This window comes from Dryobates pubescens, chromosome 33, assembly GCF_014839835.1.
Source record: "Dryobates pubescens isolate bDryPub1 chromosome 33, bDryPub1.pri, whole genome shotgun sequence".
Lineage (NCBI taxonomy): Eukaryota > Metazoa > Chordata > Aves > Piciformes > Picidae > Dryobates > Dryobates pubescens.
The window spans coordinates 4,974,613-5,096,508 of record NC_071644.1 but is presented as its reverse complement, the minus strand read 5'-3'; the positions used below and the strand labels follow the sequence as shown (position 1 = coordinate 5,096,508).

Genomic DNA, 121,896 nt, shown 5'->3' with positions numbered 1-121,896 from the left:
GCGTTCTTCCCAAGGTACTGCAGCTACACCCCTACAGGCAGAAGAGCAGGGATGGGGAGAGGTGTCCTACAGAGGAAGTGTAGACTGAGAAAGTTTAACAATATAAATAGCATTCAAAATTATTATCATCAATAGTAAAAAGGATCTGGAAGAACAGAGGAGTGTCCCATTCCCACCCCTGCTCATTCATTAATGCGTCCTCATTTATGTGACAATAAATACCCGCTCCCACCCGTGCTGTCTGATGCCATCATTTAATGCTGGAGAAAGAAGGGGGGAGGGGTGGAGAGAGAGAGCGCACACCCCTCACCCCTCCTTCCCACGGCAAAAGCTGAGCTGGTTGTCTTTGTGACACCAATTCCTTGAACTTTTATATCTGTGTGTGTGTGTACAGTATATATAGAGAGACACACACAGAGATATATATTTCTAAACCTCATTCCCTGTTGCTCCCCCCCCCCCTCCAAGAAGTGGAGATTATTATTAATATCGTACAACTGAAAACATGGAAAAACAAAACCCAGAAAGAAAAATGGGGGGGATAGAGCCCCACCCATAACAGAGGGTCCCCAGATGGGCACAGGCCCCACGCACCATGCAGGGAGAAGCAGCTGGTACCCTCAAGGTTCATGTCCATCTAAAAGGGTATTTTTTTTTGCTGCATCCTGCCCCTGTGTTCTGTGATCTGCAGAATGAAGTGATGCAGCACCAGTCCTGCTGCCAGCTTGTCTCTTATGGGGCCTGTGGAGGAGCGTGGGTTTCCTTCCTTCCTCTCTCTTGTGTGTGGCACGGAGTTTGTTTTTCACTTGCCATCCCAATCTTTGTTCTTGCCTCATATGGGGTCCGCTTAGAAATTCTGTGTAAGAGTAAAACCAAACCACTGCCACTGTTGTCTCTATGATTAAGGAGAAGCTGCTGGAGCAACTGTAGAGGCTGGGGCAGCAGCTGGAGCTGGAGCAGGAGCTGGGGCTGGAGTAAGGGTTGGCTCACTCTGTGACCCGGAAGCATCGCCATGGTCTGTGGAAGAAGCAGCCTCCTCTGGTTCTCCATCTTCTTTAGTGGCCAGGCCCTCAGGGTCAGGCAGCGATTCTTCAGAATCTGTGTTCAAGTCTTCCTCTTCATCATCTTCCTCGTCGTCGTCATCATCATCCTCCTCTTCATCATCCTCCTCCTCTTCATTCATCTCCTCCTCATCATCCTCTTCATCTTCTTGGGAAGAGTCATCCTCATCCTCCACATCACCAGAACCAGATGCCACCGCTGCCCTCTCCTGAGGTGCAGTCCCGGCTCTGCTCGGTGAGGGACCTTCAGTGACTTCTGACTGCTTCTTGCTGAGGTCCAGGGAATCATTGAGGCCCACACCAGCTGCATTCTGCAGGAAGAAGAGGGAGCTGTTGTTGTCAGTGCTGAGGTTGAGGGAACTGTCCAGGTTGATGGAAGAATTCTGGATGTCATACTCGAGAGTGGAGTGGGTGAGGCCCTCAGGGCCAGGAGAAATGGCAGGAAGCTCCCCTCGCTCCTGCTTCTCGTGTTTGCGCTTGTGTGAATCCATCTGTGACATGCCCACCACCGTGTGTTTGCAGCCAGGGTAGGTGCAGTGGAAGTGGGAGCACTTGAGTTTGTACTTGCAGTCAGGCACCTCGCAGTCCACGCTGGAGCTGAACTGGCAGAAGCCTGCAGCGCTGATGACGTCCTGCTTGCCGTGGTGCTTGCGGTGGGCTGTCACCTTGGTGCTGTCAGTGCAGCGGAAGCCACAGCGCAGACAGTGGAAGTGTGTGCTGTTGCCAGAGAACTGACAGTCAGGGAAGTTGCAGCTCAGCGAAGACTTGAAGCGCTTGAAATCATCCAGTACCAGGTTGTCGACGCGATCGTGGTGCTGGGCGTGCTTGTACATGTGGGTACGGCCGCAGAACTTGTAGCCGCAGTTCTCCCGCGTGCAGTGGTAGTGGGTGACCTTCAGAGAGAACTGGCAGCTGGAATCCTTGCAGTCCTCGTAGAGGTCATAGCGCCGAAAGCCCTCCAGCATCATCCCTTCGTCCAGCATCTTGCGTGAGGACGCGGTCTTGCGGCGCTTACCAAATGGGGACATGTCCTCGATGATCCAGAAACGCTTTTTGGCTCCCGAGGCGGTTGGCATAGTGATGGTGTTCCCTGAGGAGACAAAGCAAAGAGTGGTGTTGCTGACAGCCTGGTTCCCCTCACCTCCTAACCATCCTGGCAAGCTCTGCATTTGCCGAGGCTGCAGCTGTTCCCACCCAGCAGCTCTCGGCCTGACCTCTGGGCTCGGGGGCTGGTTGATGTCTGCTGCACACTGCTGCTGGGCATCACTTCCCCCATTTTCAGGTGACTGCTCTGGGGTACCTGACACTGTCCAAATGCCTACTCTTGTTTCTCTGATTAACTAAATTAATCTCAAGTCCTATTCTCTTCAAATCCTACTTCAATTCAGAGAAGCTGGTTTGTTCCACTCTAATCACTGAATGGTGTTGCTGGAGTTGACTGGGGGTTGAAGCGGTAGAAGAGTTAAAGTGTGTGAGAAATGGGCAGGTGTGGGCTGTTCCCCCTACCCAGGCTCTTGTACTGCACTACAGTTGCCAGAACCAGGCAGGAAGTGAAGGAAGATCCCATGTGTGATTAAAACTGCAAGGGGGGAATTTATAGAAATAGGATGGACTTTGGCCAGGAGACTACAACATCCCTCACTGTAATGAGCCTACATATTACGATGAGTGCACTTAGAAAGACAGATGGACAGATGTTCAATGGGGCTAATTCTCATCATCACTAGCCAGTGGACTCTCAGAGAAAATACCAGTTCTGCAGCTTTCCCTTGGGTCTCAAAAATCACATGGTGCCCCTAGTAAATAAAAGAGCCCTCATCTATCTTCCACTTCCATTCACAGGGCCAGCATAACTGGCGAGTGCTCACGTCCCCTAGGATCAAGCTGACATCAAGGACTCGACCTCATTATATCTATTAACTTTTTTTTTTCTTCTCTGCTTGCTGTTTCCAGGATCAAACCACAATCTCCAGTATCAACATGCAGCACAGAGAAGGTTGGAGGCAAGAATGTATCACCAGGTGCAGAACTGTGAGTGTAATTGGAAATTATAGCTTGCAACTAAAACATACTCTCTTCCCCCCCCCCCCGCTTCATGCTGAAACTGCCATACTCTGAAAAAGAAGCATGATTTGTGACATGCAGTGCCTGGGGCCTGGGAAGCCAGAGCAGCTTGCATCCTTGTCTAGGAGGCTGAAGAAACAGTCATCTGTTTGACTTGTAGAATTGTATTTTTCCTGGCTGACAGGCAGGTGTCAGAGGTGATGGATGCTCCTTTTGCCACGGCTGGCCCTACCAGTGACAACCCTTGAAGAGAAGGTGGCAATCTTTGAAGGAAGCCTCCAAAAGTTCAACTGACACTGTACTGAAAGGAACAGGTCAGTGGAAATGATGGCAGCAACCCAATCTCTGCATTATTCCCATGTCCAGGTTCCACAGACTGCGAGATGAGCAACAAACAAAAGGTTTTCCACACCCAGTTATGTGGCACTTCTGCTCAGACTGCAAGCACAGAGGCCAGCTGGGGAGATCTTAGTGACATACAGCTGGTAGAAACTGCACATTGAGGCCGATTTAACCAGCTACCAGTGAAAGAATATCTTTCTGTCTCTGTAAATTCTAAATTAGCAAGCTCTTAGCTATAGAATCTGTGACCAATTAACTCTCTGCTCCCCCCTAAACATCTGGTATGGTAAAATCTAGTTCTGTGCTTTCAGGCATTTGTCTAAGTTCATCGGTGCCTGGGCAGAGCACTGCTGTCCACAACAACTCCTTTTACACAAATTACAGCCAAACCAGCAAGTCTCTTATGAGTAGCATGAATGCTCATCTTGTCTGCCTTCAGACTGGAACATGGGATGAGCCATCCCAGGGGAAAGTCTCTGGATGGGAAATGTGGGAACTAAGTAGAATCAAAACCTTATCTATTTTAAACTCGCTGTATCTGCCCAGCTTTTACCACAGTTCAAATTTATGTGGTTAAAAGCTTAGTTAAACCAATTCTGTTTTCTCCAAGAGGCAAAGTTTCAGAGCCAGGGCACGACCAAGAGAGATGATAACCTGGTGCACTCTCCTGGACCCACTAGACAATGTTCAGTCTACTGAACTGAAGCACCCAGCTGCAGATGACAAGCATCAAGAGCTTACAGGCCAAGCAAATCTCAGAGGTAAATGCATGCCATAACCTTGTCTTTTCAGCTACTACTAATGTCAACATTCATCAAACTATACAATTGTAAAAAAGAAAAGAAAATTTTAAATCCATGATTAGAGGAAAGCACAGCATAAGGTTAAGATGTTTCAGGTTACATGCAAATCAGTTAAAAGAAAGAAAAAATAATCTATTTGTCAATTCTGTTCTTTGGAACATGCTCCTCTGGACAGGGCAAGGATCCTTCTGCCAAGTCCTGTGAGAAAAACCTCCTGTGAACTTCCAAGTGGAGCTGGTCCTCCAGCTGTACACCCACCCGATCACCTTGGCATTACTAAAACTGTCAGGAAGAATGACTGGGACATTTGTAGGCTGCCAGAATCCTCTTTAGTGTGAGCTTTAAGTGCAAATATGCCCTTAATTAACTAGAAAAGAGCTGGGAGTTGGGAAAAGAAGCCAAAACTGAGACACACCCTAAAAAACATTCCCAGCTGGAGTGAGAATCCCCAGCCTGAGACACCTCTGATCTTAAGTCACACATGGGAAACATGGCAGCTTAAAACCTTGGTGGAGTCTCTGCAGCTGTTAAGAGCAGATAGGAACAACAGTGAGTGTGAGGAACAGCCTGAGCTGTCTGATGATGTCATCACAGTGACACTGACTGTCCTGCACTCTGTTACTTGTGCTGGGGAAAGCAGCCCTCAGTTTTATGGCTTCATTTATATGAATAGGAAGCTGTGAAGCTTACAAAGATTGATAAAGCTAGGAGAACTGGGCACCCTGTCAGACATCTGCCTGCTGAGCTGCGTGCAGCACACTGTAGTAGGCACTGGGTTGGAAGGCCTGGAAGATCTAAACAAGAATTCCAATTCCCATTAACGCTACTTGAGCAAACTTTTGCTTTGTGGCCACCCTACTGTTACCAAGAGGCTGAAGGTGCACTTTAATTATGGATTTTGTTAGATTTTTCTGATAGTTTGGAACTGGTGGCAATTGCTCTCGAGTATCGAGATGTGCCTCTGTGATCTGCTGTGGTTGTGGTGACCCTTCTCAGCTGTGGTTACTGTCAGCAGACAAAGGAATAGGCAAGAACAGGCTCTTGGATAAGTTAAGTAAGACACAGAGTGATGTTACTGACCCAAAGGTGCAGACAAAAAAATGTGGGCAGGGTGAGTGGGGAAGGAGGATGGGCACAGGACACTAAGAAAGAAAGCAAAGAAGTGTTACCTGCTGCATCCTGAACTAAGGGAACGTCACTTTTTACTGGAGTTGGAGTGGCAATGATGGGCGAAAACCCAGTGGTGCTGGCGGCAGGCATGACAATGCCTCTGCTGGATCCAAGAGTGGCACTGAGCAGAGAGTATGAGAGACAAGATGGAGACAAGAGATAGGGGAGGGTGGGAAGGGGAGACCTAAGCAGGGCTTGTGAGAAAGATGGAGGCAGAGATGGTGGTTGAGGTTGTGGTGCATTGTGGGTGGCATCATCGGCAGCAGCAGTAGAAGGAACCAGGCAGCCTGGAGAATGTGGAGAGAAAAAAAGTAGAAAAAAAAGAAAAAAGAAAAACAAACAAACAAACATCAAAAACAAAACAAAAAAGAACTGAAATGAGACCCCAAGAGCAGAAGCAATACGATGAAAATGGAAAATACATTTACAAATGTATGAAACAGAACTGTAACAGAGAAGAAACAGAAGGTGAGGAGCTGACAGCACCAGAAGAGGAGGGTTGTCTCTGCAAAAGGTAAGGTGGCTTTTGTGGCATGGGGGAACAGCAACGGGCTCTCACACTGGAATTCCTGCTTGTTTGGGTCTTCTTCATTGATATGGTGTCAGCTAATAGCTGTGAGGATGGAACTGCTCGCTACCTGACAGCAGTGGGGGGGCCATATCCTAGGAAGCATGGCTTGAAGCAGAGAGCAAACTGATAAAGGAGAGTGCCAGGAACCATTGTCCCCCCAGAACTCTTAAAGCCACAGGGAAACCACTGTCATGACCCAGCAGTGTTCATATAACATATGGTAGATGTGCTATATGATAACCTTCATCTAACCAGTGTGGGAAAGAAAAGTAGGAAAACGTGTACAAATCTAAAGCCAACTCAGTAAGGCAGCCCTGGAATGTAACACTCAGCCCTGGGAAGGAGAGCCATGAGATCCCTGGATCACCACAGAATTCATACAAGATAGGTGAGTACTGCAAAGATAACCCCATCATACAGGGCAGTGGGAGATGGCTGTACCTTGTCCTGGCAAACAATGGCAGAAACTTACTTGCAAAAAGAGGGGCTGATGGAGGTCTCCTGCACAAACAAGAGTTTTTGGAACAAGAGTTTTTGCATGAGAAAGGGAGCTCAGTGAGCTGCTTTTCTGTGTTGCTTTCTGAAGATGTGGTAGGTACATTTATACCCTGGGTAGCTATTTGGTATTGTGCAACCTTCCTGTGCCTCAACCGTCCTGGGGAGTGCCTGACTTCAGCTGCTGCACAAGGAAATACAAAAGGTATTGGGGGAAATGCCAAGTACAGAAGAGGCTCACAACATTTTTCTTTTAAAGAATCAGTTACTGAAATAGCTCTGACTCCAAGACACAGCATCAAAACCTCTCTTCAGGGGAGGCAAACAGTATGCTGCTAGTTCATGGATGCTTGAGGTGCACTTTTTTGCTGATCTTACAAATGGTGGGAGCTAGGTTAGTAAGAGACACTACTGTGAAGTTGTAACAGTTTGTATTTTAAGGTGCAGCTGTCCTTTGGCCTCTCTTCATGAGTTTATCTCTCAACAGACCAGGCAACTGATGAGCCATTTCAGCCCACCCCTTCTCTCTTACCTGCTGATGTACTTTCGTTGCCCACTGGAGTGCTGGAGCAGCTGCGGTCCATATTGGAAGATTCCGAGGAGATACCCCCAGGGCTACAGCCAGTGTAATCCATGTACTCATCTGTTTCCGTGTCCATCATGCTTGGGGGTCCCTGAAAGGAAGCTGGGGTTCCTGATGAGGCTGGGCTGGGTGCCATGCTGCCAACCTGGGGGAGGTTTTCATTTCTTGGAGTGTGGCCAATAACCTGCAGCAAGAAAATAGGACGGGGACTTTCACACCAAAAGCAAGATGCCAGGACCAAAACCATCTGTCTGCACACTTCTGTCTCTCTGTCACAGTTCATGAGGGATAGCTGGAACATGCTTGTGATTGGGACCCATGGCACCATGGCGAGGAGCCTGCATCTTCCTGCACTGGGAGCTGAGAGCATTAAACTTGGCACATGTATCCTGGTATGTGAATTGTGATGCACTCAGAGGCTGGGAGTGTTAATCTTGGCACCGGTATCCTGGTGTGTGGATTCTGATGCATTCAGAACCAGGAGGTGTTAATCTTGGCATTATTACCTTGCTGTGTAGGTCCTCCTGCATTCAGAGGCTGGCAATACAGCTACTGACATGGCTGTCTTAAGGGCTGCATGCTGGGACACTGCAACTGAAACAGTGACACAGGGGATGTTGCTCTGGCCTGCACAGTGCTAGTGGTAGGTACCCAGAAGCAACCTACACTCAAACACAGCACTAAGTGCCAGCTGGGCACTAAGGCATGGGAAAAGCTGGAGGCAGTGGAGCAATCTCATTGGCTTTACCTAAGTTTGCATCTTGTACCTAAGCTTTTTATGTTAGACTAGCACAAGTTCCTTGACATCTGTGAACTCATTAAGCCAAATTAACTTTTTGACAGTACATGGTAACTAACAGGGATCTCTCATTTCCATGTGGTAGAATGAAAGGGAATTCCCATCGTGCTTCTACAGATGGACTCTCTTGTTTTGTTTAAAAAGGCTAGCCTGTGGGTCAGTCAGTGGAAGCTAAAGCAACTAAGGAGTAAGAAACAGCAGGATGTTGCAGGACTGCTGCCATTCCGAGAGCAGCTCAGTGGTGCAGCTGAAACTCTTCAATTTACTCATGAGACAAACCTCATCTGCCAGTTGCTCTCAGCTGTGTGTGAGAAAAGAAGCAACTGCATTGCTCTGCTGCTTCCTGAGAGAGGACAAGGAGAGCCCCAGACTAACTCCCAATCAATAAGGGAAATTTTGAGACTGGTGTTTCTCCCCTCCTCTGTGAAAGCAGCAAATAATTCTTTATGTGCAACAGGAAACGTTTGCTTTAACCAGCACGTTCAATTCTTCCACATCCTAAGCACTTTAATTTTAATAAGCCAATTGGTGTATAGTGAGAGCAGGGAGGGACTGCAGGCTGTAAATATGAATACTTTTGGGCTATCATTCTCAATTCTTTTCTCCACAATTACCAAAGAAAAGCTGTATATGCCAAGTAATGCTTTGAGACCTGTGCTTGAGAACCTTTCCTCGTATTGTAGGAGTCCAACCAGGTAAATCTACCTTGAGTGAACTCTCATATCCCTGCTGCAGTCCTGTATCCTTAAGAGTTTGGGTACAAGTGTCTTGGCACTGCTGCAGCAAGCAACCAAAGGGACCAACACTACATGCAGATCTAGAGCTGAAATAATCAGTGAGTCACCTGAGTAGGAACACGATCAAAGTTCTTCCCCAGCATCCTTCTCATGTGCTTTCTGGCGTGGGATGTCATTTGGTGCTTGAGCAGGAAGGAGAACTGGCAGCCCTCACGAATGCAATGGAAGTGGCTGTTCACCTGGTTGTATTTGCAACCTACAGACACAAAATCATTGCATGAAGTACATGAAAGGCATCAAGAGGGAAAGGGACTAGAGGGAAGATGATCTGCAGACAGAACAAGGCTGCTGTTACATGGATTTCTGGTGGATTGAAGGCTGTCAAGAGTTCTTCTGTCCTAAATGAAAACCCCCTTTTGCTTGCTGAGCAAGTGCAAGAGAGGATGACAGTGACATAGAGCTATGAAGCGTGCTAGAGCTGCAGACTAGTCCCATCCTTCTTTGGTTTGTTATAAAGAAAGGAACATTGCCATTACATCTAGTAGTACCTCATGCTCTCCAGTCTTAGCTAGCACCATTTCCTTTACAAAGAGAAAACAACTAAGACATTTAACTGTATTACAGAAGTTACAATCTGCATGCTCATAATAAGGTTAGAAATGAAAACTTCGTTTCTCTTTTTACCTTTGTGCTCTCAAAAGCACTCTGGACAGCATAAGCTCTCTGGTCAGATAGAAATGAGCCAGGAAGTGTTTAGTGCCACTCCACAGTTGTTGTGTAATAGGGGCAGCTACTAAACAGGCAGCAATTTATATGGGTTCTGGCATACAGCACTTGACACATTTTGTTCCTCATGGATAGTGCCCTGCATGCTGGAAGCTTGTGTACCTCATTAACAGACAATCCTCAGCAGCTGCCTTCTATACCTGACCAAAATTGTCTTCTTACAGTTGCAGCTCAGCTACATCAATAATCAGGTTCTGTATGTTCCCCACCATCCCTTTGCCATAACTTTATATACACAGACTTACAAACAGGCTCAGTTTTACTCATCTACCTACACCCATCCACCTTTACTTATGTATCTATGATCTCTCTCCTCCCTACCTCTATGTGTGTCTATATTTATACACACAAATAGACAGATGAAACCCCTGTGATTTGTGTTCAGCAGCACTCAGAGCCCTTAAAGCAGGCCCATGCTTTCTGCACCTGCCACACACATGTATATGCTATAGACGTAGGTACATCCTGCTGCATGCATAGACTCCAGCACTCCCTCAAACGCTGCTGACACAGGCACAGCCTGCAGCAGCCTCACTGCCAAAGAGCTCCTGAATCACCCAGCCCATCTTTAGCTCACAGATAGCATTTTATGTGCCTGCCAAGTTTATGTTTGTTTAGGTATTGCACTCCCCTACAGCCCCACCCCATCTGCCCTCCCCATCACGTTGTGCTGTTCTTTGGGATGGAGAACAAACAGTGCTGGCGGGACTGAAACAGTATCAGCAAAGGGCAGGTGAAGGCTCGCCTGTTGCTAGGGCATCTGTGTAGGCTGGGTGTCATATATCATTGTCCTGCTTTTGTCTAGCCCTTGCTATCACCCGAAACACCTAAAGTTGAGTAAATAACTGCAACTGCTGAATCTACTGCCATGGCTAAATGAGACCCAGGTAAGTACTGGCTGTGGTGTGTTGACACTCACTGCCCTGGTTACCACAAACAAGCTACACTGGGATATAAATTCTTGATGTATTCAAAGCTAAAAATAAAAAAAGTTTGGTTCTGGTTATTGTGGCTGTTTCCCTGCAATATGAGGGGATAGCATCCTGAAGTGTTATTCTGAACCCTGGTTTGTTTCAGCCTTTGTTCCAACCAGGAGTGACAGGAAGTCTGGGTCTGTGGCACTGTTAAGCCAAAACAGGACTACAAGGGGTAAGTGAACCCCAGGCAGTTCAGGATAGACCTCTGCTGGAGCTATCTTTAGGTATTCCACCCAGTTCAGACCCCTGGATTTCAGCTCTAGCTACTTTCCTGGGAATGCATTGCACTTTGTGTTGTGCATTTATTTTACCAGCTTTACACTGGAGGCACTGAGATTTAATAACTGCTGCAGTACTGCTAATGGCTTTGGCAAGTGAGCAGGGCACAGCCCGAGGCTCTGCCACCTCCGAGGTGTCTTCCTTAGAGTGCTCTGGTGGGAGGCTGGCACAAAGACACAGCCCTGCAGTCCCTGCTACTCACCAGGGGCTGTGCAGAACAACTCTGGAGCACTTCACTGAATGCTCTTCTTACCTCTGTCTCCGGTTATTTGCCCTGTTATGCTGCACTGGCTGTCTACCTACCTGCCTATCCATCCATCCATCCATCCATCCATCTAATCAATCCTTCATGTTACAGTTTCTATTAATTTCACTTGGGTCCATTTGGGAAAACAGCTCTGATCAGGAAGTGCTTTCTGCTTTGTTCTGTTTCTTGTTCAGTGATTTAATGACCAAATACATCTTAAGCATAACTCAGCCATTCTTAGCCTGGACACAGAACAGGCCACATGAGAAAGGTGATGGGGGAAAGAGAAAAAAACCTCACCCAGTCTGCCACACTCTTCTCTCTTGGTAAAGTACTTGAAGCCATTGGCTGCCCTTCTCTCTGCCTTCTCGTGCTTCTTCACGTGCCAGGGTAGCTTGGTGGTGATGTTAGTCACGAAGTAGCAGCCAGGACGAAGACAGTGGTAATGGCCTCGCATCCTGAATTCACAGTGCTAGAGAGAAGCAAACAGGCAGGGTGCTTTAAGCACATCTAAACCAGCTGCCTGATACTAATCCTGTCCCTCTGAGACATAAGTGAGAGGCCTGAACTGCTACTGCAGATCTCACCCCTTTTATCTGCCACAAACTGTCGTGTATTTTGTAGTGCTGTGTTCTGTACTGCACTGTTCAGTGGTGAAATATCCCAAACCTAACCCGTGGCTTTCCCAGGTAGCCATCATAGGTTTTTCTCACTTTATTTCATCTTGTCTCTCAGATGATTCTAGTTGCCTTGTCCACTTCACCTAAGCCAAAGAAACATCAAAGTTCTGTGATTTTCATTTGATGGCCATCAGACCACCAGGTATTTAAGACCCTTCCCTGTTTCTGTAGTTAGACCAGGAATGAAACCCTCAGGCTCACTTCCTGTTGAGTAGTCTGCTTGCTCTGGCTCATTCTTCTCCCCCACACACTCCAGCCTGAGCACTGCTTTTGACTTGCCCTTACCTGGTTTGGACAGAGACACTGCAGTGAATAGTAAGCAAACTGGTCTCGCACATTCACCAGGTTATTGTTTGGGTTGATGTGGTCCAGGCAGTGGGATTCTGCTTTGCCAGAGGTTTTGCACACATACTTGCAGTTCCCAAAGAGACAGTGGAAGTGGAATTTGTTGGCGTACTTGCAGTCTGTTGCCAGGCAGGGATCACTGGAATACATCCAAAACCCAATCATCACCTTCACTCATTTCACACATTTGTTTCTTTGCCAAAATTTAATTCAAGGGGAGCCCTGCTGAAGCCTGTGTTCCAAACATGGCCTGCATCATAGCATCTTCCTCTTCGGTAAAGTTGATGCTGGCACCACTGCTGTAATTCCACCAAGCTAGTGCACTTCCTTGATTCAGAGTATTAAAACAGTAGTGCATGGTGGGGTCTGTAGTCTTGGAGGGCCACACTTCCAACTTAAAGCTCTCTCAAGGTCTGGATAGGTGCTGTTTCTCCCTTTCTGTCTGTACTTACCTCAATGGATTCAAATAGTTTCTCCCATCTCGACTTTGTGTAACTGAACAGAAACTCTCGGGCATGCACATGACAGAGTGCCAGGGCTTCCCCTGTTTAGTCAGAATCAGCAGTGCCCTACTGAACCAGCTAAATGGTTTTGGTACCTTACTCCCCCCACCCATTCCATGGATTTCTGGCTGTACAGTCAGATGGGAGGTATTGAACACTGACTTCTTGGATCCCAAGCACTGTACCAAATGATACCTCCTTAGGTAAAGCAGAATTAATACGTGTCTTTGAGAGCAGACAAATGACTGGCAACATACAACCCTGAAATGGATACTCCACCAGCCTGAGTAACTAAACTGCAAAGTCTAACCTGGAGAGGACATAAGGAAGGAAGCAGCATCTCCAACTTACTTCTCCTGGAACTGGAGAAATCCGGGTTTGACCTGAGGCTTGGCATTCTCCAAGGAAGTTGTTGCCAGAGGTGAAGTTGCCAGGTTAGGCACTGATGCTGGGATCTGAGACATCTGGGGTATAGTTGAAGCCAGCTGCTTCCAAGCTAGCAGTGTGGGAGCAGAGGGCACAGTAGCTGGACTTGGAGTGGGCACATCAAGGCCAGGAGCACTTGCCATGGGGACAGAAGTAGCAGATGGTGACGAAGGGGCCAGCGAAGCCTTATTCTCAGTAGCAGTTGAGAAGGGAGACTCGGAGTTACTTTTCACAGTTCCACCCTCAGTTCGGAAGTGAAAACTGAAAAAAGAGTAATTCAGACCTGAATTCTTGACCACCACACATACCTTGATTAAGCAACAAGAAGGTGGCAGGAGTTTACAAACAAATTAGCTGAGGATAAGTCCTAAAAGGGGCTCTGCAAACTCTGTAGAAAATCTAGGGGCCTCCTAGGCTGTCTGTGAAGACAAGGCAGTTGATTAAAAGGAGTGAAGACAAAGGTGCAAAACCATGTTGAAACCAGAGAAGGAAAAATTGCTGCAGTCAGTAGGATCAATATTTTTATGAAGACAGCTTCCCTTGGCCGTCATGAGAAGACACTGGCTTGTTGTAGTGAACCATCCAGTGGCAGAGACCAACTCTGCTAACAGAGCCTTAAAATTTGCACTCTTTCTCTTTAAACCCCTTCAGAATCAGTTGTGGCCAGCTGCTGAAGGCCTCATTCATTCTTTCCTCGGGCAAATCTTCTGTTGCCTTTAAAAGGAACTTGGTGTGGGTTTGAACTGCAGATCATGCTTTGTAGAAATTGTCAAGAGGCAAGATTTCCAATATCCCACCCACCCTTTGCTAGTCCCCTCACTGAAGCAGTGGGAGAGTATCTTAAATTCATTCTTTGCCCAAGAGTCCACTGGAGTTCTGAACATACAGAGGCAGGATTATTTGATCTGCAGTTCTGGCCACCAAACCCTGGGCTTTCTGCAGCTTTCCAAAACCATGTGAATGACAAAGGGTTTACAATATTAGAACATGGCAAAGAGGTTGCTGCTGGGCCGGACAGTTTGCTTCATTTCAAGATCCTTATTCACGTGATGTGAGCCTGTTAAACAAAACCTTATAAACAAATGGCTAGGGAAAACTTGTTAGCAGAGATTTGTCATGACAAGACAAAGAACAATAAAATGCTTTCTGCACTGCAGTGATGAAGAGCTGCCTGCTCCACAAAGAGCCTGTATCCAGGGACAGTGCTTGGGTTTACAGGATCCTCACCCTCTCATATTTTCTTATTTCTTTGTCTAGTGCGCTTGTGTGCTGTGAAAAATATAGGTCTCCTTGAACACACTCTCAAGGAGGCTATGGAAAACCAGAAATGTCCAGCTCTCAGCCTTGCCAACACTTCTTCACAAGTCGAGTGCATTTTTTGTGAACCAAAGTTAAAGAAGACTCAGCTGAGCACATTTACCCAGGAAGCATGTAGATGCCCAAACTGCTGCCCTTGGGACTGCCCACATTCCTGCTCTTCAACAGTTACTCAGTAAGTTCTCTGTCTGTCTGCAGTGTGCCTGTTGTAGAGTTTCTCAAGGTTTCCTAAGGCTCAGGCTCTCCCACTTACTTGGCATGCTTGATGGCTCCATCCAGGGTGCTGAAGAGGGCTCCGCATTCCTCCACCACACAGTGGAAATGCACCTTGTGGAGGAAGTCACACTGTGCATCACAGAAATCCTTGGTGCCAAACCTGCCCAAAACAGATAAGAAGGCATCTTACAGAAAGCCCCAGAAGAGAGGCAGTGTTGAACAGACATAATTTTCTTTGGTTTTCAACCCAACTCTCATTCTGTTTTCTAACAGCACTGTCCCTGCTGCACACAGCTTTGTTGCTTGATTACTGCCTGTTACATAGAGCTGAACAAGAACCTCATTGCTCTCCAACATTAAGAGACCAAGATAAGCTTTGTGGGAGATGAAGAAACTCCCAGTCATTTCTAGTGGGACCAAAATTCAGAATCCCTCTGAAACAAAAGTTGAAAATCCTTAGTGTTCTTGTACAAAACCCAAGCATCTGAGGAGAGCTGAAAGGTCAGTAAAAGGCAATCCAGGGCAATTCAGACACTGCCGAAACATTGCAGCTATTTTTTCTTTTCATTTTACTGGGAGCAGCAAAAGGGAAGAAAGCCAGAGGTTCAAGGGAATCTGGAGCCAGAATTCACCCACCCCTGTCTTGAAACAAGAGGGTATCACATCAGTGGGAGATGAAGCATTGCCCAGATGCAATCACAGCTCGGTATGCTTGAATAGTGAAAAGCATGGTCCCTGCAGCACAGAAAAAATGATGCTGCAATGCAAAACCCTGAGCAAAAGCCATCCTCTTAAGAAATGACTCTTGTCATCTTGGAGGAAATGGTCAGGAGGGCAAAACCAACTAAACATAGTTCCAGTGCTCATCCACTGCTGAGATTCTCTGCACTTAATTAGAGCAGCATAAACACATGTGATTCCAGGAAACTCCAGAATCACAGGGAATCTAGAAATCAAGTGAAAAAAACACTGGCAGGAAGGATCTGAAGCTGAACAGGGGAATCTTGCATAATTAAGATACAACAAACTACAATTGCTCTGATGAGCAGGAAAGCAAGAAACAAACAGCAGCCTGTGTGGTCCCAGGAGGGACCTCATAACAATCAGGGTAAAGGAAAAAGAAGAAAACCCTTGTACAGGAGAAGGAAGGTCAATGGCTGTAGAATACATACAGTCAGTTGAGGGGAGAAGATGAGGGAAAGTAAAGGTGTGGTGAGAGATAAGGAATCAAGTTACTGCAGCTAGAGGGGTGGTTTGATCAGGTACAAGAGGTGCCACAGAAATGGTAGGCAATGAGTCAAAAATGTCTGCCTTATAAAATCTGCTTTGGACAGGAGAACTAAAGACAAAGCAGACAATTAGGGACAAAATGAAGACCTGCTTCTAGAAGAGTGGATAAAGGGACTGGTTGGAAAATGTAAATATGCACAAATCAGTCAGTCTGGATGATGCATGTCCTGAAGTGCAATGGGAATTAACTCACCAACTGATGGTGTTACTATTTGCTATTTTTTAAGCCACAGAGAGGAGGGAGGTACTAGGAAATGTGTTGGGAAAAGAAAATTAAAATCTAGGTACTGATTCAAAAGGAAAAAAAAAAAAGAGAAGTGATCTTTGGCAATTATCATACCTCCAGACTTAACTTCTCCTTCCAGTAAAGTAATGGAACAAATATTAAGAGGGAGGAGAAAATCATTAAACATCTAGAGGATAAAGGAACCACAAGCAATAAACAGCATCAGGATTACAAAGAATAAATCTTGCCAGACAAATTTAATTGCCTTTTTTGATAGAATTACAAAATTAGTGGATGAAGGGATGCAATATATTTGGATTTTAGTAAAGCATTTTGATACAGTCTCATATATGCTTAGAATTAACTCCAGTTGGCCTGGGTGTGAATGCTACCTCATGGACTGAAAACTGGCTGAAGGACTGTAAACAAAGGCTAATGATAACCAGCAACACATTGAGCTGGGAGGAGGTATCTTGTGAGTGCTGCAAGGATGACTTTGGCTAGGTCTGAGCTTATTTAACATCTTCATTAGTAATCTAGGAGAAGGAGTAAACAGCGTGTTAATGAAATTCACAGAAGATACTGAACTGGGAGGAGTTGGCAACACCAGTGGAAGAGGAGAAAAATAACACAGAGGCCATGCAAGACAAGGAGAAGATTCTGAATATGAGGGTTGTATTTGCAGTGATACAGCTAATGGGGGGGAGGGTGTGGAGGGGTATTTTTTACACAGGGCACCACTAAAAACAATCCTCTGTAACAGTGGATGGCAATGATCCACATACAACTGTGCAGTATGGATGCAAACAAGGCACCACAATTGTGAGCTGCATATATGAGGGCAGAAAGGTTGTTATTGCTGGTGTGCCCAATTCTGCACCCACCCCAGGAGCAGTAAGAGCAGCAGCAACATGATCAGCAGGCTGAAGGGACTAATTTACAAAGTCAGATTAAAGGAAGTAAATAAGCTCAGTTAAATGGTACTGTGACTATCTGAAGGGGGTGAACTCCAATTGCAAAGAGGAATTATCTGCTGTGGTTCAAGGGGACATAACCAGGAGAATTGCAGCAAAATTATGAAAGAGAAATGCAGGCAGCACACCCAAAAAAACCCACACAAAACAACCAACCAACCAAAAAAACCCAACAACGTGATGGTGAAATGTATTAGGTGGTAGAAAAATGCTGCCAGAGACAAGAAAATAGCCATACTGCTTGGCATAATTACAGCTAGGCTGGACAAAATGCAAATGGGCAGGATCTCACACTGGCCAGGGGCAGATGGACCAAGAGACTTTCTAGTCCTCTCCATTGAAGTCTGCGATTTACAAAGTGTCCACAGGCATCTGTAGGCAGCCATCTGTGTCAGAGCATAAACCCCTGTGTGTCTGCCTGGGTGTATCTGTGTATGCTCAAAGCATGTGTCTGCCTGGGCATGTGTGTGCCTGTGTCTGTGTGTGGGTGAGTTTTGTATCTGTTCCATTTTCCTTTTGAGCCTTCTTGTCTGCAACAAAACCAGCAGAAACCATCCCAGTTCCCATACCCTTTATACTCCTTATTTTGTTCCAGTGGCCTACTCCTGCGAGCAGAGGACATGCCACAGCAAGCACTTCAGGCTTCTGTGATCCATGCATTAACCCCTAAATACAGTCCAACTGAAGTTCAGTGGTAAGAGCAATGGGGTCCCCTCTGGACTTGCAGACTGGGATAACAAAGAGGAGCCCAAGATGAAATCTAGGCTAACAGTACTGTGTGAAGAGCAGCGCTCATCGTTGGTTCTCAAAATCCCTTTGCAAATTGCTTTTGTGTGGACAGATATTTCTTACAGGACATCAACAGCTGCTGTAGCTAGCCAGGACTGAGGACTAAATGCATTCCAGGTGGTGACCAACATGTCATAGAATTAGGCCTTTGTAAGTGTGAATGAGCCAGAGATGCAAAGGAAGCAATTTTCCCTGTCCTCTGCTCCTGGTTGCACGCTCTCCTTACCGGCGCAGGTACATCTTCCATGGCTCAGAAAGCTTCTCCTGGACAAGTGCCTTCACTGCCTTGCCCAAGTACTGTGTTGGCTCTCCAGCCCCAGCTTGGCTGCCATCTCCTTCTGTCTTAATGTTCAGCAGGTTGCCAAGGCTGGCATTGGTCTTGGACATCTGGAACAAGAGCATAGACACTGCATCAAGCCCAGCACACAGCTGTGGTCACTGCCAGGATGGATACCCTCAGGACTGTCCCATGGAATGCTGTGTCTTCAAAGGTTAAGAGAGAAGACAAGAAGACTGCACAGACTGCCTCAGTAAAATTTAATAACAGCTCACTCTTCTGCATCCTCTACCCAGCTATCACAAAGTACTTGGGTGTCCACTTCATACTCACAGCCCTTGTGTAATGAAGCACTATGTCTGTTTTGTCCATGGGAAACAGATGAAGAGAGACTGACCCTATCTGAGGTTGGAAAAGGTGTGCAGGCTTACCCATTGATAGCCCTACATAGCTCCTAGAAAATGATGGTCTCTTACTGCACACCTGGGGATGGCACAGTTGTGCTCTAGTTCATTTAGAATCATCCCGGCCACAAAGATGTCTCCTTCTTTAAAGGGACTGTCAGGTATGCTGGGGGTGGGAGCAGGGATATCTCATTCAACTGGGGGGAAAATTCTGGCTCCACTTAAGTTCCTGGAAAGTTCTTACTAGCTTCCATACAGAAATGGTGTCTCTTTCTGCTAAATGGCCATGTCCTCCACAAAGCTGGACTTGCACTCACAAGTGCATTGTGTGAAAAGCTTCAAACAGATTCTACACAGAGGAGGTTTAGAGATCCAGGTGTGTGATGTGCAGGACAGAAAAAAGAAGTTACTCAGGAGTGCTTAGAGAGAAATTTTTCTCCCAGAGCAAATGCACAGTTAGACCCTTTCCTGCACTGTTGTGCTCTCCATTACCTCCAGTAACAACAGCGAATTTCTCCACAAAAATAAACTGCAGGATTGGGCCCAATGCTTGCATTATAAACTCCTCCCACTTGAGGATCTCAAAGCCCTTTATAAATATCAGTTAATTAAGCTTGACAGCCCCCTAAATAAACTGCAGTACGCTACAGGAACCCTGACTATTTGGGGCTTTCTTAATGCCCCCTGAAGGTAAAACTCCTGCTGCTATGTGGAGACTGCAACTCTTTATAGCTGGAGTCAGAAATTCAGGGCTTTTTCCACTGGTGTTTGCTGGGCATTCCAATTCTCTAACGGGTTCTTTTTCCTAGGCAAAGAATGAAGGGTTCCTCCATGAACAGAAATTGTGTGCAGCTAAAGAAAGAAGGAAGCATGATGTATTCCTGAGCATGCCGAGCTTGATTCTGCAGTCCTCAGTCTTGAACAGGCTCCTTCAAAGCAGCCTTTGCTGGTTTATGGCATCAGTTAAGCCCATTCCTTCTTGAAATGAACAAACCTGAGGAACTCTTATTTTGTACCTGGGCTACACTTACTTTGCACAACATAAGGAATCTGGATGCAAGCAAATGTTTATCTCTAAGCATATGTTAAATCTCTCCTGAAGATTTTCAAGAGAAGTATCTATGGAATTTTGCTGAGCTGGGGCTTTCAGCATGACTCAGGACCCCAGACAGCAGACTTACTAAATGGAATTTCTGAGTATTTGGAATCACTAAAGGGACAATATACAGGAACAAGGAAGAAATTCCTTCTTGCATTTGAAAAGGAAACATCAAAAAAGTGAGATTAGGATAAATGCATAAATTAAACAACACAGAGAAAAAAAGAGTGATGAAACAAGACAGAAAGGAGGTAAGAGACTGCTAGGCAAAGTTGCTTGGCCCTCTCTTGAGGGTTTTATGGCGCTGGTGCATGTAGCGCCCAGAGCCAGGGGGGTGGCAACAGTTGTGCCTTAAACCCTATCACACAGCAGGATACTGAAGCATGGTTCAAAGGCTCCCCTGATCTCTACTGCAGCTGTACATAACAGCAAAATTAATCTTGGTACAGTAAAATTTATCATGTGAAAGGGAAATAGATATTTGAGACGATGTATAATTTAAGGAAAAAAGAAAGAAAAAAGAAACTCTGCATTCTCTGAAATAAATATTCTGGAACATGGAAAAGGAGGCTCTGGTGGACACCATTACTCACACCAGAGAGGCAGAAATTGATGATTTTGCCTCAAAACTTCTGGGTTTTTTCTTCTCTTTCATAAAAACAAATTATTCTCCCTCCCGTCTTCAAACAAAAGAAAATGTTAAGTAAATAAACAAAATGAGTAACTATAAAAAGAGAGCAAGAGAGAAGTTGCCAGGATCTGGAAATAAAAATGGAAGGAGAAAAAAAAAAAAACATTAAAAAAAAATAAAATCTTTTGGAGTCCTCTGTCTAGAAAGGATGGGGGGAAAAAAAAAGGTGTCAGAGGCTGCAATATATTTCTTCAGCCAGTTCATTAAATTAATTCGTAAGCAGTGGCTCTGAAATTATACCCGATGAAAAATGGTCTCAAAATTTAAATGGTACAAACTCATCTTATTAGAGGCAAAACATTAAAAAACAAACGCATCTCTGCCCCCCCCGCCAGCGCAGCTTTAATTTCTCTTGGTGGGGGGAATGAAAGGCGTTTGATGGATGGCTCTTACCTTATTCATAAGCGAGGATAAAAGAGATGAATTTGCTGAGACTGTGTGGCCATTTGATTCATTACTGGAACACACAAACCAACAGGGTTTAGTTAAGATGTGCACAGGGACTGTGAGCACCGAGATTAATCCTTCTCCCTTCAAGCTGCCTCACTCCTCACCTGCTGTATCCGGAGGAGGAGAATGATGCCCACCCTCCCCTGGGCAGGCCAAACTCATTTACTTGTGATAGCCGAGATGGAGAGAAAGAGGAGCCCAAGTCTGCAGGGTTTAGTTCTCTCAGCTATTGAACGGCTCTGACCTCTTCCTCCAGTGCCCACACGACCACACTTTTTTTATTAGCTGACTCACAACCCACCCCATGCTCTGCTCCTTCATCCCCTTAGAACTTTCAGAAGCCGTGAGCCCAGGGGATGCTGACAGAAGACTCCCTGCCAGAGGCAGAGGCCACCTGGGCAAAAGAATACAAGGCAGCAATCCTCTTGGCCACAGCTACGCCTGGTGAAAGGAACCTTTGCATTTCACATGCATCATTAACAGCTGTAGCTGACTACAAGAGCTGGGGTCCCAAACTGAGGCTTGTTTGAATAAAGTATGGAAAGGAATGCATACAAAGGTCAAAGTGGAGCAGACTCACTTATCCCCAGTATCAATTCCTCTGCAGTTTTTCCACACAGGACAATCCCCAAGCACTCCTGATCTCAGCAGAGATACGGGAGAGGTGGGACATGCTTTGAGGTAGGTGCAAAGATTCATCACCATAACTGTAGACGGGAACATGCCACACACAGACCAGAGTGAGCCTGACATTCAGTTCTTTTGTGTGTCCATTACCTCTGGAAGGTGCCTGTCTTAGACATGATTCTTTGACATCAGTGCAAATGCTCCTGCACTAAGTGTCTCAAGTGTGGCACTGGAGCAGCCTTCAATCAGCTCTTGATGCCAAGAGCAGAGTTAAGTGAAAGAACAAGCTTTGCCAGTGGCTTGTTTTTCAGCAGGGGAGCAGAAGAGATGAGGCTTTTGCCAAGGAGTCAGTAGGTGCTTGTGAGCCCAAAAAGTATCTGGGGAACACACACTTGAGGGGGAGTAGAAAGAGCCTCCCTGCCTGCAGTTTGGGGGCATCCAACTCAGCCTCTACCAAACTGCCTTTCATCAACATTCTGTGTCCTCTGATACTACAGGAACAGAAACTTCTCAGAGCCTGATGCTGGAAAGAGCTAAGTGTGTCTGCCTGTGCACTTCTCTCACCCATGATCCTTGACACTCAGGTCCAAGCTGTGCTCCTGCAAGGAGTCCTGACTGGTAGTAGATGATGTTCCTATGGCTTCCACAGGCTCCTGCTTCACCTGAACTGGATTGAACCGTCCAGGAGCTGCTGGTTGTCCATTCCCTGCGTGAGAAAGACACCAAAATTAAATGCAAAAATGCAATGAAAAACGGAGGTCTTAACCAAGCTTCCAATGGCAAGTAGCTAAAGGAAATCACCAGTAGCAGGGCAGAAATGGAAAACGCAAAGAAGCAGCGTGGGGGAGGGCAGTGCTGGGATTGCTGGTCAGCGTTTATTGCCAAGCTGACATGATGGGTTCTGACGTCCACTCCAGCGTGGAAATTCTTCAAGTGATAATTATTGCAAAATTATGTCAAAGTTGTCCAGGCTGTGGGCCCTTTAAAGGAGAAGGGCGGAAGGAGCGTGGGGGAGACCTGATTCTCCGCACAAACTGTCATAACTAATTTGTGGGGCTGCCTCTTAAGCGTTTATTAAAGACTCTGTTAATGCTGAAGCAATGTGGCAGCTTTCGACTGCTAGTCAAGCCCCCTTGCTCGTCCCCCATCCCAGCGTTGCCGTAGCGACAGCCACGGCCCCGGCACTGCGCCTGCCCAGCAGGAGCATCTGCCCTGCTGGGGCTATCGAAGGTGACAGCCAATGGGATCAGTTCAAACTGTGACCTCTTGCCATCACCTTGTCCCCGCAGAAAGGGGGAATTCTTCTGGTTTTGGGGGAGGAGGTTTAGTGCTGAGCCCACAAAAGAAAAATTGAAATTAATGGAAAAGAACAACAAAAACCAAACCAAACCAAAGGAAGAAGGGGGGAAAGAGGAGAAGAAATTAAAGAGGAAAAAAACCAGGAGGAAGAGCAAAGAAAAAGGGAAGGGAAAAAAAGTTGCTGACAGGAACATGTCTGCAGAGCTTTTTTCCACAATCCCCAAGTGAGTAAAATATTAATTTGCCCTCCGGCAGTACAGCTGACGGCGAGCTGCTGCTCAGGCAGCAAGTGGCATTTTATTAAAAAATAAAGGAAAATAGTTCCCTCAATGACCTTTCTCTGCTTTAGGAAACAATTCTTCAAATGATGATTTTTGAAGTATGGGAAAGTTCCCCTCCCTCTTTAATCAGATCACTTCGTCCTACTCCCTTGGTTGCTCTTGGGCAGAAGGGAGCAGTGTCCTGCTCTGGTCCCTCCACGCCCTGAGGGAGGGAGGCTGTGGGGCAGCCAAAAACCGTAGGGTGCTGCCAGGCAGAGCCTTCCCCCTCTGCATCCCCACACTGCCCACCATGAGGTGATCATGTTCAAGAGATTGTGGAGGTGCCCTGTGCTCTTAAAGGACCTCCGCATCCCTGCCAGCTGGGCTAGGGACAGGCAATGACCTGCTCCAGGTCTAGGTGGCAGCAGGAAGAGCTCCAGGCTGCCCCAGGAGATTTCTCATTCTCATCTTTTACTCCTCTCATAGCTGCCAGCGAGGTACAGGATCGACACCACTAGGCCCAGCTAGAACTCGATACAGTCTGCAGGAGAGGGCTGCTCTGTGGCCTGCAAGTGCTGGCCAGGCTTTGGCTTCATTTCCATTTTTAATGCAGTGTCTCTCTCTCTTCAGCCAACAGCACACTGGGCAGTACACATGGCAACCCTCTTCCTTCAGATCTGTAAGAGCCTGCTCCACATACGGGCGAAGCTACATCTCCTGCCTCTCTTCTGGCCATGTGGCTATAGCCAGGCTGCACAGGAACTGTGCCAGGACTGCCCTCTTCAAGGGTTAACTGAACACAACCAAATCTATTCCGCCATTTACGTTCCTTTACTACCTCCTCCCCACTCCCAGTGGACAACTGGGTGGCTTCTCATTCACTCCTCTCCGAGTCATCGGGCACTGCTCTTCCTCCCAATACCAGCGCAACTGAGGAGGGTAACTCACCTGCTTCAAGTGCCACAGAGGGCTTGAGGGCAGCTGCTGCCAGCCTGGCCATCATAGGAGAGATTAATCCCTTGCTAGCAGAGATCCTTTCCATGATAGATGCTGCTGGAGCTGGAGAAGAAGTAGCTGCTGGCTCACCAGATCCTGAAATGGCCTGGGACGTGGAATCCGTAGGAGCAGATGATGTTGGATTGGAACCAGCAGTCATCAGATTAGCTGAGCTGGCAGGAAGTGGTGTAGAGACCCTACCAGGGATGATGGGGAAGAAGGATCCAGCTGTTCCTGGAAGTGTTGAGTTGGAGAGTGCCAGGGCCAAGGGAATATTGCTGGGAAGAGCCTGGGAGAGCAGGCCAGAGATCTTGGTGGCTGGTGTCATGCTGTTGGCAGACTTGCTGGCCTGTGAGGAAGCAAGCTCAGCAGCAGAGGAGGGTGCTGCTGGGACTATGAGAGAAACGGAAGACTGCTGACTGGTGGGGGAGGCACTCAGGCTGGAGTTTTTCGAGCTCATAGCAGAGAAGTCAATGAGGTCATCGTTGCTGGACTCCTCTTGCTCATTATCCTTGGACCCGAGAAGAGAGGCAGGCAGGCCCAGCACTGCTGAGCTCCGGATGTGCCGGCGCTCATGCTTGCGTTTATGGGAGGTCATCTGGCTGGTGGAGGTGAAGGTGAAGCCACAGCCTGCCCTTATGCAGTGGAAGTGGTTGGTGGCCTTGCTGTAGACACAGCCCTCATATTTGCATTCCTCATACTTGTAGAATTTCTTGAAGCCATCCTTGGCATAGGCATCATCTTTGATGTGGTAGCTCTTGTGCTTCTCAATGTCACACTTGTTCTTGAAGGTGAATGCACACCCAGGTCGCCTGCAAGGGCATCGAGGAGGAGAGGGTTGTTGGCTGTGTGGGCTAGGAGCACAACCCAACTGCTGTCACCTGCTTCTCTCTGGGATAAGGACTGGGACCAATATGAGACAGTGGCTCTGTCTGCAAAAGGGTTGAGGAGCTTTGTGCAGGTTAACCTGTGACACCAAGGCAAGCAGAACTGCTGCCATGGAAGACAACTGGGAAGCTCACTCCACTCTGAGGTACACCCACAATAACACAGGGATGCAGGCACCCACCACTGGAAGTTCCAACCACAACACCACAACAGCCTCTGAAGGGGCCTAAAGTACAAGCTGTGCTTCCCTGCTCTTACTGAGAACTTGAGAAATCACTAGAAGAGCATCTGGGTACAGAAGGCAGAGTCTGGTCCAAAACGGATGAGCTGGCTGAGTGCTGGTCTGGAGAGAACTCTAGCATGGAAGCACCATTACAGTATTAGTGGCCTACTTCAGGTGAAGTAAGTCTGAGGAGCAGCACTGTGAACCCTTTCCCAAATGACTCTAGGATGTATTTTCTAGTGGGTACCCTTTCCTCAGACCACCACAGAGTACAGTCCTGCCTTCAGAGCGGGCTGCGGCAAGATCCTGGAAATCACATCTGCCCTGGAGCACAAGCTCCCTCAAGAGCAGCACTCTGAAGGTCACAACAAGGGAAAACAAGTCCCTGTGTATACTCCAGAATTCATGGTTTGGTAGAAGGAGGCCAACAGACCACACAGCTCTGAGGCAGGATTCCTCCCCTCCCCTGCTGTCTCACCTGCAGTGAAAGTGAGTGGTTTTCTGCCCGTAGAACTGACATTCCACAGTGCCACAGTCCTCTGTGGCACGGAACCGCTGAAACCCGTCGTTGATGAGCTGTGTGTTCTTCTTGTGAAAGTTCTCATGGGTCATCACATCAGAGGTGCTTGTGTAGACCTTGTTACAACCCACCTAGCCCAGGCCAAAACAGGGAGTCATCAGCATGGCAATTTAACAGCCTACCATTACTACCAGCAATAATAAATGTGAGCAGCTCACATACACTTAATAGTTCCATTTGTGCACTTCTCCTAGAAGTATTAAGTCATCACTTCAATTCCCAATCCCAAAACTGATAGAGCAGTGGTGAAAAAAAAAAAAGTAGTAAGAATTAAAACTCTCTGGGCACAAAACAGTAACAAAAGAAGGGGAAGAAAGGGAGGATGCAAAGACTAAAAGACCAGATACAGATAATCATGTCTGCTCAGGGAGGCAGCAAGCAGGGTTCCTGCTCTTGAGAAGAAAAGGCCATTGACAGATGCCATTGTTTTCTGTCATTTTGGAGGAATACAGAATGAAGCAGAACTTTCATCTGTCTAGGGACACAAAACTGAGTAGGAATCAGTTATTTACCTGTCTAGTCCTTCTAGGAGGTAAGGCAGGGTGGTGCAACATGAAGCAAATCTTTTGAGCTCGTAATATACAGGTTTCTTTCTAGCAAAGCATAAACCCTGTGTTCAGCTGATCTTAGCAAACTGGTGGCTTTTTTATCCTGTCAGTGTTCAGGATGACCACTGCAATAGTTTTAAACTCCTGCAGCAAATGGGAACGGTGTGAGGAGGAGGGAATGCTGAAAACCTCTGGGTAAAGCGGGCAACTTTGCCATATTGAGTAAAAAAACACTGGAATCTGAAAACGTCCTCAGCCCTGCCGAGGGAGGATTTTTTTTTTCCATTTTCTCCTCTAGCACAGTGTGTGCCAATGCCTGCACCATCTCAGAAGTGAAGAGAACAAAAACAGCACCTCTTAGTTTCGGCCCAGGTTGATTCAAACAGGCAATAACAAAACCCATGACAAATACCCAGGAAAAAAAATAAAAAGGATCTGCAGCTATTTCCAATATAAAAGAGCCTCTCTCCCTCTGCACTGACACCTTGAAAAAAGACAGACCCTGCATGGCATTAAAAAAAAGAATTAAACAAAAACCTCCTTAGGAATAATTTGCAATGTGGCTCTTGGTGCTAAAGCCTAAAAAAATGTCAGTTTATATAAACAGCTAACTGAATTTTATCCACACCAATTATGGACATAAAGGGGGGGGAAAAAAAAAAAGCCCTGAGATGGATGGCACAAATTGTGCCATTTAAGCAGTATTTTCTTTAATTGGGAGTTTATAGTCAGGCACCTTTTCTGTAAGACACTGCTTACATGGGCATTGTTTTACTGGAAGGCAGTGGGCACAGGATGGAATTAGCCATATATAGCTGTGTAAAGGAGGGTCTCTGCCCAAAGTCCAGTGACTTAAAGCTGTGAAACACCCCTTCATACTCTGCAAAAATTAATTAAACAAATCCCATCCTGGTCAATTAAAGAAACTAAACTCTCAATATTACGGAAACCTAACAGAAAATGTCCTCAAGAGAGAGTCACATGAAGTTCCCCATTTATCACAGGCTGTAAGCACAGGCTTAAACCAGCCCCTATTCAGGACAGTACTTGAGTGCATACCTAACGTTTAAGTGTGTGCTTCAGCCTCACCGACTTCAGAAAGCTTACCTGATTTCAAGCTAAACATATGCTGCAGTCTATCCCAGCAAAGCATTTAAGCATGTGATTAAGGCCTTGTGACTTTAACTGGGGTCTTAAACTGTTGGGATGAGGCAGGGAGCGGAGAAGCCAGTTTGCAAAGTGTTCACCAAGCTTTGCCTGATTTTTCAGTGCGTAACTGCAGCACGTTCTCGTGGCCACCGCTCTAACGAAACGAGAACGTATCAAACCCTCTCATCTGAAGAATTATCAGAGTAAGACCCAAACATTCTGGTGTGTCCAAGCCTAAACCCAGAAAAGGTGTCACAGTTACATCAATGCAGCAGCTTCAGCTCTGGTTATGCTGCTGTTGAAGCCTGGCTGTCTCTCGAAACAAAGCTTTCACCCCACACCACAGACCAGCACTGGTGGAGAAGATGGAGAACCAGGGGTGTGAAGTTTCAGTATGTGACATTAAAGTTTAATTACTTAAGAAATTGATAATGGAGGAAACCAATGCAGTGTTAAAGGGCAGATGTGTCACAGAAAAGTCTGCTTTCAAGGGAGTGACAGATCAGATTTGAGTAGAGGCAGCACAGTGGCCCTGCAAGAAGGGTCCCAGAAACTCAAGAGAACAGGACTTGTTTGAACAAATGAGCCCAAGACTGGACAAAACTGACACCTGCTTTGCCTGACTGCATGCACAAGGCTTCTAAAAACAGAGAATGGTTCTTCCCTTTGCCCTGTGAGGACAGAGCACAGCCTCTTCAAAGAGGTGCCTGAATCAGAAGTGAGCAGAAGAGGCCATGAATGTCAGCCCCCTGCCTCAGGACAGCCCCCCTCTAACAGGGAGTGCTGGCATGCCTGCACTCAAGAATCCCTTTGGTCCAGGCCAAAAAGGACAGGGCTCAAACAGTGGCCCTTCATTTGCCTGGTGTGTGGCAGTGTGCAGTACCTGCATGCAGTGGTAGTGTGTGCTCTTCCCGTTCAGGTGGCAGCCGTGGTAGTAGACGCTGCAGTCATCCAGGGGGCTGAAGCGCATGAAGCCGTGCTGCAGGGAATTGTCCCGCTTCTTGTGCATGTTGTAGTGCCGGATCACATCCTGTTTGCTAGTGAACCTCTGCAGGGACAGACAGGCAGACACTCAGACACACCTGATGGCAGGGGGTGAGTAAACCTAGGGGCAGGGTGGGTTTTGTTGTTGTTGTTAACAGACTCATGGTATCAGGAGTTTAAAGCTCAACAACAATCACCCCCAGAGAGCCAGACTGAAGACTCTGGTGTGTCTTCTTGGTAAAGGCAAAGTACATGGACATGAAAACCTTGACACTGGGGGGATGTCCAGAATATGCTCCCTGCAGCTTTAAGACTGCAATTCTTCTAACATAATTTTAGCTGCTACTATCTCAAGAACTGCTATAGTTAGAAAGCAAACCAGTGAACTGAACAGGCTACAAGCAAGTAATCCAAGCTTCCAAATCACCCACTGTGGTGGTTAGCAAGGCACTGGCTGCCACGCTCATGGCAGACTAGAAACTGGGAAAAAACCCTCTGCCTTTTTATAGTGTCTTCCCATTGTAAGTCTTCTGCCACCCCTACAAGGCAGGATGGTTTTATTAGGAAAAAGGGGACACAACTTTCTTCCAGTCACAGAACAAGACAGTAGTAGAACTCAGAGGTCAACCTGTATGGCCAGAATAGCCTTTTCATCCTCTACCTGAAGTAATGAAGGTGTACCCCACTGTCAGAGCAGGCTAAGTGCCTTTAAAATGAAGCTTTTCATTTCTCTTTCCCACAGACATCAATATTTAACAGTGAAGGTGGGAAAGTAAATCTGATTTTTTTTAAAGAAATCAATATCCATTTATTTTGAGGAGCAATTGCAAAGGCCTGTATTCTAATGTTTAACAACTTTTCTAGTCTCCCTCATAGGAAACAAATGATTATCACTTCCACTCTTCCCTCCTTTAATATCAATCCTGATCAATCTCATTGGTATTGGCACCGGAATGTGTGGCTATGGATTTCACCAGGAATCCCTTGGAGGCTGGAGGTATGATTTCCCAGGGTGTGCATGCAGGATTGCTATTGCCAATCATTGTTAATTTGTGCCCACTTATTACAGAGCCTTACTTATTCTAAAATATATCTCAGCCATAAAATAATTTGCATTTTAAAAAGCAGCCTAAATCCTTATTCCCTGCGAGACCAGACAGCTCCTTTGCAAGCAGCTTCCAGACTCCTTAGGAAATAATCATGAGGCCAATCATAGTAATAGGTTTTTCTGTCTTTCCATCCTTTGTGCTTCTCTCTTTCTGGTGCAGAGATATCTATGTCGCAGTTGGGACAGACTCATCTTGACTACCAAATGCTGGGCTAGAAGGACCACTACTTGCATCCCAGAGACGAACCCTCCTGTCATCACTAGAAACCCACAATCAAGCTCAGCAGATCCAAATCCACTTCCTGTGCTGTGGTCAGGCTCATTCCTTTGAGACCCAAAGGTCCCCTGGGGTAGGGCTGAAGTTGTGTCTGCCACACAGTGGAGGCAACCTCTGGGATTCCCCCTCAGAGACACGCAGCCTGACCACAGACATGGCAGAGTCAAACTCCCAGACCTGGGAAGAGGGTAAACAAACACAGCACGTGACCTGCTGGCTTGACGTTCTCCCCTGGCACTTCTCCCAGCAATGACAGCATCCCACTGCTCCTGCCCCCACACTTTCCCCATAAAGCCAGGGCTGCTGCTGGTCTTACTGGGTGTTTTGTTGCAGATACTGCTGCTACAGTCACTCGGGCAGCAGGAGGGAAAGAGACAGACTAACAGATCAGCATTCCCTAGTTCTAGTTCAGGCACAATGTGTAACACAGCAGAATTTATTCTCCTGGTTTCATTGATGTAAATCTGAAGTAGTTCCCACTGACTTGAGCTGCTCTATATTCTGCTCTTCGTTATGGTGGTCTGGGTTTGGTTAAATGGGACTTCCATGGGAGCAAAATAGGGTTCCAGATAGTTCAAAATATACCTTGCCCTGTTTCAGAGCACAACAGTGAAGAGGCAAGTGAGTGCATGGGGGAGGAAAGCACAAGAGGAGACTTTCTCCCCAGGGTTGTCCCCCTTCACGTTCAGGTAACTGTGATGACAACTTTGACCATTCTTTACCTGGTAGTTGCATTCTGGGTCAAGGCAGTGGTAATGTTCTCTGTACTGGTATGCACAGTGTATGTGTCCACAGTGCTGACTGCCAGAGAACCTGCAAACAGGGACAGAGGAGAGAAGAAAAAAACAGAGACAATGAAACAGTGCCCTGGCAGTAGTGTCCATAAACAAATGAAGTAAGTCCTGCTTTTATCTCACCCATTTATGGGCTTAAATCCCACCTTCTTTAGCCACTCCAGGGAAGGTCACTCTCCTGCCTTTTCTTATTTGTCACTATTTAAAGGTGTTTCTTGAGCAGGACATTCAGATCCTGTCTACTCATAATCAATCTTCCCTGTGGAACTCACCTGTATTATCTAAGTTGCTTACTTGGGGAAGAGTAAGAAAGGAGGGTTCCTCCAAGTAAATATCATGCAATTCCAAAACTCAAATGTGTGAGTTTAGGTACCACAGCAGTCAGTTTCAGATATTTCCCATGCCAAGAGACAAATATTACTCAAAGATGGATTGTGAATTTCAGGTATATACCCATCTAGAAGGACCTCAGAAAAGCTCAACTGTTTGTACAAGTTCTGTCATAAGCCTGTTTGATCACACTTTATTTGCAAACCAGAGGATTAGGTAGTAAACCACACAGAAGGTGGTCATGGCAAAATGACATAGGAACTTTCAGTAAGATGGACAGATCAATGGAAGATCAACAGGATCAGAAAATGGATCAACAGGAACAGAATGAGGCTTTCCTCATTCTGGACCATCTTGACCTTCTGTGCCCAACTTCTCCCATCCACAACAGCTAATCAATATTTTCCATGTGGATACTATTTGCTCACAACCAAAAGCAGTGCAAGGCAAAAGAACAGGGTTTTCAACCTGCCTCTGAGGCAATTAAAAGTAGGACACAAGAAGCAGCAGCCAACAACATACACCCAATCCACTTCTGCAGGCCACCACTGAGCACTCCACACAGCGAATGTGGAAACTCCCAAAATACAGGGCAGAAAAAAAGGCAGAAATACCATTTAGTATCTCCAGGCAGACAGAACATAGAATGTATTGACAGATAGCCACATCAGTAATTAGCAAAAGGGGATGATCCAGTAATAGGCTAATCAGTGCAATGAACTCTCTGATGTATATTCTAGAGGACCCTGGAAGAGCTGAAGAGCTTGAAAGAGAAAAGCAGTGGAGAGAAGAGGACTCAGAGGGGAAACATTCAAAGATAAAGTACCATCTGCTCAAAGGTTCCTCAAAGGTTCCTCACGTCACTTAGTGCTAAACACAGCAGGAGTGCACATGATAAAGGGCATGGGAAAGAAAGAAGGAAGGGCAACGGGTAAAAGGGGAAAAGGAGAGGAGTGAGGGTGGCCTGAAGCAATGAAGGAATGGTGCAGGAAAAACTACGGATCATCATAAGGCAAGGTAATACTAAGCTACAGCATAGGAAAAGTCAGGATGAAAAGCTGTGCTAAATAAGGCATTTCTGAAGCACAGTAAGGAAGAGGAGGTCAACTGTGGAGACAGCAGGGCCTCTAGGAGATGGAAAGGGGACTTAATTGACAGAAAAGATAGACATTGCTAAAAAATTAAATGACTTCTTTGCCTCAGCATTCACAAAAGGAGACAGGGACAGATGCCAGGAGCAGACATGCCTTTCCCTGGGGAAGAAGAAGAAATACTGCAGGAAATCAGGATCACGTCAGAACAGGTGATTGAGAAACTGGAACAAACCTCAGCAGCAAAGAAGAAACAAACCACAAGGCAAACAGCAAAGCTGGCTGCACAAACAAAGGTGTGGGACTGAAAGCAGAGGAAGCGATTCCTGCTCAACGCCTGGGTAACTGCGAGGCAGGTACAGGGCACAGGCAGCAGCCTGAGTCACCACGACATTAACCAGGTACATGCAGCTCAGCAGCAGATCAAACCAACTGGTCCTGCTAGTCCAGGGCTTTATGTCAGCAGCAGCAGCTTTGAAGGAAAGAAACTGCTCTGTGGAAAGCTTCCTCCCTGTTCTACTGATGAGATGGGGATGAGAGAGCAAAGGGCTGTGCAGGGATGGAGAACTGTAGAGTAAAGGCCAGGTAGAGAGAAGAGGAAGATAAAGACCTTGCTGGCAAATACACACCTTTGAAGCAAAGCAGTCCAAAATATTATCCAAAGTGATTATGCAAAGTGACCAGAGAAGCCAAATGCAGTAAAAGAAGGGCCAGACACCAGAGATCTGAGCATATGGGATAAGTGACTTGAAGCATCTTAGCAGGAGTAACTCAAAGGCTCAGCTTGAAAAGCAACAGTAAATAAGCACTCAACACTTCAAACTCCTTCCTACCCTCCCTTCCACGTGCTTCAGAAAGGTGTGTGGTGTCCACAGCTCAGGAAGGAAGAGGCAAGTGCTCTGCCAAACCATGTGCTCAGGGAAGAAGGGAAGTGGCAAACCCCGCACAAAGGGGAAATTCTGCTCTTCCAGCCTGTAAGGTTAGGCTCCTAAAGGGTTATATTTATCCTGTGTTTCTTCTGACACTTGAAACAGTTCAAAGCTATTAATTTTTAAAGCACAGCATCTGTTTAGCTTTTTCATAACAGGAAAGCATACACACCACACACTTACTTACACGCATACACACGCGCACATTTACATGCATGTCCTCCAAGGTACATCCGCAACCCCTCCTCATTTACATGAGCGCACCCACAATTTCCATGCACACAACCAGCCACACACACCTGAAACCAGCAAACTCACAGCCCCTTCTACCACACTGACAAGCAAATCCAAACTCTGGTATTGTCCACACAGACACAGATTCATTTTCACAAGAGCAACCCCCTCCCCCCTTTCCCTTACTTTAATCAGTTCATGGAGGTTTGGGGGTTTTTTTGGACAGAAAGAATTAGTCTTGATCTGGCAAGAGTTAGAAAGAAAACCCAAGATAAATACATAATAATAAAAATAATAAATAAAGAAGTCAGCATGCTTAGAGAGTGTTTACAGACTCATTACCCTGTAACGATGATGTGAAAGAAGGAAAAGAAAAAAAACAACCCACCCCAATTACAAGGGGGGAGGAAACCCACACAGAAATAAATATTTAAGCAAGTGCTGCCAGAAGCACCATCTGCTGAGGCACTAATAATAATAATAATTTTTTCTGTGGTCTTCCCCCCCCCCTTTTTTTTTAATTATAAATATACAGGCGGGGGTGGAGGGGGGAAACAACCCAACCCAGACCAGCTAAGTAAGAGGTTTTGTTTTGTTGCGTGAAAGAATGGATTATCCCTGGGCAGCTTTTGGCAGTGGCTTTGGCAAACTCATTAAGCTAATTATGCAGTACAGACAGAGTGTCGTGTCTCTCTCCCCCCACCCCTTGATTTTAAGGCTTTAAACTGTTTTTAAAACTGTGTGTACATTGAAGGGAAGTGGCTGTGCTGCCAACGGGCAGCTTGTGGAGCTTCTGAAGCAGGATGTGGTGTCCCTTCGCTATCTCACAGCCTCCCTCAGTTACCTGCCTGACCCAGGGGAAGGGGCTTGCAGAGCGCTACCAAGAGGGGATGTGGGTGAGGTGTTTACACATTCTCTGCTTGAGAAGGGAGCTGGGAACAGAAGGGGTGGCATATCCTCTCACTGCAACCTTTGTGATTCCTGCAATCTCAGCAGTAAGAGGCTGCCACTTCTTCTGCCCCATGCAAAGATGGGCTTAAACCCCTGCTTCCATTCCTACACTCTTCCAGTAGGCAGCAAGCGGTCACATGCTGCTTGAGGACCTGCACGTGGTAGTGCAACTATCCTCTCTTCCCATGTGGTCTTTTACCCCCTTCTCCTGAACCAGGGATTTGGACAAAAGAGAGGAAAGGAAATTGTCCCTCACTCCACTCTCTGCCAAGGAGAGCACTGTTTCCACCCTCTGGCTTGGCCCCTTGGCTGATGTGCCAAGATCTTCACTTGCACCTTCCTAGCAGCTGACTGCTTCCCGCAGGGAGGCTCTCTGTAGACTCCGGCAAGGTGGGAAAGCACAGCACACATCTTCCTCCCCTCTTGTTAGTAAGTGCTGGTGGGAACAAACCCTTCAGTTTTTTCTCAGGAGAGAAGTGTTTGCTTGCTTCCCCAACTGTGTCTTTCTGTACACCAGGGGCTTTCATCGTGAGCTTTCTCACAGCACAGATGGGGAATTCGACAGGCCAGAGGCAAAGGGTGATGGACCCTGTACACCATGAGCTATAAAACAGGCAGGTGGTGTGCAACAGCCTCCTCCATCTCTCTGGCTATCATGGCATTACTGTCTCACCACAACAGCCTTGGGCTCCCTTTCAGCATTGCTCATTCCTGACCTAAGCTTGCCCATAGTAGTGATAAGGTGCCCCAGCCTGCACTGTATTCAGTAAGGACTTCTCATATGCATGAGCTGCAATATTTTCTAGGATAAACGTCCTACACTGATACCAAAACCTGCCTAAACTTGAGTCACTTGTGAATTCTTCCAGCTAGATGCTCAGAGGTGAGATGTCCTTTGTTTGCCTCTTGCAGGCACTTGACATGGTAGGGGGAAAAAGGCTGGAGCCAGCACAGCAATGGACAAGGAGAGGGCCAGTGCAGAGGCAGTGCTCCCAATTTAAATCCTGGGCTTCTGCAGTGAAACATTTTCCACTATTTGTCACAAACTAACAGCTCTGGAGAGCCGAGCGTGCTCTTGGCATGCCTGTACACCTCTCACAGCTACTGCTCTCCCAAGGAGGGGAACAGAGCAAGCACAGATGCCAGAGGGAAATGGAAGTGCCAGTGACTGCTTTAAACACTTGATGCAGATGGACAAGAGCTCATCCCTCCCACCATCACTCTACCCTCTTGCTTCCAGCCCTCTCCCCAAGAAAGTCAAGAGTTTTGCCTACCTGGCAATGTACTTCTGGTAAATATTTACATCTTCACTGACAGCTGGCTTGTCAGCGGGTAATCCATTCCTGGGGAGAGACACACAGGGCAGAGGTGGTTAGCAGGCAGGAACAGGGCACAGTCTAAGCCCCTCATTTCTCTCACACACAACTGACACATCAGGAGGGAAGGCTCAAGGAAGAGCACCCAGCAAAGACAGCCATACCTTTAACCTCCCTCCCCTTCCCCCTTCAAATCCTTCTTTCCCTAGGGAACCATACATCCCATCTACCACCCCTCCTGCATGTTCCCTCTGTGCAGGACTCAGTTGAGTTTCTGAAGACCAACCATGAAAACCTGTTTCCATAGAAAAAGACTAACAGCCATGTACAAACAAGTGATGGCCACATGGAAACAAACACCTCCCTGAAGCACCTTGCAACACTTCCCTTGTGTGCATGGAAGGGCCATCAAGATATATCAGCCCCAGGTTCAGCTCTGGGAGAAGCTTTGGCTCTCTAGCTATGCTGTGAGCTACTGCACACTTCCTATGGCCAGGGCACTGCCCCTCAGCACTGGCAACATGGCTACAGCTCCATCGATGGAGCTTTCATTGCTGATTTTCATACAGGTACCCCAACTCCAACAGCCAGATGGGGAAAAGGTATTTACATATTTTAATCAGTGAGAAAACCAACCCAACAGCATCCAATTGTCACACAAGCCTGGGTTACTTAACTTTCTTAGGAAGCAGACAAAAATAACATCCTCAGTGAGTTCAGCAAGAGGAAAAGGAGATACAGGGCCAGACTCCAGCCAACCCGAGAGACTATGGCTTACCAACCCAACCCCAGACAGGCTGTGTGAAGTCCTTACTTCTACATTTTCCCTGCACCCAACATCCACTCCTACCTGTGAGAGCTCTGCAGCCTGGTTTAAACAAGGACACTCTGGCACAGAGTTCAGTTGAGGCAGGTAGATTATTTCAGGGCAGGTTAAAAGCGTTAGATGTTAGAGTTTAAACCCAAGGCCAGGGTGTACCTCTGAGTGTAAGGGGCAATTCCTGCCAGGTTATTTGTTCCCAGTGGGGACTGTGATTGGAAAGCCAGGTCCCAGATACCACAGTTAGCAGCCTCCCCACCAGCACAATTAATTGGGCTGCTTTCTTTTACCGTGAGAGCCTGGATCTAGTAATCAGCCTGAAGAAGGGACTAAAGCCTCATCTGTACTCCAGTGCGTGATCAAGACACTGGTCGCTGTCAGGCTGAAGGCCCTAGTCACCTCTATTCCTGTTGCAGCCCCACCATGATGCCCCAGTGGAGGAAGTCCTGTGGCTAGAGAGGGGATCACCATAGTGCTGCAAACATATGCAAGTGGCAGGAAATGAGCAAGAGAAAGGAAATCAAACTAGGATCCTACTGCAACACCAAAGCTCACAGCACCTCAAGCACAGCTCGAGGATGGCCACTGAACTCCAGGAAGCTGAGCATTCTGCAGAGTCTTCAGGCACACAGTCCCTTGCCAAGTCACCTAGCACACCAAGGCACTGTGCCTACAGGAATATTTACAACACAGTGTTTTTCAGTAATAGGAGCCCCTGCCTGCCATCTGGAGCACATTCAGGGTTCACCCTGAGCAGAGGCCAGATGCAAATCCTCTGCCCTTTCCCATACACCTTAACCATAGAGCTCCCAAATTTGGCTGCAGGCACCTGGGAAATGATTGCTGGAAGATAGGTAGCACTAGCTCTGCCTTCCAGCTGGGAAAACATGGCAGACAGAGACCTGCCCAAGACAGCAAAGAGCTGGATTCAAAGAGTGAGGATTCAGCCCAAGGCCTCCTAGGTCCACATATTAAACATAAACCAGCCTTTCTCCTCAGCAGAGGGTAAAGTAGTAGGGCGAGTGTGACGGGACAGCTGGAGAGGGACTTTTTTACAAAGGTATGTTGTGACAGCACAAGGGGCAGTGGCTTCAAACTGGAAGAAGCTGCATTCAGATTACACATTAGGCAGAAATTCTTCCCCATGAGGGTGGTGAGGCACTGGAACAAGTTGCTCAGAGAAGGTGTGGTGGCTCCAGCCCTGGAAGTGTTCAAAGCTAGGCTGGATGGAGCTCCCAGCACCATCATCTAGTAGAAGCTGTCTTTGCCCTTGGCAGAAGGGTTGGAACCAGATGAACTTTAAGGTCCCTTCCAGTGCAAATCGTTCTATGACTTGCCAGAGAAGTGGAAGCCAGAGGTCCTAGACTTGCTACAAATGACCCCATGGATTCACAGCTCACAGTGAGAAACAAGTAAATCCAAACAAGGATAAGAAAGCAGAGAAGCCCTCTCCTCCCTCTCTCTGCAGCCTCACACACACATGTAGCTTTTCTACAGCTCCTGCCTCTGGAAGTCACATTAAGAAGTAATCCATGGTTTGGCAAGACCTTCAGATATCTCCATTCAGTCAATGGCATCACTGCAGAGATTGCCAGCAACATATGAGTAGGAGATTATTAGTGGTAATTGGGCTAATGAGTTTGCCCAGTCTAAGGGGTAATTGAATCACCTCTATTTGTGTAAGGAGCAAGCAAATTGAGAAGACACAGGCCTGGCCCCACAGAAATATGACTGTGCCTAACTCCTATGAAAATTGATGGGAATTTGGCACCAATATGTCTTCTGAGTTCTGGGACAAACAAAAAGCCCCATATTGCCAACAGTGAGGTCAGCAGTTTTGTCATTGAGTTAAATGGAAGCAAGAATGAGGTTCTCCTACAGACACAGCTGTATGCCTGGGGGACTAGAAGAAGGAGAAAGGAAAGAAAGTATAACCTTGACCTTAGAGTGCTGACAGCACCACATTCCCTTATCTTTCACTTTAGTGTATGAATGCAGCTACTGAGCACTAGATTTATGGCTGTGACTGCTGATGGCAGGCCACACCCTTTGTACCAATGAGATAGAGATGTAAGGTGCAATAGAGGAGCAGACACTCCAGCAGAGAGCAAAAGGAAACATCACTTGAACAGTGTGGTATCACATGAACTGGAATTGCCCACGGAGCCACATACAAACCCTAAGTATGACCCTCACTAGCACAAAGACAAGGAAAGCAGGAGGACACTTACTTCACTGTAGACACTGTTCCAGTTGTGATGGAGTCTGTCTTGGAGAAAGTTGATTTCAGGTACTCAGGAGTGTTGAATGGCAATGAGACCGACTGCTCTGGCCCAGCCATGGGAGTGCTGCTGGGAGTACTGGCGAGGGAAGCAGGGGCCAGGCTGGGTGTTGGAGCTTTCACTGGAGTAAGCTTCTGAATGTTCCTCACATCATACTTGGAAGGCCGGCCTACCTTGCCTGTCTTGAACGCGATGGCTCCTCCCATATCTGGGCTTCCTTCTCCAGGCTTGAAAAGGTGCAGGTACTTGACATTTTCTAGGTCATACTTGGAGGCCTTCTTGTAAGTGTTGCCATTTTGCGGTCTGATGCTCTCACCTGTTTTCAGCTTCTGAATGTAGAAGTCGTATTTGGAGGCCCGCGACATCAGGCCCTGCATCTGGGAACTGCTGGGAGAGGGCAGCGGCAGGATGGTGGCTTTGGTCTCCGTCAGCATGGAGGCATCTGGACCTGGCACCCGAATGGGCTGCGCCAGCACCGAGGAAGTTTCTTTGCCCAGCTTGGAGCCTAGCTCCTCTGGTTTGGCCAAGTGCATGGGCCAAGGGAGCTGCTCTCCAGCTTTCAGCTTGCGGATGTACTCCTCGTACTTGGAGAAGCGGGCGCGCTTGCTCATGGCGTCCTCGGCAGGGAGCGAGGTGGCGGCGGCGGCCTCTGAGGTAGCAGCGTTCAGCTTGTCGAAGCTGATCTTGCGGGCCAGCTCGTCCCGCATGTTCTGGTCATCATAGCCGAACATGCCCAGGAACTCGTTCATGGTGGTGGCAGCGTAATCCCGCAGCGAAGAAGCTTCCCCTGCGGAGAGCCAAAGCCAGAGAGTCAGGTGAGGTGCCGGTTCTTTCTTCTCCTCCCGTAGCAGCACTAGCAGCAGGGAGGGGGAGCGAGGGGAGAGGGGAACATGATCTACTGACGTTTGGCTCACTTGTTAGGTTTTACGACTCTTAAATTAATTTGTTTTAAAAAAAAAAGTAATTAATACTGGGGTAAAATAAAAAGAGTTCATCAATGCCAGGAAAATCAATTTCCTAAATGTTCTAGCCGATGGCTTTTCAGTACATTAAACAAAGTTTCATAAATGTCTCTGCACTCTTGCCTTGGCCTAATATGAAGAAAAAGTAATTTTCCTGGAAGTGAGACCAACGCCAACATGCTGAGGTTTGTACAGCTCTGTCCTTGTGTGTGTTTGTGTGTGGCAGAAGGCGCACAGGGGACAGACAGCAGCGTGTCTGCATGTGCTAGGCGGGTGGGAACACGTGAGCGTGCTCTGAGCGTTGGTGAACAGCAGGGTTGAGAGCAGGCAGGACAACGTGGTGTGAAATGGGTGAGGGAGACAGGGCAAGACAATGTATGGGGTGGAGCAGGAGGAGGGCAGAATGGCAAAAGGCACAGCAGAGATGGAAAGCAGCAGGGGTGGAGATGAATCAAGGTGGAAGAGCAGCAAAAGCTATATGCATGAGAAGCTTGGCAGTGAGGAATTGGCAGGGAAGGAGTGTAGAAAAGAAGGCAAGACAAAGGCAGGATAGTTCCCCATAGCTGTTGTAGTCCTTCCCTTCCCTGTCCATTTTGCAGAGTTCTTTTCACCCAACTTGCTCCTTTCCTTCTCAGACCCAGTGACTCTCCTCAGAAAAAGGGACCACAGTTCAGTGAAGGCTGTGGAAACCTACAGGCAGCCACCTGAGCAGCCAGGACAACTTCCAGCAAGACCAAGATAGGGAGATATCCACACAGGTACAAAATAGGCAAGGAACAATCTCTTCCCCATCCAGATTTGGACTGAGAATAGAAAAGAGCTGTTTTCCTGATGTAGGCACCAGAGAGGGACAAAAAGCCACTTCTCTGGAGGGTGGGTTGGGGAAGAGGCAGGAAGGGGTTAGTCTACCTGAGCCTGATTGTGAGGAGGAAGAATGAGCAAAAGCTGTCCTTCCCTGGGTCTCTCTCTCCCTTCCTCCCTCAAGCAGTTTCACAGGCCACCAGGAGGGGAAGAACACACATCTGGAGGTCACCCAATATCAGGGTAAAGGAGGAAATAAAGATTGCTCTGACATGCCAGCTTGGATTCATTTAGGCTTCAGTCTGACACAGCGCTCCTCCCTCCTCTCCCTCTTGCTTTCTCCTGCAGAGTAAAGATTTACTGTGTGCAGGAGTCCTTCAAACCTCCCTCGTCATCTTTTCCAATCACTCACAGGCAAGCATGCTCCTTCACAAGGAGCCAGCACAGGCAGGTACACTAACAGCAGAATGGAGGTTCTGGGAATTGGGTCCTGCTCATCCAAATCAACACTGCCTTGAAACACAGTACAAAAGAAAAGGAAGGCACCAAGACATAGTCACAGAACAGGTCAGCATGAAAATGGACCCCCAGGATTTGGGGGATCTGACAGTCAGTGATACCACACACCCAGCCATGCACATACATGAGAAGATCTCCATGTACACATGACCCAGTCAAGAAGGAAAGTCAAAGCTCAATAGCCATCAGCTTCCACAAAGCCATACAGAGGAAAAGACTGCCTGTAATCAGCATGAAAATGTGCAAGACCATGAGAGTTGTACTCCTGCTTCAATATTGCCCGATACAGTTGTGTTCATGCAGCAGAAGTGCTGCTGCACTACTGGTACCTGAGAAGGACAATGCAAAGAATATGCCTGAAGCCTGCAAGCAGGACAAAGACACAACTGCTAAGTGCTGGGATTTGGTTTGACCAGAACTTTCCAGTTCTGGGCACTCAGGCCAAACATCCTGCATGGGATTATGTGATGCCTGACTTCGGAATACACACCCTGTTAGTTACAGAATAGGTGGCAGTGCCCCTGCAGTGTCTGGCTCAGGTTGTAGCTTTCTGTCCTCACACAACCTCATGGGTCACTGTTAATCTTACAGGGTTTTAAATGCAGAATCATGCCCCACACTGTACAGTAACAAGACTTGTCAGAAGAAAACGACAAGGAAAGGCTGTATTACTCTGTCCTCAGAAATATTATCACATTTCATATGTGCTTCCCCACTTGGCCCTCTCCTGTGCTCTCTCCAACACCCTATCAAAGACATCAACTTTATCTTTTACACACAGACATGTTAAATAATTTCATCTCACTTTAAAGCAGTTCTTTTTACCTCTCTTTCTCTCTTCTCCACTTCCATTTCAGTGTAACCCTTTGACCAAACAAAAGTTTGGTCAACCCATGAAATCCCTACTGAATCTAACACTTTCCTCTTCCTGTTAAATCTGCCTTCCCAGTTCTGCTTTTCCTCTCTTTTTGGACCTGTAAAATAATCCCCTAGCCTCCTTCACAATGCCCTGACTTCCATGCACTGCACAGAAAAACTCCAGCCAGCCTGTGCCAAACTGCAAGGGGAGAAAGAATACCACAGACAGGATGTGATAGGAAGTTAAACGATTAAGTGTGATTTTTTACTGTAACAGCTGCCCTGAAAGCCAGCCAGCCAGCCCCTTTCGTTATCCTAACCTGCAGCACACCCAAAAAGAAAGGAGACCCCTTTTTCAATCTTGCATCTCCAATCAGTTTTACAAACCCAGCTTGGGTCACTACAAATCCAGAGGGGAGATTCAAGGAGAAGTAGTCTTTTTGTAACAACAGAGAAATGGAAATGTTGTAGGTCAGCTCCTTTGTAAACTTCTCTCATCTGCACAGCTGGTCTTGGAAAGCATCTTTGGTGCCCATGTGCCCACACCTCAACTGGTGGAAACATTCAGATGCAAAACCCAAGACAATAGTTTGGAGCTTTATGAAGACTGAGCTTGAGTTCAGCTTTTGCTATCCCAGATTTCATACCCTCGAACACCTTACATTCTGGTTTTCCTTTGTTCAAACTTATCTCCAGATGATCACAATACCCTCAGCTTTAACACATTGCTCAGTCTTTCCTCATCTATGCTTGAGATGAAACCCTGGTCAGTTCCCACTACTCACCACCTACAAACACACTTCACTTACCCTAGCATGAGCCCACCAACACATCTCCTACAGCCAAGACAACCTTCACCTCTTTGCACAGGCACCTAACCAGAAAGCTAGAAGCTCTTCAGTGGAGGCACCTCATGGAAGGGAGGTGGTCTCATCACAAAGGTGATATGAGATCCAGCCAACTCTCTTCACACACACACTTTCAAACAACAGTGAAGAGGTAATAATTATTACTACATAATTGACACTAAACCCTTCCCATATCCACATGCAGACAAAAGTGAAGCAGGGCAGCAGCTGGGAAACAAATCCCTGTGAGAAGTGCACAGCCCTGGAAGTCACAGGAAGTGTTGTGCCTGGGTCTTCTTCTCCCTCCCCTGCACTGCATTTTTTTCTCTCCTTTTCTATGTGATAATAAAAGGGCTCCATCTCCCCTGTCTGCTGCTCTCCATTTGTGGGCATTGCCAAAGAGCAGAGATCTGTGTGTCTCAGAGCAGCTATCATATCACAAAGGATCCAAAGCTAGCAAAAAAAAGGGGGCTAAAAATAGCCTGCGGCAGCACACTATATATGGAAGGAAAAGCAAAACAGCCCAAATGGAGTGCAAGGTCTGGGTACTGGGGGATGGGACATCCCAGCCAGGGCTCTGTCCTTTATTCTGCTTGGGAGAGAAAACATGTAGACTTGGGGGCTATAGGATAATGAGCAAGAAACTGGCACTCATTGTGCATGTTCTCCCAAGTGGAGTCTCCTCAGGAAATTGTGAAGGAAAACACTCCTTGTTGAAAGCAGGGTCAATATTCACTTTCTAAGGGACCTGGCTAACAGGCTAAGAAAAGAAAGGTGAACTTTGAAAGCTTGTACCAGGGAAGACTACTGGTAACTGCTTTAGCCCACTGTGCAAGGAATGGGCAGGGTGAAGAACATGAGACTGCACAGGAAAATCTCTCTGGGTAGGTGCACATCACAGAGAGGCTGTGGAAAGGGATTTATCAGAGACTATATACTATATATAAATGTGTGCAGAGAAGAATAGGGCAGTCAGAGGGCAGGGAAGGATGTGTGGATGAAGAAACCTATCTGCATGTCCAGAGCAGCTTCTGACACCCATCTCCTGACCGTGCAACTCCTGAACAGGTTTCCAAGCTGTACCAGAGAGGGAAGCACCCAAGGCAAGACTGAGCAGCGACTCCTTAGTCCCTTGTGGCCAAGAGGTGGCTCAGAAAAAGGAAAAGGGATGCCAGACATACATGTTCTCTACCTTGCCTCAAAGCATGAGGATTGGACAGCATGGACCAAGCCTCTGCAGACTCCTGCCTGATGCACAAGCCTAACACTGACCTTGGAAGGGGGCAAAGGTGGCAGAGATTTGGCAGTAGGCTACAGGAGGTGCAAGTGGAGCACATGGAGAGCAGGGAACTCCTGTAAAGCAGTTTCTGTGTTTACACACCAGGATTCCAGGAAGCAGGAACCCTTCTCAGTCCCACATAACTAGGATCACTTTCCTCACTGATCAAGAAAGCCCATCTAGATGTAGGATATGGTCATCTCTGTAGTTCCTGCTTTTTACCCAAGTTTCTGGCTGATAAAAGAAGTGTGAGTTCAATTTTAAATGCTGCTGTACAGTGCCAGCTCCATATCCTCCCTGTCCTCAGAGGAAGCTATGGGAACCTTCAAAATCAGTATCACAGGTTCCTATGATGACCTCCCTGAAGCCACATTAACTGGGAGGGCAGTTATATTCCTCTCCTTTCATCCATCCTTTGATGCCTCCTGCTACACCCCACCTCCTAGGAAAACCCATCCTTTTGGTATAGGCAGTTCTGTATCTCACTGGAATAAACTTAGCTTGCACCCAGTAACACCAGGTCTGAAAGGACTTGGTGAAAAATAGCTTAAAATCCATTTTCTGGAACACTGACAGAAAAGAGAGAAGAGGAAAAGAACTTTGTCCTTTCCAAAGCAAGTGATGTTTCACTTTGTGCTTTCCAGGGAAACACTGCAACCCACATTTACACCAGAGCTCTTGAAACAGATGCTCAAACCCTGGCAGCCTGTCTGTTTGCAAGTCAAATCCCATGTGGCTGTATATGTAAACTGGACCTCGTGTGTGCCATTACCTGCCTTAAACATAAATGAGTCTTCAGCCCCCCATGAACGTGTCTCCATTTTTGCATAATCCTCTGACAATACAGCCCTACAAAGGCATTTCACTGAGAACTCCTAGCCCGGCGACAACCCTCAGTTCCTTTTCATTTTCCTCAGTTTGGTAACATATTTTTTACATTTAAGTTCCCCTCTTTTTAGTTTTCATAGCAAATATAAGATGCAAATGGGGGTGGGGGGAGAATTAAAACAAACTAAAAACAGAGTCCAGGCACAATCACCTTGTGTCTGGGAACGACAAGGGCTTTCCTATCAAAAGAAACTGAAGGTCACACTTTTCCTCATTGATCTTGCAATGTTTGTTAATTACTCTGTCACTGATGTGGCGAAGGATAATTAAACAGCTCTGTTTATATCTTATATGCATAATTATGTGCGCTGCCACTGAACTCGTGAAGACGAGAGAATGTGCCTCTCCAGAAGGGGAACGGACAGACGGAGATGAGTTTCGGCTGCATTATTAACAGGAGGAGGAAAACAGGCGCGCACACAAAAGGAGGAAAGTTTGATGGATTCACCAAGTGCTGAGATCAGGGGAGGGGTGCATGCAGGTGGAGCAGATTAGGGGGAGATCTTTCAATTATAGATCGAGCCCAGCTGAGTGACAAATCGGGGGAGGGAGCTGCTCTGCCCTAATGGAGAGAATTCAATTTACCCGGAGCTTTTACCGAGGCTTAGCACTTATATAGCCCCCAAAATCAATCCGTGGGGAAGCTGGGTTTCAAAAAGTGAGGAAGAAATGAATCTGGGGCTTTTCCCAACATCTCTTGTTGAATTCAGGTTCTGAGTGAACCACAGAAACAATGTAGAAACTATCTGAAAATTACAAAAGCGCACTCAGCCTAGAGAAAAACAAACACCTTACAACAGCACACAGCATCCTGGGCTGAAGAGGGAAGGGATATACAAGTTTGGAACTGGCAGTTTTCCCCAGCTTAAGCCTGAGTTCAGGGTTTGCTGCCCCACTGGCAGCAGTGGAGGGCAGGTCCCCATAACTGCCTCACGAATTTAATGCAATGCCACGGTAAGAAGCAACCGTCCAGCCCCTCTGGCTGGGTTGAGGGGGCACACAGCAGCAAAAAAGGCACAGAATACGTTACACATTGCGGGGGGGGGGGGTGACTCTCTTACGAGCTCTTATTACTCACCCTGCAAGAAGCATGGCAGGCCAGCCAGGCACAGCAGACCAAGACAGGCTGTGCTGGGGCAGCAGCTCACCCCAAACTTCTGAGGGCACCGCGGCCGAGACCCCGGGAAGCGGCGAGCAGCGGCTGGGCTTGCCAAGTCCCGCGCAGGACACGCAGCCAACTCCGGCCTTACCCCAGCTCGGCTCAGCCTCCCTGCGTTGGGTCCCTTCGCGCCAGTTCCCTCAGAACCCCCGGCGGCCGTGGGCCGGACGGAACCGGCTTCCGGCTGCCCAGGTGCGGCCGCACGTGCTGGCGGCACTGGCCCGGCCCAGCCCTGCGGGACCCCACAGGGCCAGCCCCTCGCTGCCGCCCCTTCTCGTAGCCCCGCGGGAGCCAGGGGAAGGGGCAGCCCTCCACCTCTGTGGGCAGCCGGGCTGCAAGTGGGCACCGAGCTGAACAGTACGATGAGTTATGTGTCTTCCCCCTCCGCCGCAGGGCTCCCGTGGTCAGCTCCGATCTCGGCGTTCATTACCCACAAGGACACTCTGCCTTTTTTTTTTTTCCCCCTCTCATGTGAAAATCCATGAACAGGAAACCTGCACACACCACAGCTATCTCCATCTGCATGGTGTGAAGGAGTGTATGTGGGTAAATCTATTCTATCATGGGGTCTCTGGTGCAGAAAGAGCCATCCAGCCACATCCACCCTCACAAACACCCCTCTTGGGAAGGAGAGGCTGAAGCAGAGGCAAACTCAGCATGGTCCCCAGAACAAAATGCCAGAACTCTGCAAGAGGACTGGGGCTTCCAACCCTCTCTTTGCCTGCCAGATGCAGACAGTACCTGGCATGGACACGCAGCAACGCTTTGTCTGCCCCACAGAAAATACTGAAGCTGAGGTGGCAGGGGCAGAGGGCTTACCTGAGGTTGTTCCTGCCCCCAGCTTGGAGCCTGTTTCACCACTGGAGGACCGGTAGGCGTCATCTTTCGAGGCTGTCCCATCTGAATCCCTGTCATCCAAGAAGTTGCCATCCTGCGAGGCCCTCAGAGCATCCGCTTCATCCCCGTTATCTTCCTCATCACTGCAGCCCTTGGGCTGCACCATGTACACCCCTTCAGGGGGCACCTCTGCGCTCTCAGCACCTTTACATTCCTTGCCTTCTGCTCGCCCCAGCAAGGGCTCCTCGTTGTATTCCCCGTTCACCCACTTCTCAATCACCTCCCTCCTTTTGTCCTCCTCGATCTTCTGGACGCGGCTGAGTCCATCTGAGAACTCTGTCCCCAGCTCCTTGGTCCCAGGCTGAGGCAGGTCCTTGTTGCTGCTGTCCCGCTGTGGGCCCTTGTCCACTCGCGCTTGTTCAGCTCCCCCGTGGTCGAAGACGACCTGGCGGCTCAGCTTGGCACAGATTGCATTTAGCTTCAGGCCACCTTTGCGCTTGGCAGCCATTGTGGGTTTTCCTGAGGCTGCGTCAGTGCATATAGTTTTTTCAGCTGGAAAGAGAGAGGGGAAAAAGGAAAGGAAAGGCATTAGTGAGATCAGACAATTTGAACCCAAACAGTAAATGGCTGATCCCAACCCAGCAGACCCTCAGGCATGGGCAGTGTCATCCTCTGAAAGGCGGGACTGCCATCTGTTTCCTACGCTCTAAAGTGGAAGCCCATCCAGGAGAACCCAGTGAGAGGCATGCTTTGAACGTGCTGGTACCAAAGAATGCTGCTGACCTCAAGAAAGAAGCACATATGTATGCTGGGACTGAGCTGAATTCAAAAGGCCCCAAACATCTCAGGCAGGTGACTGTGGTACGGAGCAGCCTTTGCCCCTGGCTCAGACAGGATGTGAAGTCTGTTAAAAGCGTGACTTGCTCTCTCCTTCAGACCACCTGCTTTTAGGTCCCCAGCTCCATCCCAGATGGGATTGCTGCCAAAACCACACCAGTCAGCAACTGCACCCAAGCACCAGTAGCAGGGAGGAAGATCCTCCCAAGCTTTTAACCCTAGGGACAGTTTACACACAGTCTCAGAGAAGAGAACCAGTATGCACCAGAAAGAACCAATACAGAGGACAGAAGCCCTGGCAAGAGTGTATGCTAGAGCACCAGACCGGTGTGTGGCAGAAAATGGCCTTTGGTTGTTATCAGTTATCAGGCCCCTTCGCCTGCTTGCTCGCTCTCTGTTGCACACACAGGAAATTCTGCTCTCACACTTCCCAGCACAATCAGCTAATTAGTGTGGGTTTGTTATTTTAATGTAGTTTATTCATATATGACAGCTAGTAAAGGAGGGGTAAGAGAAAGAGGGGGAAGAAAAGAAGAAGGTAAGGTCTTAACTTCAAGGTCACAGAGAATCTTGAACTAAATGGTCCCTATCAGAGTCACTTGCATAATTATTGCACCAACAATTAAGAAGATTCAATCACAAATAAAAGCAAAAGCCTGATTCTAAAGCAGCTGCTTTGTCTTATTTCCATCTTTATTTGCAACGTCTCCAAGAGATGCACAGACTAAGCAGGGCTGCAGGTCCCAGGGCAAGAAGTGCACATGGCATGGCTCTTCCTCCAGTATGCCATGCCCAGGCACACCCTACTCTGCATCCCAGGGCTCAGGAAGAGCACCCACTAAAACACTTGCCAGACTCCCATGCCACTGGAGTTATTACTGTGGGAACATTGCTGGAGGTCCCTCCAAAACCTACTCTTGGACTTTATGTAATGCTGAAAGAGGGGCTCATCACATGGAGGGCAAACAGAAACCATCTGCAGACCTTGCATGGTGGGAATGGGTTTCTCCACTGCACAGGAGTCCCTTGTGGCAGCTCAGCCCACACCTCCCTGTCACCAGCACAGAGGTGCTGCTCCACAGAAGCACAGTGAGATTAATCAGACCCCCTACAATGCATCCAGAAGCCATCGTGACAGCCCCTAATCCCGTAACATGACAGCCCAATACAAACAGACTGAAACTTTAGACCTGCTGTCCAAGAGCCAGAGAGTGGCTGCTTAGTGTAAACTCCTGACAGCTTCTGACACGCTTCCCTGTCAAGGACTGCAAGAAAAATAACACACTGACAAATAGATCAGCCCCCAACACAAAGGGAGGCAAACGCACTCCCACCCCTCTATCACCAACACCTATGTGCAGTCATGCTTTCAGGAAGCGAAAGCACACGTTGCCCCCAAACACATCTCTCCCCACCTAGAAATGAGAGCTGTTGAGGAGCTGTGTGTGCTGGCATGCTCTGTGCACGTACGGGTTAAAAAGTCCCATCTCCCCAAAATACATTCCTGTGCAGCTCCCCACGCCTCTCCCTTTCACACATTCCCCCAGTCCTCACGCATGCAGATGGGCACAGGCAGACGCCCATGAAGCTGCAAGAAGTCTCTGTCTGCTGGCACCTTCCCTTCCCATCACATTCCCACTCTATTTAGGGTAGAAAGTGGAGGCCGATCCTATGCGCAACTGGTACCACAGAGGGAATCTCAGGAGGCTGCTGCGAGCTCCAACTGGAGCCTGGCCAGGACACCTACAGCTCCCGCCCGTATGCTCGGGCGAGGGGCCAGCGGAGCCTTGATGGCTGCAGGTGGTTTGGACGGCGCCTCCCGCGCACTGCGGTGCCTGCCCGGGGCTGGGGCACTGGGTCAGCACTGAATCACCGCTCCGCTCTCCCAAAGGGACACTGCCTGGTGATTCCCTGGCCACGTTCTCACCATACCCAGCCCTGCTTAACTGGTGAGATCAGCACTGCTCGCAGCTGGAGATAACTGGGAGGCAGACACGCGGCAGCCCAAACCCTCGCTGCCCTCCCCCTCTCTGCAGCGAGGGCAGGTCCCATTATTCTGGTCTGGAGGTGAGCAGCCAAGTGCGTGCACCAGCCGGCAAATGAATATATAAATATTTATTCAAAGGAAGAGAGGAACAGACGTTCCCGAGCTTGCACTTGCCGCGTACGCAGCAACTCCAGGGAGCCTGCAACTTGTCTTCCATTCCTGTTCCTGCCTCTTTCCATCTCACACACTCTGACTTTGCCCCTCTGCCTCCCCAGCTTCTGTCCCGCAGCTCCTGCCCTTGCCCTCTGCATCATCCTGTCCCTTCTCCTTGTGTCTGGGACTTTTTTGTGAGCACAGCAATATTGTGCTTCAAGATTTTGAGAATCTTTTCCTAAAGTTTAAGTTAAAAATAAAGCAAGCTTTGCAAATGCACCTTTCCCAGATTTGCAAAACTAACCCTCCCAGAGACCTTTCCAAGGTGGGATTTGCTCTGTACTACCAGAACTCTTACGTATCTCCATTTCACCAATGCACATTTGGTTGCAGAAGATCAGAACTCCCAGCTGCTTCTGCCAACCTTGCAACCTGAACACATGGTTTTATCTTTCCATTGCCTTATTTCCTTGCCTAGGGAACAGGAGGGACATCAGCCCTTTCAACATTTCTGTTGCCCTCTTTTAGCCTCCCAATTTCAAAAGCAGAAGGAAACCCCTTCTTACAAAGAAATATTGAAGATGGCCATCTGGCCAAATGGGACCAGAGCATCCAGGTTTTGTTCACTCAGGCAGAGGAATGGAGCATTGAGATGCTGAATGAAGGACCCTCAATCTGCCCAAGGTCAGGACTGGCAGGACTGGCTCCCTCCCGCCAGGCTGAGCTCCCCACCCCAAATCACCCCACGTCTCCATCGCACTGTTTAAAGATTCCAGGCTAAGTAAACATCCCCCTTCATTTTCTCTGTCTAAATAGAAATGTTTTGATTTCACATCAATCTGAGGAAGCCGTTTATAACCTGAGCCTGTCACACGGACTTTTCATCTCTGCCCAGGACAAACTCTCCCACATGCTCTATTTACACTGAGCACTTCCTCTGAAAACAATGCCACTGGGAGTTTACTCCACTTGCCCCCTCCCCACACCCTGCCAGGAGACATCATCTCCCTCCGCTCTGCACCCAGCCCCGTGGCATCTTGAGAGCAAACCTGCCTTTGCAGGAAAGCTATGGCTTGCTGCAACCAGGCCTGGCAAAGAGGAGGACAAAACAAGCCCAGGTTGCTTCCCCTACCATCTTGCTTCCCCCCAGTCCTCACATGCTGCCAGAACCCTGTGTACAGCCCCAGGCTCTCTCCCTACACAGTCCCCAAAGGAACACTTTCTCACCCATAAACTCCATGGTGGGTGCTGCCAAGGTGACCGTGGCTCAGCTCTGCCTCCCCCAAAGGAGGACAAGGGCTGCGGGGGTGCACCATGTGTGGGAATGGAGGGCTTTGCAGCCTGGGCATCGCAGGGCATCGCAGCTGAGGAGTAAACAGTGCTGCAAAGTGCAAATCTGGTTTGGCACGGTGAGGAAAATCTGGCTTTGGCTTGGGGTCAATGAAGTTTAATGGCCACAGAAGCATTGGGTTGAAAGTTGGACTTGATGATCTTAGAGGTCTTTTTCAACCAAAACAATTCTATGATCCAATGAAATGCACCCCAGTAAAGGGGACAAAGGGGGTGAAAAAGGGATGCATGGAAGCTGGAAGAACAAGCTGGCATGGGTAGAGGAGATGGGGCCCTGTGTGTGTGACAGGAGCTTAGTGGTGTGGGAAGAGCAGTGGGTGCAGGGAGGACCCTGTGGGATAAGGCCTGGGCTGAGGAGGGGCAGGAGAAAAGGGGCAGGAGGGCCCTGCTGTGGGGAGAGGGGTGCTGGCTGGGGAGGGACAGCACGCTGTCACTTCAGAGGGCCGGGTACATCGAACAGATGGAGCTTTCATATTCCTATTGAAGAGTTTTAAGCCCAGCTGAGCAGCTCCGTTCAAGAGGGAGGTCCCAGTGCCAGCTTTCCAGGAGCTGCAAGCTCTCATTCAATTAATTATTAACAGCATTATTTGGGGCGGGGAGGGGGAGGGAAGGAGGGCCGACATGCTGCACAGTCCTTTTTTAACCACTGTGGTACAAGCTTGACTGGAGCGACTCAGTCTGCCCAGGAGCCCCAAACAGGGAGGGCAGCACAGCTTGCTGGGGTGGGGTGAGGATGATACATATGGGAGCTTCTTCACACTTGAGCTGTGGTCCCTAAGATGGAGCCAAACCTTCACAGCAGAAGGCCACGGGAGCATTTGGAACATGCTTCCCCCGAGCAGGGCCCTGGCAGTGCCCAGTTACATGCCAGGAGGAGGCAGGGAAGGCAGCCAAATGCTCAGGCCCTTCCAGAAAACATTTCCCCTCCCCTGGTGCATTATCCCAGGCAGGGCCAGGGCAAGGGCAGCAAGAGCCCAGGCATGGCCCACAATGTGTGAGAGTGGATTTAGTGTGTGTATTTTCCTCTCTTCAGTTTATCAATAAAACATTTTATTGCTTTTAGCCCAGGAAATGACCTTGGATTAGCGGATGCTGTCTCTTCTGGCTGACCTTGGGGAGTTCACAGAGGCTCTTTAACAACCTCCTCTGCCCTGCAAGCATGGATCCTGCTTGTGTGTGTCTGCGTGAAGCCGGGGAAAGCCCTTGGTGTGAAAGTCGGACCTGACAGGCTCCAGCTCAGCACTGGGCAGAGAGAAGGAGAATCAAAGACGTGGGAGGAGAAACGAAGTGAGCAGCCAGCTCAGGAAACGCTGCCAGCTACACTCCCTGCTTTCCGAGAGCTGTGAGGGCTCTCCCCACACAGCCCCATCCACATACCGTGGAGGAAAAGCTGGGGACTCTGCTCTGGTCCCCATGGCCACTGCCTGTGCAGTCTAGCCTGCCCACAGTTGGCACTGCATGACGTTCTCCTGTCTGCCACACTGCCAACTCCAGCCATGCAAGAGGACACTTTTCTCCCTATTTCCAGCCCCTCGAGCCTGGTTCAACCCTGGCCAAAAGGGGCAGAGACCAGTACCGATTCCCTTCAGTGAGTCTGTCCTGTTTCCTTTTGCTCAGCCTTCTCAGCTGTAGTGTTAAGCTGCCATTCCCTAGTTACAGTGAGGAACAGTGTACAGAAGCTAGCACTGGGCAGTGAAGGACAGAAGACATCCTGAGAGGAGGGGGAAGCAACAGCACTCTGGAGGCGCTGGTGCCCTGCACTAGGACTCTGTTGGGCAGCTCAGTTACTCCTTTTTCCCACCCAGCTACTAGGCTGCTGAGCCAGGGTTTCTCCAGAACAGCTCACGAACACAGGGAGACCGCGTTTGCCCAAATTAGCCACATCACCTTGGAACGGTGTGGATTTTCAGTGCAGAAGTGCAATTAGGGGGGAAGGCATGGGAAAAGAGAAACCAAAAGGTGTTTTCCTCCTCAGGGAGACCGAAACTAGAAGCAAAGAGGGTTAGTGCTGAGCTCTAAGAGTAAGGTTCCTGCACTCTGCAGGGCAAAGCCTGCAAGGCTGCTACAGCAAACAGCCCATCCCATCAGGCAGTCCTTGCAGTCCTCTCCCACTAACACAAGCCTCCCTTTCCCTCATGTCCTGCCGTGTCCCCTAGTACCAGGCATAGAAGGTCACCATCCCCTCCTGCAAATACCCCCAACTCTTCTTGTGTTGCATGGAGAGGCACCACAGCCATGCAGGCTTTGCCCTGGCACAAAAGTCCCCTCCCCAGAGCACGCTCCCAGCCCCCAGGTGCCCATTTTCTCCAGTCGCATCCTCCTGAAGAGCGAGCCCTAAAGTGTTAACGGCGATTGGTGAAATGGCACAGCAGATTGCTACAATAAATAATTTACTGATATTTATAAATATTCAAATCAGCAGGCTTCAGAAATTGAAAGGGGGGGGGCTGAGCTGACGGGGAGGAGGGGTGCTTAGGGAGGGGAAGGGGGGGCTGACATTAATTCCCAAGCTCTCCAAATTCATTTGAGAACAGTTTCTCATCTCAAACAAATATTAAATCTTTTGGTGCCAAGCCTCCAAAATAAAGTATCAAATAGAAAGTCACAACCCCCTTGGTGGCCAGTGCCTTGTCTGCCATGATGCTGGGTGCCTGTGGCTCTGTCCTCTCGGACAAGCAGCTGCTGAGGGAATGACAGCAGGCGGCACTGGCAGTCCCTGTGCGAGAGCAGATGCCCACCCAGCCACCTGTAACTCAGCCACCACTAACCATCACCCGAGACAGGAATTCCCATTACTACCACCCGCAAGACCCTGCCTTGGTCTTTCAGTGGATTTTCTAAATCCCATTGGGAAGAAAAGGCTGAACATGGGAGCAACGAAGGGTGGAGTCAGGACTCCCAACACCACCCTGGGAACATGGTCAGGGCTCTTGAGTTTCACTCCTTGCTCTGGAGAGGAATTTGGGTTTGGTGATTTAAGTTGGGGGTTAAAAGCCAGGGGTGCTGGCTTCTAGCCTGGCTTACGATCATGGTGTAACTATCAGCCTCCCCAGCTCTCTGTGCCTTGCTTTTCCCATTCGGAGGAGCAAGGAGAGTGATTACCCACTCAGCAGGCTGAACCCAGCCGTGTTTACTCAGTGCTTTGAGATCTCTGTATCAGCACTCTGTCACTGTGCTGGATTGTTACTAACTGAGCTTTTCCACCTCTGAGCATCCTTCTGACCCCTTAGATGGCCAAGGGAGATGATCCTGTGTCCTCCCCTAGACCAACCCATTGGCAACATGAGGCTCTAGCATGGGGTGAATTTCCCCTAGATGAGTAATGGCTTTTCTAATGCACGGGCAGGCTGTCAGCTTCCCTACTCCCAGTGTTTTATGGGTTTAACTGAACGGCTCTGAACTCCCTAGTAAGAAATAAAGTTATCCCTCAGCGTCCCTTCTAAACATTTCACTCAGTGCAAACGGTGTTTAAGAAAAATGAGGACATATTTCTTCTTAAGGATGCAGTATCCCCCTTCAGAGGCCTAATTTATGCCATATATCACTGGCCAGGGAGAGAAAGGCAGTGCAGACCTCACACTAGGAGTGAGCTGGCCCTAGCACAGCCGCTCCTGCTGCAATGGTGCAATGGGCTGCAACTCAAAGTCCTCCAGAGTCCGCAGATTCCGCACTGGAGAGCAGAGCCTGGCTGGCAGGCAGCAGAGCAGGACGGGCACCTGCGAACGCTCAGCACTGCGCTCCTCAGCTGCCGCATCAGCCCTCTCCCAATGCAGAGACCTCCTCACTTGCCTCACGCAGCCCCTGGAGCCTGCCCCCTCACCCTCCCCTGCTCAGTCCCACTCGGGGCCCTTCTGCCCTGCACGGCTGAACCGTGACAGCCTCTGCTCCGGCCCCACTGCCTTGCACCCGCTGGTCTCCACTGCGACACTGCCTTCTCACCTGCCACTGACCTGTGTTGCTGCCGCTCCACCAGCTCTTCAGAGGCATTTGGCACAGCTGGTGGGGAAAGTGGTTCAACTGCAAGCAAGGACAGGACTAATCCTTCTTCACAGCTCTTTAGTAACGCACGTCTGAACCTTTTCCTGAGCAGATCTCAAAAATGATCCTAAATGTGCTTTGATCTTGTCTACCCCCAGCCTCCTTACTCTGAGAGCTGCTCTGCTGCTCACCCTTGAGTGATGAGGTAAAGTTTCTTGCCTCTATTCTTCTCTTTGCCCTGCTCTGCAGTCACCTACCTTGAACCTCCAGGACAGGAAATAAGCCCCTCTCTCTGCATTCAAGTAACACAGGGAACTTCCAGAATTAACAAAAGGAGCAGAGGGGAAACACAAGGGGAATATGTAAGTAAGGTCAGTATGAGCTCTGGTTTTGCCTGCTTTGATGCTGGGCAAGTAACATCATGCAGGGCCCCAACTGCCCTTAACCTGCTCTTCAGATGGTCAGCCATCTGAGCGAAGGTTTCCTGCCTAGCTTAGTGGGCCCAGCACGTTGTTTGCAATTTTAGGTTCTACTGCAGTTCAAGGAACAGCAGGGGAAAGTTATCAGTTCAGGACAGTTTGATGCTCAGAAGTCCCTTGCGTCCTACAGCAAACTTTCTAATTCATCTGTCAATGCAGGATCTTTGATGAGACTTTTCAACAGCTTCCTCTTCTTGGTCTCATGAAATCCTGCTCTCAGAGCTCCAACCTAACACAGTGAGCAGAGGGTCTCACTGCTCCCAGGCTGAGAGAGGCTCCTCAGGCATCTTCTGTCTTCATTCTTTCTTTCAGATAACATAAAGCTAAGAGGACTGGGTTTTTTGATCCAGTTTCTCCTACTTGCCTTATTTATTTATTTATTTATTTATTACTAATTTTTCAGTCCAGTTAAAAGGTTTACTATCCAGATGAGCCTAAGTGGCCTCACTCAGCCTAAGTAACTCCATAAATCAAGCAGAACTGCTAACATCTACATCACAATCCTGCCATCAATCTCCCCACAGGTTGTGAAGAAAACCAAGGGGAAAGATACAGAAGGGAGAGTGAAGAGTAATAGCTCATCATCATCAGGTCCCTGCAGGCTGGCTGTGTGGCCCTTGGAAAACTCTCTATGAAGCCAGACAGGTTGTCAGGGCAACTAAATGCAAACATGGTGCCTAACTTCACCTCACCATACATACAGCACACTCTGGGTCCTGTGCCAGGAGGACACGATGGACACAGAGTGAGGGAGGGAAGGGATGGTGGAAGGTAAAGATGGCTGGGAAGGCCTCCGGATCAGGTCCAGGCAGCCCAGAAGGGAGCCAGCTCCCAAGGAGTGAAGCAGAGGCCACAACACGAGCCTCTTCGAAACGCTGCTGAGACACCTTTGTAAATGCTGAGATGGGGCAGGAGGTGCAATGAAACATCGAGGTGTAGACAAGGAAACCAGATGTAGCTACAAGTACCTGAAGCTGGGGAAATAAAAAGGACCCGGGAGACATGACAGGTCCCTTGAAGTACACAGATTCGAAGGGAATTGCTTAAAGTTTCATCAGTCCCTCTTGGTGACTGTCTTTAATGAGTTACTTTAGAGAGAATCCAAACCCACCATGACCCAAGTGAATGGGAAGGCCGGGCTCAGGCCATTCCTAACCCACCTCAGGAGTTAAGTGAGCCACCTCCTAAAAAAGGGTCCCTCCAAGCCCTGTGGGTAGTTGGAAGGCAGTTTAAGAGCAATTTGCAATCCCTTTCAGCACTATTAAGCTCAGACCCAACAAAGAATGCAGACTCCTAATTAATTGCAGTGGGAAGTCAGTAGCTAAATGGGAGATGGGAGCCTGAATGCTTGTTGCATCACTAAGAAACACAGGGGCAGAAAATGTCCATTATTGTGGTCTTTCAAGGTCCTGCAAAGTAATTCAGTGGGTTAGCCCACATGAGGTGAGACCTCAGCTGTAAACTAGGGCATCTGAGCCTTCCTGCTTGTCTTACATCCTCCCCACAGCCTGGACCTCTGACTGAGCTGTGTGTGAGCAGGTAACTGCTCTGGGTTTGGTCTGCAAAGGAGGCACTCAGAGCCCTGTGAGGTTTTAGTAATCCCTAGGTAGGACTGGGAGTCTTGTGAACTCGCAGAGCAGGCACCCATCACACACAGCACTGTTTCTTCAGGGGCTCCTGAATTCCCAGAGATGCTTAGCTCCTGCAAATGCTGTGCAACATGGGTAGGAGGAACACTTGTCCATCCTGTTCACGTGGAAAAGGCTCACGGTTTGGCCAGAGGATACCCAAGCTCTGTTGTGAAAGCAGAGGGTCATCCCTGAGCTTGTTAGCTCAGCAGTCCTATCACAGTGGCATGGGAGAGAAACCTTACCAGCTGGGCTGGGTGGGCACTCACCCCACACCTAACTAATCCTCTGGCTTGCCTTTTGCTGCTCCTTCTTCTGGTCATTAGGGCTCATCTTCTTATCTCCCGTCCTCGTGAGCCCATCCATGCACCAGTGCTATCCGTGCTTGCAAGCACCCATCAGTGGGACACACACGTGTAGACAAACGTGGCCACGATCACATGCAGAGGCAGAGCCAGCACACAACCACACACAGCCACATGTCTGTGTGCCCATGAACACAGACCACATGCTAAGGCACACCGGCGGCCAGGTACCTGTGACTGCACAAGTGGCACATCCAGCACACAGCCCAGCGCACACCCAGTACACAGCCCAGCACGCAGCCCAGCACAGCTTGCAACACCGTGGCTGCGCCTCCCTGGGGTGCAGACCCCATGCACCGAGCTCTGCTCAGCCCCGGCACAGGCGGGGAGCACCCACAGCCAGGCAGCCCAGCAGAAGCCACGCATGCAGCCGCGGGCAGGCAGCCACCCGAGCAGGCAGAGCACCCCGCATGCACTCACTCACTCTCACACTCACACGCTTTCAGCACAAGCCACATGCCAGGAGCGGTTTATTCTGCAGCTTGGAGTTGGAAGACTGGGCTCACAGCTGGACCCTGCAGAGACTTGGCAGCAGGGACAGACACGCTCCCCATCCCACCACAGAGCCCCTCTTTACCCCCAGCCCATCTGCACCTCACACCTTAAGGCAAAAAGAGCACCGGTGAGTGTCTCACTGGAGCTGGCGTCCCAGCGGAGTGTGTGTGCCAGGCAGGGGATCTCTCCCTCTCCCTCTCTCTCTCTTCCACTCGCATCTTTTCATGAACTCTATTTCTCTTTCCTTTCTGAAAACAACTGAGCTGTAAATACTGTTTAACCTTCTTCCCCCCTTCCCCCCTCCCCTCCGCACTATAAAAACACAAATATGCCATAACTCAGCTGGCTCAGCCGCCGCGCCTCCAACATGCCCTGCTCCAGGCCTCTCAGGAAGGTCATAACAAACGACTTTCCGATTCAGTGCTCCTGAAATAATTTTGTGTATTAAAACCTGAATCTGCACTTTCTGGACCGAAAGCCTCTCTTAATTATGGCAAGCGTCCTTGGGATGGACAGTGATCCTTCACTACAGCACCGCTAACCAACCGGAGAGGCAGCCGGCTCCGGCTCCCCACCACCACCTCCTCCCGCTGCCCCCTCCCACCGCCACCCAACCCACGGCCCCCCCTTGCTCCCTCGCCCCCCCGCCTTCCCTTTGCCCAATCTGTTTTCAAAGTGTGTCTGTCCTTTATTAAATTGTTTTCTTTTCCACATTATCAGTTGCCATGGAGACCTCATCTCTCGGATTATTTGAATTTCATTATATCTATTGATTTGGGAGCATTTCATCTTTTTTATTGTTTTTCTGTCAATTTTCAAAACGAATAACCATCTAATTTGCGTCAGTGCTGATTATGTTTGTCCCTCAATAGAGGTCGGCAGCTGCGTCGGGGAAACAAATCAATGGGAAACCATCATAAACCTCCCCAGTACAATCTCCAGGATATGTGGGTGACATTCCACGCCTGCGAGAAACACTCATCATATCCAATCTTCTTTCTTTCTTTGCTTTTTTCCTTCTCCCCTTTTTTGCTTTTTTTTTTTTTTTTTTTTTTAGTTTGGTTTTTTTGTGTGGGGTTTTTTTTCTTTTCTTTTCCTTTTTTTTCCCCCCCTCCTTTTTCCTCTTTACATTTCTTTCCCCCTGGTAGCTGGCTCTGCTGGTCAGCGGCAGGGCACGTTTAAAACTGTATTTATTTTGCACGCAGAGATGCACGGGTTTGGACGCATCACATTTTCAGACAGGGAGGGGAGAAGCGTGAGAAGAGGGCAAGGTTTGTTGGTTGTTGGGGTTTGTTTTTTTTGGGTAAGAAAGAAGGGAAGAAAAAGAATGACAAGGGAAAGAAAAAAAAAAAAGGGGGGGGGGAAAGTGGATCGGGATTGCAAATTGCTTACTATGTTTTTTTTTTAAATAATTTATGCAATTTTAAGCATTTATGTATAAATTTTTTAATAAGCCACCCTGGAGCAAAATAGCCATTAACATCCCGACGTCCTTCTGTCCAATGGGCTCGTGTGCAGGATCAATTTCCGAGAGTACTTTCCCTTTTTTTTATGACATGATAAAATGCTTTTAAAGCAACTTACACAAATATGGAAATTTTTTTCCCCTCCTCTTTTTTTTTTTATAACAGCCTCCACTTATATTCACCAGGGAGAATGAGCAAGAGTGAGTGTGTGTGTGTGAGAGTGTGTGTGTGTGTGTGTGTGTGCTGGGGAGGGCAGTTGGCAGAAGGATAGACCCAGCCCTAACTGGAACGGACCTGCCTGTCCTTCTAACAAGGGCATAAACTTTCATTAGCGATGCACACAGTCAAAGGCAATTTAGGGAAACGCACTGTACAGAAAAGGAAAACCTCAGCGTTTTTTATACAGCGGCTCCTTGGCTCTGTCCAGGGGGCTCTATCCTTGAGCTCAGCTTGTGCTCTCCAACCAAAGTGACCCCACCAGCCATGGGGGAGCCAGGCTGGGGCTGAGGGGAAGAACTGGGGTTGCTCTCAGGGATGCTGGTGCCCAGCACTGCCAGGCTCAGCCCCTTGCCTTGGCTGCGCCAGCAGCCCACATGCCCCACAGCCGGTGCAGAGAAGCCAGTCAATATTAATGTCTTGCTGGAACCCATCGTGTCCTACAAGAGGCCCAGAGGTATCTGTTGCTCTGCCCACCGCAGAGCTTCATCCCTCCAATGGGCTAGTCCTCCCCAAAGGTCTCTATTTTGGGTTTCCACTCACTGTCAAGTAGCTTGCAGTCACTTGATGCCCTTTTGGGGCATTACTTAGAAGCTGGCTCTGCCCAGACCAGACAGATGTGTCGCTGCTGCTCCTGTTTCCACAGGGTATATAGGCTAGTTATTTTTGCAGCTGGGACATGTTCAGTCTCACACAGGAACCTGGAAAATGCCATTCCTAAAGGGCCAGCTTCTGCCACTGGCCCCATGAGCAGGCACAGCTGGAGTGGGGACACAGCTGGAGTGAGAGCAGGCCAGCACAAGGGGCTTACCAGGGTCTGAAAGTCATGACCACAAGCTGGAAATGGAATAAAACTGTTTCTTCACCTAACAGCTCCCCTGGCCCTTGGTCTTCGGGGGTTGAAGCTTACGCACCCCAAGCCAGCCAGACATCACACATGCATGGGAAATCCCTGTGCACATTCCTATTGCTTGCTTCAACATCAAGTCTTGACACTGTTTTTTCTGCAAGGGCAGATTTCTTTACCTTTGTATACCATATACTTCCAGCTCTGTGAATTTCACCCCAGTGACAGCAGGCTTGCATGCTAAGGTACCTTATGCAGCCCCTGCACCCTCCTGACTGTGCCCAACCCCGGTGCAGGCTCCTTGCAGCTGCCCAATGCTGGCACAGGGCTGAGCACAAACCTGCTCTGTGTGCAATGTTTATGAGTATTTGAACTAAAGCAGAGGTTAATAAATAAATAAATAAATACATTCAAGGGGCAGCCAACGCTCAGCTGGAAAAACACAAAGTGCCGAGAACAGCAAACCCAATCAATAACAATCACAGCCCCAGCAGTGGGCGAGGAAAGCGTGAACTGTTTTGGCCTGCTCCCTGCATGCTCACCCACTTGGGAGAACACAGAGGTCCCAGAGGACCACGATTTCATCCCCTCTGCTTCACCCTCACCAAAAAGCTTGACAGGGTTTTAGCCCCCCAAAGGCTCCTGTTTTGGTCAGGAGCTCAGCAAAGAGGAGAGAGGGTCTCTGCACAGAGGAACAGGACTCCTGGCAACAAGCTGGTGCCTGAGGAAGGCTCTTGATACTATGAAAGGTTTTCCTGACCCCTTCTCCCCTCCAAAGTTTCGCCCTTTGTGTCATCCTTCCCCTCTCAGTTGCCAGTCTCAGCCTTAGTGTGCTCTTCCTCTCCTCTCTTTGTTCCTCAAGTTCCCAACACCATCCCAGCCTCCCCCTCATCAGCATCTCCTGCCAAACCTCCTGTGACGCAGTCCATACCCTCCGTACCCTCTTCACACCTCTCCTTCCTTGGCCCCTGTGGGCTACTGCTCACAGCCAGCAGAGAAAGCTCTGATGCTCAGGTGACCAGCACTGCCATGGACGAGAGACCAACATGAAACCTGCCAGGGAAAAGCTGGGAGCTCTCCCTTCTCCTGGTCTTGCGTCACTCCTCACTCAGACTTAGCAGATTTTGGGGATTTCACTGTAGCAGCAGAGAGGTCAGCAGGAGGTGAAGGTTTTCAGATCACATACATCACTCTATATGGTCTTGTCTATAGTGAGTGCTAAATATAGCCAAGCCAAACCTGGAGGTGACTTCAGTGCTGATGCAGGGACATCAGCCACTGCACAGGCACCCACCATTACCTCAACGTAACACAGGTATCAACATCTAAAGTCCAGAATTGAGGATGGCTGCAAACCCTCTGTCCTCCCACTGCTGAGAGGATGAGCCAGCTTGTCCCTCTCTCCCCTTCCCTCTCTCAGGTGTCCAAAATGGTTCCTCCTTCTAAGTGGCAACCAGTCAGAATCAGGCAGCATTTTCTAGCTTCAAGGTCCATTTTGCTGGGCCCTCTTATCTGTGGTGTGCCAGCATCTGTTTCAGCATAGCTACTCAAAAAACTTAAAGAGTAGAAGAAGCGCTGAATAGAAGGGGAAAGTCTCTTGTGTGGGTCAGAATAATTAGACTGAGCTCAAATTGGCTTTAGGCATCTGCTGCTGCCTCTGAGCAAAATCAAGCCATGCTGCTTCCATCAGCATCTCTCTGCTCACCCCACAGAAGAGAGGGGACCACATTCTGCCTTGCGTAGGGCATCTCTGGGAACAAGACTTGCTTCAACAGAAGCCATAAAGCCTCCTCATCGAGCTATCATTAAAGCCAAGAGAAAAGAGGCCAGACAGAGAGATTGAGATGAGCTGTTTCCCCAACAAACTTGCTTCCCTTTTTCATTCGCTCCTTTCTTTTTTTCCCCCCCTTTAACTGTCATTAAAATAACAAGTTTCTGTTACAGTCTAAACATTCCCACATTGTATAAAGGGTTATGTTACACCAGAGTCACTGCCGGGCCCAGTGTTTGCACAGAAACCTCACTGCAGGTCCCCCCTCCTGACGAAGTGACTTATTAAAGTTTAAACAGTAATTAACAGAACAATAAAAATAAAGGGATGTTTGGGGAGTCGTAGTGCACACAGGGTTTTTGGCAGTGCCAGCACTTTTCAGTGCCCTGCGCTGGCAGAAACAGCGGCTGCAAAACCAGTGGGAGAGCTGGTGTGCTGGAAGCCAGGCTGGGGCCGAGGTGTGACCCCAGCCCCAGCATCACGGTGTGGGAGCAGCAGGCAGCAGGACACGAGGGGAAGGCGACAGGGGAAAGGATGCCAAAGGGTCACTTGGCAGGAGGCTGAGTCTGATTTGGTGCATGCTACCAGCCCTGGTGCTCAGTCTGTGCCAGACAGCACCAAGAGCCTCAGCTGCCTGTTCTCTGATTCTGCTGAGATGGCCTGGAGGAGCCCACAAAATACAAGTTTGGGGAGTTTGGTCTCTGACCAGGGCTTTGGGGAAGTAGCAATCACAGCATCCACCCCTGAGAAACCTGCAAGAGGGACAGCTTCTACAAGAGACCCCTAGACTCCTTGTTTGGTAGCTTTGAAACCAGACAGAAGACATCTTGTAGTGACTGATCCTACCCTGGTCCTGTGCAGGTGTGGGGAGCTCTGAGCTGCAGATCCAACAGCGTAAAAGTACTTTTGGGGTCATTCCCTCCCGAAATGCAATCAGAGCCAGGGCCACAGTGACAAACACTAGAGCCTAACTCACTACATAGACCACAACCTCCTCACTCCCACCAGAGCAGAACTCTTCCACGCTGCGTGGAGCTGGCTAATCAGGGCTGCCTTTAGAGGAGCAAACCTGCTTTTCTTCTGCTCTGTTCCCATCCCAGCTGCCTGCCTTGCCCAGGATGAGCTCTAGAGCATGTGGGTAGAGTTTAAGCTTAGGTTGTCAGCCCTCCCTGTTACCCAACATGCAGCAATGCAGAAAGATCTCATCTGAAGATATTTTTGGTGCCTATTGTAACTATTCTCAAATGTTTGCCTCAGTAGCTCACAGTGCTAGTTGGCTCTAGCCCTGACGTGTGACTCAGTACACACAGCATTGTGCAGTCCCATGTTTGCTAAATCTCTTCCAGTACAACTGCTCAGTTTGCAAATAAAAAGACAGCTCTGTAAGGGTGTATCTCCTGTGCAGAGTGAACTCAGGGAGTGCTGCCTTCAGCCCTCTCCCACGAAGTTCTCCCCTAAGTCTGGTACCTTGCACCCTGGGCTGGACAGCCCTGCCAGGGAGCAGCATGGCTCTCACCTGGACTGGGGAGCTGCCTGACTGCAGTGAGACCATCCAGCACCAGCTGCTCCCAGTCTGCCCACAGCTTCCCTTCCCTCCACTGCTGGGGTACAGGATAAGGAAAATTGTCCCACACTCTGCTGCTGCTGGAGCCTGCAGCAGCTCTGTGAACAAAAAATATTGCACCAGCATCTCACTGCTCAAGTGAGGACACTCGGACCCAGTGTGCCTGCTCAGACCTCCAGCAGACTAACCTGCCAGCTCACAGTCATCCACCAGTCCTGCAAATTCATTCCACCATGACAACCTACTCCAAATGCCACAGACCTGGCTTGAGAGCAGGCCAGGAAGTTGAGATTCCTCCTCTTCAGTTCCCTCATTAGTAAGGAGGCCTCTGTCTTCTGCTTTTTCAGTGGTGAACTAAACAGCATGTTTCTGCAGCTGCTATATTGGCACTGCAGGGCAAAGGCACATTTCAAGCCCCTCAAAGTCAACAGGTCCCATTCTGCTTCCAACTCCCTGATCAGCTGAGCTGCTGGCTCTGGCCTTTTCTTTCCCACAATGCTGCAAGCCAACTGGCTGTGCAGAATGGAAGCCAGAATCCTGTGCTGGAGCAAGATGTTGTGTGAGGGCCAGCAGCTCCCCAGCCTGAACTGCCCCCTCAGGAAAGGGTCTCTGCCATGTCTCACTCCTGGAGATCCCTGTGTACATTCCCAAGGTTTCTCTGAAGTGACATGACCTGAGCTGTCTGTCTACTGAAGGACTCTCCTGCTCCACAGACTGAGGATGAGCAGCTCATCTCCAGTCCTGAGCACAAAATTAACATGTCAAGTATTCCAGACACACTCAGCCCAGTGTCTCAGCTCTCCTCTTCCAGACCCACCAGGCTTGATCCCATTTCAACTACTCTCAATGCTAATGTCACTCTGCTAAGCTCAGAATGATATTCTCAGCTGACACCATGTCAGTGGCAGAAGAACTGAGCCTATGGCTTTCCTCTGCCACTCACATCAAACTGAGAGAAAAAGACATGCCGCCCAAATCTAAACTTTTCATCCCATTCACCCAACTACAAGGATGTTTCCCAGCTCCTGGCTGTGATGGAGTGAGGGCCTCCAGACTCATCTCTAGCGCCACTGGCAGTGCTTGAGATGGGAGATGTGTTGAACAGGTACAAGTAGGTGCAAACAGAACAAGAGAAGGTGTCCCCAGGTCAGCACTCACATGCATTTTCCTCGGCCATGTCTGAGGAGACTTGGAGTCAGAACAGAGCACAGATTTGCATGGGGGTCTCAAACACTTTCACAATGCAGAAAGACTGTCCTGGGCACTTCCTTTTCCAACACGTCGTTCAGGATGCCTCTACAGCAATGCCAGTAACTGCCTGTAGGGAATGTTATGTTAGAAAATTATCTAGTGCACTCTTAATCATCTGGTCTTGCAATTTACAGAAGGAAACAGGAGCAGCCAGCACAGTATGACCCTTCTTCCAGCCACCACTGACTTTAGATACCATTATCAGTGGTAGCCTGGTCCACATCCCAGAACCGAGGCCCTCTTTTGGCTAACAGGCCATGGAATTACTTAGACTGTTCTTGATGTTACATTCTGTTAGATTTGTAATTAACACAGAAGCTCAGCAGTGCCACATACTGCAGTGCCTGTATTTTGCTGAATACAGAGCAGACTGGGTGCTTAGAAGCACTTGGTCTTCATCTAATTCAGCTTCTGGTAGTTTTATGGGAAGCCAACACCTCAAAGCAGAGCTGTCCCCCCAAAAAAGAAAGGGTTGGATGTCAGAGATTTTAATCAGTGTATATGTGAAACATGGTATGGGAACCAGCACTCTAAAATCAGGTCTCACTTCCTTTTTTTGGAAAGGACTTTTAAACAAAAGAAAAGAACCTGCCAGCACACCAAGCATTCAGTGCTATCTTCCATCAGGGAAGCCTAATTATACCCATTACACTGATGAGGAAGCACTGGCACAAAGCTGTGCCTTTGCATGGCTACAGATACAAAGTGAATCAGTGGCAAAGCTGGAAATAAACTCAGGAGTCACGGTGATGAGCTCATCACCCACCTCAGCATAGCTGCAAATGGCTGGACATGGACTTGACCATGGCTTACCCACCCTCCACCTATCTTCTGAACAGTGTAAAAGTTTCAATCCCAGTGCTGAGATGGCTTGAGGTGCTCTGGGACACTCAGGGAACTGGTCACATAAGCAGGCCCATGAGGACCAGTCACTCAGCTCACTGCACTGGAAACAGACTGGTGGGCTGCAGACACCCAAGAGCCAGAGCATCAGGTCTGCACCACCAAGGTACCTCACAACCACACAGACCACGGCGGGGACAAATCATCTGCTCCTCCTTCTGAAGCAGCTTAATCACCTTCCCTCCATGTGGATCCTCGCAGCAAGGTCCAGCCTGATCCATCTCTGTATTAATGATCCCCTAGCATGTAAAGCCCTGAGATTTTCCTTGGCACCAGGGGCCAGCACTTGCCCTGCACTCACCCTGCCAGGTGCTGTGTGCTCGGGTCTAAGAAAGGCTGCAGAATCCCTTGGGATTGAGAGTCGTTACATAAACAATACAATAGGATCATGGGCTGTAATTGTGAATGCACCCGAGGTCCTGCCACCGAGTTCTGCCTCTGCCAAGGCCTCCAAATGGAGACCCAAACAAAACAAACAAAAGCCCCAAATCTGTCAGCACTTAATCAACAATAATAAATAAAAACCCTAAGAGCCAACCTAGCCAGACAGATGTGAGGCACCAGGGCAGCTCTGAGGAAAACACTGACCCTACACACAGAATCACAGAATAGTGGGGGTTGGAAGGGACCTCTGGAGATCCAACCAACTTGCTAATTGCAGGTATGCCTAGAGCAGGTTGCACAAGGAGGATCTGAAAGTCTCCAGAGAAGGAGACTTCACAACCTCTATGGACAGCCTGCTCCAGGACTCCAGCACCCTCACAGTAAGGAAGTTTCTCCACCAGTTCAAGTGAAACCTCCTGTGTTCTAGATTGTACCTGCTGCCCCTTGTCCTATCTCTGGCCACCACTGAAAAGAGCTCAGCCCCATTGTCATGACCCTGTTGTTACTTATATGCATTGAGAAGATCCCCTCTCTGCTCTTTCCCAGACCCTACTCACCGTACTCCTTCACCAGGTTTTCAGTATATTGGGCTCAGGGTTGGGTCCAGAGGGCAGAACCTGGATCTCTGTCCAGACTGTGCACCCCCAGTAAGATATATGAAAGCTGCAGCCCTCCTGTGTCCTGGACCAGGCCCATCTCTTAAGATACCACTCACCTACACCACCCCAAGCCTAGCTCCTTCTTACTGCAGGATCTCTCCAAGTGCTGAAGGCAAAAAGAAGCAGATGGAGCTGAGCAGGGGAATTCAGATAGATCTGAGTCCAGAGAAGCCTCTCCCCAGCATCACCATAGCCTTGACTCAGTCCCCAACCTGTTCCATGCAAGCTGAGCTCCCAGCAGGACACCAGGAGAGCTGCTTGGCAGAGCCATGGGCTGAAACAAAGGGCCTAATTTAAGTATTTTTCTAACTCTGTACTTGTGACAGTGGGTTTAGCAGTTGCCAGCCATCTGGAATAAAGAATTACAGCCACCTTCCCTAATCCTATATTGCCTAAACCCTAAAGCTGGTTATGGTGCAAGGATGAGGCAGCAGGTTGGGAGGAGGCAATGATGGGAAGGTGGGGGGGTGGAGAAGGCACTGCAGGAAAATTCTCAAACTTATTTCTTTCTCCTGTGAGGTTCTGGGTGGTCCCAGACGTGTCAGAAGTATTTTTGCTTGGAATCATGAGAAGCCAGAATGAGGAAAAAGAGGGGGGAGAAGGGAGACAAGGAGTCCTCCGTGACCACACAGTCGCACACACCACACACACACACGCTCTCCACACGCACACAGAGGCTTACTGGTCCGCGCAGGGCTGTCAGGTAAATTAGATCTGAAAGCTGACAATTTCTGACCATATTTCCTTGATTATTTCAAACAAATGCACACCAGCCGCTGTAAGGAGATTAAAGTGACATAAACGTCCCGAGTGGGAGGAGGGAGGGCAGAGAATTCAGGTCACCCCCATCCGTCCCCCATTTGACAGCCGCTATATCGCTATCCAATCCAATAAAAAAATCCCCCCCTTTTGCTTTAATTAATTTTACAGCTAGCTTGCTTAATTACTTTCAATCAAAATCCTCCTGCCATCGCAAAATTAGAGATGGTTGAGCTCCATTAGCCTAAATTCTTCATTTCCATATAGAAAGAGGCTCCCTCAGCAAAGCCAACAGGGCTCCCTCCCACTCAAGCCACCATCGGACAGATGCCTGTCCCTCTGTCTGTCTCCAGTTCCTTGGGAGATGAGAGAAGACAAGGATACAGCCTTGTTCCCACCATCCCCTTTCATAAAGCATCTCCTTGTGAGCTCTGAACACAGGCGATCTCTCTGCTCCTAGCACAGCATGGGAGATGGGAAGGACAGCCTGCTCTGATGGCCTTCCAATGGCCATGCTGGAACGAGCACTGCCACGGCTGCAGGAGGGAGCTGGGACAGCAGACAGCCTCCTGCTTGCTGGGCTTCTGCTGCAGCTGCCAGCACAGGGGACAGGGACATCCCTCCTGCCAGTGCTGGACCAAGTCATCCCATACATGGGGGCATCACTAACTCAAGCTGGGCACTGTTGGACATGTGGAAAGGATGTCGAGGGGACATGGGGTAGATCATTTTACATCTGCCTGCTGTGGGGTTTGGTACCTTCCTTTGGAGCATCTGGCACTAGCCACTGTCAGAAACATGACACTGTGGACCATGGAGCTGTGACATTCCTGTAGCTCCTGTAGACATCATTAGCACCTCTCTCCTGCAAACACAAGTCGTGAACTGTCCCATTTTGGGCTCATCTGAGAGCAGTCCCAACTGGTCTCATGTTCATGAAACCTCCTCAGAGGTACAGGGAGTGGCAGCAACAAAGCCATACAGAGCTGGAGAGAAGAAACCCAAGCAGGTGGAGAAGATGTGTGCAAGAGGAAACCCCGGAAGGAACTGGGCAGACTGGGAGCAGAAGAGAGAGAGCTCCACACAAAGGACTGAGAGTACCAGAAAGAATTACCCGTGCTGCTCCAGTGGATCACACTGCAGAATGCTTTCCTGCCATGTTCTCCAGCTTCCTGTGGTCTCCTTTCCCATCTCTACACACTACTTGCAGAGCAATGCTCTTAATGGGATTTTTATGTACGATCAGCACTCCACGTAGGTACCAACTCAATTGTTTAACCTGTCCAGTGGAGCCTGACCCCAGCAGGCCACACACACAACCCCCTAACCTGAAGCTGCAGGAAGGCCACACCAGTACCCTGGTCTCCACCTTTCCACCCTTCGGAAAGCTCAAAGGGATTCATAGGCACAAGAAACCCAAGTGCCTCCTGACTCCAGGGAGGACAGGGCAAACCCTGGCTTCTTTAGAACAAAATAAAGAAACAACAAACACAGACCTATTTTGTTTATGAGCTTAAAACTGAATCCAATGGTGCATCTACCTGGGGATTTTAGATTAAATGGTTTAAGAAACTCAAATAGGCTTTTTAATCCGGTCAAATAAAAAGAGCCCCAAAGAAGCAAAGAATTCACCCTGCTGAGCCTCCTGCCTGTGAAGACAGCCAGGCAAGAACAGCTTCCTTACTCCCTGCCACTCCTCCTCAGCTTGGCATGGGACATTATGTATTTGCCAAAATCTGGAAGCTCAGGATACACCCTGTTCAGAACTGGTGCAGACTTCACTTTCCCATGGGTGACCCACTTCTCTCATGCTGTATAACACTTTCTTCATCCTTTGCTGTTCATCGGGGCCCTTCCCCCTAATACCTGGCAGGCCATGTGAGTATGGTTTCAGCCCTGGTTACATCAGCACTGTGAGCCAAAAGCAATCCCAGAAAGGGCAACAAAACTCCTAATCCCCACTCCATGGTCACATTTATGCATGGGCTCTCAAACAAGCTACCTCCCTGAATGCTTCACAAGAGACAGTTGAGAAGATGAACATCTGAGCAACCACAGAGAAGGGAGACCAGAAGGGAGATCTGCTGAGAGCAGCAGCCAGCCAAGTTCTGATGGATGGACACCAACATTACATGGACTTGGGGACCAGAATAATGAAAGAGCAGGAAGTAAAGGGGCTGTCTTTTCTGCTGGATGACCAGGACTTCCAGCCTCCTACCTCCTCCCAGTATCACTTCTCACCAGCTTTCCAGCAGAAACTCTCCCCTGTTCCCCACTGCTGTTCAACTCCGGAAACGCTCAGAACCAGCCTTCCCCTGCACATGCTCTGCAATACAATTCCCGACTTGTGTCTCGCCTGCTCCAATGCTCAGAGCAGCTGGGACAATAGAACAGAGAGGCCCTAAATCCACCAGACTCACCCTAAATAGCAATAGCCCATAATTTCGCCTGACATTCAGGAGCTTGTTATTCTTTCCCCTCGTCGCCTGGCTGGAGCTGTTCAGACCCATCAGTGTTATTCTATGCATTAAACGGGAAAAAAACCAACTCAACAACAACCCAGAGAGTTTCCAAGCCTGCCCAGTGAGGGCTGAGGAGGCAGCACCTTTCACCATGCTGTCAGTGGGGGAACAGGAGGGATCAAGTGCCTCAATCCCAGGCCCATCCCCTCCAGAGGGCAACAGCAATGAGTGGGTCCTGCTGAGACCCCCAGCAGAAACACACTTACCCCTTCCTCTGCTTCCATCTCTAGCAAGGGAGCTGCAATCTCTCCCAGCCCTCCCACCTGAGCCCGGGAAGGCTGCTGCACACTCCTCCTCCCCACTGGGAGTGGGGAGCTTTAACCACAACAGTTTGGGGATTGGGTTTTTGTTTTTTTTCCAGGCTGGCTCCAGCTGATTAAGGACCTGCAACAGGATGTAAGGATTACAGCAAAACCTGGCTCTGGATCAGCTGGGGCACAGAGCCAAACAAGAGAGTGAGGATTGCCCCCAGCCTGGCTGCCAAAGCGGCACTTGTCCTGTTGGGAGGCTGGGCAGGCTGGAGCTCTCCACTGGAACAAGGCCCCTGCCCTCGCTGGCTCTGCTGGGGAATGGCCTGAAGCCCACACTGACAAACATGCCCATGAAGGGCAGGGTTGTTAGAAGGAGGGAACTGTGTCATACAGGGCTTGCTGGTGAGAGGAAAATCCCTTACAGCCTCACTCCTCTGGCCTGCACCGAGGTGTGAGGGGCAGGTGCATTCCCACCTCCCGTCTGGAGCAGCAGGAGATGCCCTGTGATTCCCCCATCCCTCTGCCAGGATCTGTACCATGTGGAGCTTCTAGCAGGTCCCCTGGAATAACACATGGCAAAATACTCTGTGCTGAGTTTTTAATCCAGGAAGAAGTGATCAGGGAAGGCAATAATCTCAGTTGGCACAGAGAGCACAGCAGGATCTTGCTTCTGGGGAGGCATCAAGAGTAGAATTAGCTTCAAGGAGACTCTGGGGCTTTTTTTTTCTTCCTCTAGCACTGATCCTTGCCTGGTCCAGCAGCAGCCCCCAGCATCTTTCTAAAGTGCCTGTCACTGCAATATCCAACTGCTTTTGTCCCCTAGGGACATACCCCCATCCTTGGGTTTTCCAAGTCCCTCTTGGACCAGAGCAAGAAGGACAGTAGCAGTGAGAGCAGCTCTCCTGCTCTGGCCTGAAGCTGTTAGCCTCAAGTCCTGTTTTAATCAGGTCTGGCAGAGCTGCTGCCTTGTTTCCCAGTCTGCCACCTCAGAGGGATAATTTGCCAGCGATTTCTCAGAGAGCTCTGTGGAAGCACTTGCAGAGCCTGAGTATGACTCTCCTTCATGGCCAAATCCTGTGAGCCTTACACTGGCACATCTCCCTTTCCTAGTGACCCCCAGGCTCTGTCTGAGTAAAGGAAATCATGAAGATGCCAGGATTTGGCCTTCTTTTCCAAGCACTCCCTGGCAAGGCTTGGCAGTAAGAGGGGGAAGCTGCTCAGAGCAGCAGGAGCGGGTGGAAATCTGTCTGGCAGCAGCAGCACAGAGACTCCTTAGTGCTGCCCACCAGACCCATCGTAGCAGAGAAACTCTGGAGTCAGCTCCTGCAGGCCTGGGGCTGCAGGGGGAAGCAGGAGTTGATATTGCAGGCAGAGGCCATTGGGATACCATTGAAAGCTGCTAAATATGACCAGGTTAGCACTTTAGTCTTTAATGGCAGGTCACCATTAATAAACCCAGGGCCCCAGGGTGCAGTACAGAACCTTCCTCCCCCCTCCCCGAAATACTCATTCCATTAACTTCACTGTGTGCAGCGCTCGGCACCTGTCAGAGCTCTGGCAGCCAGGAGAGCTGGCAAGGGTTAAGGACATCTTATGACAGAGCTGCCCACTATCTCCTGACACCACGGAGCAAGGGGACCTTCCTGCACAGCATCTCTTTCCTCTTCACTGCTCCCTCTACCTCTGGTGCTCCCAGTTCGCTAGAGACTAGCCCACAGCTTTTGGACCCCGGAAAGCCTCCTGAGTGGGGAAGAAGCACTGTCCCAGGCCCACGGGCAAGGGGCTGAGCACTGGCAAAGGAGAGTGTGGCTCCTGGCCCCAGCTCCAGTACCACCTTCTTCCCTGGCTTTCAGGAAGTCACTTCCCATCCCTGTGCCTTGGTTTCCCTATCTGTGGAACAACGATGGAGCACTGATGCAGCACTGATGACTGCGGCAGGGAAGAAGGGCAGAGGGGAGCTACTTTGGATCCAGGCAGGGAAGAAGTCCTTGTGAAAGAAAAAAAAAGATTGTGAAAGCAAAGAAGGCCAAACCCTGCTCTTGGGGATGCTGGAATGACTCACAGGATTGCTCCAGCATCCAAAAGGGTGAACTTGGCCCTTGCAAAGCGTGAGCAGCAGAGGGGCTGGTGGAGCCAGTGCAGAGGGGACCGTTCTGGTCTGGCACATGCTCCCGCACTGGCCTGCAGCCCTGGCAGCTGCAGCATGGAGGACAGGGAAGGACAAGGTAAAAGGAAAGCCTAAGGACAGGGGTTTGCTCCACCTGCTTTCACTGTGACGCTGGCTGCTTCCTGGACGGATGGTGGGAGGGGAGGAGGGACAAATGGATGCCCCAGCTGCCAAAAATCCCATACCAAGCCTCTATCGATCTGCCCTACTTGGCAACTCGAGCTGCAGCCACCGTCTGTGGTGCTGGATCAATAAGACCTGGGTGGAGAGAGAGGGAAAGGCACTTCCATGGGAAGGCGGGGTTTGCAGGGGGAAGTATTTTGATTTTTAGAGCAACTGCAGAGTCAAGGAAGAGAAAATACTGGGACTGAAGCTGCAGTTTAGTTTGGACTTATTTCAAATACCTGCTGAGCCATTTACACTGAAGCCCTAGTGACCTCCTGCACATGGGAACTGCCCTAACCTCCGTCCTCGCTGTCCACCCATGAGAGCCTCTTGCCTGCCCTGGATGCTCTCAGCACAGATGTGCTGGCAACAGTGATGGGCCAGTGAGCCACCACCAACAGGACAGTGTGTGCAGGGCAATTCTCCAGAAGCTCCTCACAGGTCCTCCCTAGGAACATGGAGAGAGCCAGGGACTCCCACAGCTGGATGAGAAGGAATTGCCATGCAGCACAAAGAGCCTCTGGAGATGCCTGAAGTGCAGCACTTTCCACCGGCTTTTCCAGCATGGCTGCCACTGGGGCCAGCCAGATGAGGAAGGTTCAGATCCTGGTGCTGGTAACCAGGCTGATTTGGCAGAGAAGACAGCCTCTGATGGGCCAGCCCACATAATTTCCTTCCTGATGAATGGAAAGCATCACACATTGCCCTTGGCCTGTCCATGAAGGAGATCACAGCCTGGTAAGACACAGTGAGCCAAGCAGGTCATGCACTGGGGACCAAACAGTTCAGATTGCGTAGCTGGGCCATCAGTACTGAGCCCCGGAGAGCAGGTGACCTAGTGCTAGGGAGGAGAGCTGTGTGTGTGAATGCTCTGGTCACTCCAGTATTTTGTGCCCAAAACCCCATCAGCAGAAAGCATCAGGGGCAAACAAGGCAAATTTTTTTCCTAATACAGAAGGCTGCTGGGTAGGGCCAGCTCTGGTGGCAGGAGTGCCCCATTCCTAAAGCCAAGAGCCAGCAGCAATGAGAGCTGGCTGCAAGGGGGATGGTGCATGAGGTGTCACCTCTAAATGCCCTTTGGATAGATATGGAGAGAGAGGAGGGGGGAGAATTTGCAGTTGTTCCAACGTTTCTTGCTCAGCAGAACAACTGTTGCAGTCCTTTTAGTACAAACCCAGCAACTGTTCTCAAAAGCACAGCCTCCTCAGGTCCTGTCCTTAAAAAAAAAAAGCATCTCCAGAACGGAGGCTTCTGAGTCAGGACAAAAATGTTATTAACAAAAACATCACTCAGGGGTGGGACACCTGCTCCCTGACAAGCAACTGGCCTGGCTGCCCATGGTTAGTATATTACATCAGGCCCCAAAAAGAGAAAGGAAAGGGAGGGAGAAGAGGAGAGAGTGGAAAAGAACAGACAGAGGGAGGATGACAGCAGAAGGGAGTAACAAAGACAAAGAAGCGCAAGAGAGGGGAAGCACAGAAAGAAAAGAGCAAGTGCGAGCGCATGTGAGAGACAGAGCAGGAGAGAGCGTGTGGGGGAGAGCAGGGAAGTGTGTGGCAAGTGGCAGTGTGTGTGCAATAGAGTGTGGGAGTGAGGATGGGTGAGAAAGACTGCAAACGTGTGTGCATATGGCAGGGGCCCGAGCTAAGAGCAGGAAGAGAAGAGCAAGGAAGGGGGAATGACGCCACAAAAAGCAAAAGGGGGGGAAAAAAAGCTTGGAAAAGTGTAACAAGAAAATAAGGAGGGAGAGAGGAACAAAAGAAAAAGTGAAGGCCATCAAATAAATGAGCCTGGCAAAGCCAGGGAGCAAAGATAAGGGCAGGGAGGGAGGTATGGGAAGAGGAGGTGGGGGCACTTGGGATGGGGCAGAGCCAGGGTAAGAGTCAGGAAGAGAGAGGAGAGGGAAAGAAAGAAGAGGACAGAAGGGAAAAGAGGGGTAAAAGAAATAAACAGGGAGGAGGGAGAGAAAGATGTCTATTAAAAACCTCAGTGCATAACACAAAATGTCAGGGTTTATAGCTTCATTCTTGGCATTGCTGGTACTGAGAACCCCACACAGAAATGTCACTGCTTGTCATGTTTAATCACCTGCTATTTGTTAACACCTTCACTGCGAGGAGTCTGCCCCTCACCCCTTGCAGGCTTTCCTTTTGGAGAATATGCCATGAGAAGATGCCTCTGCTTTTTGGGTCTCTTGGGGCAGTTTGGGTTGAACCAAAAGCCAGGGTAGGGCTGGCACACGGGGCACAGCAGTTTGCTTTCTAGATGGAGCTTCCAGGCCAGGGTAGGGCTCCAGCAGGCTGCAAGGCCCTTGGTTAAGCAGGTTAGTGATAGGCACCATGTTGGGGAGGCAAAGGATGTGCACACACATAAGTCTGGGATTGGGGGTGCTCCTGGGAGGAGGAATGCTTGCTAGGAGCAATGGAGAACAGGTGAGTTTGGAGGAGAATTACTTTAGGGCAAAGAAAAGAGACAGAAGTGAGAGGGAGAGGCTCAGCCAGTGAACACATGGGCAAACAAAGGTGTATGGGACAGTGAGTGTGAGGGCAGGGAGGCGCAGGGTACTGAGCCCTTCCTCCTGCTGCAGACAGACCCTGTGCTCCCATTCCACTCATCTCCTGTGCTGAACACATATGAGTAAAATCCCTGAAATCCTGGCAAGTCTGGAATTCTCCAATCTGCTTGCTTGAACAGCAACTGTCACATAAAAGCAAACATCCAAAGCTATTAAATGTACAGTTACAGTTCCTTGCCCTGGCATCTGCACTGGTGACTTTGCTCTAGTTCCTCCCAAAGCCTTGGACCGGTGGCTTTTATTTATGCTGGTTTTCCCCTGTGGCAGGCACTTGTGCCCCCACCGTCTGCACTTCCCACCCAGCTTACTGGCTGTCTGACATCACACTGCTCTGCTATAGAAATTATTTTGAGGTCATCACCAGACAAGACTTTTCTCTACTATTTCACACACTCCAACTGGAAAGAAATCAAAAAATCCTCTCCTCCATAGTAAGGCTCTCTCATATCAGCAAGGAAAACCTAATCCTACCATTTTCAGGCTTAGGGAAAAGCCTGAATCATCCCCCCACCTAAATGAAGGAAAATTTGAAGTTATGTAGGTGAAGCTCATTAGTGCAGCTATTTTGTTTTAACCAAAGGAGGGTAATCAGCACTGTTCCAACACAAATGAAGGCTCAGTTTCAATGTGGTCCTTGCCCCACACTCTGAAATACTTATGTCAGTGTGCAGCCTTTTGGAAGTGCTGATGCCAGTGAAGTTAGACATTCCCTCTTGAAGAGAATTTGGGGAGCTGAAGAAATGACAGTATGATGAGCTGTAAAAGGATCCTAAGTGCATCCAAACTTATTGTTTCAGTGCACACACACACACACAAAAAGAACTAGCAGAAGCCATCGGCTGCCCAGAGACAAGTATGGAGTTTTCAACATGCCTGGATCCCTGGATCTCTGGCAGCAGAGACATGGTGGCTGCAGGGCTAAGGGGCTTCCCAGAGTTGGCATCATGAAAACACTGAGGATGTGCTGGAGGAACATCCCCATACAGAAAAAATACAAACCTGCAGAAACTCAGTGCTTATCTCTCTCCAGTCCCTACAATACCACTTTCAAATCCAGTTTAAATCACCCAGGACTCAAAGTGAAACTGAAGTAAAAACATTCAAGCCCAAACTAGACAATTCTGGAAACCCAAACTCCAGAGTGTATTTGGATTCCACATCTTGGTCTCTGGTGGTAATGGAAGCATGTTTCTACCCAAATTTTCTTATGCATTCTCCTCACAGCGGTATTTTCATAGTCTTTCCTGACTGGGATCATCACTGGGTTCCACATGCAAATATCCACATCTCAATCTCACAACCCTGTGGGCAGTGGGAAACCTGCACTGCTGCTCCTTACCACCCCTGCTCTGAGGACAGGGTCTTTTGCTCCATCTGGCACCTTTCCCAGACACCCACAGTCCCACAAAACTCCACAAAGAAATTCAGGTCCAGTTTTTGAAGCCAATAACAACAGAGCTGTGACACACGAGTCCAGTTGGTGATAGCTGTCCATGTGTAGGGAGGGCAGGCAGAGGCTCAGCCCAGAACCTGGGCACAGTGTTTTCTGCCCCTGCCTTGGAGGACTGGCACGAGGTCCAGGAGCCACCCCAAATCCTATTCTGGGAACGGGAACAGTACACAGAAAGGCCTCCCGCTGGCCTTTCGCCAAGGATAAAATTCACCCTTCTGAACACAGGCCAAGATGATCTAAAGTGACTACTGACTTTTGTTGCCCAACTTGAGTCACCTTAAATGGGCCTATTTTTCAAAGTGTCAGAGCTCAGCACCACCAAGAATTGGACCTCTTGAAGATGTCTAACACCACATGTCCAGTCACCACGTTAAGACGGAAGACCAGTATTTCTCTCCCATGTGATTTCCTCCAGCCTGGCCAGGCCTTTTATCTTTTTTTTTTTTCTCCCCTTTTTTCTCCCCCTCCCTTCTGCTTGTTCTTTTCCTTTTCAGCTTTTTATGAATTTCTCTCAGCTTCCCTCCCTCTCCCCCTCTCAAGGTCATGCAGCTGATTTCCACGTTGAATATTTACTCAGCAAACCAGGTCCTTTCACAGGCGTTCACCACAAATATGTTTTCTGATAAAGTCCAGAGAAAAGAAACTGCAAAACTTGAAACAATGTCAAAAATAAATAATAAAAGAAAATCCTAACAGGGCAAAGTGGGGCTGCACTGGGGCAGAGCATTCCAACAGAGAAAGCTGGCAGGTAAAACACCTTTGGAGATAGTTTACTCCATTTTCCTCCATTTCCCTGATTATCCCCTTGCTCTTTTTCTTGTTTGCATTTGTGAATATTTTTGCTCTGCAGTTAGCTGTGCCACCTCTGTGAGGGAGGCTGTTATATTTAACCTCTTCATCCACAGTGAAACTCACCCTTGTTCAAAGGCCAGAACCCTTTCAGCCCCTCCAGGCACCTGCTCCTTTCCAACAGCGATATGGCAGCCCGAAGCCAGCGGGAGCAGAGGGGTTTCAGCTACATGTTTGCTCGTTTCTCCTAAGCCCATTACTTACAAGCAGCTTGCATAAAGCATCAGGGTTTGTACCCACCCTGGCTGACACACAGCACAACATGGCGTAGCCAGAGAGCGCACGAAGGAAGGTCAAGGCCTGCTCCCCACCCCCAGGAACGGATGGAGCCCTTCACAGGAGTATGGTAAAAGAAGAGTAAGTCCTGGAGAACCATTTTTATACTTCATTACTGAGTTAGCTCACAGACCAACCTACAAACTGTCTGAAGTGAAAGAGGAGCTTCACAAAGTCCATAGTCTCCAGGCCAGAGCAGGTCTCCAGAGAGCCCAGCTTTCCGCACTGCTAGGAGATACTTCATGTCCAAAGAAACAAAATGTGGCCAACACAGTGTCCCTTTGAAAACCCAAGCCTCAGGCTTGCAGTGTCCAAAGAAGTTTTGGAATTATTTCTCAGGGACATTGTTTCCAACTCCATTGAACCATCAGAGACAGGTACTGGCCCTCACATGAAGACAGGTATTAAAAATGTCCATTCACTCACTAACATCCCATCTGAGATAAAATGCCACTTGGCCTCCATGGTCACTGGGGGAGAATAAGGAAAAGTAACTCTGGTGGCTTTTGCAGTCAGCTTATAGATTTATGCCAAGAGTACATCTAGCCCCCAGTTGCCCAAGACAGGCCACAACCTACATGCTGACAAAGCCACGTTTGGGATAACAAGTGCATAGCAGCAAAAGGGTCCTACCAGCCAGGACCCCTGAGGTGAACTGCCTGGAGGAAAGGGAGCTGAAAGCAGCCCCCTTCTTCTCGAGACAGCAGGGCTCTCTGCCTTCTCCTCACTCTAGAGGAGTTACTTTAGGTTGCCCCACATTGTTGCAGTCCTTTTATGAGCCCAAAATGGAAAAAAAGAAACCTGGGGATTCCTCCTAGTAGGAGAGAGGTGATACACAGCTATACTGCCTTCCCTCCACAGCTCTCCCTTGATTTCCAGCCGCAGCCCTAAGGCATCCTCACTGCTCCCAGGTGAACTGCTCCCACCTGCTCCCCACCCCACAGTCGCCTGTTGCCAGCCCACATCCTGCCAGAGTAGACCTGGCTATCCTGTTTCCATGGAGCCTGACCTTCTCCTGGAGGTTGCAGCTTCCAGAAACAGATACTTAAGCTACCTAGGAAAGCTTCAGACTGTTGTCATGATACTCCAGGCCGTGTTGGTTTGGGTAGCTAGCTGTAAAGACATCAGTGTAGCTTTCTGAGCACTTAACACTACTTTAGGAACTGTGCAGAAGCACAACTCACTGAGGGTATCAGTGCCACTGACACCAGTTACAGCAGACCCTTTGACAAATGTGAGGTGGTTGAATCTCCATCCCTAGAGGTGTTTAAAAGCCACAGAGAATTGGTGCTGTGAGACATGGTTTAGCACCAGACTTGGCAGAGTTAGATAACAATTGGACTCAAAGGGCTTTTCCAACCAAAATGATTTTATGATCCTAAGTACCACAGCAGAGCTGTAACAATGGCAAGGGTTTGGGTCCACCAGCATCACAGTAACCAAACAGAAACAGCAAGTTATAAGTTTTGCCAGGCAGTCACAGCCCTTCTATAAAATACAGTTGCAAAACCACTCTGATTTCAAGTGCTCTTGGCCGCTGGCAGCTCTGTGTTAGCAGCAGGGCGATGGGAAGAGCAGATGCTGGTGCAGTGACGCTGTCCTGAGCCACAGGACACCTTGGGGAGTGGGGAAAGGTGCTGTAGGATGCTGTGCTGGCACTCAGGCCCCTGCAGAGGCTGGGAGCGGAGCTGGGTGTTCCCACACTATGCACGGGCTCCCTGCGACCCTTCTGTCTCCCTGGCATGGCCCGTCTCGTCTCGCTGAGTGCTGCTGCCCTCCCTCCCTCCCAGCGCGCACATGGCTTTAATGTTTTTATTACCTGTTTGACTCGCTGCCTTATTGCTTCTCCTCTTAATGGGGCTGTAACCGTGGAAACGAGGAATAAACGGCCACCAGAAAATGAGATGATTAAACAGGTCACCCTGGCAAAACAAACTCCATGTTCACACAGCCCAGGCTGTGTATGCAGTTTCTGTCCAGGGAAATGCAGGGCTAGGTGGGAGAGGGCTGGGCCAAGCTCCTGAAGGGGCACACCACTGAAAGGTGCCTCCTTGGAGGAGAGTGCTGTCAGCCCAAGAGGGACAATGCTGTGTGCCTGCCAGGACAGACATGCAGAAAATGGGAAGGTTCGCTGGGAAAGATGGAAGATAGTGAGAACAAGACACATCCATGTAACTGAGGAGAAAATAGCAACTATGATGAATATAAATAGGCTGGACTGAAAACAAAACACGAGACTGAGACAAGTTGGTGTCCTCTGTTGTCCTCGTCTCTGGCATTGCCCATGCTTGCCTCGTGGCAGCTCCCAAGAGAGTGCAGAGATTCTTCTGCCTGTGCTTCTCCAGACCCATGAGGCACAGCTCCACCACTCTCCTCATCCTTGCCAATGGGCTAATGGCCAAGCTGCAGTGGTGCTGGCAAAGGCAGGACACCATCCAGCCAAGCACAGCCAGGACGACAAGCAAGGCAGGATGTCCTGAAACACATACCTGGCCCTCTGAGGTCTCAGGAGAAAAGGTGTCTGCAGTTCACAGCTCCTCCTCAAAAGCCATGTGGCTGGGAGGGAGGGGACAGCATAATGGACCCCTGTCCCTGCTGCAGGGACCTGCCTGGCTCAGGGATTCAGCTCAAGTATGCCATTCTACCTTCTTTCTGGGGTGCTGCATACATAGCCCTCACCTCCCTGGGAGCAGCCTCAGCACTGAGTCAGGGTGTACTAAAATGAGCCCTGTCAGATCCATTTGGAAGGAGAGCTCAGCTCAGCCTTGGCACATGCAGGGACTCACTGCAAAAGCCAAGAGGGTATGACCGTAGCCCTGGGCTGGTGGCCAGGCCTGAGCAGGACACATCCACCACAGCCTTCCTCATGACCTGGGGAGAAGGTTGGTCCACAGCAGCAAGACAAGGAGGAGGCAGGGCTGTCTACATCTCCATGCCTCACTGGGTGCTAACATCTGAACGTGAGATCTCTCTCAGTCAAGCTGAGAGGTAATGAGTTTCAGACCAAAATGTTGTGGAAAACAAAAATAAAACCCCCAAATAAGCACACTGCAATCAAAAAATACAATCACAAACCATCATTCAAAGCAGCAAGGATCCTGCCAGAATCACCATCCTGTCCCAACCTGTCCAAACCCAGACTCATTGGGTGCTGGCAGTCTGGGAAGAGCAGACTTACTCCACCAAGAGCAACAAATACAGAAGAAACTGGAATGGCAAAGCTTGGCAAGGTGGAGATGAGAGACAACTGCTTGAAGCACACAGGCGAGTGGTTGTGCTTTCTTTCAAACAAACCAGCAGGTGGTTTATGAAAAGGGCCCTATTCTTTAGAGTAATTTGAGCCATATTTCATTGTTTGATAGAAAAATCCTAATATTCATGACCTCCTTTAACTGGAAGAAGTTTGCTCATCTGAGTATCAGCCCACAGACAAACGGGGAAATGAAAAATAAAGAGAGTAAGATAATAGAAGGGAGGTGGAGAGGGGAAAAAACAAAGAAAGGAAAACCAAGACAGAATCAAAGGCAGAATGAGAAGTCTGGGGTGACAAAGGTCTGTAGGAATAAAGAAAGGAAGGAGGACATTAAGAAAAGCTATTTAGCAAGAAAAGTTAAACATTGCAACATAGAAAAAGGCTGAGAAAAGTAAGTGAATGACTGAAGAAGCATCAAGAGTGAGCGAAGGAGCTTTCTCTGCAAGCTTCCACGTGTGTGAATCAACTTTGCAGAACGGTGATTCTTGTCCTAGTGAGCTTCTGTGAAAAACATTCATATGCAATCAAGAAGAAAAATCAGACCCTCTCTCCCCAGCCTGTTCCCTCACCCTCTTCCAATCCGGTCCTCCTCTGCTAACATCTGCTACCTGCCTCCGGGACATGCAGATGGTAATTACTCCAGGAGCAGCTTCCTCTTCTCTCCCTGCTTGCAGAGGGCCACTTGGAAGAGAGCTTCAAGCCATGGAAAGATACCACACACACACGAACACCTCCACACCACGTGGCAGGGAGAGGGGGATGTGGGAGCCAGCGAACTTGATAGCACAGTGAGTGGAAGGTGGGTGAAAAGATGAAGACACTTGTCTACAAAACATGTCAATGAAACATCCTCCTGGCCTGAAGAATGGAGGGAGGCCTGGGGAGAAGTTGGCTTGATGTGGAACTGCTCATGCTCCTCCAGATAGAGGAAGGGGTGCTGGTGAGGTGTGCTGCGGAGCAAACCTGGGGAGAAGTTGGCTCGACGTGGAACTGCTCATGCTCCTCCAGACAGGGGAAGGGGTGCTGGAGAGGTGTGCTCGGGAGCACACAGGCAGTGAGGAGGAGGAGGCTGCCCTGGGCGAGCTGGCTCAGGGAGTGGATTCATACAGGCATGGTGCTGGCAAACACGGTGTGGAGAGGTGGAGCTGCTTTAATGAGAAGATGCTTCTATGACTCAGGCCTCAAAGGGATTGGGACTTTATTATTTTATTTTTCCATAATAAATTATGCCCTGGGATGCCAGGTCTCGCCGGGTTTTTCTGGAAATACCAGACAAAAGCTGGTGTTGCTACCTGGCTTTTGACAGCTTCCCATGTATGGAAGCCGAAAGTTCCTGGTTCTTCCTCTGCTCTGCCCTGGCCCAGCCAGTCTCAGAAGAGGGGCTGACAGCATGGCCCCATTACAACAGAAAAGCCCATCTGGAGCTCTGCACCTCCTTGCCCAGATTCTGGACAGCCCAACTTGAAGGTCCACCACAATCTGCCCTGGATGTACACGGTGCCGCAGTAGCTGCCAGGACATGGAGGGTGCCACAGGTCAGGCGGGCACAGGAGCTCCAGGACTGGGAGCGGGCTCAGCTCTCCCACACCCCAGCACCACACCCCAGCTGGAGGGAGGAGCGCCCTGCCCGACCCCCGCACCCCGCCATGGACAGCAGCCAGCCCTCATTCACTTATCTCCATCACTGAAGCGCCCAGCCCTGGCTCTGGGCTGCACAGGGGAGTATGATTATGCCCACTTTATAGATTAGGAGTTATTCATCCCACACCAAATCCTCAGACTCTGCCACGTCTCACAGACCTGTTCTGGAGCTCTCTTTGTTAGGTTTAGGCTGAACTTGGCCCTTGTTCAGCTCAGAAACTCGCGTTACAGAAATCCCCTGTACAACTGCCTGGCTGCCCGCGGCTGCGGACCCAGCCTGCTGCCAAGGCTATCGTTTCCCCTCTGGCAGCAGGAATGGTGGGGGATGAACTGGGGCAGCAAAGGGAGCACAGGGACACCTAACACAGGGGGCACAGAACACACTACTCTTGCTGCTAAGAAAGATCACTCATTGCCATGATGATGCAAGCACAGAGGAAGGTGAAATTTTGAGAGAGCAACTCTGAGAACACAAAGTTCAGCACAACACCAACACAGGGCACGTGAGTGTCCAGGAGCGTGGAGGTGGGCGGGTGTCTGGGGCAGATGTGCATGTGCAGGACAGGGTGACGGGGACGTAGGTGTTGGGTGTGGGGAACACCTCCAGAAGTGCTCCAGCAGAGCTTGGTGTTTTCACTGGTTTCACAAGAGGCTGTGCTAAAATGTCATCTCCAAAGCAAAACATGTGCATGAAGGTGAATCATCATTTCACACCCCAAAACCAGGAATGGGTGGCAAAATTCTCTAGTGAGGCACCAAATCCTCAGGGGATTGCCATAAAGTGCACCCAGTGACTCTTGTCTTCTCATTCTTTTTCCTTGCATCTCCTCCTCTCCACCCCTTGCTGTCTCTTGCCAACCTACACGGGTTGTTCAGCTTTTATTCAGAGCATGAAACTGCCTTAGGACTGGAAGCTTTAAGCAGTTTCCCAGCCTCCAGAAATTTTCTGGTTGTGTTTCTCCATGGCAGAGCAAACAATGGCTTTGGTACCTGGCCACCACACCTAACTTCCAAACGCAATGAGAACTCAGAATTCTTTGGGAAATTTAAACAAGAACATATTTTACACAAGTGAAGTGTATGTTTTTGTTTCACTGTAACTGTTTGCTCTGGGAAAAGCAAGACAAATTGTTTTATTTTCTGGAATCCCCGCATGAAGGAAGATGGGAAGGCTCTTGAGAAAGAGGGGAGGATTACCAGGTTAATGCACCAGCAAGAGAAGTTAACAGCTGGACTCAGCCACTGAAGGCCCTGGAGATGGGCAACAAGGGGCTACAGTTTGGGCAAGGGAAGAGCAGTGGCATCCCTCTTCAAAACACACCCTGATCCGTAGATAAAGCCTGTGCTCACATGGAGCAGCTGCCTAGTCCTGCACCAACCATTGGTGTATTAATGTCTACCCAGCCAGCAAGCTCCTGCCAGGGATTAAGAGTTCCCCCAGTAAAAAGTGCACAAAAGCAGGGAGAAGCCCAGGGGTAGCACTCCCTGCAGTTCCCACCTGCAGTAGCTCTTGGTAGCCCTTTCAGAACTCACTCACGACCAGAGGCTGGGCTTTGCCTATCTTGTCATCCTGCCAGGTCCATCCTCCTGGGACATCATTGTGACCTGGACTGTTTCTTGACCCTGCTGTGTCCCTCCAGCAGCTGAGCCCTGTGCACCCCTCTGTGTCTTAGCCAGGTTGCAGTCACTTGGAATGGGAATTAGGAGCTAGCAAGTTTTCCTTTTGCTACTGATGTCACTGCTTCTGTCTCCCCTGTGTACCATGGGAAAAGAATAAGGGAGCAACAATGTCCTGGTCCAAGGGGCTCTCAATCCTCAAAATGGATTTTACCTGTCTCTGAAAGCTGCCTCCATCTCTCACCCCCCATTGCTTTCTCCCTAGGGAAATCAGTCTAAAAGGGGCTAATGGAACAATGTCCCTCTCCCTCTCCCCCCTCTCATTTTCTCTCTTTTTTTTTTATTAGCATTTGTGGAATTTATTCCCAAACTCTCCTAATCTTTCGTACACAACCATTTGATTTGCATAACCCAGCCCCCTCTCATAAAAACTGGCTGCTAGTTTAATTAAAAAATGTAAATTTGCTGTCATCTCGGGGCCTGGTGAATTAGGACGACATCGGCATTTTTTATTGCTGAAGACGTCCAAATTGATCCAGTCCGCGCTGAACCGGAGGGGAGGAGATGGTGCCGCGTGGGACTTTTGGCTGTAGGTTCTGCCCCTCCCCTGCTCCCAGCCAAGCTTCCTCTGCCCCCTCTTTGCTTTGCAAAGTGCAGCTGAGGACGAGGATGTTGGTTCTCCCCATCCCCGGCTGGATTGGCCAGCATGGCCTCTGCGATGTCAGCACTTCTGGGAGCTGAGCCCTGGGTGGCACCTGAGCTCTCAAACCCTGGGAACAGCCACGTCTTCAAACCCTGGGAGGGAGGGAAGGAGCCTGGCTGGAGGTGGGAGATGCGGCACAAGCAACGGTTGTCTTCACCTCCCACAGAGCTTTCCATTACTTTCCAGATACTTTCAACCAACTTTTCAGAGGGTAACCTAAATTGTAGGCTACAGAGCAGCCTAGGGGTGTGATTTGATGCAATGGGGGAGAGTCAAAGTGGCCACAAAGGCTTTCACTGTGAGGACAGCCAAGCACTCTGGCAGCCTGAGGAGTGGGACAGACAAGGCTCTACAAGCGAAAGCTCTGAAAAAGATTCCTCACTCAGATAGTTCTTTCCAACAGCAGCAAGGAGGGCTCAGAGAGGAAGAACAAATAGGAAAACAGAAAGAGAAACTGCTGATACAGGAGCTATGTATTAAATATTTGATCCCTTCCAACCGAGCTATCCGGAGCACTCAGAGTCATTTCAGCATATGCTGCCTCTCCCCATCTTGGACACTGTTCACTGCAGAAGGACACAATGCCTGCACCCATTAGTAGACCCTACTCTGTCAGTAGCAGATCTAGAAGGAACATGACCCAGCAGACAGGGTAGAGGTGAAGAAACAGAAGTTTATCATCTCAGGGATCCATTTTCTGGTCTTTCTGTGAGTTACTGTTTTATAGCACCAAAGTAGTAGAAACACTCCTATGGGCTTCAACAGGCTTTGAAGCATGCTCTTCTAGTAATAGCTGGGCCCTGCTTAACACCATGATGAGAAGGTTAATCCCTGCCTGGGTAAATCCTTCTTCCAAGGAAGAGCCTTCACTAGGTAGACTTGAATGCTTTCCACTCAACAGGCATCTCATAAGACTATGGGAAATGACCTGAACAGCCAAAAAAAGTGCCTGTCAACCTTCTGCAGACCACGAGCTCAGCAGAGGAATGGTACCAACCTTGACTGAGTCAATCTCTCTCCAAAAATCTGTACAGAGTTGGCATCAGCCCAGAGGTGCTCTTGTCCACTGGGTGTTTCAAACAACAGGGATGTGACAAAACAAGGTCACAAAATGACCCTTTGAGTGGAAAATTGGGTGTTTCTCCACCCATTTACCATAGGTTACTTGGTCCTCGTTCTGAGATCAGTTCCTGTAATCTCATACCAAGGATAATTACACTGGGGAAGAGCTTCCCAAAGGAAGTGACAGGTGCTCAGTCACTCAAGATATTTACAACCAGACTTGCAGAAAGTCACATGTAGGGAACATCTTGCCACGATTCCAGGCGGATGGACTCAGATCATGAATTCCTTTCCAGTCCCTACACTCTCTGAATGCTTCTGGCCCTAGAAGGTCCATGCAAGGATTGACTGAGCTGAGAAAGCCCTCGGCAAGAGCAGACTGTCAGACCCCACATACCGAGTTCCCTCTGGGAAAGAAACCCCTCCAGACCTGCCTCTGCCAGCTGGCGGCTCGTGTGAGCAGCCCTGGGGCACTGCCTCCGGGAAGCCAGCGCTGCAGGGCTTGGAGAGAATTCAAGAGGCAGCGACTGAGGGAGATAAGCTGGCCCAAGTAGATAAGGTTTAGAGGTGGTGATTATGGGGCAGGTCTCTGCCCCGAGATCATGACAAGACGGGTTCACCCACACACAGACTGTAATGCTGACTTAAACAGATCTCCCAGATCCTCATTTCCATGGCTTACTGCATCCTGGGGTTCCCATACTGGAGCACCAAACCCCATGTGTTACCCAGGTACAGCAGCTGGAAGGCTGAGCACCTACAACACATCCAGGAAGAAGAAGGGCCTCTTTTGGGTGAGACGATCTTGCTTTTCTGGACCCTTTTTGGGCTGATGGGCCAGGCAGGGGCAGGGGCCCACTGGCCATAGGGCAGAGCTCCTGTCAGCAGAGGGCACTGCTGGCCCAGGAGGGGCAAGGGCAGGGGCACAGCCTCACCTGCCCTGGGCCAAGCCCAGCCGGCAACACCCGGGCAGCAGATCCCACCTCTGGGCTACCACAGGTCCTGGAGATGGAGATCAGGGGTAAATCACTGTTTATTATTCATTAAAGCATTTGCCCTCCTGCAGTTTCACCACATCCTTAACTCCTGGGCTGCCCACGCAGCCTCCCAGCTCCTTGATCTAGAAGGGAGGCAGCAGCCACATGCTGACAGCTGGACCCAACCAGAGCTGGCCTGGCACAATCACCAGGGGAAGCAGCTCCTGAGACGCTCAGTTCCTGCTATCAATGGTAGAATTAAATAAAGAAATGAAATAAATGACGACAAAATTATCCTCTCAATCAAAATATCAGAGTACATAGTTCAGGCCCAGTCAATCATCAACCAGTTTATTACCATCTTACTCCTTATTAAAAAAAACAAGACACACACACACGTACACATCGGCTCCGCAGGAATTACGTGGACCGTGGCAGATCGCCAGCGCAGGCCTGTTTGGCCCATCGCTGCCATTTAGTTTTGAAACGGGAGAGAATGGTTTACACCATTTTGGAGAAGCAGGTATGGTTGTGTTAGCAGGTACCAGGCCAAAGTGATGGGATCAGGTCCCAAAGAGGGAGGTGCCATGGCCCAAGGGATTCCTAGTGAACTCCAAATCTGCCTACTTGGTGAAATCTAAACAAGACCTTGCCCCAGCCTGGCCAAGGGCTGGAAACCCACCAAGTACAGTGAGCCCCAGAGCTGCACCTCAGCTACAATCATGCCCCAGCCGGATGGAGCCCTGTCCACCACCACACCCAGGCCAGACCTTGCTCCCCATCCTGATACCTGATCAAAAACCAGTGGACGCACCACAAAAACTTACAACCAGAAACACACCCAGCCCCACTCTGGGGCCTGTAATCTAAAACCAAAACATTGCCCCAGCCTGGCCACCGTCCTCCTCCCTGCCAGATATGAAGGGGTGGGGAGGTCTCATACACCTCACATGGAAGGACAAAAACAAACCCATCCCAGATATGCCCAGGTTGGGAAAACAAAAAAAAAAAAAAAAAAGGAAGAAATACTCATTAAGAGTAATAAGCAGCCTCTTCATCCGACACTGCCTTGTCCCAAATAAATTAAATTCCTTTTCATTTAGCCAGCACGGAACCTGACAGGCAACCTTCACCAGCGAGCTGCCGGAGCTCCGAAGGGGAAAGAAATAAAAGAGAAAACAACCCACAAAACTCACAACAAATACGAAGGCGAAAGAACCATTTCAGACCCCCCGCCTAAACTTCCCCTCCGCATCCTCTCCCGGCCAGCTCGCGCCTCTCCCCGCCCGCAGTCCCGGCCCGGCCCGGCCCTGCCCGCCGCGCTGCCTGCACCGACCCGGCGAAGCAGAGCCCCCCGGCTCACCTCACCGGGACGGGGGAGAGAGGGGCCGGAGCGGCGGCAGGAGAGGAAGCCAACTTCCGTGAAACAAGTGAAAGAAAAGTGAAAGAGTCTGCGAGCCCCCGGCAGCACCTGGTGCCGCGCCCGGCTCGGTCCGGCCCGACCCGGCCCAGGAGCCCCTTGCACCGCCCCGCACCCGCCTCGGCAACGGGAAAAGTTTCGGGGCGGCGACAGCGGCGGACCCGGACACCGGGTCCCGGGGAACCTGCCGACAGCAGCCGGCCCCGCGGCGGCGGAGGGGACGAGACGAGCGGTGGAGCGGCCGGTGCAAAGAGAGCTCTGCACCGCTCCGCACCGGGGACACCGGCACCGGCCGGGGGCTCTGCCGAGCGGCGGGCGGGGGGCAGGGGGTAGGAAAAGGACAATTGTGCTGTACTTACCATAGTCGGAGAGACGAAAGCCGAATTCACTTAAATAATCAACTTTCATAATACTTAATTAATACCTAATTGCAGCTGATTGCTCCCGAATAACAAGTTGTTTAAAGCACTGATGTCATTGCCGTGCCGGTCCTCCCCGAGTCACTTTGGCAGCGGGGCCAGGGGCGGGCACCGGCCGCGGCGGGAGGCGGTGACTGGCGGCCGGGACACGCCTCCGCGCCGGGCCCGCCGCCAGGGGCAGGTGCGGGACCGGACCCGCAGCGGGCCGGACCGGGCCGGGTCGGGCCTGGGCGGCCCCGGAGGTTGGTCCGACCTTGCAGCGCGGCTCCCCCTGCTCCCGGCGGCGAGCCCGGCCCGGCCGGGAAAGGGGCGCCAGGAAGCCCCGCAGTCGGGGTGCGCAGGGCCGCAGGCTGACGGCCCACAGGAACCGGCCCCCTGAGGCGGCCGTAGTGCCCTCGCGCCCATCGTCGTCGGCCTCCGCCTCCACCTGCCCGCGGCCGCTCCGCCGGCGGGGACAGCGAGACCCCCTACGGGGCTGCGGGAGCCTCGGAGCAGGCGAAGGGAAACCGGCAAACCGCGGGGGGCTGCGGGGAGCACCAGCGAGTCGCGTCGGTGCCCCGGGGACTGGGATGGGCAGAACCCACAGCCCTCGGGCACGGGCAGCGCCTGGCGGGGCTCGCGGGGTGCCCGTGGCCGTGGGCGGAGGGGCCGCAGCGCTGGGTGCTCGTGGCCGGGCTGGTGTCACAACCCTGGGGGTTACAGCATCTTGCCCAATGCCCGCAGGAAGCCAGCGCCGCTTGGCCCACGCCGGGGGTGGGTTTTTTCTTCTGCAGCGAATTTCCTCATTTTTTGTTGCTTTATTTTCCTAAGTAGCAAAGAATGCGAGGGAGGTTCTAAGAGGCGTGTTGGGTAAACATAGATATAAGCCTCTTTCTTTAAAACAAACGAGCAGATTATTTACCTGATTAAATAGGTATTTTGAGCAGGTTGTAGGCTGTTTTTGTGAACACACCACATTTGGCTCCGTGGATTTTGGCAGAGCGGGGCTCCTAACCGGGGCTGAGGAGCAGTCCATGAACTCACCACCTTTTAAATCCTTTTTATAAGCAGAACTTAATGTGCTTTTCAAAGGAGGCCAGCATCATTACCCCACTGCTCAGATGGGGAAACTGAGGCACTAGCCAGGGAAGTGACTCGCCAAAAGTGGCCAGACAGGTTAGGCACAGGGCTGGAAGGAGCCCAGGTCTCTTTGGCTCCATGCAGCAGGACACGCTGCACCCAAAGAGTACCCTGAGCCCAGAGAGCCAATGCTGCAACTGTAACTAATCATCTCGACCAGTACTGCATTTGCATATGTAGAATCATGGAGGCAGTGCCAGGCCAGAGGGCAGGGAGAAGGAAGGGGAGAGAGGGGGAGTCATTTGTGAAAACCACAGGTATTCTGGCTTCTCCCAGGAAAAAAAAAAATCTAAACAAAGTCTAGTGAAATGGAGCTACTTGGGGACCCTTCAGGCCAGGGAGCAGAATGAGGACAGTCATGCCAGGCAGGAGGCATGTGTGCCCTGCTCAGGGGTTACCCAGTCACCAGGACCCCAGCCAGGCAGTGCTCCTGAGCTGAGCCCTGCACAGGGCTCTCCTTCCCACCTGGTGCAACAACAGAACATTATCAGCATCACACGACTTCCCCTGCTGATTCCCTGCTGATTCCTGATGCCATTGGTTCCAACCAGCACTGTCACCCAGTACTGCCTTCAAAACCCTGCCTTGTCTGCATTTCACTTGGCCCCAACACACACCCCAGCCCAATCACCATCACCTACAATCCTCACCAGAGCCTGCCCTGGTCCTTATGCCTGAGTCAGACACTACAGCACCTGCCAGGGAATATCCTACCCCAAGAAATGATGGACAGCACCAGAAATGTCTGTGCCGCTTTGTAACAGCTCAGTTTGGACCCAGGGCTGCTTTCCAGGTGTGAGGTTGCTAACAGGTCCTGTAAGTTCACTGCATCTTGTGTCACCCGGATTTCTCCATTTTCACTTCTCCTCTGAACTTAATATTTAAGCAGTGGGAGTTCTGCTCACTGCTGCTGTTCCCCAAGAGAGCAGCCACAGCTGCACCTTTGAGGGGGAACACACAGTGTCACAGGGTTGTGTCACTGAGCATACACAGACCCTTTAAACATACCTGTTCTTCTACATGCACCAAGCTGAGCACGTTCACACATCAGTATACAAATGTTCCCCACCCCTCCCAACCCAGCACGCACACACAACATGCATATGCACTCTGACCACGAAAATGATACTCTGTGCTCGCTCACATTCAAATACACACATCTCCATACACCGTGACACACATGAACCCACACACAGAACCTAAACACACCCGCAGGATCCCCTCCGCAGACTTCCCACTGTCCCTCCCACTCCTCCTCGCAGGAGCAACTCGCCAAGGTGTTTTTTCAGGTGAAGTCCACGCCCTGCAGCTGACGCAACGGCAAGGCCTGATTTCCTATCTCAGCCATCTCCAGTCACAGGATCAGGTTTTATTTCCCCATACTCCCTCTCCTTTGCCTCTTACCCAAGAAAAGTTTGTTCTTTCCTCTCTGAGAGGCTGTGGAGCCTTCTGCTCCTCTGGAGACCCCCTTAAAGCAGCCATCTCTCCTTCTTCCCCCATCCCTCCAGGGTATGGATCCTCTCCAAGCAAAGACTGCCTCTGACCGTGCGGTGGCACAAAGTGGCTCTGGGACCCCCTGTTCCCCAGGAGCACTCGAGGGAAAGCAGCACCCCTCAGCCTGCTCTGAACTGTGCTGCCACCCTGGCTGCTCCCAGCTGCCCTTTCACGGCAGGTGAAGAGAGCTCTCCTTGTCCCTTCCCACCCTCCCAGGGGCAACAGGACTGCTCGGTAATTAATGTTTGCCAGGTGCTCAGAGATCCTCAGATGAAAAGTGCAATGGGAGGGGGAAGGATGATTAATTTATTATTATTATTACAGTTTAATGCTTTCCCCGCAGACGGTGTGCCAGGGCTGAGCAGGGGGTGAGTCATGCTGATATGTGGGACATCCCCATTTTTGTGCCTCTTCTACCTTTGTTTTTTATGCTTAGCCCATTTTCTTGGCAGTTTCTCCCTCCTTAGCTGGAGCTGACCCTGGGGCCTGGGGCTGTGCTCTGGATTCATGTGGGCTCAGGGCGCTGGCTCTCAGATTGCAGGTTGGAGATCTGGCAGCGCTGTGCTCCTCCTCCTGCTCCTGCTTGGGGAGTCTATTAGGCAAATGCTCTTGCCCTATTTCTGTAATTTTGTTTGATTTCTGTTTCGTCAAGGGAGGCGCCCAGAGGCCTCAGGGCCTGGGCGGCAGGAGCAGACAATCCGTGCTTTCTTTCCCTTTCCTTCTCTTTCTCTTCTTCCTCTTCAATTCAGTTTCAATCACATTATTGGCACATGGTGCCCAGAGAGCATTGCCAAAGCGGCTGTGCCGAGTCCCAGGGTGCTGGGTGGGGCTCTGCCAGGATCACTTCTGCCATTTACTGGTTCTTGGCATTAGTCAAACAGTTTAACACCAGCTCCCTACCATGTAGCTGATGCTCTTCCAGACACTCCACAGCTTTCAGCATCTGCTGGAAAACAAATGCTGCTCATCCCTTGACCACTGCCCAGAGGGAATGACTGTCCCAGCTGTGGGCCATAGGGCAGTGAACATAAACTGCCTGTCCTCCTGCTCCACAGGGGCCCAGAAAGACTTTGGGGGAAGGAGTGGCAGGGGTTTGAATGCACTAACAATTAGTTACAATTTACTACAGCGATTAAAAGCATAGCCTGGGGATTTCAGGGTGAGGAGGCCAGGGGATATTCCTACCCAGGCATAGCATCCAGCAAGAAAGGTACCTGGCACGAAAGAGCTTGCAAAACCAACAAATGCTACTCTGAGCCAGCCCAGCACTGCCCCCACAAAGCCCCCAAGTGCCAGCTCGGCACACCAGGCACTGAGACGGCTTCTAGACTCCTCAGGAAACTGCTGCCCAAGGACAGGTGCCAGGCTGGGCAAGACCCATTCCTGCATGTCAAAAATAAGGCGATTCCTGTCTAGAGGAGCTGCCAGCCAGCTTGTGTTCTTGCACAGACATGCTTGGACACAAACAAAAATACAAGCACATGTCATGTGCGCTCACACATACACTCATGTTCACACACAACTATACCAAGACAGGAGGTGCTGTATATGGCTGCTGCAGCACACTGGTGTGATGTGGGCAGGGCTGGATTATCATAGGTGTCTTAGCAGAGATTGTCTTGATCTGAACAGATGTAGAAGACCTGCTACCATGAGATGGCAAGTGGCTCTGGGTAGAGAGGTGCTGCTACTCTACTTATGCCCCAGGGTCATGACTTTCTCCCCCAGCAACTGTGTCCTGAAATGGGCTGGGTCGCACCAGCAGGCAGACAACGCTTTTCGACCTGCAAGCCCAGCAAGCAACAGAGGTGAACAGGCAGCAAGAGCCAAGAGAGAAAACCCTGGACTGCATCCAGTGGGGCCTGACTGTGACCCCTCCTCTGGGATGTGATGGTAACATCCCCAGCACAGCAAAGGAAGGAAGGCAAAGCATCCCCTTGTGCATGAGGCACTAGGACGAGCATATGCAGAGAGATGCCCATGATGCAGCACGCCCGTGGCCGCGTGGGCTGGCCCTGCTTGTGCAACGAGGCTGCCTGAGCATCGCTGCTGCTGACACAGGGGATATGGTGCCACGCAGCCAGTGCCTGAGCAAGCACAGCACACACACCGGCACGGCACCAGCAGGGCCATGCGTGTGCACTGACCACGGACACTGGCGGGGAGAGGCAGCCAAGACCCCTCGGAAGAGTGGCGGCAGCCCCTCGGGGGCCCTGGCAGTGGGCCGGAGGGGTGTGGGGAGCAGCGGCGGGCGGTAAGTGTGAGGCAGACGCAGCGATTGCATTACTGAAGGAGCCCAGGCTGGCAGTGCCGAGCTATCGTCCCTGTAATCCTGTTAGCCAGCAATCTCCATTCCGAAAGAGCTTCATTTCTTTGTGAATATTTGTAAACTAGATATCTAATGGAAAATTATAGGAAAATTATAGTGAAATTCATGACGAAGAAATCCGATTAGCCCTAATTCAATTATGCCATCTTAGCCCACACAGCACATTTCCCATTTTTTTCCCATAAATACCAATGCCAGGGGTCTGGGTAATCAAATAAAATTGAAAATCATCTTCCCATTAAATTCAATTAGCTGCAATTTCTAAAGCCTATCAGAGATTTTAATTACTAAATTATAAAATTCTCCAATGCTAAATTGAAACTAAAAAAATTGCACATCCTTGTGTTTCAGAAGAAAAAAACCTAGCAGAAACCTTGAAAAATACCCTTCTCCTCCCATCAGCACCCACGTGAGCATGGGTCTGGGCAGGCTTCACCACAGAAATGGTTGTGGAGGGACAAGAACTAGGCCTAGGGAAGAAGGTGGCTGCCTCTGACGGAAGGAGCTTGGACATCTGCTGAGACTAAAACCCAGCCCTAGGTACAACTCAGCTGGCCTGAAAAAGGAAAGGGGAGAAGTCAGACATCTCAACATATTTGTTCCCTTTTCCCAGATGAGGTCCTCAGTTCTAGCTGGTTCTCTGCACCTCTGTGCTGCTCTGCCAGGGACTAGTGACAAGCCACCATGCTCCTCCAGCCACTGTAACAGCCAAGACTCTCTAGGAGCTGAAACGAGTTTTGCCTGCAAATGGGCTCTGTGAGGCAGTCCCTTGAGTCTCTGTGTGCCAAACCCAGGGCAGGAGAGCTGGTGATGCCCAGAGGGAAGCAGGAGGGCAGATGCTAGCTTTGTGCTTCTGATAAAGCTCCTTGAATAATAGCCATGCAAGCCCAGTCCTGACACTGAATTAAGGGAAGCTGGAGCCCTCAGCAAACTGATTTAGCTTGAAGCGCTACTCCAGTGAACACGTGGGATGTTCCAGAGGAGGGGGACGTGATCACCCTTCCCTGATAGCACCGGGAACTCTGTGAGTTCACAGAGGCACCAGGCAGCAAGCCCATCCCTGAACTGTTCTTTATTCAACAACCAAACCAAGCAGGCAAATGGGGAACCAACAAAGCCTGTGCCTACAGATGCTCTCTTTCAGCTCTGCTTCTCCGGGGACCAACATGGCACAGCAACGTGTCAAGGGGCAATTAACTGTGTGAACAAGCAGTGGGAGGAGAAGTGAAGCTCAGCTCTCCACTTACAATACCTGACCCTCCAAAAGGCAGCAAGTGAGGATTTTCCAACACCACTTTTAAGCCAGAGAGCACTTTTTAGATGGTATCCTGAAGGGTTTATTCATGCTCTAACATAAATGAAGCCGGTTTGTAACGCATTTCACAGCTCTGACTGCTGTTCAGGCTGCCCTGAACCAGGCCGATACTCGGTTTAATTTACTGGGCGCCCGAAAGTTGCCAACAGGGAGTTGCCCACAAACAGAACAACAACAAAAAAGTTAATGATCTGGGCTTTTTCTTTAATAAATAGGCAAACTGGCTGAGCCGGATTGTTGGCTGGCATTCATCTCCCCTTTATCACCCTGGAGCTTCTGTGACACATTCTCCAAATCATCAGCATTTTGCAATTTGAGGTTGTTACCAAATACTATTTTTTTGCCAAGGAAGGGAGAAAAATAAATTAATAATTAAGAAGCCCAAGCAAGGGAGAGGCTGCGGGTTGGATGGCGCTGCCACCTCCGCGGGGATTGCTCAGGCACCTGGCAGCCCGCCCAGCGTGCACCTTGGTCACCAGCTCACCCTGGAATGTGGTGCTGGCACCCAAGTGCTCCTTGATTTTACTACGAATTAATCAAAGTCTCCTCTGCAAACATCTAACACTAAATCACCACTGGCTGAGCCTCAGATGCAATTCCCCTGTTCTTGGGATTCGGCGCAAGGCAATTACCAGCACCAGGTGAAAGCTGAAGGGGTTTTCCTCTCTGTGCATCTCCTGGTACTCCCAGGCATCAGCCTCTCCCAGCTGGAAGGAGAAGAGATTTCCTGCAACTCTTCTCCTGCTCACAGCAGGTAACTACACAGACATTCAAGATATGCTGGGACAGATCTGCCTGTGCTGCCTGACTGGAGTGTACTTAACCAGGGAAGGATTTGACTTGACTGCGAGCCGATGTGGATGGCAGAGGACTGTATGTGAGGTGTGTGTGTACCTTCTCTGTAGGCTTTTCTGCCCTCTTAATGTCTGCACACCTCATTTCTCTCCAAACCTGAAGTACCAAGCAGCCCCTGGTCTTGGCTGGCCCCTCAGAAAGTGGTGTGACCTGGCTGCTGCTCAGGGTGGCACCAGCACACATCCCTGCACAGCTCTGGAGACACAGCACTGCCCTGAGCCACAGGCGAGCTGTATTCCCCTCTCCGCACTTTGCCTGTCTCAGAGCCCTCTCGTATTTTCAGTGCTCACCAGACCATGAATTCACCTTCATACCAGTTACAGGGTTATTTAGCTTCTCCTGACACCAATAACCACCAAACTTTCACTGGCAGCTTAGCCTTCTCCCTGGAGACATGAAGTGCTCCTCTCTCACCTGCCCTCGGTGCCACCCATGCACACCCACCGGGAGCACGGCGACAGATCCCCAAGCAGGACACAGTGCCTAGGGACATGGCTCACCCGCCAGCGACATTATCCCCACCCACAACCTCACTGTCAGAACAGGCAACAGAGCAGAAGAGTTAAAAAACAGATGGAGAAAGCAAAATAGAGGAAAGGGAGAGAGAGAGGGAAGGGGGAAATGGTGAGAAAGCACAACCAGGATGAACAGAGGAGGGGAAAAAACCCAAAACAACAAACAAGACAACAGAGAAAGGAGCAGGAAAGCCAGAAGAGTGCAGGGACACACTGTGGTGTTCTGCCCCTGCACACCCCACAAAGTCCCACTCCAACCTATTCTACAGCCCTTCCTGAGATCTGCAGGCTCCACCAGACAGCCCCTGTGCAGCAGCTGGACTGTCTGTGCTTGGGCTGGGACACTGCTGAGGAGAGATGAGGGTGATCTGCCTGGATGGGGAACACAGGGCTCCCCACCAGAGTGCCTGAAGGCTGTGGGAGTGCAGAAAACCTCAAACAGGAGGGTGAACTCTCCATGGAGGGCTGTGCACAAGGCAGGTCAGGAGCCTGTCCCTCTTAACTGATCCTCTGTTACCAGGAAGCCCTCCCTGCCTCCTTTGCTGGCCCAGAGCCACTTCTGCCACTCTCCCTCCCACTGGCTCTGAGCCATCCTTGCCTGTTCCCACTGCTGCAGATCTGTAAGGCATCTTTTCCCTTTTTCCCTCCACTGCCACAGCACCCATCTCCTGGCATCAGTCTCTGGCCCAAGGCCTTGCTGCTCACCCTTGGCCACATGGGCTTGCTTCTGAGTCTCCTGGGCTTTCCCATTCTGCCTGAACATTCTCCAGCTGAAGCAAGCACCACAGCGACATTTCACTCTGAAACCAAGCATGTGCTGACAGCAAGTGGCATCCCCAGGAGCTCCTTCCTGGCCCCCAGGGCTGTGCATGGCCAGACGCAGCTGAGGAGGTGCACAAGGCACTGCACAACTTGTGGTGCCTCTTCCCACCCACATCGCCCCAAGCTGTGCCTACAGCAATCCACCCTCCGCACCATCCCATGGAGGCTGTCCCCATCTCCTGTCCCCTTGGTGCAGCTTGCTCCCCTATCCCAAGTGACAAAATCCCCTGTCCTTTGCTCAGGGATTTCTTCTCTCTGTTGCTGTAATGAGAGCTCAAGGTGGGCATCCTCAGCTGTGGTCCTGGGGTACAACTCAAACATGACTCCTCTTAACTGGCTGTGCAGTGATATGGCCCCATGAGCACAGGGAGTGCACAGGCACAGGTCTGCACACACTAAATGGATCTGAGAAAGGATCTGGGGGGGGGCAGAGCTGCTCTTGTCCCCAAGGCAGTTGTAGCTGTCCTCACCTAACACCAGAGGCTGCCACACAGAAACAGCCACAAGAGCCCAAAGGGACAAGAACAGCAAGGACCAAAGCAGTAGCATTGGCACAAGCTCATCACAGCCAAACTCTCTCCCCTGTCCTCAAGCTTCCTTGGGACAGTTCCTACCGCTTGAATTGCTGGATTCGTGGCGCCACCCTGCAAAGGCAGCCCGAGGGGGGCCACAGCAAAGCCCCCCATTGCCTCACCTGCTCCAGAGCACATCCCAGCCTCCTGCTTCCCCCATATCACCATCCAAAAAAACCCTCTGTGCAAACAATAGATCAATAGAGCCCTCGCCTCTTCGGAAGGAAAACAAACACCCGGATCACCGCAAATTAGAGAATGTTTCGCTTCACTTCATCCAAACAGGCTGACAATTTTTTTGGGTTGTTGCCACGGCGACAGAATAACACAGCGTTCAGCCTGTTGCAGAACAATCAATTAAGTTAATGCCTCGCAGTGCCTGTTTACTCTTCCATTTAGGAGGTGCTGCTCTCGCTCACTCTCTTTCTCTCTTGCTTGTTTCAAATTTATCATCCTTTGCTTCCTGCTCCTATTTCCTCTCTACTTAACCTAAAATAATGGCCCTCCCGTCAGCTACCTCTTGCTTTGTAAGGAGTCTCCCATTTTTCGGGATGATTACCTGGAATAAAGTTTTTTCCCCCTCTCTGGCTCCTGTCATTTCTCTTTTCTTCCTGGGAAAAAAGACAGACTGGGGATTTACCTTTACCTTTTGCCATACAGCCTCGTCCCCTCCTCCTGGTGTGCTCAGGAACTTACAGTTTCTAAATGTCCCCAGGGCCACCTTCTAAAGGGCAGGAATCACTCTGCTCTTAACAAGATGTATCTCTTGAGCTGAAGACCTATGAAATGATGAGAAACCCTTCCCCTATTGCTATGCATAGAATCAGAATTGTTCTGGTTGGAAAAGACCTTCAAGATCATCAAGTCTTTTGGTCTCTTCTCCCTAGTGGCAAGTGATAGGACAAGAGGAAATGGCCTCAAGTTGCACCAGGAGAACTAAATTTAGGTTGGATATTAGAAGAAACTTCTTCCCTGAAAGGGTTATCGAACACTGGAGATGTTTAAAAGATGCACAGATGTGATACTGAGGGATGTGGCTTAGCACCAGAGGTAGTTTTTCACACTGTGAGCCACAACCATAAATGAAGACCCACTGTGCACTAAATATTTTTTAAAGAGAACTATAAAAGGGTTTCTCAAGGGCCTAGGTCTCATCCTATGGTCCATGTTGAACAAAGCAAGTGAACAAAACAAAACAAAGAATATGTGCTTAAATGACTTTGGCTTAAGCAAAACTCAAATCAATGCTCCAAGCACTAAGCTGCACTGAAGCCCAGATTAGGCTGCTTAAAGATGGGCACCATCATCAGAAGATCATGGCAGAACCATCACTGCTGCTCTTGAAAAGAAATGAATTCCAAAGCATCTCTGGGCTCTGGCCCTGACCACCAGCAGGATGCCGGACTTGCCTGCTCTTGCCCCTGATCGTGTGGGTTTATTTCCTGCCACACGCAGTGTGAGCAGTGACACTTGGCTGTGTGGCTTCACTGCCTCTCCACAGACACTCTCCATCCTTGCACAATGAGCAGAGATAACACTGCTGCATCTCCCCACAGCCCTCCTGCAGACTCTGCAGCACCTTACAAGGTGCTGAAATCACAACTCCACCATCCTGGGAGGAATGAGACACCAGAATTGATCTGAAACAATCCTAAGATATAGTTCTGGGCTTCTGTCTCCTGATCTCTCAGCACCCTGGCGCTCTCTTCCCCATGAACACAGTATTCCTACACTCCTGTCTTTGAAACCCCAGAAACTGTCCACCTCCCTTACATTCTCATACACCCAAATGAAAGGCAAAGGCAAAGGCAAGCCTGGTGTGAAAACGTGAAGAACCCAGGATATTGTCTTCTCATCCTGCCACCAGCAACAAGTGCCTAAATGTAAAGCTTACATTAATTTAGTATTGAGCAGCTGGAAATAAAGGGTAGACAGAGCAGGCAGAGGAGTGGGGGGCTCAGACACTAGGGCAAATTTCAGGAATAGGGTCAAATAGGACATCTACCCCCTCCTTCCTGAGCTGGATCCTTTTCAAGGACCCTCTCACAAGCCAAGACCACCACCCTGCTCACTGGGGAGCATGGCTGGCTCTGCACAGACTGCAGGATGGCTGTGCTGGGCAGGTCCCCACCAGCATGCTCCCTCTCCCCCTCCCCGAGAAGAAGTTGTCAGCAGAACCTGTTGGAGCAGGGGCTCGTTGACTGCTCCCTGTCCATTACAGCCCAGATTATAAGCATATTGCACAGTGCTCTCTGCACGGTGCTGGGGAAATCCAATACGCTGAAAGGTTAATGCAATCAATTAGGGTGACAAGGAAGTGGAGTAAAGCCTTCTGAGTAGATGAAAGGGAAAGAGAGATGGAGACAGAGGAAAGCAAAGAGAAGCGGGGGGGGGGGGGAGGAGGGGGAGGGAAGGAGCAAAGAAAGATGAGTGGGAGGAGAAGGAAGATGGTATACAGGGCTTGTGTTGTACACTCCAGGGTACTGGTGTGGCCCAAAGCACTGTGCTGCTCCAACGTGGACAGGATTGGTGTGATCCCCAGGCCATGGATCCCCAAGGCAGCAGGTGGGCCAGGACTTCCCCTTCTTGGCTTCTCCTGCCCTCTCCCATAGTATGCAGAGCCCTGCCCAGGATGTCCTGCTGCCATCCTGTTCCCTAACACTGTTTGTTCACTTGTGGACTGGCAAAATGCTCACTGTGCCTTTGCTGCACAGCTGCCCAGAAGCGACGGAAGCAATTGCTTGGGCTTAGAGGTGCCATGCAAAGCAAATGATCTCAGTAAGCCATGGGGGAGCATAAGAGGAGGAGAAAAAACAAGGATAGAGAGAACTTCCCACAGGGCACTTGCCTGCACGTCCCCTAGTGTCATGAGGGAGTTTTCTTTAGGTCTGGCTATGTGGGAGCTCAGCCATGCCTATCTTGGGACCTCCTGTAAAAGAGGTGAGATCTCTTCTCTCTTACTCTTTCAGCCTCCATTCACATGTGCCAACCTGCAAGGCCAGAGGACATCCCGTGACAAACCCCAGCCACAGCAGATCTATCTCTGCCTGCAGACAGTTTGATGAGGATGTGGTGGCACTCACCCCGCCAGCACAGCACCGAGATCCCAGTGCCATAATGTGCATCCTGCTTCTCCATCCTGCAGGGCACAGGCCTTTCCCTGCAGCATTCAACTCAGGGGAGAGCCTGTCCTTCCCCTCCACGCCCCTGCTTGCTGCAGGCTGGCTGAGCTGCTGCTCTCTGACCCCCCAAGCAGCGCAGTACTTCATTAACCTGGGCTGACAGGTCAGCCAGTGCAGCCCCTTCCCTACCAGGGCTCCTGCTCGCGCACAGCTCGGCCCAGGAGAACGTGACACCAGCTCATTAGGACAAATTATTACTCTATAACCCCTGCCGCACTGTCCCTTAATATGCCTATTTAGCAGGAGACAAGTCCTGGTGGGCTCCTCGGCACTAAAACAACCTCACAAATCACCAGAGGCACGAGCACCGTGAGCGCCGCTTCCGGGGGCAGAGGACAGGGCAGCTGTGCCCAGCTGGCTGCTGGAGGGTGCAGAGTCCCAGGGGCTGCTCTGCTGCACACAGACCAGAACTGCTGGTGTGGCTGTAACTCTGCAGGTGAGGAGTTGCCATCTGACTGGCTCCCTGTGCAGCCAAACATGTGCCCAAATTTCAGTACAACAAGGTGATGCTCCCCAGATGAAATCCACTGCAGAAGTATTCTGGGATGCCCAGTCAAACTGATGGACCTGCTGCCCTCTTGCCTTATCCCTCCCTCATTCCACCCTCCAGCACAACCATCAGTGTCATCTTCCACAGGAGACCAACTAGATTCCAAAGTTTCCTCTGTTCCCCTGGGATACACAGCAAGTCAGTGCCTGCCTTCACGACCAATGCTGACCCTATGGCCAGCTCCCTGCAGGCAGCCAGCAAAGCCAGAGAGTCCCTTTTGAAGCTGATCCTGTTGGCAGGCACCTCCCCACACCAGGCTGTGCTAAACTCTGGGGAAGTGAGGCCATTGCACATGAAAGCAACCAGCTGGCACCTTGCAGGAGACCAGGACCACAGGCTGTCTGGGGCTAATCCTGAGATTACAGAACCTCTGCAATTCAGGGCACAGAGAGTGAGATATCACAGGGGCGGACAGGAACATGGACCACTGTCAATGGAAGGCTGCTACTGAACAAGGATTGGGAGCGTGAGGAAATCAACCTCCAGCCTGACCTGCAGGAGAGGGGAAAGGGAGAAAGAAAGCAGTGATTCACAGAACAGTGTGACAAAGAGGAGAGAGAGAGAGGGAAGGGGTAGCAGAGCTGTGCCAGGCACGAGAGAGGGAGGAAGAAGAGTAGTGGAAAGAAGAAAGAGAAGAAACTGCGAGAAGTGTGTGATGCTGGGCACAGAGGAGAGCAGAATGAGAGTGAGCAGACAGAGACATGAAGGACCTGAGAGAAAGAGGGAGAGGGAGGGCAGAAGGAAAAGGAGAAGAAAAGAGCAAGAATAGCCACGCAGTGAGGAGCGCGCGGGCGAGGCCGAGCACTGTAACCAGGGTTGTGAAGCATGAAAAGGGAAGAATCTGCCTGTTCCTTTCAGCGCTCGGAGCATGGCGCTCGGTGGTGACCTACACTGTGCCTGGCTGTGATCACGTTTTCAGGGCCACTGCCTGCCGATCCCAAACAATGATGGGGAGCCTTTGAAGTCAGAGAAAGAAGCCGCAATGTGAACCGGGCACTTTCTTTTTTTCCCCCTTTTTTAACCCCCCTCTCCTTCCCCCCCCCCAGTTTTTTTAAGGACTGGGGGAAGAAGGGAGGAAAAGGAAGGGCTGACGTGTGGGGGGAAGGCTGGGGGAGACGTCACAAGGACAAAACAGAAAGTTGCTCTCGGCAGGGTGCCCCAAAACGAGAGACACAAAAAGAAAACAAACAGTTTATGAGTAGGGCACATGCTGCCTGTGTCTGCATGCCCCGCACTGCCGGCCCCCCATGCTCCCAGGGAGGCTTCTGTTCCCCAGCAATGATGGATGGAGGCACAGGGCCATTCAGGTCTGCCATGTTACAGCAGCGGTATTTACATAACACTGGCCTTCCACCGGTCACCTCTGACACTGCCCAGCCTGGCCTGGGGCCCCCTCCCACCCCAGCCAGCCCGGGCCCCTCCAATACCGCTCAGACCCAGCCTATAAGCTCTCTGAAGCTGGGCCTCCCGGGTCTCCACTGCTGCAGGGATGCTCTGAGCACAGACACAACACAGTGCTCCAGGCACCTCTGAAGAGCAGTGGGAGAGGAGAGATTTGGTGGCATGAGGGAGAGTAGAACACAGAGACATGAGAAAGAGAGTGGGCACCCCTCAGGTGACTCACGTGGCACCCCATGGTACTCCTGGGGCCATGAGGAACAGGCAAGGACAGTGGGAACTACCTTGGTCTGGCAGGGGCTTCTCAGTGACCAGCACCTCTGGTGGCACAGGGACTCTTACCCAACACATGAAAACAAGGATTTTAAGAAAGCTGGGCTCTAGACCTCTGACTCTTACCAGGCACAGACTAAATGGCCATGCAGCAATAGCAGACTGTGAAGTTGTTGTTTGGTTGTTTGTGGGTTTGGTTTTTTTTTGCAGTAGCACAGACCCTGAGGGTCTGGGTGAAGGGAAAACCCAGAGAAGTCAGGATTCTGATGGAGAGACAGAGCTGCTTCCAGCACAGTGCTGTATTCTGAACAGATGAAAATGTGCCAGAGGAGGAGGACAGCATGCACATCACCACCTTAAATTATGTGAACTGAGCTCAGCAAAACCTCACAGTAGATGGAGACTGCATCCTATTCAGTGAAAGGACCTTATCCATCTCCCACCAGCCCACATGAACAAAGATAAAGCAGTACCCTGCTCACCAAAGCCCTTACACGCTTTTTTATCTGTAAAGATAGAGGCAGTAGAGAAAATATTGAGGAAAACCCACAGTGACAAAACCAGGTGCCCAGAACAACTGGTGTACAAAGACAAAGATGAGATTAGGACACATACAGAGGCCATGTCTGCATTAGACCTTCCGCTGTTCTCATCTCTCTTTGTAACTAACAACAGTCCAATCCCAGAAGTTCTAGTGCAGACACAGCCCCAGCCAGCAGGCCATCAAGTGTGAGAGACACACAGAGGAAAAGAGAACCCAGGAGGGCGTAGTGACATACCCATTGCAGTCTGAAGTCTCTCCTACCTTTCGGAGACTTCAAGGCCTGGTTTCTTGCCTCGCTTTTAGCTCTAAATTCACTTCATCCTGGGGAAGGAAGAGAAAGAAGCCAGTCAATGCACAGGGGACACCTGACCAGGAGTCAAGGCACTGACACTCACAAAAACTGGGTGAGAACCCAGCTGCAAGCAGGGCCAGCATGGGGCATTCAGCATAGGAACAAAGTGCTCTCCTGCTCCTGGCTGCACCATGCAGCGCCATACACACCACGAGACACTTTTCACTGTGCAGGAAGCTCCTAACGAGGGCTGGGAATAATTTAGCATAGAGAGAGCAGCAATCACAGGCCTGAATCCTGCTTCCCAGGTGCCACAGACAGAGCTCATGCTGGTCTGCACCACACTTTGCCCACATATCCAAAGGTGCCCTCTGCTCCATGTCAAATTTTTCCCTTTTCAATCTTCCCACTCCCTCTGCTGACCCCTCTTGCCCAGAGGTTCACCAGCATGCTAATGCTGAGGGCACGAGGTGACGGGGTGCTAAACAAGGCCCTAAGGCACTGAACCCCCTTCTCCACTCATCTGTGCATCTTCCTTCCTGGAGAATACAGGGAGCAAGGAGAAAAGAGAAAAGGGACAGGGGGAAAAAAGTCACAGCAAAACACATGAAAAGTAAATTGAATTATTTAAAACCATATGTTCCAAAAATGTGACAGAGCATAAAAGCCGTGCCGTGAGACTTCCGGAGGGGGTTATCCTGCACAGGCTGGGTGGGAGGAGAGCTGGCAGGAGGGGGAGGACTGCTCCACAGTCAGCCAGCCAGGGACTTCCCTCTCCCAGGGCCGGAAGGTGGCAGGGAGCATGGGGTGGCTTCATGCAGCGGCAAGGGTGCTTGGCCCATGCTGCAGAATCTGTTTTGCAGCCCTGCCAAAACAGCTCTCACAGCTGCCCAAGATGTGGCAGTGAGATGACAAACCAGCCCGAGGTCATGCACAGCCAGTCCGTGGCTGAATCCAAGAGCCCCGATGCCAAGCATGGGCTCACAACCTGCCTCCCTCTCTGGGGTGTGGCAGTGTGTGCTGTGACCCAGCCCTTGAAGAGATCCTGCCCCTTGGAGAGCAAAAGTGAGAAGGACTTGGCTCTGGGGACTCTGCTGCCACTGCGGCTCACCCCTGTGCTTCTGGGCCCCAGCACCCTGTGCGTGCGGATGGCCTCCTCCTGCCACTCACACCCCTCACTGCCTGCATGCTGTGCCAAAGATAGCTGCCTGGTGTTGGCTGGGATCCAGAGCAGGAAGGAGCTGGTGAGATATCCCAGATGGATGGATGGACATGGAGTGCAGGGAGCCCCTTGGGTAAGGAAGGTGCATAAGCAGCCTGGCTTCTCCCTTTCCCACCCAAATCCTGGTGCTAACATAGCAGAGGGGACAGCTGGAGTAACAACTTCCCCACTCGAGGTCCTTCTCCCACCCTGGCACCTTCTGTCCTTCCATCTCTCTGCTCCTGTCTCCCACCTTTTCCTTCCCTTTGTTCTCCCTTTCTTCCTTGCTCTTTCCATCGCTTTCTCTGCCATTCTGTCACGCTCTTTCTTCTCTCCCTCCCTTTTGTTCTCCCCCCCTTTCCCAAGCTCTCTGCCTGTAACTGCCTTCCTGGCTCCCCTCCCTCACCCCTCTGCATGGTCAGTTCTTGGGTTTGAGTTTTTAATTTTTTATTTTTTTTTTAACTCTCCTTCTTTTGGCCACAGCTTATCAATGATGCAAGAGGAATAACGCCAATTTACTTAGAATGTGTAATCCCCAAATCAGATTGGGGGATTGTATGAGGCAATATGACCTTGCATATGTCTCCATTAAAGCCAGCCAGGCCTCCTCTTGTATTCTGTGTTCCCAGTACATATTTAGACAGATAACGCTAATTGTACTTGACATGTCCTCTTAAGGATGGACTCTTCCCTCCCCCAGCTCTGCCTGCTTCCCTGCCTGACAATGCGCCAGAGCAGAGCTCGCTCGCAGCGCGGCACAGCACCTGCAGGGCTGGCCGGCCAGGTGGGCGTCGGGCACAGCCTGCGTGCCCAGCTCCACTCTGCCAGCCTGCACCCTGCCCGGCACCACACGCCTCCATGCAGGGAGCGGGGCTGGCAGGCACGGCCTGGGCAATGAGCAGGGGCAGGGGGGGAGCTGCTGGGACGTGGTTAATGTGAGATTACACACTGCCACTGCAACAGCCATGGATCCTCCTGAAAAATGAGCAATGTGTGGCCACCGCTGAAGCCACGGCTGCAACCTCACCCTGCCCCTCTTCCTGCTTACCACTGCCACCCTCCCTCCTCCACCTCTTGCCTCATCCCTGCCTCCTTGACCTCCTCTGTGGGGCTTCCCCTTTCACTTGCTCCAGCCCCCTCCTCTGCTTTAAGAATCCAAGGCTGACTCCTTGCTCAGCATTCAGACAAAGAGAGGAGATTTGCTCACCATGACCATCTTTGAAGCCTTCTTCCTTTCCAAGGAAGGGCTTCTACCCTGAACATCTCAGCTCCCACACCTGGGCATGAAGTTCTTTGGACAAATATTTGTTATCTGGATACTGGCCTGTGGATCCCTGCTCCAGCTTCTGGGGAACATTGTGAAGGAGTCATAGAATCATAAATTGGTTTTGTTTGGAAGAGACTTTTGAAGGTCATCTAGTCCAACTCTCCTGCAGTAAGAGGGACCATATTCAACTGTAGCAGGTTGCTCAGAGCCCTCAATCCGACCTGGGATGGTTCCAGGGATGGGGCATCTCCCACCTCTGTGGGCAATGTGGGCCAGAGTCTCTACACCATCACTGTAAAAAATCCCTTCCTTCTACTTAGTCTGAATCTTCCCTCTTAGTTTAACTACCACTCCTCGTCCTGCTGCAACAGGCCCTGCTAAAAAGTTTGTCCCCATCTTTTTCATAAGGCCCTTTCAAGAATGGAAAGGCTGCCTCTCCCCCTCTCGTCTGTGGAGCAGGCAAGCAGGATGCAGGAGGAGGAGGGGAGTTTATTCCAGGGAAACCAGTGGATCCAAACTCTTTGCCAAAGTGGACTCAGATTTTTTTTTTTTCCCCTTGACACAACATCCTAATTCGACTTTTTCAGTATCTTTCCTTCAACAACCTTTTTTCCTTCCTCCCCTTCCTACCCGGCAACTGCGCATTTATTAATTCATGAGGCACTAATTAGTTCTTTGTTTAATTTTGTGTTAAACAGACTGACCGGAATGATAACGACTTGCAGCGTTGCATTACGGTCCCCAACCGCCCCTGTTTTCTGACAACAAGGGAGCGCAGTGAGACTGGCGTGATGAACCCCAATTCCCACTCCAGTTGCACTTCATTAAGTCAAAATGTGACAAGAAGCTTAGAGAGCAACTTTCAGATCGGATCGCACATAACAATTGGGCAGGAAACTTTCCGAGGGGGAAGCGGGAGAGGCACTGGCAGCGAAGGCTGGCACCACGCGCAATTCCCCAGCGTGCCTGCCTTAAAGGAGCCGGCTCGGGCTGCTGAGGCAGGGCTGAGGGCACGTGCTGCCAGCCAAGGGTGCCAGGGGAGGAAGAGGAGAGGAAGGGCAGCAAGCCAAGTCGAAGGCACAACAGGCCAGGGCAGGAGGTGTCACTGCTTTCTGCTCCCCTTGGTCTCATTTGATGGGCTGTGTTGGCAGCCTGTGGGATGTGTAACCCCAGGTGGGATAACCCATCAGTGAGTCACTCCAGGAATTCTGAGAGCATCTTCAGGCACCTTCAGCTCCATGCCTCAGTTTCCTTCCTGTAGCTCTATGGTGAGACAGCTGGTGATCCATGCAACTATCAAGAACTACACAATTATGGTAGAACTTGATCTCAGAGGTCTTTTCCAACCTAACTGATTCTAGGAGTCTATGAATTATAATGGTGTCCCCTAAACTGCCAAGGGAGAGGTCAAACATTGGCACCCACGCTGCCAAAATGAGCAGTGAAGGGACAGCTCTGACAGCAGGGACAGGGACAGCTATTCTCATGGGGAAGGAGCTGTGCCTTCCTTTAGCTTTGTATGGTGCCTGATGTTCCATACCAGTTTCTGAACTGTCCTGGTCACTCTGGTATCCACAATAAACCTGGAATTCCACAAATCAAGAGTCCCACACCCTGAGCTTGGCTCTACAGAGGAGAATACACAGCACTGCCAGCCCTGAAGCCCTCTTCTGAGAGCTGCAGGAGCCTCACTCATAGGAGCTATGGCACAGGGTCTGGGTACATGGTCACACATCTGGCCTGGCCCACACCTCACCTGGCATAAAAAGTCTGAGCATGACTAATTCCTGGCCAACATGGGACTGACAAACAGATGACAGTCTGGGTCATAACCAGTCTCAGCTGCCTCTGTCCCAGTCTTGTCAGCACATTGAGGGTGTCCAACCTATGGCCAGCTCCTTGAGCCCCTTCTGGCTCACTGAGGTGCAGGGAAGTGTAAGCAGCCTATAAGAAAGTGCAAAGGATCTTAAAACACCTTCTGAGAGGGTGGCTACATGGGAAAGAGGACTTCCCAAGTGCACCAAACACGGAAGTTTTGCAGTGGTTCAAAACACATCTTCTGCTTCTGTCAGCTATGGGAATAAGCCAACACCACACAGAAGTGAAATGAGCTGGGAGGTCTCAAAGCCTTTTCCAGCAGGTATTCTTCCACACATCCCCCTCTCTCCTCAGGAAAGGAGGACTCTGCCATGTTCTGCACAGCCCAAAAGCTCAATTAAGGTCCAAAACACTGGTATAGACACTTGGGGCTCGATCTTGAGTGTCACGTCAGGACTAGGGAGTGACACTCTAACTGTGTGAGTGTGCACTGCAGTATGTCCTGAACAGAGCAGGGGCAGAGGAGGGAGCACTGTGACTGAAGCCTCTGCACCTCAGGGAATGCCTGCACAGCACCAGTCTCTACGTGCACTATCAGTATTTTCACCTGAGTGAGCTCTGAACATAGGAGTCTTTGGGGAAGGGACCAGGCTGCAGCAAGGTATCACAGCATGGCAGTTGCCAGCACACTCACAGCTGAACAGCACACGGATCTGCTAGCAGACATGCTTGTGCTGGCTTCCATCTTTCATGAATCTGGAATGCACCAGGGACCTCTGTGACTGACAAAAAGGCTGTTCCTCCATGACAGAAATCCCAGGAAGGCACCAGATCCCTCTGATTTCAGTTCTACATGAGCTCTGTATCCCATCAAAAGGCATATGTAGTAATTAACACTCAGCTGGAGGGTTGGTGTCCAGAAAGGGCAAAAACACCCATCAACAGCTGAAGCAAGGGCAACTGAGATGATCCAGGATTGCTGGGGACAAGGAACATCTCCCTATTGTCACCAGCCCAACAAGTCTTGGTTTTGAAGATGGGCTGGGATATCCTAGCTGCTCAACAGACACGGTTGGGCTTGTGTCTGCTGAGTAGATGTTTCAGAACAAAAGGCAGATACAAATCCCATCTCATTCTTTCCTGAGCCCAAATCAGGCTCTGGGCCATGGACCCTGTCCAGGAATAGATGCTGAGAGAAAGGCAGCTCACACCCTCTCTCAGGAGCAAAGGGATAGGGCAGAGATGTCCCCAGACTGCCCTAAGCAGGGGCAGAAGCTGGTGAGCCAAGGGGACTGGCACAACTGACAGGACAAAGTAAGGGGCAGCCAAAGGACACCTCAAGTTTCCCAGAACAGAGTCCTCACGCTCTCACCACACAGGCACACCTAGCTAGGCTTCTCCCACTGGGCTGCTCAGGGCAAAATGCATGGGCTGAAGGAGAGGAAATCTCCTTTTATCTCCTCTTTCTCCCTTTCTGGCTGCCATTACAAGGCAATACTAGCGGAGCAACACTAACCAACTACAGCCATGGACTGTTCAGGCTACACAGCTCTCTGCAAAGTTTTGTGCTGAAAAGAGGAGTTACAAGCATCCCCAACAGGTCATGTTCTGCCCCTTCTTCCTAAAACAACATGCTGAAATGTCCTAGACTCCATCCCCAATCCTCTTTAACCAGAAAAACTCTCCTCCCAGGATTACAGGCCCACTGCCCCCCTTCTTTTCCCCTCCATCTGGCTGGGAGCAGTCTGGGACCGAGTGCTCTTCCCAGCCCTGGGAGAACCCTGCAGTTTCTCTCTCATAAAAAAGAAAAATGGGAGCTATAAAAAAGGCAAAGAAAAGAAAAGCAAAGCAAAGGGAAATCACTGTGAAAGAAGAAAAGAGCAACCCCCCACCTTCCCTTCCACCCCTTCCCCTTTACCTGCCTTTCAGCAGTGGGTAGGAGCCGCCTGCTTCGTTGCTCCTGAGGTCTCCCCCTCGGCACAGCACTCCCTGGGGAAGTCCTGCCCTGCCTCTCACCCTTTCCCCCATCTGCTCAACCTGTTGAGCAGAGCCCAGTCCAGCTCAATAAAGGTGATGCAGAAAGAAGGAAAACCAGTGCTGGGCAGTAGAAGAGTGACAGGGCCTGTCTTGGAGGTAACGTGCAGCTCAGTGTACACCAGCCACCTCCGAGTGCTGGAGCCAAGCACAGGAGAGAGCAACAAAGAGGTGGCAGCCCCTGCTGATTCCAGTTCATTGCTGGTCCCAGCTTTCCACCACTGATGGTACCCAAGAGCAGGAAAGACCATGGACCCCCACCTCTCATCAGAGCTATAGTACTGCCCAGCACAGCAGGAGGGGGGTGCCAAGGGGAGAGCCCAAGGAGTTCACCTCCTACCCCTACGTCTGTAAAGCACAGCAGTCCCCAAGCTTGGCATTCAGCAGCCCTGGGCTGGCTCCTGCCAGTTTGCTGTCAGGCTGCCTAAGCAAACCAATTAAAACTAATCATTAATTATAAAAAAGAGAGTGAGAAAAAGACCCTGCTCAAATGGAGAACTGCAAAGGGCATAGGGAAAAGAAGGACAGGAGGGAGTGGAATGAGAAGAGAAAGCTTGAGAAAAGGCTGGAGGGGAAGAGTTTTAAACTCCCCAGCACAGCTTTGGATGAAGGTAGCAGAAGGGCAAGTGGTCTCCCAGGGCAGGGTGGGGAGAGGTGGCAGTGAGGGAAACAGAGGAGACCTGAGTGAAAAGCAAGTGTGCCAAGGATGGTGAGGCACATGCAAAGACCAGGTCCTGCCATGGTGGGAGCTGGTACCATTGAAATAGCAATGAGGCCAGCTCCACATTGCCTCTGCCACCATCGGAGGAGCACAAGCAGTTTGGTGGCAGCGTGGGCACGGGCCAGCCTGGGGGAGCAAGGCAGAGGAGGAGCAGAGCAGGCAGAGCCAGGGGTGTGCAGCAGGACTCCGGGGATGCTGTCCCTCTACGTCGGGGCTCTCTCAGAGCAAACGCCTGAGATGGGGATGAAAAATGGGGCATTTCTGAAAAGCCCCTGATTATGCAGCCCTGGCTGGGGCCCTGGCTTCGCGGCCCAGGCTCCCGCGGGCTCCCCAGGAGCTCCGGTGGCAGCGATCCCCAGCAGCTGTCAGCGCAGCCAGCACGCCCCCGCGCCCCTGTTTTGTTCCCAGCCCCGCACACACGCACGCTTCCCAACGCCCCTTTTGAAGAGCCTCAGGCCCACGTCGGGCTGGCGGATGGCGGAGAGGTGGGGGCAGTGCCATGGAAACAGGCCCTTTCCTGGGGAAACGCGCTGCTGCCCCCCCCCATCCCGGGTGCCCCTTTTGAGGAGCTGTCAGGACCCTGAGTGAGTGTCACACGACCCAAGGACCAGGCGTGACCAAGCCTATTTTCTGCCTCAAATTTGATTGATTAAAAAACTTTTTAGGAAAACCATGTTAAAAGACAAAAAAAAAAAAAAAAAAAAAGGAGGAAAGAAAAAAAAATTAAACAGAAAGGGACAAGGGGGTGGGGGAAAAGGGAAAGGCCTCTGTGCTGGGTTTCCCTAGCAATAGCACCAGGGGACAAGTGTCAGAGGCAGATAAACAGCATAACCAGGCCAAAAATAAAGGTCAAAGGAAGCATGAAACTTAACACAACAGTGATTAAGATAATGATGAAGCAGGGGACCCCAGAAGAAAAGTAAGTGTGACACACACAAATACACACATATATACTCCGAGTGATGGCCCAGGAGTCCTGGTACGTGGGAAGAGGCAATGGGGCTAGCTAGGCTCTGGGGGTACATGGACAACAGTGGAAACAGAGAGAAAATCAAACTGGAGAATCTGGGGAGAGGGGGCCTGTGATTTCCCCGAGGCTGGTTGCTGTAGGTCGAGTCTGCCCAATGCCATCAAGCTCACAGAGCCCAGGGGGCCCTCCATGAGCACAAACACTCTGTCTCAGCCAAGCAGTCGTTGAATTTGCAACCAAATTCCTCAAAAGAGTTTCCCTGATGCCAGGAGGAGAGCCTGAGTGGGTGTGAACCAAGGAGGCCCTGCTGACACTGACTGAGCTGTGCTGGTTTATGCTGGCTCTGGCTCTTTGCCTTTAAGCAAATGGTATAAAAAGCCTCAGAGATGCCAAAAGGGAATGACGCTGGTCAGACCTCCCTGCCCATCTCCTCTCCCTTGCCAAGGATAATTCTGCAGAGAAAAGCCCAGAAAGGCTGAAGGATTCAGAAAGCAAGCCCAAGAATGTTGTACCCTTCGGCATTTACCTGCTCCATCTCCAAACCTCTAGGATGAGCTCACATTTTTGGAGCTTAAGACTTTCAGTTGCCTGGGCCTGGCTCTGTTACTATTGCCAAGAGGCAGCAAAGAAACTGGAAATTGTTCACCAGCTTCTTCCTCTGTGAGTCCAGGACTTTAAAACTTGTGCAATAGAAAGCATGGAGACATACCTTCCCACTGGGAGGAACTCTAATCCCCATGGAAAGCGTCCCTGCGCTGCCTTCTCTTGGCACCCCAGAGTCCTGACACGGTGCTAGCTTTAGGGCTTCTGGTGGGACAGGGCCAGGGCAGATGCCTGCAGCCAGCACTGAATTTCCTTCTCCCTTGCCCTTTTCCTCCAGTGCAGGGACCACTACCTCACCCAACTCCTTAGGCCCACACAACTAGCTCAGACTGGGCCAGAATGGTGGTCTGAAGGAAAGCATTGTTCTTCCTGCCAAGGATCTTGGGGAAAGAGATTTTTAAGTTGAAAATTTTCTTCCATGTAGTGTTTATTATGAGGAAGAGCAAAGAAATGTCTTCATAAAAAGGGCTGAAAAAATGCTACATAGATGTTTCTGTACAGACTCCAAACTGCACTTTGTCAGAAGGCCGTTTCCCATCACGTGTATTTCCAGTGTCGCATTCATGTGTCTCCCCCCCTCCCCCATCATTTATATTCATGGTCTTTTGTAAAGAATTATTCAATTAAACCACTGATGGTCCTCACTAGGAGAGGAGTCTGAACACTGAGAGGAGCTCCCTAAAAGTAGAGCTGGGCCAGGCAAGGCTTTGCTGGACTGGGAGAGGAGTCTGAATCTCCACCGAAGATGTGCAAGTTATCAGGGCTGGGGCACCACTACCTCAACGCCTCTGGAAAAACAGCAGATCAGAGTGTCACCTCCTGCTGATAAAGAAAAAAATCACTGCTCTGATCCCAAACATTATGGATTGAAAAATGTGACTTGAAAAATAGGAGTAAAAAACAAGGGCTTTTCTAATTTCATTTTTAAGCCATCACAGTTCATGTTTTCATTCTTTGTTTTTCCTCCTTGGCAATCAGAAGAGTAAGAAATATGATTAGAAAATAAAACAACAACCCACAAACAAATATTGAAAGCTGAGATTCTCATCCAGCCTCCTGTGTTCAGAAGCATGGACTTTCAGGGAAAACACCAACTGTCCTTAGGCAAAGGGTTAAAGGAGGGGCTGGTAATGTTATGCTTTGGTTGATGCTGTTATGAAATGTACAGAAAGTCGAAGACTCCGAAGATGCTTGCAAACACATGCTTAGGTTTTCCTTCCTGCTCATCTGACAGCAGAGATTGAACCCAGGCTCAGACTCCTGCACACAGCCCTGAATTGGGATCAGCAAACTGGTGGTGGGGACCCATGTGAGAAACTGGTTTGAAGCTGAAATCCCCTCAGTGATGGAGCTGGTTCCATTTTACTTCTTGCAAGGAAAACCAGCTTCATCTCTCAAACAGGCAGTGGGAGCTCGACATTTTTATGCCCAGATGTAAGATCACTCCTCACTTTTATAAAAATCTTGTCTTTGCATTTTCCAATGAAAACAACATTCTGCAGTTCAGAAAGCTCTGTGAGCAAAGAGCAGGTTCACTTTCTACCACACTTAAGCTGATTTCTCCTGCTTAGAAAGAAAACTTAGCGACTTTGGCAACAAAGCATGAAAAAGAGGAACATGCCAGAGAGGAAAAAGACCTGGAGTAAAAGCACAGAGCCTTTCCCAGCAGCACCTTCCCTCACCTCTCCTGGCAGCCTCAGCCAAGCAAAGGAGCAACTTTTTGTGGCGCCTGCTCTTATGGCGGCACCATTCAGCCCTCACTGGCAGGCAAAAGACAGCAGCCACAGGCACAGAGAATAGCAGTGCCTCAGCTGCCCAGCTGTGTGCCAGCAGGTCAGGATGGGCACATGCCCTGGGCTTCCAGGCTCACAGAGAACATAACCTGACACGTGTGTCCCAGGGCCAAATAATCACACACACCTCGCAAACGTGCGCAGAGCACACAAAACTCCCTCGCCGTGGCCGAGGAACTGTCAGGAGAACACAAGCAAAAGCTGCTTCTTGACAGCAAGTCATTTATATTTTAGCTTCGTTCCATTATCCTAACGAATCCTTCATCAGCAGATGCAATATTAACAGCAGAAAATCAGCTCATTACATCCGGGGGGATTTCATCAAGTTGACAATCATATATGCAGCTACCCGAGCCTGGAGAGGACACTGCTCTTGTTATTTAGTTATCTTGGCTGCATCTTGGAGGCTTTTGCTTGCTTTCTTTTTTGGGGGTGGAGGCTGATGTTTAGAGGGCGTCTCCCAAACAACTGCCAGACCCCAGAGCTCTAGAGTGCTGGTCCACAGACAGATGCACTCCACTGGGAAATGCTTCAGCCCATCCACAGTAGCTGCAGCTGTTAAAAGGGGGGGAAAAATCCCCCTCACGCAGTCTGCAACCTCTGGAGTTTTGAGGGCATTTCTCTGTGGAGTTCAGGCTCCAGGAGGGGATTTACATCCTATACAGCTCCTGCCTTGTGTCCAGGAACACTTGGAGTGGCTGTTCTGGTTATCCTGCTCCAGGACTCTCCACTTAATGCTCTGAAGGTTCTCTCTCTGCAGGCTTTCTTACCCAACTGCAGTGTCCCCAGATGGATAAGATGCATTTAAACACTGAGATTTTGTGATGAACTTCCCAGGCAAGCTGCAGAAGAGGCGGGCCAGATGAGTTGAAGGGGAGGAGAAGAGAGTAACAGGGAGAGTTAAAGGATAAGTTCAGTAGATTGTGGAGGTTTTCTCTCCTGCATTGTGTAGAGAACATTTAAAAACACAGCTGAAGAAGCCAGAGCAGACTGGTAGGACACCTTCACATGATGCATTAAGGCATGGCTGAAATAATCCACAGATCATCTTGTGCAGTATCTAGGTGAAAACTTTGACTCTTTGTTCTTCTGTCACATAACCTTGCTTTCTAACTATGGGAATGGGCATGCACATTTCAGGGTTCCTTCCATTTTTCATTCCAGGGGCTAAAAGCTGAGGAGCCCTACAGCAGAATGGCAACTTGGCTTCCTTCTGCTAACAGCAGAGCAGTCAGGCAAGGGCTGACAGGAGCTCCCCATGCCCAAGCAATGCACCACACACACCAGCAGCTCCCCAGGCAACTCAAGGTGGGGCATGGAGCACTTTCAGAGCTGCCAAAAAAACAGCAGCACTGTGAAGCATGTTCCTTAATGCTTGCACAGCTGGGGTCTGGTTAATACTGCCTGCAAAAGCCCCTCCTGCTCTGTCTCCCCTACTAAGGCTCTTCCTCAGCAAGAGCAGCCAAAGAAGCACTTGGCACCTCCAGTCTGAGCAACAATCCAGCTTCCAGAACTTCCTCTCCATCAGGGGATGAAGGTGGAGCAACCAGTTTGGAATTCAACATGGACCACTCATGGCAGACACCTGCTTCTGGACAAGCTTCTCTGCTGCTCAACCTCAACCACCCAACATAGCTGATGGAAGAAGTTGCGCTCACATCTCCTCCAGCTCAGAGGGGGCTGGGATGGGCACTTTACATTTTCCCAGCAGGGCTGGATTTCTGCACAGCAAGGAATATGTTCCCGGGACGTCAACTCCAATCTCCACTGTGCTCTGACAGATTTAAGCTCCAGTTTGTCCGACAACATCCCAAAGTGTAAGAAACTGGGGGCAGACTCTCTAATCAGGCTGTAGGACAAAGGCCTGGTCTGACCCTGTCACTTCCACTTACTTTTGCTGTCTGTCTTGCTCCCCCCACCCTCTCGGCAGCCTCCCTGCCCACCCTCGGCTGCCCTCCCTTCCCTAACACAGCTGGGCTAATCCTGCTCCTCCCGCGTCCAGCGCAAATCCTCCCCAGAGTAAACCAATCCTGGGAATTTTTATTAGATTATCAGCCTGCCAGCTCAGTGCCTGCTGGACTAATCCTAATCAGGACTGATTTCTATTAGCCAGCTTCAGGGAGGAGCTATGCTGTCCCAGCACCCCCGGCCCACACTGAGGGAACCCGAGGCTTTTTAGCCCATTCTGTTCAAATTTTCCTTTCAGAAAGGAACAAATTTAGTCCAGGATCATCAACTGCAGCAAACACTAAGTCTGCCTGTGGGCTATGTGCACAGAGCAGCACTGGGCAGCCACAGGGCAAACTGTCCCCATCTTGTCACTGAGCTGCAAGAGAAGCCAAGGGGGCCCAGGCTCCACAGCCCCTCTAGCTCCTGGCTGGTTCAGCCAGCAAGGGCCAGTTAGTGCCACATGGAAAGATGCTTTGTGGCAGGGGACACGAGCCTGCTGGGGAGCAGGCTGAGATGATGGGCTTGTTTCAGACAAGAGGACAAGCGGCCACAGCTGGAGTGACCAGGATGGAGTTTGCAGCACTGGCTGAGTCAGCAAGGTCTCCATGCCCCATTACCCATGCCCAAAGCAATCTACTCTCACTTCCCTCCCCACTTTATTGAAGCCTCTCAGGTATTTCTTCCCTACACCCACCCCTGTCCTCAGAACTGACCTGCTGGAAAATGTTTGCTCTTCACTGGCTCAGGGACTGAGGCCGGTGAAAGTTTTGCCATGGACTTAACAGGATTTGAGTCAAGCCATGATGGCAGCCTGAGCAGGCAGTTCCCAAGCAGGGTGCTGAGGAAAGGGGGCTGTGGCCGAGCCTCTGTCCTCCTGTCCAACCCACCCACTCTTTGCTGGAAGCACAACTATTAAGAGCAGCCCCCAGGGGACTCGAACGCACCGCTGAGTGCAGCCAGCCGCCATGCAGCCGCTCTGCTGCTGCAGCAACAGGCAGCAAACAAGGGGCACTCAGGAAAGCCTCTCTTCCAAACCTGGGATCTTTGGAACCTTCCAGAGAAGAGGGGGCATTTAAACCTAACTGCTGTTAACTCGTCTACTCACACTCTCACATGCAGAATTACACCATCTTTATGCTGTTTTCTGAAGGAGGATGAATTGCCTGCAGGACTGAAGGCTGCACTTTCCAAGGACCAGGGTTCTTCCTGACTTGGTGGTGCTCCAAGTGAACAGGTTGCTCTTCTACACAGTAGCTAAGGGACAGCAATGCACTAAACAGGGCTTCAAGCAAGCCAAAAGATGCCCCAGACCGTGCTCAAGATCGAATGTGCTTCACATCCTCATGAGAAGCCCCCAGATGAGTGCTGAGAGCCACAGCCCTACCTAGAGATCAGGGTTCTGCCCCTTGGATGCCAGCACCACACAACCCCAATGAGGGAAAGAGATCTTCTGAAGGAGCAGCTCCACAGCCAGTGCCTCCAGTCACTCTATGCTGCATCAGCTCAGGACCTTGTTCTGTGCTCAGGGGCATTAGTGTAAACCCTGAACAACTGTCCAGAACATCAGGCTGTAACTTAGAGCAGCTCAAGGCCCTCTTTCTCCTTTCCAGACAGGCTTACAGCACCAGTCTCACTCTGGTAGGTGGCAAGGTTTCCTAAGAGAGAGTTAACCAGATCCAGCTGGAATCAGAGGCTGCAGCAGGCTTCTTGATGACAGAGAGAGAAATGGGGGACTTGGCCCAAACCCTTTAGAAACCACATCAAAAAGAGATGTGGGCGAGAGCCAAGAACAGATGATCCAACTGTGAAAGGGCTCTGTACGTGTGTTTGTGTGTGTGCGTGCGTGCAAGCAGAGGGGAGAGAAAAATCAAAAGGAAGAGAGAAAGGAAAGAGGCGGAGTAAGAACGAACAGAAGGATGGAGAGAAAAGGTGTGGAGGCACGAGATCAGGAAGGGCCCAGAACTGTCACAATGTGTGTGGCCCACTCGCAGGCACGCGATGAACAACACAACATGGTAAGGATATATAATGGGTGCCATGTGTTAACAATAAACACAAACCAGGAGAAACACTGGGCCAGTCTCTAGCTTCTTCCAGCTTGGATCTCAAAGCGCTACAGAAACGTGGGCCAGACTCATTTCAGTAAGGTAGTGCAGTTCCTTTGGCCTTGGTGGAGCCATGGCAATGGGCAACTCCGGAAAACTCTGCACACTCCCTCTTGCTCTGCTGCAAACCCAGGCGCTGCTGTGCTCTTGGCATGGAGTCCTTTTAGAAAGGCAAGAAGGTGGCAGCAGATTTGGTGGAAGTACTGTGGCTGGAAACTGGGAGGCTGGACTCCCAGTTCTGCAATTTAGCCACCAAATAAAAGCTTAGCCCACTGAGAAGCAAAGCAGTATAAGCATTATACGGTGCCAGCAGGATGGGGTCAGGCATGCCAGCCTCTTCACTCAGCAAACCCATCAACAGTGCCTGGTAGAGAAGATTTCTTTGATTCAGTTTCACCCGTGCTGCAGGGGGTCCTGACAGCCTGGTCTGCAAGTCTAAATCAGATACATATATCTGCTCTGAGAGAGCAGAACCTCACCCAAAGTAGCTCCTCAACCACAGTTACTCCCCCTCCAAGGCATGCCCACTACCCATGGGAGCACTGGAGTTAGCACTGGCAAACATTCTCTCACAGCTTAGAGGGACACCAGGAGCACACAATGATGGATGTGCCATCCAATGTCAGCCTGTCCTGCAGCGGCTTTAGTAATCCAGGCTGGGACAGAGATCTGATCTGGGGGGTGTTTCCCGCTCCATCTGTGAGCTCCCTGCCAGCCCTGTGCTGGCCTCACCTCTCTGCAGCAGGAATGCTTTGCAACAGTCCCCTCCACACTATGCTTCCAGAAGAATAGTCTCCCGTCACAACTTGCTGTCAGGCAGACTCCAGGCAAAGGAGATGAGACCCAGAGCCCATCCAACCCCAAATCTCTCTTTGAGATCCATAAAAGAACACTAAGGCCTTTAGAGCTGAAGGTGTGTATCATACAACAGATGTTGGTCAAAAATGCTTTGAGTACCATGGGCAGCAGTGAGGGGGAAGATGAGACAGGCAGCAATCTGGGGGCAAGATAAGCAAAAGGAGTACTTGTGAGATATGACTAGGGGAATAGTGGGGACACCAAAAGATGAAATGGGAGAAACCCAACTTGCTTCTGTCCTTTAAACAAGCTGTGGTCTTTAGCAGGGACACTAATATCCACCTGGCCTCAGAAAGGCTGAGGGTGGGCAGGGACTGTGCCCAGCTCCACGTCCTGTGGAAGCCAGGCCATGTCCAAATGTGATCAGGGAAAGTTTAGACCTTCCTCCTTCCACTGCCTTTTTTTTTTCCTTTTTTTCCCCCCCCAATTTATCAGCAGATTGTGTGGAGCCGAGTGACGCTCGCCTCACCCTGCTAAATAAAGCTTTGGTATTTCTGATAAAGCCATCAAATTCCTTATCACGCTGACACAAAGAGCATTTAAAGAGACACACACACTCTCCAGCACCCTCCACTTCCCAGTCCCAGGCGCCTCGGGGTAACCTTTCCAAGCTAAAACGCAAAGAGGGGAAGCACAGGAGAGGTAGCTGCTTAGAGCCCTGCTTTTCCCAAGCACCAAGCCCACGTTGTGAGGGGAGTTTAACCTTTAAAGAGGGAGGCTGGCTTCTGTCAGGCTGTGCTGAGGACTGGGACAAATTGGATAGCTCTCTGCAGATAATGCAAGCTGAGATGTGGCATCGATAGAAATGCCCTGCAACAAGAAGAGTATCGATAGCCGGAAAATCCCATGAGGAGGATGGCAAACCCAAGTGGCTGTAGGTGCTTGGAAACCAGGAGAAGGGGAAGAGAGCCAGAGATCTTGGGCTGTGGTGAAGACACAAGCGGGGCTGCCGTTTTGCCTCGGGTGTGCTTTGCCTCATGATGGCCTCCACAGGGTGTGAAAAGATACGGCCGTGCCGCAGCCTGGACTTTGGCACTGCCTTTGCCCTGCTCCACCAGCCCGAAAGCTGCCCCATCCCCCAGGCTCTGCGACAGCGGCGCAGGCAGCTCGGGAACCCCTGCTTCCCTCCCCGCCAACACCGCCCCGAGACATCCTCTCTCCTCTTTGCCACAGCACAGGCTGTTGTTTAACCTTCAAATTTATTATTTTTAATTATTTTGATTTATAAAAGCGTGCGGCAGTTAAAACCACATTAAATAAACTCAGCGTTACGGCGCTTAACAAACACACATAACTTTGGACTTCTGAGGACTCCATAAAATAATCATCCTCTGGAAGTCGCAGCAGCCGCCCGCCCGCGCCTGCCCCGGCGAGCTCTGGCCCCGCTGGGCTCCCCCTATCGCCACACCCCCACAGCCACCAGCCCCTGGCTGCTCCTGCCCCGGCTGCACGGCCCCGAGGGGCTCCTCGCTGGCACGGCTCCACCGCCGCATGCAAGCCCACCCCGTGCCCAGCTCAGCCTCCTGGCAGTCCCACTTGCACCCAGGCTCCTCATCCTCCTCTCCCCACTGCTCTTCCCGCTCCAGACTCTGAGCAGCTCTCCTTTCCAGCTTGGCTTTCTGCCCTTCTCCCGAAGGCTATTTCAGGCTCTGACCTCTCCTTCCCAAAAGGTGTTTCATCCTGTCTTACAGGCTGCTGAGATTTCAGCAGAAGAGCTCTTAATGTTTTGATACCATAAAAATCAAAGAACTTTAGGTCTCCACTGCCTTAGCTAGGGCTCAGCTCAGCTTCAGAGCCAGCTCTGAACCCCAGCACCTCTCCCTGCTAAGCAAACAATCAAGCCTGGAGGAGGTGCAGAAGAAACAAGGAAAGAGAGGAAGGAGAAAAAGAATTAATAAAGTGAGAACACCTGTCTGGCAAACTCCACTCAGGATCCCACTGGTAAGGATGTGCCAATACCTAATCCAGTGCCAGTAAGATCTCTGCTTCCACTGCCTGTGCACAAAATCTCTGCAAGCTGCTGAATGCTGGGGTTATGGGCTCTGCCTCACACTCTCTCAGCCCACCTGTGGATGGATCCCAGAGATGTGGAGAGCACACAGCAGCATCCTCCTCTTCCTCCTGTCCATCCCTTACTCCAGGAGCAGTAAAACAGGCTGCTGCTTTTCAGCCCAAATCACCTGCAGTTTCTCAGCCTGGCAGGGCCATCCTGAGGAACTAGGTGGGTGGGCCTGTGACACAAGCACAAAGTTGGGGGAAGAGACTCTCACTCCCCTGTTTCATTGGCATCTGCAGTAAAACACCAGTGATTTATACAGGAAGTAGGTGAAGAGCAATTATAATTGATTGGGAATCATTTCCTGATGGTGTCTGGCTGTGATGGATGGTGCTGGCCAACGGCTAACAGACAGCAGGCACTGAGAAGAGACAGTTTGT

The 121,896-nt window shown here is 50.1% G+C and overlaps 1 protein-coding gene across 3 annotated transcripts; it reads right to left on the bottom strand.

Annotated features, from left to right (window-relative positions):
• Positions 1-478: 478 nt before the first annotated feature.
• CASZ1 (castor zinc finger 1) lies at positions 479-88,951 on the bottom strand. 3 transcript variants are annotated; one of them, XM_054175726.1, is made up of 19 exons: positions 88,821-88,951; positions 46,421-46,990; positions 38,237-39,074; positions 35,144-35,212; positions 30,263-30,353; positions 28,055-28,219; positions 25,373-25,545; positions 23,736-24,595; positions 21,793-21,934; positions 20,545-20,608; positions 17,907-18,067; positions 14,439-14,561; positions 12,794-13,129; positions 11,880-12,078; positions 11,215-11,386; positions 8,733-8,881; positions 7,039-7,273; positions 5,440-5,727; positions 479-2,151 (listed from the first exon to the last, which is right to left on the bottom strand). In XM_054175726.1, the coding sequence occupies exons 1-19, from the start codon at positions 88,867-88,869 to the stop codon at positions 902-904; spliced, it is 5,934 nt and encodes a 1,977-aa protein (XP_054031701.1). In that variant the 5' UTR covers positions 88,870-88,951; the 3' UTR covers positions 479-901. The 3 variants fall into 3 exon arrangements, with proteins under 3 accessions (XP_054031701.1, XP_054031702.1, XP_054031703.1); XM_054175727.1 differs by lacking the exon at positions 88,821-88,951 and adding an exon at positions 64,733-64,847; XM_054175728.1 differs by lacking the exon at positions 5,440-5,727.
• Between the last annotated feature and the right edge of the window lie 32,945 nt (positions 88,952-121,896).

Coding starts and splice junctions, on each gene's coding strand:
- CASZ1 (XM_054175726.1), bottom strand. CDS start 88,869: ATGAAAGTTGATTATTTAAGTGAATTCGGCTTTCGTCTCTCCGACTAT. Junction 46,991..88,820: donor CTTTCGTCTCTCCGACTATG/GTAAGTACAGCA, acceptor CTCTCTTTCCAG/CTGAAAAAACTATATGCACT. Junction 35,213..38,236: donor GGAACAGTGTCTACAGTGAA/GTAAGTGTCCTC, acceptor GTCTCTCCCCAG/GAATGGATTACCCGCTGACA.